The following is a 144,179-nucleotide window of genomic DNA, read 5'->3' as shown; positions in this document are numbered from 1 at the left end:
TCAGACAGACATGTGACATTCAGATGGACTTTACTTCTTGCTTCTAAAAGAAGAAAGTTCTACTCCTCAAATAGATTTTTAGTTCATATTTCTTTTCAGTACTCATTTTCTCAAGTTCAAAAATACCTTTCCATCTAAAAGAAAAATAAATCCTTTTGAACTTAACGAATATATTTGCTGTTATAAAATACAACATAACTGAACATCAAGAAAACAAAACAAAAACTTAGTTGAGAATGAACACAAAAAATATCAAGACAAGGAGTCAGGAGAAATATTTCTGGAGATGTTCTGCAAAATGTCTTGACCGAATTTGATATCTGAAACAACCTGGGGCCAGCAGAAATTGTTTGAACATTTACCACTCTAAGCTGGCATCAAGGAAAGAGACTCCAGGCATTGCACGTCGTGTTGGGGTGAGAAGATGGGGATATTCCTAGGAGGGCCAAAGATTTGCAGCCCCGTGGGAAGCAAACCTTGGTTTGAGGGTAAAAGGTTCCATAAGTCCAAAGAGGAGAAAAGCCTGGCATGACATTCAGACAGAAGGGAAACAGAAATATCTTCCCAGATATTTCCCAGGTTATTTCCTATCTTTTCTTTATGTGCTGGTACTTTTCGGTCCCAGCACATGAAGACCAAGGGCAAGCTCCAATGAAGCATGTAAGACTTACAGTTAAGACTGAGGCACGATCTGCTGTCTCCAGGAGACTCTGATCCTGCAGAGATCTCTTTTTTCCTGGGATTGCATAGGTTTGGTAGATGCTCTCCTCTTCTTGACCCTGACCAGTGCTCCTGGCACCTATATCGAGGTTCTGGTCCAAGGAATGGCTCCATGTGGAACCAGGTGAGCCTGGAAAGAGCTCATAAGGAGGTCTGAAGGCTTCATGGAAACACATATCCTGACCCAGGGCTGAACCGGTGGCCTGAGCAGAGCCAGCTCTGTTCTCAGGGTATAGTTTATCCCCACAAGTTATCTCTTGCTGTGACTTTCGTGACAATATAGACTTAATTTCTTCACTGGCGAATTTCCAAACCATGCCATGTTTCTGTTGGAAACATTAGAATTCAGTGCTTACATTGGTTGAGTCCTTGGAAGGAAGCTGTCTCTCCTCTCAAAAACAATCTAAGATATGTTTTTTATTTGGTTTTCTTTTCTTGTTTTTGACCCAAACTGGTTTCTTATTCCAAATCTGCAAGGACCCTAGGTAGCTCCCTTAAAAATGCACCAGCACTTTGTGAACAGCCCAGAAGGAAATCTGGGTTGTCTTAGACTTTCGGAAGAAGTTTGTTCATTTAAATAGTATTTAGAATTCATTTGCATTTCAAAAAGGTCTTCAAATGTTTTCATAGATGCCAGAAAAGCATCAGCTGTTTCAACCTCCTTCTAACTCCTGCTCTTCACGCAGAAGCCATGAGAGGAGAGGCATCACTTCCCACCATCCTGAAACTGGAGGAAACCTGTAGTTGGTGGTTTCTCTGCTGGCCTTGCACTAAACTCGCCTTTCAGAAGTGCTGAATGGCCTCACCTCCCACCAAAGTCAAGGCAAGGTGAAGATGCTCAGACCCTTTGCTGGATCAACTCCCTGGTTTCCAAGGCAACTGTTCTTGGGCAAGATTTAATGAGAAGGTGAGGACAACCACGAGGCCCTTTGAACAGGCAGGGGAACGCAGAGCTCACAGAAATGATTGTGCTTTTTAAGGGAAAAGGACAGGCAGGTGGACTGAATGGACAATAAATTATCTGACATTTTAATGGGTTAACATGATATTGCAGAAAATGACCTGAATAAAGTGGCTCAATCCCTGCAGAGAAAAGTAAAATAAAATAGGCATAGTGGAAAGAGGGCCTGTAAAAGGCTGAAATGGGGGTTTATTCAAACTGTCTGAATGGAAGTGAAAGGAGCAAGTTACAACCCCTGTTACAGCCTCTTAGCAGCAGTTGGTCTCAAAATGAATTGGAAAAAAATGTATCTGTGATAACCTGACATAGCAAAGCTGGTTGGGTAAGCTCCATAAAACACAGCCTTTATATCAGTGCCACAAATCAGAAGCTATTTGCAAGAGATTTTACAGCACAGGCAACAGGTATTTCTTGTTCTAATGTCAAGCAGTGTCATCTGTTACAGGAAAAGTGGAATTGTTGCCTGTAACCAAAATGCCTCAGATCATGCTTATGCTGTCTCGTGCATTTCTCCTCACCCTGAAATTTTCCAGGTTTATTACAAGATGAGTAGACTTACCTTTTAATATCAAGAAAGATCTAGTGAAAATAAGGACCCATCTATCCTGTGTGTGGTGTGGGAGAGTTAAGGAAATATAGACTTCGAATTCTACAGGAAATACTGATATTTTAATACTTTTTTCATTGTAATCATTAACCTTTTTCACTGGGATAAAGTCTGAGCCTTTTCAATTTAGTATTAGAAACCTTCTTTATTTAAAGTCAATCTTGACATGAAAGTAGCTCTGTCCATCACATCTCAAAAGCTTTGAGCAAATTGTAAGAATAATTGATTCTAACCTTAATAATAATGATTTTATGATTTTGAAGACTCTATTTTGGGGAGATGAAGGGAAGAGAGTTATATAAGATCAACTTAGAGGGCAAAAACCCTTTTTTAATTTTTAATTATTTGAGAGATGTTTCAAGCTAAAACAATTTGTATGGCTAATGGGGCATTTGTAATGATTTTTATATCCCTTTTAAATGAAGAACTGGCACTTTCAGACTTGAAAACAATTATTTCACAACTGAAAAGGAGGTATATTTACTTTCAGAAATGCTGAAATAAAATGTTCTAACTGGTGCATGGTTGGAAAAAAATTTAAAAAGATAATTTTTGACAGAAAGGTCTTCATCCATTCTACCCAATCAGAAATAATTACAGCCCTGTTGTCACCCTCTGCTACTCTGGAGTTGGGTTTTGGTGAATTAAGTGTTTATAGAGCTTTAAAAAAAATCAGGAGCTTCAACCTCTTGACAGAAAGACACGAAACCATTGTAAGGACAACTACAGAGCCAGTCTGCCTGGTGATAACTACAAATTTTGGGGTGAATGGTAAATATGTGACACCCTGAGCCAACAGCAGACTTATCCAACTACAATTTCCACCCAAGAGCCACAGCTCTGCACAGGTTAAATCTCCAGTTGCTGCCAGGGTGAAATAAGAGCAAAGATGAAGATGAGGAAACAACTTTTTCTATTGTTTTGGTGATTCTGGTACCACTTAGACCAGGTAGGATGTGACCTCCTCTGCTTCACAGGCAGACCCAGAATACCCGGAGGCTCCTGCAATCTTCAGTGCTCTACCTTTCAATTTGCAAGCCAGGTTTAGCTCCTTGCTTTCAATCTGATATTTCATGTATTTTTATGAAAGGCTCCTTGTGACCAGTTCCACAGAGGGTGTCGTGCTTTAATACAGTCATTGCAGGGAGAGAAGTGAGTGAACAGTTCTCCCTTCAAACACGATCCTGAAGGTCACAGTTTTAGCGTCTGTGAAATGGTTTTTTAGCCATGTCAGCATTTTTTTTTTTTTTGCTCATGCTCCTTTATGGGTGACTTTAAAATGGTGTCTCCAGCCATAAAATTCTACCAGTGTTTAATCTCATCGAGTATTTTCTTGGATGCTGTAGCCAAGATCACTTGACTAAATCAGCTTGCAAAGTACTACTGGGAAGGAGTATTTATGGTAGTCCCAGCAAGGACAACCAAATTAGCTGTAGCAAGCAGCCAGCCCGAAGAAGAAATAAAATGACAGAGCGAGATAATTTGGAACAAAATGTAAAAGACACACAAATCATTTAATAAAGGTTTTTCCCAGAGGAAACTTTCCAAGCAGCTGAACACCAGGACAGCTGAGAGAAATGAGGTCAATTGTGTTTAGATACGACATGTACATTTTACTTTTTTAAATGATCATCATTTGTCAAACTTTATGGGCCAGGTTCTTTCCTCAGATTAGCTGATACTGGAATTTAACTCATTACAATAAGGTTTTGTCTTTAGTAGACAGGAAGGTGGAGACAGTGATTTATTTCAAGAAAACTGTAAAATATTCACTGAGGTGGAAGGGTATTGTCTAGAACTGGGAAATAAAAAGGAGTATAAACAGGGAGCAGGATGGAATAGCTCTGCTTTCCCAAGAAGTGCAGCAAACAAACAACAAATACCTGTAATTCTTAAGCAGGAGCCTGAGTTAGAGAACTCTCTTGCAAATAGGTTCAACATCACATACTTTACATTATTCTCATTGATCTAATAAATCTATGTCCAGACACACATAATAGAAGTGTCAGAGTCCAGAGATACAAGAGGTAAAAGGAACAAATGTCCTCAATCTCAGAATAAAAATGCCTTTTCCATTTGCAGTGGAAAGGAGCGTTTGAAGACTTGTTTTTATACAATGCTTCTATATTGCATTCATCTAATAATAAACTCTGATTAAGAAAAAAACCCCGACAACCAGAGCTGGAGCTTATGCATCCCCTCTGAAGTTGAGACAACACAATCTGCAGCAGAAAACACACTGATATCCATGAGACAGCTCTGCTGCAAGACTCCAGCATGATTTTATCCTTTCTGGTTTGCATCCTCCTCAATTTCCCTTCCTCTAAAATGAAAACAAATCAAGTTCCGTTTTTTGCCATCCAGAATATGGGGGCTCATATCCATACACCTGCACTGGAACAATCACAGAATGGCTTTGATTGGAAGGGACCTTGAATATCGTCCAGTGCCACCCCTGCCGTGGGCAGGGACACCTTCCAGCATCCCAGGGTGTTCCAAGCCCCATCCAGCCTTGGACACTTTCAGGGATCCAGGGAAGCCACAACTTCTCTGGGCACCCTGTGCCAGGGCCTGACCATCCTCACAGGGGAGAATTTCTTTAATCTTGGTAAGAGACACTTGAGAAGTTTATGACATGGATATATGGATAGATATATGGATGTATGGATGGACTGGAGCCCTCAGCACCTACCAGAAGGATCAGTCTATGGACAGTGGGATCTGCTCTTCCCAGCAGTGACCTGTCCCTGCACAAGTAGAGACATTTTAGCAAGGGAGTCTCCATGTCCCTGGAAACTGTTCAGCATGAGAGGAAAAGCTGTGAAATACACAACAGACAAAGCCAAGGCATGGCTGGGACTCGTTTGCTGCAAGTCTCCCTTTTTTTCTGGGCCACCAGGAAACAGCCAGCGATAGTCCCGTTAATTAAAGAGGCTTTGCTGTCCATAAATCACATGGACATTCCTGGGAAGGGGAAAACTCTTTAAGCAACCGTGGTTTCTCCTGTCTCCTCTTGGAGCTGCATGGCCAAAGTCTCTGGCACAGAGACTGAACTCTGATGGAAATCCACGGAGAAGAGAAGGGTTCTCACAGGGAAGAAACGACAGCGAAGAGCATGGCTCCAAATTCACATCCTCCAGTTATCCTCCTGCCCACTGCCTTGTTGAACGCATTGCGTGTGCATTTGTTTTCTCTTTGAGGCCCGTTTTTATTTAATGCCACAAAGATGTGCTTGGGGAGAGCATGAATCCTTTGAACATTTAATTAGGGATGAGGGGGGTACCCTCTCCCTCTGCCCGCAGACTCTCAGCTCACATCTGGGTGTGCCAGCTTCCCCAAGCACTGGGGGGAATAAAGATACCCTTGAGACTGTGAAATGAAAGCAAGGCAATCCAGGCAGCCTCAGATCTGCACCCGCACCAAGCTGCTGAGAAACAGCAGTTTAGCTCTGCCGGCTTTTTTTTTTTTTTCTTTTCTTTTTAATTGACATAGCCCTACATCCTTTGATCTCTGAAGGGCATGTTTATCCGACATTGTTCAGTGCAGCTATACTGCTTCTGGTTACAAATTGTGAGAGTCATGTTCTGTTTCAGTGAAACAATAGGATTTAATTATTAGCAGCCTTCAAAGACAAATGCAGGGCTGAGAGTCTTCTCTGATTACAAGGTCAGAGCAGCAGATCAGTGGTTGGGAGCAACAGAGTTAACAGTATTGTTTACATTATTCTGGAGTAAAAGACTTCATTTCTTCATTTTACATTCACTTTTCAAATTTTCTGTGCTTGTAAAAAAAAAAACAAACTTGACTGGATTTCACTTAAAGGTGAACTTTATTAAAGGTTGGTTGTCCTTATGAAATGTATGTACTGTGTTTGGATGCTAAATACAGGGGACAGCTGCTGTCAGGAAGTTAAACAAGGTGAGCAAAACATTTATTCTGGGTTTTAAAGATGGGGGAAATATTAGTTAAAAACTTTAGAAATTCTGCTTAAGGGGGAAGGTACTGACATCCTTTATTCACAGGAGTACTTCACCACAAAATTATTATAGGCATAGAATTAAGTCACCCACATGTGATGGATTCTCCATTACTGGGATTTTTAAGAACAGGCAAGGCAAAGATCTTCCAGGAGCAGTTTTGGAACCCTCTACTGTGGATGTGTGGGTATAGATTTCAGAAGTGAATCTTGACTCAGGTTCCCCAACATAAACGGGCTTTGCATGTCATGATAAACGAAGGAGTATCAGCTTTTACTGCTAATAATTGTAGATCCTAATCATTTTGGCATATATGTAATTCCAAGCACAAGATGTGCTCAGTTTATGGCCCAGTGAGACATTCAATTAAAGATAAATCATCTTAGATATCAGTCTCTGGAGAAGTATGTGTTTTCCTTGTACCTGTGGCTATTAAAGATAGAGGTAGTCTAGACTAAAATCCAATAAAAAAGTGAAATTAATCTGAAACTTAGTTTACAAGTTGCTTCCAACTAATTTTTGGCTTGAAAGTTTCCTAAATAATCTGCTAATTGTCTTTCATTTATTTTCCTTTTTCTCTTAATGAAACAAGGCCTGAGGACACCAAACAAGGAGTGCAGAATATGAGATAAAGCACAGAAAACCAAAAACAACTATAAAAGTTCCTTTACTCAGAAAAAGGGCTATTTTAAATTAATATTTCACTTAACTGGAGTTTTTGGAATAATTAATTTTGTCCTTTGACCATCCTGCTGTGATAATAACACAGGGTGAGGAGAGAGGTGTCCTCTCCAGACATCAGAGTTCATCATCCTCATGACAGAGCCCAGAAGGGATTTTGTCCATTGGTTCGGGGACTCCATTCTAACCTGATTTTCACCACTGAGTGGCACCCAATACTACTCCTTAAATGATAAGAGGAAAGCAAGACAAGAAGCTTGTTTGGATAAACCCAGTGGACAGTGTAACCAAACTGGGGAAAAATTGGGAAAAACAGGAAAAAAAGTGAGCAGAGTTATGGAAATGAAAGAATTTGCACCTAGCGCAAACCTCAGTTTCTGGGGCTGGTGACACCAAAGGTGTAAAGAACAGCAAGCATCAGGGAGAAGAAGGGGATAAAGCCTTGAAATTCCTGTAGGTAACTGAGAATTACTGTGTGTTTACTGGCTCAGACACAAGCCTTCCCTCTGTATGCTGAATTGTGTTCTCAGTTTATAAGGTTTGGACTTGATGATGGAGGATGAAGGTTAGACTTGATCTTGGAGGTCTTTTCCAACCTTAATGATTCAATAGGTCTATGAGGTTTTTGGTTTTGATGTTTTTGGTTTTTGTTTTGTTTGTTTCTTCGGTGGGTTGGTTGGATTTTGGTTTGGTTTGGTTTGGTTTGGTTTGGTTTGGTTTGGTTTGGTTTGGTTTGGTTTGGTTTGTTTGTTTGTGGGGATTTGTTTGGGTTTTGTTTGTTTTGGGTTTTGGTTGTGGTGGTTGGTTGTTTGTTTGGGCTTTTCATTTAGTTTTTGTTGGGTTTTTGTGGGTTTTTTTTGTTTTGTTTTGTTTGGTTTGGTTTTTGTTTTCATTTTTATTTTTGTTTTTGTTTTTAATTTCCAGCTGAGAGACATGAGAAATTGTTGAGCTTGCTGCTTTTTTAGCTTGACTGAGAGCATGAACAGAAGTCTAGACATGAAATATTTGGAAGGAGCTAGATCTGGTCTCTCTTTGGGTCTTCAGACTGGTGAGTAGCTAACAAAATGTTATTTCTATATCATCATATTAGGCAGAGGTGCCTAATTGTCACTGAGCACATTTCCCTACTTCCATCCTCATCTCTGGAAGTCTTTGGGCTTGTTTCAAGACATCACAAAGCATAGTGTCTTGTTCTGAGATTAGTCCCACTGACCTGCTGGGTTAGAGGAAATCAGGTTAAAGTAAATCAGGTAATTAAGACCCCAACCCACTGAGATTCTTTATTCACTAGCTGCCCAAAGCCTGGTCCAGCAATTAACACTGTATCCCCAATGCAGCCACCAGAGCAAACTGTGCCAGGGATTTTATTTTAACACACTGAGACGTGTGTTAAAATCCCATACTGCTGGCACACCCAACATCCACATTTCTGTTTCAGAAGGTGAAGTCCTCAAATCAGCATTCATGGCTTGGGCTGCAATTCCGTGGCAGAAGGCAGGATAAAACTTGGAGTTAAAGCAAAATCCCCAATCGTATTTACTGCCGTGAAACCACAGCTGGACGATGTCTGGGTTTTGCTTGGTCAGGCTTTCCTTTATTGTGTGTTTTGTCTTAGTGGAGTCCTGTGACACAAACCAGCCTCATTTCACAGAGCATCTCTCATAATCCCAGTCCCCAGAGACATTATCATAGTGGAGATTACAACAACAGGCAGTGTTGCTGTTGCAAACGCTCCCAGTCACTTTCCCACCGTGACTTTTGATGCCTGCTGTTTGAGCTGGGATTGCTCTGTGTGTGCCAGGCTGTGGAATCTCACAGCATGCATGAGTATTCTTAGTTGATTACACAGTTCACAGATTTATGTTCAGCTCCTGCCACACATTTGCCAACAGGATCGTGGGCAGATGGATCAACTCTGTTGGGTTTTTCTTCTCAAGCATGTCGGTTTCTAAATCTCAGTAATTTTCAGTGCTCAAAAATCGTGTAAAATTTGGCTTTGGGGCACAAAGCACCCTATGGAATTTTAAGCACCTACCTGAGGATATTATTTCTGAAAATCCCTCTCTGCTGCTGCAGAAAACATTGATTTTCAGTAAACAGCAAACTACCCAAGAGATCACTGCCCTCTTACTCTGTGAGTGCGCTCTGCACACCAGATATGCGCCTACAGACTCATAAATAAACTTAAACGGAAAGAAAATGTGGGGTTTTTCCTCAGAATTGATCCTACTTTTAGATTGCTGAAGGGTCTAAAGCCCCAGGAATGGCTGAAGGAGCTGAGAAAGGGGCTCAGCCTGGAGAAAAGGAGGTTCAGGGGGGATCTTGTGGCTCTGCACAACTCCCTGACAGGAGGGGACAGCCAGGATGGTCAGGGTCTGGTCCCAGAGAGAAAGTGAGGACAAGAGGAAAGGGCCTCAAGTTGTGCCAGGGAGGTTGAGATGGGATATTAGGGGAAAAAAATCTCCACAGAAAGGGTTTCCAAGCATTGGAACTGGCCGTTCAGGCAAGTGGTGGAATCACCATCCCTGGAGGGATTTGAGTAAGTCAAGATGTGGTGCCTAAAGATATGATTTAGTGGTGGGTTTGGCAGTGTTGGGGGAATGGTTGGACTCGAGGATATCAGATGTCTCTTCCAACCCCAATGATTCTATGATTCTGTGAAATGGGAAGGTTGAGACTTCACTGACACCTCTTGCAGTCACTGAGAACGTGGAGGGGAGCTCAGCTCCACTTGGACACCCATCCTCAACTCCTTTCAGGCAGCTGAAGATAACCCAACCACACAGCAATTAGTACTTTAATTAGGATCAGCCTGAGCAAATACTTAGGCAAAATACACTGCTCTGCCCGAAAGGCTTCAATCTGAGTTGGCATCAATGTCAGTGTGCAGAATTGTTTGTGCTGGATCATGGACAAAGTTATTAAGAAGCCAAATTCGAAGGAATGAATGGAGCTGGGCTGGGAGCAGGAAGAAGGCAGTGAGTATTTTTGCAGGCTAAAGACAATTGCTTTAATTACACCCACTCACAAAAAAAAAAAAAAAAAAAAAAAAAAAAAAAAAAAAAAAAAAAAAAAAAAAAAACCACACGTTGCTGAGAAACACTCTCTTTCAGGTTTCTGTTTTCCAAACCTAAATAATGATTTTCATGTTCATTGACAAGCTTCATTAGCTGGAATTAGAGGGTGTTTCTGACACACTCTCCTGCTCCCCCATCCTCAGTACATCATCCATCAAGAATCAAGGGGAGAGAGATGTTTGAGATTCCTGTGTCAGCATCTCAATGGGGAAATGAGCAGTATGTTTTTCCTGGAGAATGAAAACCACAGCAATAACTTACACAAAAAATAACAAACACTCAATAAAATGAACTAGGGAGAAGAAAGGAATATCCTGAGATAATTTGGTGGGGGATGAATTTAGCCCAACAGCAGGAAAAAATGACTAAGACCCTTGTCATAACAGTGAAATGTGCACTGTGTCTAATCACAGCAACTTTGTTTTGTTTTTTTTTTTTAATTGAAGCTTTTTAGCCAGCATCCATCCCCTCCTGCTGACAGACAGTTTACACTATCCCAGCAGCATCTATTTGTGTCAGTGATGCCTTGGGAAGTCTGACCTGGAAGAGAGGCTGGACAGAACTAGAGAATAAAGTATGTATTTATTGAAAGGCCTTTTGGGTACGCCTTGGGCAGTACAAGTGGCTGACCAGAGCTACACCCAAGGTGGACCCAAAATGATCACAAAATGGACGAGTAGTCACAAGGTCTCACACTTTTATAAGTTTTGGCCCATTTGCATAGTGGGGGTTAATTGTCCAATTACAGCTTCAGGTTGTGAGGTCTCATCCTTCATCTCTCTTCAGCCCACTGCTGTTTCTGCTTTAGGGCCTGAAAACTTGTAACAGTTGTCCTTGGTGTCCAGCAGGAAAAGGATTTGTTTTGTCTCCCTGCTCTGTGAAGAGAGCTGACTGACACTGAATGTGAGCTCAGAACTGCATCCCTGGGCAGCACAGAACCTGAAAATCACGAAAGCTGAAACTGCAGGCATCATCAGGGAAGGGATTGCGGTGCCAAACGCTGAGTAAATGTCTGCTGCCCTCCTGTGCACATCCGCAAAAAGACACACGCGAGGATGCCAGGGCCCTGGATTCTCCTCCTGAGATTTGTCCAGCTCCCGTGGGAACAGCTGGTGTGGAGGGTCTGTGGTGTGTCCAGCCCTGATTTGTGCCTCTGATCCAGATCTCTGCTAATGGATCCGTGCTCTTGCTCTCCCACCTTCTGCCTGTTGTATCCGTGTGCTCTGATGCCTTTTGCTGCTCCATGCGTGTGGTGGGGGAAAAGGGCTGTGAGTGGAAGGAAGGCTGTTCTGGATCGTGCTCTGCCGGAGCAGCCACGATGAGCGTGGGTTTGGAGCCAGCACCGACAGCCTCGAGCTGTCCGCAGCGCTTCTTCCCTGGGGAATGGGCAGCAGTTTCCATCAGGAGACTGATAAAGCACAGAAGTCACCGACCCAAGGCAGTTTTTGGCCTCTCCACTGCTGGAGAAAAAAAAAAAAAAAAAAACAACAAAAACAACCAAAAAAGCCCAAAACCAAAATCAAAACAAAAACAAACAAAACAAAACAAAAAACCCACAAAAACAACAACAAAAAACCCAAACAAACAAAAACAACCCCCCAAAAACACAAAAAAACCCAACCTCCAAAAAACCTACCAAAAAAAAAAAACCCCAAACAAACAAACAAACAACCAAAACAAACAAAAAAATCCACCAAAAAAACCCTAAACAAACAAACAAAAACCATAAAAAACCCACACACAAACACCAACCAACCAACCAAACCCAAAGAAATCCACCAAGAAAACCCCAAAACCCACAAACAATCAAACAAACAAACAAAACCTCCAAAACAAAACAAAAACAAAACAACAACAAAACCCCACACCCAAAAAACCAACCAACTAACCAAACCAACCAAGCAACCAGCCAAAAAGCACAAAAAAATCACAAACAAACAAACAAAAACAAAACAAAGCAACAAAAAAACCCAAACACACACACACACACACCCCCCCCCCCCCGAAATAAAAACAACAACAACAACAAAAAAACCACCTCAAGTCATATTTTCAGGAACCACTTAAACAGAATTCACCTTTCCCTGGGGAAGAAGGTAGTTCACAGCATCACTGCCCCTAAGCTGTGTTCCCTGAGAATTGTCTGTGATTATTTACTTGCAACACAATTAAATGGAAACTGAGTGTTCTGAGCTTTCGTTTCTGTCCGTGGGGACTCTTGCACAAAGTTCTCTGCTTACCTAAGCACAGATCAGGGTTTAGGGTGAGTGCTTTGATGGTGATCATTTGCATTATTATTCCTAACACTTGCTTGGGAGTAAGAAAATAACATGATGTCCAAAAATACTGTGCCAGTTAAAATGCCTTTTAGACCTTGTTAAAGCTATGATACATATTCATTTTCTGCATCCTTTCGGAGCTTAAATGGGCATTATGAAAAATAGGGAGAGTGAATTTTCACATGGACAGACATAGGGGGAAGAAAAAGATGAGAGATTTAGATTAGAAATTAGGAAGAAATTCTTACTTGTGAGGGTGATGAGGCCCTGGCACAGGTTTCCCAGAGAAGCTGTGGCTGCCCCTGGATCCCTGGGAGTGTCCAATACCAGGTTGGACAGGACTTGAAGCAACCTGGGATAGTGGAATATGTCCCTGTCCGTTGCAGGGGGTGGAACTGGGTGACCTTTAAAATAATTTCCAACCCAAATCATTCTATGATTCTGTGATTTTTCTCAGGATAAACACACATACACACACAAAAAAAAGTTTTACTACACAGTGCAAAACAAATTTCTTTGCTCCTTATTGTTTCCAAAACATGAGGGAAATTCATTTTATTCGAGACGCCCCCTTTCTGCATGGTTTCAGCTTTGGAAGGTGAGCAGGTTTTGAAGCGTTAATTATAAAACTCCTGTTTAGGAGCGTGAGACCAAATCTTGCTGTTAGATGTGTTACCCCCCTTGGTTTCAGCTGAGTGATTTCAATAGGAAATCCAGTCACGCAGGTGTAATCATGGAAAAGAAAAGCACAGCCTAAGGGTTCAACAGTCCTAAAATACCCTTTAAAATGATGACTGGTAAAAAAACCCCAAACCAGTAAACCTGGGAACCTAGGTTTTCCTGTTTGTTTCTGTGTGGTTGGGATAAATTCAAGTGTTTCATCACAAATACATCTAAAATGAAAATAAAATTAACCTGAAAATTTATTTTATTTTATTTTATTTTATTTTATTTTATTTTAGTGTCAAAATTTGTTAGAAGGTTTTCTTTTATACGACAGTCGTTTACATGGCAGAGCTCTGCAAAACACTGAGACCTGGCAGTTTGATCCATGAATTTCCTGAGCTGAAAAGATTCCCTGTGGAATAGGATCAGGACAGAACAGCATGACATTACACAACTGTCGTGTAGAGTTAAATAAACAGTGTGGGGATTAAATGCCATTTCTCAGATAGGACTAAGCTGTAATGGCTCTGGCTGCTTTCTTGTAGGGTTTTTTTATGAGTTGTTGGATGGAGAACCCAGCTGACAAGGACAAGTTTCCAGCTCCACCCCATTTCCTATTCAGCTGCTTTGGCTGAGGGAGTTTGCAGGGCTCTGCTGGGGCAGAATTATGGAGCTGACACTTTCTTGGCTCCATGTCCCTGCAGAGGGAAGGAAAAAAGAAATCAGGAGTTCTCATGCCAAGACTTGGCAATCTTGTCACATCCTACTGGCACTTCTGCCAGGGGTGACGGGGAGGAGAGGGGTGAATGGAGAGACCAAGGGAAGGCTTGGCAGTGCCTGTCTGTCTCCTCCAAGAGCTCACCCAGGTTCTGTGATCTCCATGCCCAAGCTGAATAAAGGCCCAAAGCCCTGAATAAGGTCCCCAAGGTTGAGGGGAGTGAAAGGGCAGGTCAGCCCCTCACACTGGCTGCAGCACTTGGTCCCCAGAATGCCCTCAGAAGATAAAGTGACCCTGCTTTGAGCTCAGAGAGGCACAGGGATTGCCTCTACCTCAGAAGATCTCTGCTCTGTTTTTTTTAGGGGGTTTGTTGGAGCTGGCTGACAAGGGTCAATATATCCCTCCAGCAGCATCTGCCTGCGTTGGACTTAGAATGCAACTGGGTGAAGCAAGCCCAGAATCTCCAATTTGTTCTTTTCATGCAGCAGTGCTCAAATTGAAATTCTGCTTTGAAGGAATCCGTCCTGAAGGAAAACTGTTCTGTGGTCGATGTGCAGACTTGTACAAGGGAAGAATTAAAGTATTGCCTTTCTTTTCCCAAGTGCACAAAAATGTCCATTGAGAGTTTTCCATGGAAAATAGCAGCAAGTGAACTCTAAGGAGTAAAATACTAAATTCAATGGGCCAGCATACGTCATGAAAACCAGAGTTTTCATCAAGACATTAAATGTGGTGGGACTCGAGCCCTCTTCTCCATTTGTCAATCAATTTGGGATAATTCTGAATCAGAATGAGGAGAGTCACATGAGGAATTTGTAAAATGGCTCAAAACTGTTGACATGGCTACAGAAATAAGAAGGCTGGTTGGATTTCAGAAGGATTAAATTGTATTTATTTATCTCCTGCCTCCCCAGGAAGGAAACATTTTGATTCTGTTGCCTTCTCTTGCTCACTCACAAGGTCCACTCTTTACTGGAAGGAGCTTCCCATTGCTTTTGGGTGTAGTTTAGTACCCACCACATAAAGTACCTCAATCTTTCTCTCTAAAATGTAATTCCCCCATGACTAGGACATTCCTTTACTCTCAGACTGGTGTGGGGTTTCTCAGCATGATAGGCAATATTTTACCACCTTAGAAGTGAGGGAGCAAGGACAGGACAGGCTCTTCCACCCACGGAAGTAGGAAGAGATGAAAGCAGAGATACAGACCCAGGATGAATCCTAAAGAAATGGGTGGATTCTCTCCCCGTCATGGGCATGATGATTGTTACTGCAGGTGGCCACACTTCAGCAATGGTCACCAGCCCAAAAGTCCTGTCTGTGCCTTCAGCAGTGGCTGCTTTCCTACCTACTGCACCCTAAACAAGTCCTCTTGTCAGTTCTGGTTGCCTTAATTTCTGTTGGAGCTGGAAATACACGTACCGGATTCTATCACATCCCCTGGGAACATCCTGTGGGGGCAGGGTACAGCTGAAGGCAATTCAGGTACTCAGAGGATGGTCCAGTCGCATGAAAATAATTCCACACATATGTTTTCTCAGGGTGTCTCCTTCCTCTTCTCTCTTGTGCTCTGGTTTGAATAAGAGAAACTTGCTGAACAGGCGCCCCAGGGGGCTGATGCATTCCACAGCCAATGGAAAGCAATGCCAGCATCTTCCCAACAAATGCTTTTTCCTGCATATGCAGCTCTTTCTTCCAGCAACTGGTTGCAAATAGGCTTTATTGCTCAATGGCTGGCTCAAGTAGACATTTAACAGGCTTTAATTCTTCATCAGGCTTCAGATTTTCCACCCAGGAAATCTTCCTCCTTTTTAGCGCCTCTCTTTTCTTTCCCTTTGTTAAAAGCGGGACATGACAGCCTGCAGGGTGATGTCTATTGTTGTGAGCTGAAAGATCTAGCACACTCCAGAGTCTGAGAGCATGAATGAATTATTAACATCCTTCCCCACCGCTATGGGTAATGTATGCAGCACTTGAAAAGCCTTTTCTTCCCGCTTAAAGCAGCGTAGATATTTAGCAGCTATTCGAAACAGCCTGGCAGCGGCTGTGTTAATATTGCTCAGCCAGGGCTTGACAGGGGCAAATTTTGGACCCTTCTAGTTGAACAGGAGAAGGACCATGGCCCAGGAGTAGAAGCAGCAGCATTCCAGCAGCAATTAAACAGCTTGTTCCAACAGCCATGCTAATTAGTGTGGGAGGAGGAAGGGTTGCACGACAAAGTTTTCAATCACGGCTGCTGCTGTCTAACTTCTCTCAGATGACCAGGACAGGTTAACCAAGCAGAGTGACCTGGAGATCACCCTGTGGTCAAAGGGGTGCTAATTTACAGAATCACAGAATCGTAGAAGGGTTGGAAGGTGTTGGAATGCTAGAAATTGAGATTTAAGATTTTAGTATATAGTAATATGTGTGAGTCAAGATGGAGGATTTTGGATGTTGTCTCTGTCCTTCTTCACCTCCTTCTTCCTTCCTCTTCATGGGTTTAGGTGGTTTTCTGTAACTGGGTGAAAAAGGTCCACATTGCAGGCCTTGGGTGGTCATTATTGGGTCAAAAGTATAAATAATATAGGTGTCATCTTGTTATTGGGAGATTATTACTTGGAAAGTGTTAGAAGCTCTCCATCTTACCTCGTTTCAGAGAATCACACAGAATCACAGATTTTTTAGGTTGGAAGAGACCTTCAAGATCATCAAGTCCAACCCATCTCTGATACCTCAACTAGACCATGACACCAAGTGCCACATCCAGTCTTTTTTTAAACACTTCTAGGGATGGTGACTCCACCACCTCCCCAGGCAAGCCATTCCAGTACTTTATCACTCTTTCAGTGAAAAACTTTTTCCTAATATCCAGCCTGTATCTCCCTTGTCGCAGCTTGAGACTGTGTCCTCTTGTTCTGTCTGTTGTTGTCTGAAGAAAGAGACCAACCCCCAGCTGACCACAGCCACCCTTCAGGAAGTTGTAAAGTGTGATAAGGTCACCTCTCCTTTTCTCCAGGCTGAACAACTCCAGTTCCCTCAGTCGTTCTTCATACGGCTTGTGTTTCCCTAGCTTCCTCATTAAGCTCACGGCTTATGAGCCTGTAAATAACGTAAATAGATAAGATATAATAAACATTCCAAGTCCAAACTCAATCCTATATTTCCTGTGTATCATTCATCCTGACCTTGGCAGAGAAGAACAGAAGCCAAAACCCTCACAGGAAGGGACCTTAAAAATCATCTCATTCCATGGCAGGGACACCTTCCACTATCCCAGGTTGCTCCAAGCCTCATCCAACATGGCCTTGAACACATCCAGGGGTGTGGAAGCCACAACTTCTGTGGACAACCTGTGCCAGGGCCTCTCCACCCTCTTAACAAAGAACTTCTTCCCCATATCTAATCTAAATCGACTCTTTTTCAGTTTAAAGCCATTCCCTCTTGTCCAGTGAAAACATGCCGCAGTAAAAATTCCCTCTCCTGCCCTCTTGTAAGCCTCCTTTAGGTCCTGGAAGGCTAATTAGCTCCCAAAAATGTTTTGCATCATTCTACAGTTCTATCTGCCCCTCTCCACTGAGTTTTTGGAGTCTCATTGTCATAGCCTGTCTCCTCCTCCTTAGAATCCCTCTTGCACCACATCTCCAGCTCCTGCTCTGCTTCAGCTGTGGTTGTCCCCTGTGATGCTCCTCTCCTGAGCACCCCTGCCTGTGGGGATGGTGATTCCAGGGAGCCTGAGCTGGGAACTTTTCCTGGAAGCATTGGGATGAAAGCCACCAGACTTAGATTGGCTGACGTCCCTTCCATTCAGGCTGCCACACACACTTGCAGGGTTGTCACATCTCACTTGTTGAGGACAGGATTCCAAACACAGTTAGAGCACTTTCCAGCACGTGTTTTGAAACCGAAACGTGGCATTTGTCTCAAGCATCAAGAAAGGAAAGGGTTGAAAAGTTTGTAATGTAAGGGATGAACAAAGCGTTATCCTGTAGGTGGCAAAAGAAAATACCATGAGAAAAATCGTCCCACAGATTCTTTTTCCTGAATTTCTAGGCAATTGTGAGATATAAAGAAATAGCAATCATGATCTCTTCCAGGACAACTATTCTGAATAAAGAAGTAGGATTTCTTGCAGTTTGGTGTCATTTGCCTCACATTCTCTCTTCCACAGTCAGCCCCGTTTACTGTCCAATCCTCTATAAGCCTCACTCTCCAAAAGTTTCTCACCTACACTCTGCTATCTTCATTTTCTTCCTGCATCATATTTATGCTCTGAAATACCTTGGCTCTCCTCAAGTCCTATTTAGTCATGGGCTGGGGAGAGTGAGTGTGATGGTCAGGGGCTGCAATCATAGCAGAAAATCCAAAGTGCTTGTCTCCTCCGCCCCCAACTATGAACACCTGCAGGGTTGCTTGGTAGCACCTCTAAGGCTGCTGTCCTGGTGCTCAGCTCAGTTCCACCTTCTTGGTGGTCCAAGATGTTATCTGGGTGGGCTGGCAGCAGATATGAGCTCTGACAGGCTCTCTGTGCTCTCAACCAGATTCTCTCAACAGAGAGATTCAAGAAGTTGAATTTCCCCCAGTTTGTGTCTCAGTGAGAGATGCTGTTAGCTGACCTGCTGGACCAGAAAGTTTTGCTCCTCAGACCTTCAACACTTTACTTAGCTGCCTGGTCAGAAACATTTCTGCTCCCTGGGTTTTCCTTGTACATGGGAATAATTTAAACATTTTCTTGAGAGAAGAGGTTGGGAATGGGGAAAAAAAAAAAAGAAATCACAAGCCAGAAACTTCTGCATTTTTTTCACGCTATTATTCATGCTGAAAAACAAATCAGCTCTGCAGAAGCTGAGTGCTGACTTGGTCTGTGATTTCACCTTAAAGGCTGAATTTGTCAAGGTTCCACGTGGGTTTAAATCCCCAGGCTGAAATTTACTGGGGCAGTGAAGGAGGATGGTGTCAGACAGCCCCTGAGCAGGTGATATCTAGAAGGTTTCTTATGCTCATAGAGTCCTGTCTGCATTGCCCTGACCTCTCTCCTATGGCAGAATCATAAAAATCCAGTCTTTCTGGTCATGGACACATGGGTCAGGACCTCACAGTGAAATGTGACGCTCTCCATTTGTCCTGCTCCACACTTGATCCAGATCACAGGTGTGAGAATCACTGAGAGCCTCCCTCAACAAAACAAATTTGGGCTCTCCAGTGCTTGCTCATGGCCAAGCAGGCAACCCCAACACCGAAATTCTTAAAAAGAGACAAAATTGTTCTTGTCCCTTTCAATGTCCATGAAGGTGCAGCTGCTTTGTGCTGCAGGAGGGTGACACCAGGTGTCACCAGTTTCATTGTGTGAGACAGTCTGGAGATGCAAATGTAGAGAGAGCTGGTGAGGGGAGACCCTTTTACACCTCACTTTGGGAAGCCTCTGCACACAGGGGATGTTTGGACACCCAGCCTCACTGTGGTGCCAAAAGTGTTTCTTTATCTTTATAAAGAGGATATAAAATACCTTGGGAAAATAGGGGGTCTTGTTCTTCAAACACGCTCAGCCTTAAATCCTTGTTGGAGTCTCACAAATTCTCCTTCTCCGTGCCCTGTGAAATTAAAGGCAATAATTCATATGAGTACTTTGTTAATAAAGATCTCACCCAGACTACATAAATCATCAATTTTCCTGGAGAAATTTGGATTTTTCCTTCTGCTACAGGTCAAGGTAAAGCCTTTGGTGGGCACAGTGGCTTAAGAAGGCTCCTTCAGAGTGACCAGGCTGTACGAGATGGAGCAGCATGAGGCTGTCTGAGGTCAGAGTGAAGATCTGCTCAGCCAAGCTCTGCCTCCAGCAATGTCCAACAGAAAATATATAAAGAAGACCAAGAATATCCTGACATCAAGCAGCTCTGAGTCTTTCGCAGCTCCCAAGATGATATTCTAAGTTCTTAATTATGTTTTCTTCCCAGAATATGTTCTATCACTTTTTGAAACCTTCTGGGTGTTCTCATCCCCTTGTCTTTTGGCAAAGTGTGTCACAGCTGTACTTCACCCTACTACAAGACTACAAGAAATATGTCTTGTTTTTTTCTGAACTAATCAGGCAATAATGCTATTCGATGTTCCCTGGGGTTTAGTGTTAGGAAAATTAGATGCAAGTCCTTGTATTCATTTGTATCAGATGCTCCCTCAGCTATCTTCTTTTTTTTTTTTTTTTTTTTTCCAGAGAAATAAGATCCTAGAGTTCGTAATTCTTCATTACAGAGAAGTAATTCTAAATTTTAACATCTTGTCACACTGACACTGTTTCCAGTCCCAGGGTATTGAGCTCTCAGGTGGAGAGACAGGACAGCAACAATAAATAACATCAGCTGAAGGCCATGGAAAGATTTATAGAAGTGTAATGATGATTCCTGTTACTGTTCTGTTAGCAAAGGCTGCATCACTGAACAAAAATGACATTTACTTGATCACAAAATTTTGTCTTAGAGCAAGCAAAAACCCCAAATTACTTTCACATCCAACATGGATCTTGCAGAAGTGCCACAATTAGTGAGCAGGGGTTGTGGTTGCCCATGAATTTCACTGGTCTCTTCAAGAGTCCTCAGCAACCCCAGATGGTTCCTTCTCTGCCACAGCAAGAATGCAGGATGAATAGAATTCCTCAGGCCAGTGCAGCTCTGGATCCTGTCTTCCCTTCCTCCCAAAGCTAATAAAAATCTTTTTTTGATTTAAAAAAAAAAAAAAAAAAAAAAAAAAAGAAGAAGAAAAAAAAGACATTTTTCATTAAAAAGCGAGCATCAAGACAGCATGCTGAAGAGCATAGAACTAGAAATCCAGAGGACACAGCTCAATACCTGGACACAGATACACACAAGACAGTAATGCTGTGACTCTCTATATTTTATAAATCCCAAGGGCTTCATGTTTTTCAGACAGCCCCATATTGTCCTCATCTGAAACATCAGCCTTGTGTCTCACCAGCTAAAATGACTTCATTATCAGAGACATTGGGGGTAGAATTCTACCTCATATTACCTCTTTAGGTGTTAGTCACTCCTTCCCCACTTACAATTAAAAAAAAAAAAAAAGGTCATTTTTAAGACATGATTCATCTGACCTGATTTCCACACCTGTGACTGTCTGAGTTTAATGAGTTCTGGAAGGGCTTGTTTCTCTCAGGATAAAACCCCTAAACTGCAGTGGATGCTGAGCACCCATCAAATGCATGGGCTGGCACTTGCATTCCAAATTTGAACATCTGCATCTCTCAGGGCTCCGAGAAGAGATGCATCATCTCCTCTTGCTCTCCATACTACATCCATTTGCTTTTCCAGGTGGTTTGATCTTATTTCACCAAGATTTCTTTGTGAGGGAAACAGTCTTCCCTGACGCAAAAAAAAAAAAAAAAAAAAAAAAAAACACCAAAAAAACCCCAAGAAACAATTTCCCTCCAACACACAGACACATTCCCTCGGTGTTAATGCCTGTTTTATGTCAGGCAGTAAAACTCTCGTGTGTCACTGTTTACACATCAACACGACGTACAGGATTAGGCTGTAAAAGGAACGTGCTGATTTCGGTTCCTTTTGCCAACAGGGGTAAATTACTCCATATGTCAAGTGGCGGTGAAGTCTTGGTGTAGAGCATTAGTGGAACTATCCTTTAATACCTGTGGGCCGTGGCCAGAAGAGGATAAACATTTGTTTCTTGATCGTCAGGCAACAGCTGGGAATTAATGGACTTAATAGTCCTCGGAGAAAGAAATATTAAAGGAAATCACAGGGATAAAATGAACACGGGGATTTTAATGGTATTTTCAGCTTTTTTTTTTTTTTTTTTTTTTTTTTTTTTTTTTTTTTTTTTTTAATGGGAGGATATACAATTCAGAACAAATCCAAGCAGGAGGTGAAATCAATCCCTCCCTGAGACAGCCTGGAGCCACTGGCTCTTATCCACTGCCATTTCTACTCTGGTCCAGCTCTGAGCCAGGACTAGTTAGGAGTGACTCAGACCCTCCCAGTACAAGAGTTTTTCAATAATTGTGAGCTACTGAGGGAAAAACAGATGCATTACTCAGAGAATTAGGATAAACTACCGCAAATTTGCTATGGTGGAAAATAAGATATAAGTACAATTTAAACAATCACAGATCCAACATGTGGCTCTGACCCCAGCATCGCTGACATTCATGTTTGAAATTGTCCTTTTCCAATTTGCTGAAACTACAAGCCCACACCTCAGACTTATTTCCACTAGCCATTTAATTCCTTCTCAGAAATCTAGGAATAACTCCAGGAGCCCCAGATGTTAGGATGGTTCATCCATCCAGATTGACATGAAGATGATAACCTAAAGGACAAAAATCTTTGGAACAAAGTGTTCCTCTTGTCCCTCAGGAAAAACAGTATTTTAAGTGAAAGCAAGCCACACACATGATTAGTATTCCTTTAAAGGAAAATAAAGCTGGTGTGTTTTTGAGAAAATTAGGGACACCTAGGAAAAAATGTGTTCTCTTTTTCTCACTCTGAAGAGGAGGTGACTAGATTTTGATACTGCAATTTTTTGACCTGTGAAATGCACAGATCAGATCTGTGGCACAGCTTTCCCTATCAAGTTCTCATTATATAGGATGATCACTAACATTCCATAGGTTTTTTTGCATTGAAATTAAATATATGGCAATATATGGGGCGCAACACTTTTATCACAGGCCTTGACTGAAGCGCAGGCCTCCTTAGTTCACGTTATCTACTTTTGCTTTCACTTATAGAACAAAATGTGACTGTGCATCAATGAACTTACCCACATTACCTTGATAAACACCTTTTTTTTTTTTTTTTTTTTTTTTTTCCCTGCAGCAGTGAGTGCCTGCAACGGAGCTAAATAGATGGAGAAAATTATGGAGAAAAATCAAGAAGGTGGTTGTCCTGGTTTTGAATGACAGTTGTTTGCTAAGGAAAGCTAAAGCTTCCCTTGGAATGGAGAATGTAAACCCCCTTCCCTCTAAATTATTATAATTTTGCAATTAGGGGCTTTCAGGCAAAGATACGGGAATAGGAGTAACAGTTCTTTACTATGAATATTTAAAAAAAAAAAAAAAAAGAAAAAAAAAGGAAAAATACAAATGTAATAGTACAAAAAAACAATCAAGGAAGCAAACAAAAATCCTGACAGAGTCAGGGATACGACCTGACTCTGTTGGTCAGGGTGTTGGAAGCAATCCACATAAGTTCTCCTGGAGTAACAGATGTGGTTCTGGGGAATAGGGATGGTCCTGTAGAAAGTCCAGTGGTTATGAGATGGGTCCAGTCTTACTCTGGGAATTCAGTGGAAAAACTGGATCCCTTGTGTCCTTCATTCCCAGTTTTTATCTAGCTAGGAACAGCTGGCTCCTCCCCACTGTGTGGAGCATCTCCCAATGGGATGATGGAATGTGTCATGTCATTGGTGGGCCCTAATGGCCCATTATCAGAAGATGTCCCCCTGGAGGATGGAGGGGAGGTGAAAGAGATAAGAAACACTGCCCCACTTAGATTTAATGGCTGGGCCATTATCAGAAGACATCTGCCCCCCTCCCCCCGGGAGTTACAAGAGAAGGATAAAACATCTCCCAAAAAACAGCTTTCAATAGATGAAATAGAATACACATTTTTAGGTTACATAATCCAAGACAGTGGTCTTAAGAAATAAGCGTAAGGAGAAAAACTCTGCTAGTGCTCAGCTGAGCTCCACACTGCCATGCACTTCAAGCCTCCTTTTCTTTGGAGACATCACCCAGGGACATTGCAAGTACCATCTTAGGCAAGACAGGTGATCTGTGTGAGGGTAAAAGGAGATGATTCACTGAATCTTGTTCTAAGAATGGCAATCCTGTACCCTGACAGCCAGAGGTGTGGCTCAGACTGCCAGCTACCCCCCTGCAGACCCTCCTCATCACCCCCTCATGTATTTTTGGTTGGAGGCTGGATCTGTTTTCTCTGTTCCCACCCTGCACCGATCAATCCACATCCCACTCCAATACCAGCCCAACCACGTAGCCCCTGGGCCCAAAACTGCTTTGGGTAAATTTACTCCTGGTGCACCTTTCCTCTGCTCCTCTCTTTGTGCCTCCCTGGCATCTCTGGGAGTAGAAATGCTTCCATTTGCCATGATCCTTTCATTTTTCAGCGGGTGAGGCCCTGCTATTACAACCCTCTGCGTGTTGTGTAATTATCGTAACAGCTCCCTTCGGGCTCCAGTCATTAGAGCTGTCATTTGATTAGGTTTTTGTCATGGGTCTTTTAAAGAATGGCTGTACCCTTCACACATAACATATGTTAATTTATTTCCACAAACATCCAAGTGTCTCTCCTCAGCTTGACAGTGACTAGATCAGATTTTTTGTTTCTTTTGCACGTATTACTCTCTTTTAACTGCTGACCAGATGGAAAAGACAATCCCATGCTTGACCATATTTTTGCTTATAATTTAGTCTTATCAACAGATCCAACACATGCATTTAACTCACACATGTGAATCAGCATGGGTTCTTCAGACAGACAGCTCTGTAATCATAAGATAAACATTTAACAATTAGTAGCTTTCCTATAAACTTGTATTTGTAGGAAGAAGAAATTCCTCTTTCTCATCTCTAAGCTATCTCAGTGTGCTTTTACAGGATGTTTAAATTTCCACCAGCTTCAGCTCTGATGGAGCCACACCTGGAACATCTGTAAGGGAAACACACTCAATTCCTACATTATCTTCTACCATGGATGTTCTTGAAGAGCTTCATATGTTTGAGAAATGCTCATTTCACTTACACCATCTTGGCAATTATTAACCTACTACACTCTGACCACAATACCAGGCACTTAAATGTTGTATAATGTTCCTTTATCTGTGTTTGGATCCTACTTGTTACTAAGGTGATAAATCCATCACAGGATTTATGCTGTCCTGACCTGTAAACTCAAGTTATTGACCTGTGGGGAGAAATTGTTCCTGTGTTCTGAGCTGTTGTAGTCATTCAATTTTATATAACATTTTTTATTCCAGCAGCTGTTGCCAAAGGACAATTTGGATTAGTTCCCTGGTAGAAGAAAAATTAAAAGAATAGAACTAACACTCTCCAGCCATCACTGCTCAGCACCACGGCATTGTGACCATCACAGCTTGGAAAAAAGATGATACAAAGCTAAACCAGATGATTTGGATGTCTGGTATCATTTCCAACTAAAGAAAATACAGGAACTTGCAAAGCGACTCAGTGGCTCACAGAGTCAGTAGCTGTCCAGCCTCTAAGAACCTAATGTTCCTGCATGAATGGACAGGATGGATTTGCTGTTTTGGTGTCCTGCACTGCCAGTGACAACGCCCAGCATGACAAATACTCACAAGTCAGGTGCATCGGCTTTTGGCTCCACGTTGTCCAAGCACACTGTACAAGGAACAGGTAAATGCAACAGCAATTTACAAAATGGTCCCCACTGAATCTTCAGACCCCCAAAAGGACTGAAGGAAAATGGTTCCTTTAACTTTTCTCACTGATGTGGGCAGGTGAGGTGGCAGCACTTAGGGTTTTTGTGCTCTGTTCAGCTGCAGAACAAAAATTTTGGTGGCTTCCTGTAAAGGAACAGTCTGCTGAGGCAGAACACAACAATCTGACATGCCCACTTCAAACACTGTGTGCTCCCTCCTGCAGCTTTTGTTCCAGACACCCAACAGTAAGTCGGGTGGGAAGGGGAAAATTTCATTTTTTTGGTTTTTTTTTTTCTTTTTCAAAACGTGCTAATTTTATTTTCATTGTCATATTTAGGAGCAAACCTTGCTGCGTACTCATGATCTCAACCTGTTATCACCGTTTATAGTCAAAAGAAAACTTAGAGTTTAAGAATTGTCCTTTCTTCTGGGTCCTGCGTCATGCAAAGTCCCAATAAGGGAGCCAATTACAGGAAATAATTTAAAAGAGACTTTAAAAAGCCAGGACAACATAAAAGCAAGGTATTATTAAGGTTGGAAAAGCCCTTTAGGGTCATCAAGTCCAACCATTAACCCAGCATTGCCAAGGTCACCACTAAACCATGGTGCCAAGTGCCACCTTAAGTGCCACACGTCCTTTGAACGCTTCCAGGAATGGCAATTCCATCACTTTTCTGGGCAGACTGTTCCAATGCTTGACCACCTTTTTGATGAAAAACGTTTTCCTGATATCCAATCTAAACCTCTCCTGGTGCAACTTGAGGTGATTTCCTCTCCTCCTGTCCCTGTTCCCTGGGAGCAGCGCCTGACACCTCCTGGCTGTCCCCTCCTGTCAGGGAGTTGTGCAGAGCCAGTTCTCCGTGAGCCTCCCTTTCTCCAGGCTGAGCCCCTTTCCCAGCTCCCTCAGCTCCTCCTGGTGCTCCAGACCCTTCCCGACTCCATTCCCTCCTCTGGACTTGTTCCAGCACCTCTGTCTTTCTTGTAGTGTGGGCCCAGGGCTGAACTGAACCTACAGTCCTGTACCTGTAGCAGTGAGATAAATAGGTCAGGACACCTCCTCTGCACATTGGCACGACCTGTCTGGTGTCTAAACCAAGCACACAAATTCAGACCAAACCCTCACATTCTGGGGCAGCGCGGGGAACTTTGCTTTGGGATGGTGAACAGCTCTGCACAGAGCTGGCAGTTAGGGACTGTGGTGGGAAGGACATTCCTCTAGTCCATGTGCCAAAATAATTACAGACAGCTCATGCCTGTGTAATGTGAATTGATTGAGGGGCTTGAAACAAAAGCCTCATGAGGAATGACTGATGGAGCTGAGGTTTTTAGCCTGGAGAAAAGGAGACTCAGGGGTGACCCTATCACCTCCTGAAGGGTGGCTGTGCTCAGGTGGGGTTGGTCTCTTTCTCCAGGCAGCACTGACAGAAAGAGAGGACACAGTCTCAGGCTGCACCAAGGGAAATATAGGTTGCATATCAGAAAGAATAATAAAGTACTGGAATGGTCTGCCTGGGGAGGTGGTGGAGTTACCATCCCAGGATGCGTTTAAAGAAAGACTGGATGTGGCACTGGGTGCCGTGGTTTAGTTCAGGTGTTGGGGCTGGGTTGGAAACGATGATCTTGAAGGTCTCTTCCAATCTGGTGATTCTGTGATTCTGTGTGATTGTGTGCCAGACCATGCTTATTTATCTCACCCTGCTTCGGTTTCACACATTTAAATAAAAGAAAAAAAGAAAGACCAAACACTACTTTTTCTTAAAAGCAGAAGAAAAAAGCTTTCTTAAAGCATCAGAAAGTCTGATTTTTGGGGAGCTGCTTTGCTCCTGCTGTCTGTCCTATTCCTCCAGCACCGTAGGCTGCACATCAGGGAGGAGAGGTGCCTGAAACCCCCAAAGGTGGGAAAGTTTACTAGTATCCTTCTTCAGGAGGCAAACAGCTGCATTTGGGTGTTACGTTTTTCCACCTCAAACCAGCCCTCGGTGGGCCAAGCAGATAAAGCTCCACCGCAAGCTACGGTGCAGCTCATGTGATAATTTTTTGTACCGAAGACACGAAGGCAAACGTTTGACACGTCTGGTTTTCTAACCACAGAGACAATATCTCCTTCCTCTGGGCTCCGTGGGGAGGCAGAGGCTGGAGAGTTTCTCAGTCTTCCCTCAAGTCCCCTGAATCATTCACCCTCAGAGATACCTGAGCAAGAGGAAAATAAACCCAAGAAGAAACCTCAGGGGCAGTTAGTTAGTGGTCTCCAATCCCAATCAGTCCTAGCTAAGTTCTGGGGGCTTGATCCACGGGACTCTGCAGTTTTCCCAGGTGCAGAAGTCCCAAGCCCCAATAAATCCATGTTATGGATCCATCTGTTGGTTTCCATCTTCCCCCTCATGCTTTCACTCCAGGGAAGAGTAATGCACTGCAGGAGAGGCTGAGAGGTGCTACTGAATCACCATAAACAGGGTCAAAGAAAAACAATAAAAATGTGTTCCCATACTTCTCTTCTTTTGTTTTTACTTGCCACAGGAAATAGGCATCAAAGGGCTGCTCTGAGGAGGCAGAGTGAAAGCAGAGCTGCTCTCATAACAAAGGCCCTTTGTGATTCACAATCTTCTGCTTTTCCTAGAAGGAAAGTCAAATATTATGGTACTTGTTTATGAGGAAGTTAAAGAGGAACTACCCTTGTGGAGGCCTGCTCAGAGGATTTGAACCCTGTGGAAAAGTCTGTGACTCAGAGACTTCATGCCCAAATTTGCCACGGTCACACCATGCCGCCAGCTCTTGCATGGTCCCTGCACAAAAACAGCAGATCACATAATCTCAGAATATCCTGATTCTGAAGGGACCCACAAGATATTTCACTTGGCTCTGGGAATTACACTCCCAGGGGAGTCTTGAAGAGCAAAGAATGGGAGATCATGGTCTCAGGAGAGGCACTGACCCTTGGTCCCTGGACCAGGTCCCTGCAGAACTTTGCAGCCTCCAAGACAAGTTCAGATTCATGATGAGTGGGACAAGAGGTGGTGACTGGCACTGGTGGGGTGGGTTAGCAAAAGACATGGAAATGGGCTCTGACTGAGAAGTGGGAATGTGTGAGGAAGAGAACAAAAAGAAAAATTGGGGTGGCCAAAAGTGCGCAGCAATCTGGGCAGAACCCAACAAAGAAAGAGACCTCTAAAAAAAAGCAGTAAAAGTGTTAAGATTTTGTATTTCTGCTTCTCTAAAAATGAAATGTTGGGACTCTGAGCAGCCTGTTTGCTCTGAGAAGTGGAGCTAACTGTGACACAGACAGGGGGTTAAATACAAGGGAAATAAAAGAAACCACTGAACTCGGCAAGGAACAAAACATTTCAACCTGACTTAAAGAGACCTTTTCTGGGTGGCCTTGTTGATTTCCAAAGAACTCCCCTCGACATCTTCCTTATATGAAATCATCTCTCACTCCCGGCCTGTATTTTTATTTTATTAATTTTGTCTACTGAACCCAGAAGTTTATGAGTGCCCTGGTTCTGTCCACTTCTTAACTTGAACTCCTTTTCTGTGCTGCTGGAGGGGCAGATGGGAGGTAAAAGCCTTTCTGCACCTCTTCAAAACACAGTTCTGCACATATTTGTTTCCCAGGCCCACATGTCCATAATACCAACAGAAGAATGTCAAGAGTACCTACAATCAGTACCAACAGAAAGCAGAACTTGAAATTACCTCAGCTGGCCACGGGGATTCATTGTTAAATTCAGGTGTCACAATTCCGGCTGTGTCTCACAGATTTTCCTTAATGCGTCCTAACCACATTGACAAGGCTTAATTCTCAATCTGCCAATACTTTTCTCTTTCTGATGTTTTAGTTCCTGATTGCCAGCACACTCTGAGCTCCTATCAAGGGATCTAGCCTCCCACAAAGTGAGGTTTTCTCTTCAATCTTAGACCAGTCATATAGTCTTCTGTGTTTTCAGCTTCTTTTGATAATGGCTGATTTAAAGGATCACTCTCACACATCTTGACATGGAGAGCAGTACTCCTTCCATCCCTGAAGCACGCTTTTGTTGTTAACTTCCTCTGCCTCAGCTGAAAAACATTAAAAGAATGAAGTGTTTCACAGCCAGCTGCTGTCACAAATGTTTTCCTTCCATGGCATGCTTATCTAGGTGATGCAGAATGAAGCAGTCACTCTCCTCTCTCCCTCAAGATGCAGTTCATTTAGCGCTTATGTTCAGGCTCCTCTTCCAGGCACTGCATTACTCCTTTACATTCCTTTAGTTTACTCCTTACACCATTAAATGTTCAGTAATCAATGTCAGTGGCTGTGCCAGGGCTCTGCTTTCTCCAAGGTCTGAGTTTCAGTTGTTTCTCACTGTGGAACCAGGATGTTTTCACACGTGAGGATTGCTGCGCACCATCCTGTTACCATACATCAGCTGCTTCTGATCGATTGCTTGTGCTTCCATATTTTCCAGTTCATGGGAGATTGCCAATCCAGAGCTTTCCAAACCCAAGGCTCTTTGTTTCCATTATTTAGAACCACGGAGGTGTCTTGCTCACACCTGGTGGTTTTCAGTAACTGTGATGTGGCTACCTCTCCGTGTTCATCCTAGAATACTGATTCCAGGATAAAGGCTCTCTTTGTTGGGAAAAACGTGTAAAACTCACTTGGTGTATTGATTGGCTCGTTACTGTCTTGTGAAATGAGATTCATGACCTGACTTCTGCTGCTGTGTTCAATACACAGGTGCATGAGACTGCTGCTGGAATAATGTTTGAGCTGCCTGCCAGCCCTGTCTGGAAGTAAATCAAGGCCAGAAGAGATCTCAAAACTTTGAAAAGCTAAGGAGAGTCAGCTTTCAGTCCTTCATTCCCCGTTCCTCAGTCCCTGCAGAGTTGATCTTCACAAGGATTCTCCTCCAGCACATCTCCCAAGATCTGATAAGTTGCCAGTGTTTAGGGAAGATTCATTTTTCGGTCCTCAGCCAAGAATTTTAAGAAAGCCTCATTTTCAGGAGTTGATGCTCAGACTTTTTTGAAGTTTATCCCTATCATATACACAAAAATCCATCAGCAGCTTCAAAGTATTTCTGAAACTCCTGTCCTGAGAGGACTGCTCGGGTTCCTACTTTTTGCTTTGACTTCCAGGCTTGGAATTCTGGCTCTCCAGACATGTTCAGCAAGAATGAGTTTGACTCCAAGTGAACAAGTCTCTGGCATTTCATGGTCGATCTACTTCAATGACAATTTCAGTGTGACCTCAGTGCTGCTGACCACATCTGTTTAATGCTGCCACTTCCCCTCTAGTGCCCATCTCTCTGAAACAGAACATCACTCATCATAATAAGATCAAAAAGGAGAAATTCTCCCTCATTGTCAGGAGAGAAACTTAATAAAGTTCAGAAAGTAAATGAGTCATTTACATACTGCAGTAGATTTTTTGTGCAGTGCTCCTCTGTCCCATTTAACTTTAGAGAAGTTAAATATTACCAGTTTTAGGATTTTGAATTCAGGATTTACTACTCACAGGCTAACAGCAACATTTTGTTACTGTAATTGTAATTAAAACTTTTCTTAATTCAACATCCAGATGTACAGGCAGTCTATGAACGTATTATAATTTCTGCGGTGTTGTTTGATCTGTAACTTGGATGCATAATTTCCGTTAAATATGACATGGGCTGGAACCTTACGTTGCCCACTGAAACCCACTGAGGTTCCCATCTACAGTAATTGCTCTTATTTGTGCTGTACATGAATATTTACAGAAAAATATAAAGCCAGACTCAGACGTGGTGTGAGCGTATTCAGAGAAATCACAGAATCACAGAAAATTAGCATCTAAAGAGATCATCTCTTCCATCATCTGCCTCAGAGTAGGATCAACCCTACCTGTTTCAGTTCTCTGTAGCACAGAATCACAGAATGGGTTGGGTTGGAAGGGACCTTAAAGACCATCCAGTTCCACCCCCTGCCATAGACAGGGACAATTTCCAGTGTCCCAGGTTGCTCCAAGCCCCATCCAACCTGGCCTTGGACATTATTCCAGGGATTGGACATTATATCCAGGGATCCAGGGGCAGCCACAACTTCTCTGGACATTCACTGCCAGGACCTCACCACCCTCACAACAAAGGATTTCTTCATTGTATCTGATCTAAATCTCCCTTTTTTTCAGTTTGAAGCCATCCTCCCTTGTCCTATTACTGCCTGACCTTGCTTAATTCCTCCTTGAATTCTCCCTCAAGTTTTTGTATCCGTGCAGGTTCACTCGACTTGTTCTTCAAACCTCAGGTGATGGAGAATCTCCAATAAACCTGGTCAGATTGTTCTTGGTCACCCCTGAGGAAACAGCCCCTGCGTGTGCCCTAATTCCCCCTTGCTGGAGTTTAAAACCATTACTGCCAGTCTTATTCCTGTCATTGGATCCAGTGAATGCACCTCACAGCAAAGGCCCTTTGGTGTTTTAGGGTAATAATTGCCTTATTGTGGATCGTTTTTTACAAAGGTAGAATATATAATAAGGCACCATTTTTTTCCTCTTAAGCACTTGCTGTCAAAGAGAGACAGAAAGTGATACTCCGAAAGAAAGGTGGTGTGACATGCACTACCCCATATGATTTCTTATTTAATTAATAGATCCATCCTGCAAATATTTGGACAATTTTATTCCAGTAAGTTTCTGGGTGCATAAATATTGGTAATGTTCATTCGAAGAAATATCTTCCTTCTTTTTTTTAAGATTATGTGCTGTTCATGGGCTTCAGGCTTGATTTATAAGTCCAAACAGCTGAAGTGTGAATTGATCCTCATATTTCTGTAGAAATGTGCTAGAAAACAGCCTTTCCTTGAATTATTGCATTAAAAAAAAAAAAAAAAAGAAAGAGAGAGAGAGAGAGAGAGAGAGAGAGAGAGAAGAATATACACATTTATACAAAATCCTGCATGAATAGTAGGTTACCAGGATATGCCAATATCCAGTCTGTTTAGAGCTTGCATCATCTGTTTTATTTTTGCATGTCATGCTGTCAAATCATCTCCAAAATTTCACATTTGAGATCTACCTGAAACATAAACCCTCTTCAAGTGGCACATTTCAAGAGTCTGTTAAAAAAAAAAAAAAAAAAAAAAAAAAAACCCACACAAAAAAACCAAACCCCAAAAACCCCCAGAATTCAATGTGTTTTACTGAAATTCTAAATAAAATACACATGCAAACATAGGTATATATGTATATGCATATAAATGTGTGTGTATATAGTGAATTTATTAAGTTTGAAGTTCAGATTTAGCCATAAAAAACTCAATTCATTGTTTTTTTCTTCATATGGGAAAAGATGAGTCAATCATCAACCCAGTGCTTGGGTCTGAATCGCTTCTCCCCAAATCTGGCATAAACAGAAGTAACACAAATGAATTATTTGGAGTTACACCAACATGAAAGTATAGCAAGGGAGAAAAGAATAATAATCCTCTGTGCATGAAGCTGAAGAGGTTTATTTTAGTTTCATTTATTCCCAGGCTTTTCAGCTGGGAGCACTGAGGGGTTTTTTAATTTCATATGATGTAATTTGAGGCTGCTGTAAAAACCCCTTTATTCTTTTAATATTCTTTTTTCTTCCTTTGTAGCATCTTTAACCCTTGACACTCTCATGGAAAATGTGTCCCTCGAAGACTCCCTACCAGAGGGATTTATTTGAGGATGGTTTCATCTTGATTGCATTTTGTAGGGCAGGAAATACAAGCAACGTTGACCTAATCTTATGATTTGAGGTATGAAAAAACAAACAAATTAAGGGGAAAGATTTGAATTTGGCTGTTTGCCCACGGGGTCAATTTTAAGGAGTTGATGGCCCCACATCCTGCAGGACCTGGGAGCAATATCTACATGGCTTTTACATAAACCCAGGTCTGATTTATCCAGTTTGGATGCAAAGTACCCTGTGCTGATACCCAGAGCTCAGCTCACTCAGAACCCTGCTGTTACCTGGTCCATTAGCAAGTCCCAAAAATTACCCAAGTCACTTTCCTCCAATTACATCCCAGCATTGTTTAAGGCCATTCCTGCAATTTCAGGCCAAAATATGCTGTCCTCAACAGACACAGAGAAGAGGTACATCTCTTTCTTTGCCTCTGTTGACTAATTTGAAAGAAGTTGGAGTATTATGCTTTGCTGCTCACTTCTCTTGACCTGAACATCCTCAATGGCTTCCATTTATTTCCATGGCCATGTTCCCCACACCCTAATCCTTGTTACCATCCTCTGGCCTCCTCAAAAAATACATTGGAGCCCACCTGGGGCTCACTGCAATCAAAGAGATGACAACTAGATGGTCCAGCCTTTTCATATGTTTCCCCGTCTCCATTAAAACAGCAGTTTTTCCTTTCCATGGAGCCTATTTTAGTGGGATTTGCCCATTACATCCAGCCTGGCCGAATTTTTACTGTTCAAGCTGCAAACTAAGCTTTGGTTGAAAGTATTTCCTTAATATTTTGCTTTCCTCTTCTGTTCTTGACCTCCTTGTTTATTTTGTTTAATTTAATATCTCGGGATGATTCAGGAACTCACAGGAGCCCAAGGGAATTCCAGCCACCAAGACTGATCTGTTGCAGCAGCCCTGGAAGCAGCACAGAGCACCAAGCTGAGTGTTGTGTTGTGTTCCAGATTCTGCCCTCTCTTCCTGCCTGTTGCTCTGTTTCCACCAGATATTCCCATCCCTGGAGGAGAGTGGGTGGAATGAATGGCAGGACTGGTCCTTATCCTGTGAAATCACATTCTGCAGTGATGTCATCTATTCTAAAAATCTCTACAGTGAAAGCCATGGGGTAGAGTGGTAAAACCAGATGGAGTTTTTAACTTTGGAAAGGTTTATAATGATAGAATCACAGGAGGGTTTGGGACCCTAAAGGCCATCTAGCGCCAAGCCTCTGCCATGGGCAGGGACACCTTCCACTAGACCAGATTGTTTCAAGTTGTTTTGATATAGCATATGATAATAATTCTTCCCAAACATCAGGAAAAAAAAAGCCGAAGTGGAATCTCATTACCAAGGAATGTGCACTTTAAGCAGATTAAATACACTGTGGATCTTTTTCTCTTTATTTATTGTATTTTAAAATACCATAAATTTTATTTGCTTATCTTCTAACATGTTTAGAGTATGACATGCATTTATCTCACCACCACTTAACACTCATCAGTGAAGATCCTCAAGTCCAAATAAGTCATCGTGAGGATGCCGCTATGACACTCTTGAAGGTATAAAGTGGAATCAACAAAGTAAAATCAGTACAAATTTTGACATGGACACTTATTTTGGTGCAGGTAATCTTCCCTGGCAAAGTAAATCCAAGAGAAGAGGTTGATGGCAACCTAAAATACATCAGCCTGTCAATGAAAGTCATGAACCATCCCAGAAGTTTGGATTGACAAGACTATGAGGTTAATTAGCTTGGTAGCCAACAGCATTGCACAACTTTTAACCTTTGCATTGAGCATCTTTTCTCTGTTAAAGGAAAGGAAATAAAGCAATGCTGGGGAAAGATGTCAAATCTTTTATGACTCCAGTAAGCAACTGGAATATAGGTAAGTTCATACTCACAAAAACCATTTTCAAAAGGATTTTAAGTTGGGCTTCTCTGTTGGTGTGGTTTAACCTGACAGGCAACTGAACAGAGCTGCACACTCACCCTCAGAGGGATGGGGGAGAGAATCAGAGAAAGAGTAAAATTAATGGTTAAAATAAGGACAGTTTAATAGCGCAGAAAAGGGAGGATAATAATACTAGTAATAATAATAATAATAATAATAATAATAATAATAATAATAATAAATAAAAATAAAGTACAAAACAAGTGATGCACATTGTAATTGTCACCTCTTACTGACCGAGGCCCAGCAAGTGTTGGAGCAGCAGCTCTCAACCTCTGGACAATTCCCTCCTGTTCAGTTTTCCTGTTCAGAGTGATGCTGTATGGCCTGGAATAATCCTTTGGCCAGTTTGGGTCTCCTGTCCTGTGCTCCCTAGGCTCCTCACTGCCAGGACAGTATGATAAGATGAAAAGTCCTAGACTTAGTGGAAGCACTGTTCAGCAACAACTAAAACATCAGTTTGTCATTAACTCATCTCATCCTAAATCCAGCCCTGTACCAGCTACTAGAAAGAAAAATAAATCTATCCCACCCGAACCCAAGAAATACATCCACAACTTGGTGTTTTTTTTCACCTCTTTAAATCTATCCATCGCTCTAATAAAAACATTACCTGTCTCTACAAACCTCATGTTACTTATATCCTCAGAGCATCAGGGCTACAGAAACACTTCTAGTAAAAAGTCAAATGAATAATACATTAAGGAGAATTTCTCTGTAAATATGTCTTTCAGGTCTTGTGTTTACTCACTTGTAAAAAAAACATGAAAGAGAGAGCTTTGCTTTACAGCCCAGGAAAGGTGCAGAGAAAGGTGACAAAGATGATAAAAAAATAACCTTGGACTCACTTCCAGACTGAGGAGGTGGCTGAGGGGAACAGGAAGGGTCTATCACACTTCTAGCCCTCTCCTAAATGTTTTTGCCTTGTTTGACATCAGGTTGATACACTGCAAGGAGAACTCCCACAGCATCTCTCCTGGCCCTGCAGGTGTTGTAAAAATGAAAGAGGAATGGGGAATAAGCTCAAGAATGGGCTGCTGCTTGTCAGCTTCATGCCCACCAATATATCCTCATGTCACACCCCGAGGGACAAAACACCTGCTGACAGGTTCCTGCTGTGGAGCACGACTGTATCAGACTGCACTGCAGTGTTGTTGTTCTGATCTTGGCCTGAAAACAAGAGCCTCAAGGGACATCTCAGAACCAGACATGGAGAAGAGCCAGGCCCAAGTGCAAGGTAGTGTGGACATGACCAGGAACATTCCCAGGACAGGCAAACAGTTTGGTTTGGTTAGGTATTAATAAACTTTTTACGTGTTTCTCCACAGAGAAACAACCTCAGCTGCTGTTGGGGAGAGACCAGATTCTGGTAAAAAAAACCCCCAAAACTTAGTGTGGCCACTCTACAGCAGAAAATTCCTTTTATTCCCCTACCTGTGGTCTCAGGACTCTGTTAGGTGCTGAAGTTGACTCCCAGCTCCTTCTTCCAAGCCAATGCTATTTTTTAAATGTTACTCTCCTGTGTTTCCAACCACTTCTTTGTGTGCTGCATTTTGGCCACACAAACATTTTGCTTCCTCAAGACAGACCCATGGTCTTGGGCATCTGCTTTTTATTTCGGCCTCACAAAGGGACCTGTAACACTGCAGCAGTGGAAACAATTCATTATCACAATTAAATCAGTGTTTCATTTCTCAGTTTAATCTGATTTTTCATGGCCTGAAAAGGCAACTCTGGAATTAATTCAGGGTTGGACCTGGCTGAGGATCATTTCTTTGCTGTGTCCCTGATTACAGGGCAATAATTCCTCTGGAGCACATGCTTGGAGCCATGCGTCAGCCTCATCCCATATGAAAATGGGGCTTGTGCAGCCATATCTTGTGTGTATCCCTTGCTCCACGCCTTTGGGTCAGGCAGAAGATCAGCCTGAGGACTCTAAGAATTTCACATTTCACATAAAGACACAGACAGTGGAAGATGGGCATCCATCCCCACCTACAAAGGTTGTAGTTGCAAACACAACTTTTATCAGACCTTGCAGGATCCACAGGGGCAAAACCGCTGTGCTGCTCCTTGAACCTTGCGAGTGGGTGAAAGAAACAAGTTCCCTACAGCAAATCCATGGGTTGGAATGACTTCTTTCCTCCTTAAAGTGTCAGCTCTGAAATCTCCCTGCCTCTGCATTTTGCTTCTGTGGGAAAGGGGGAAATGGGAAAGGGGGAAACTGAGGCAGGAATCTTCCTCTGTGCTGTTGAAGGGGAGAAGACCCCAGATTTCCTGAGCCGCGTGCTTTATCCCTCACCTTATCCCAACACCTTAACCTGTACAGTTGCCATCTCTGCTCTTGTGTGACAGCGGTGCAGGGAGTGATTACAGAGAACAGCCCCAAAAACCCCTTTTGGCAGCTCTCGTGTCACCTGCCCGCACCAGGACAGCCCACAGCTTCCCCTGTCTGGAACAATCATCAACACCAACATCAAATATTCATTTCCTTGAGCTGGGGGAGCCCAGCTGGTTTCTGTGGAGAGGAGGAGGGCAGTGCCTGGCTAGAGTGTGGGAGGAGGCCAAATATCAAAGATCGTGGTAGAAATTGCGGGTGAAAACCCAGAAGAAGGCAGGATGTTATCTTCACCAGACATCGGTACGAGCTTTGTTTGGACGTCAAATAATTGCTCAAATCAATTTTTTTTGCCTTCCAGGAAAATTGTGTTGCAGGATTTCCATTTTTACCTGAGAGAACAAACTTATTTCTAGCTGCAGACGATGTAAGACTGCAAGGTGTGAGGGACACATGAACCCAGGTGATATCCTGCATATTCCTGGAGCATCAGGGAGCCTTTGTGTGAGGGAGTTTGTGCCACTCCCTTCCAAGACTCTCTGAAGATTAGTGAAGACAGGCTAGAATCAAAAAATGTGGGGAAACAATCTGGAGATTATGATTCCAATGCAAAACATGGATCACCATTTAATTGCTTTTTTCATTTCTGTATTTCAGTGGAATGCTCCTAAAGCAATCTTTAACAAATTGAATTTTCATGAGAAACTGGCAGGGTTTTTTTCACTGACCCAAACTTGGGTGCCTGGAACCATCTGAGGATACCTGAGACATTCAGGTGAGGCTGGACCTGTGCGTCTCTGGACATGTGGCACTCAGGTACATCTCAAATCACTCCAGACACCTAAACAGAACAAATCTGGCACCTTCAGAGTCCAGGCCCCACAAAATCATCTCCATTTTCTGCCGAGGATGTGACATTTCAGTGCAATGCAACAAGTGCTGAGCCTCTAAATGCCGAAGGAAGTTAAAGAGCAGTCTGGCACTTCACAGCCAGCCAGCAAATCCCTAAAGCAAAGTATTTTACTAACTTCCATTTTAAGCTTTCCTTTAGCAAACATAGCACGTCTGAATACAAATTATCACAAAGATCAAGATGTTCAGATCTGAAAATACCTCAAAACAACTGTCTGTTTTAACTTTTGCATATTTTACATACTTTTTTCCTTACAATCAGATTCCACCCTCTAAAGGATTTCAGAAGCACTGGAAGGCAATGTTTCTATAGAGGGTATTTGTTGGAACATAATATCTCCTATAAAATGTAGCTGGGAATTGTTAAATAGCATCCTGAAATAGATGTTCCTCATTAGACCTATGCTAATTCAGAGAATCGTACCATCTTTAAACAAGATGGTATATGCAAATAACATCTGTCTCATTTCTAGAAAATGGCCCCAAGCTTAAAAATTTGAGTCTGGATCTAGATTTTGCACCTCATGATCTGTCAAGAGCTCCAGGCTTGAGATCCTATTAAATTAAAGGGAAAAAAAAAAAAAAAAAAAATTAACACAGAGGTCCGAGCATCCAAGGTTTCTGATGAGCCCAGCAAGAAAAGCAGGTGTGGAGTCACAGGTGCCAGATAAATTCAGCATTCAGGAGTTCATTCATCAAGCCTTTCTCAGTTGCAGGAATTAATTGCAGATGTGCTGTACCCCTCTACGGGGTGTTTCACCCAATAAGTGACATTTCTTCCCCAGATCTACCAGAGAAGAGGTGACATGGTAAGGACAGCTAGAGGTGGATGACTACACCTTCCCTGGAATGGAAGGTAAATACCTGGTAAATTCACAGTACTCCAAATCCCTTTATTTTCTCCCCGCATCTGCTTAAAAAAAAAAAAAAAAAAATTCAGAAGATGAGATAAACCTCTTTTTTGTGGTGTTTTCTTAGTACCCATGGAGGGTGAAGTCCAGCTGGAGCCTGCTCTTGGAGAAAGATATGGAAAAGGAAAGGATGGCAAAAACAACTCAGAAGCTGAGAAAGCATCACCTACAAGAAAAAGTAGAATGAGTTGGAGCAATTTAGTGGCAACACAAGACAAATTCAGGGCAGACAAGATGGTGTCTAGTCTCCGAGAGTTACTAATGCCCAAAGAACTATGAAAAAATATAAGCCAAGCACACACATTTCCTTTGGCATTTTCCACCTGCAGGAACTTGCATTTCCAGGATTTCCTAAACTGGAGTCTACTGGAATTTGATAAACCTGAATGGATTTTTATCTGTGCGTTTGTGTAAGTGCTTTTTGAATCCTCCTAAGCTTTCAGTGGTCACAACATCCTCCAGTGAGAGGTTTCATAACTTAATTACAGGCCTTGCATGCTGCAAGAAGAACTGCATCTGCACGTTTGTCTGAACCTATTTTTTTCATGTCATTTGATAGTAATTTGGTGTTCTTGTGCTAGAAAAGACTGTGGGCAATCATCTCTTGTTGAGATGTGTTGTCTCAACGGCACTCATGGTTTTTAGAGGTCTGCATCACCAGATAAGAAGTCGGAGGCTTATCATGATGGATTTGGATTGCATGTTAATGATAAATTGTCCTTCTAGTGGTAAAGGGAATGAGGTGGTGCAATAGATTGTACGGTAGGAGGATAAGCTTGATTGCACGTGTCAAGAAGGCAGACAATCAATGCTGTTCATGATGCAGTTTATCCCATTCTGAAGTAAATGTCCACATTCAGTCAATTAAATTGCACTTTAAATTCCACTGACTATTGACTGGGTCTTCAGTGACAACCATGAAGCTCCAGCAGCCTTACCTACAGAAAGATTACTAAATCTAGAGGAGAAAAATACCACTCATTTGAGTCTAGCCAGGCAAAGCAGGACTGACAAACTTTTGTCTTTAGTGAAAATGTAGAATTATTTCAAGTTACAAAAATGCCCTGATGATGATTTGATTTATTGCTACAAAGACTAGCTTTTCCTGTGTGTTCTTTGATGCCAGGCCCACAGCACCAGTTCAACTCCCATATATTTTGACTTTGCAAATTTTGCATGGCAGCAGCAAACAGTGTCTGAGCTCTGCCAGGACATAGAGTGGAAGTGAAGCCAAGAAACGGAACTGTGGCAGGAAAAGATGGAATCTCTTGAGTTCCTTGTTCTCAGCAAAGCCTGTGACAAGTATTTTTCCCATTGAGAGTCCAGTGCCGTGGCTCTGCACACCAGGATGCTCCTTCCTTCCCCAGATCTCCAGACTTGAGGGATCAACAGCTGATCTTCCCTCAATAGGGCAGGCACTGAGTTTGGGTGGGCTTTGTTCACCCAAAATAATTTCCATGGTGGAAATGACTAAAAGATGACCTTGGCTTTGACAGGCACCACCATCTCAGCTGTGACACAGCCGAGGAGACCAGCACCAAGGACTGACCTGGATTCCACAGCTCACATCCACACGAGTATTCAGGTTCTTAAATCAGCACTACATTCACAACAGCACAAAGGTGAAGCCTCAACAGTTCCACGTCCAAGGTCCCTCATGGAGCTGACTCCTCAATCAGTGTCATCACTGTGGCTAATTCCATGCCAGCTGTTTAATCCACCACCTTTCCACTCCTTCCAGGTGCATTTCATTACCCCTACATCTAGTTAGCCAGCTATTTTTTAAAATGCTAATTTTATTTTATTTTATTTGGTGAATAATGGCCACTTTTAAATCTATGTACCATAATAATGGCAATTAATATGAACAGGCCATTTAACAGCCATTGTATTGAGCGCAGCACAAGCCCAATTGACATGCAGGAGCCTTTTATAACCAGGTACTCTCTGCACTATCGTCAATTATCTCCTAATTAAACAACAAAATTCCCTTGAAATGCCCTGGTTAGACATCATTACTAAACATTTTGCCATCACTTAGTGGATTAATGTGTCTAATTAAATAACTTGCAGCGTGGAGGCAGGATCATGGCATGATACTTGAAATGAGGTGTACAAACCTCTGTAAATTGTTTGAAGTCAAAACCTGCTCGGCTTGTATTGACAGAAGGGATTACTTTAAAAATCAATAGCTTTATTCTGTTGGGTTTTTTGTTTGTTTGTTTTTTTGTTTTGTTTTGACTTGTTTGTTTTTTTGTTGTTGTTTTGGTTTTTTGTTGTTTTTTGTTTGGTTGGTTTGGTTTGGGGGGGAGTTGTGTGAGTTTGTTTTTTTTGTTGTTTGTTTGTTTGGTTTGGTTTTTTTTCCTTTTACTTTTCCATCTGGGTGAATAAAAACAAAGAAACTGCCCACAAACTCCAGTGACAAATTGCCATTGGAAATGTTGGCTTTTCCATGCTCAGAGGAGAGACAGTTCATTTGCTCCATGTTTCCAGGGGTGGGAGTCCAAGGATTTTACAGCAAGGATTTGATAAAATTTTCCAAATAATTTTCCATCAGTGATGAAATCTGAATCCTTGAGCTTCACCTATGCACCTTCTGGGATGTCACTCCATACTGGAACCTAACTTCACCTGTAATAGGGAATTCCTGCACTGTTCATATGATAATGCTATGTACACCAGAAAGAATTTGGGGATGATCTTCTCCTGGGAGTGACCAAAGCCAGGCTACTACTGCTGTAATCCCAGCATTATTTCTAGATCCAGTCTACTCCCAGGAAACTTGTGGGTTTGCAGGTCCAGCTCTAGCAGCTGCCAGTTTTCCAGTTAGTGATGCAGACTGTAAAAAAGCTCTTTTCCCCTTTGGAGATTCCCCTTTGGAGCTGGGGACTAGTCTCATGTCGCAGTGACAACGTTGACCTGACAACAATGTTGACCCTCAAATCCACGACAGCAATGGGCAAACCCAAATCCCTCTTCCTCTACCCTAGGAAGCAATAAACCAACAGCCTGTCAATGAAAAAAAAAAAAAAAAAAAAAAAATCTGAGAAAAACATGATTAGGTGGTAAGGCACTTTTGTGTCCCGAAGATGTACAGAGGGTTCAGATTACTATTCAGATAAAGTCATCAGTGAAACTGAAACTCCCTGCATGGTAACTACTTCTGACTAATGTCAAAGATGTTGCCTGAATTATTATAGACTCTGAAGCACCTACCAGAATCAAGTGTGTCCTAGGTGCTGGTCAGTTGGATGGGGTCCTGAGCCACCTGCTCTAGTGGAAGGTGTCCCTGTTCTAAATAGAAAGTTGGAACTAGATGATCTTTAAGGCCCCTTCAAACCCATAGCATTCTGTGATTGTGTGATTATGTTGTTGGCCGTCACTCCAAAAATACTGATGTAATGGCTTGCACACTCTCCACCAGGAGGCAGACATTAAATCCCTTTATTTTGCAGTTGATGACCTTGAATTTTCACTTAATCTGCCCTGCTGGGTTGAGCAGAGGCTCCTCAGTTCTTCTCTTTCTGCCAAATTGAGAGCAGAAGGATTCAAAGTGAAAGTCACAGATACACGCACACATATGAAAATGATCCCTTTGGCTTTCCTGTGGTCTGCAGTTTCATCACTGAAACGGTTTGGAAGATTGATTGGCACATGAGTGCACCTCTGGCAGGTTGGATGGAGATACCCTGGTCATCCCTTGCTGTTCTGCTGTGGTTTTTAGTGTGCTCACTGCCTCAGAATGCCACTGCCTGCCCTCAGGCCAGCGTGATCACAGGTCACATGAATTAGAATCAAACCTACTCATCTCCAAACAAGCACTTCCTGCCTTCCCTTCAGCCTCGCATGTGTCATCATCTTCTGCTTATTATAGTGCCCAGTGCCCCATCACAAGTGATCAGTTCCCCTTTCTCCCCTCGCACTGCAGATACCACTCAAAGGGAAAACCAGGCCCTGCCCAGAGGGGACAAACTGGGCACATTTGATTTGAGCAAGGGCTAAAAGCTCTTGGTGGTGGGCTTAGTACGGCAGCCTAATGAAAAGCAGGCAGACAAACCTGAGCAATCAGAGTGATTCCTCGGGGTTCAGGCTGGAGGAGGAAGCTCACATCCAGGCTGTGGCAGTGTACGTCAGTGGCACAACTCCTCCAAGGTGGAGGTGACAGCCCTCTCTTCAGTCAGCTGGAGAGATGAGGTAGTGCCACCTCTGCTGCAAGGAACCTGGAGAACAATGTGAAAGTGAACTGGAGAGGGACTTATTACAAGGCTTTGTAGTGAAAGGTCGAGGGACACTGGCTTCAAACTGGAAAAGGAGATATTTACATCAGATATTAGGAGGAAATTCTTTCCTGTGAGGGAGGTGAGGCCCTGGCACAGGTTGCCCAGAGAAGCTTGGATTCCTGGAAGTGTCCAAGGCCAGGATGGATGGGGCTTTGAGCAACCTGGAATAGTGGAAGGTGTCCCTGCCCATGGCAGAGGGTTGGAGCAGAATGGTGTTAAAGGTCCCTTACATTCCCAAACCATTCTATGTTTGGGGACACTTGTGATGGTTAGACAGGAGCAGCCACCTCCTCCACAGCCCCACAGACCTCAGCAGGAACAGCAAAAGCAAAATTACATCAACTCTATTCAAGTGGAAAGGAAACAGCCGTGCAACTCCAGCCTGGAACAGAGCTACAGTTGTTGGTCCTCTCCACCTCCTGCTCCACATCTTTTAGATTATCTCCTCAAAAGCAGACTCTCACCTTCTAAAATGTCTCCTACATCACCTCTAGCAGCACATGGCTGTGCCCACCTCTGCATTTTTTCTCTCATTTTCCCTTGTGTCCATCAGTCTCCTCAGCTGAGGGACTGGAGCTGACTCAGACACTGTGCTGAGGCACTAGAGCAAGGACTAAAGGTTCAAGCATGGAGGAGTTGGTCCATCCACTTCCACAATTCTTTCACATTAGAGAGGGGGAAATGTCTGCACAGCAATAACAGCCTGGAATAACAGCTTCCCTGCCTCTATGTCACTGGCACAGCACAGCACGTCCCCCCTGGCTTCCAATATCTGGGCAAATGCATTGAGAACATTTGCAAAATTAATAGTGAGAATGGTGGGGAATACAAATAAACATATGGAAAAATACTCACACAGGCAGATGGGACACAAGACTGTTCTGTTCCTGAAATTCTCTTCTCTCATCTGGGCATCTCTTTATATCTCCAGCTTGTTGTCACCTCCTGCTTGCCCTGCTGCTGCAGGTGCCCAGGGCCTCTCCTTGGTTTTAGATGCAGACACCTGTGGTCACACCCTGGGGTGTCTGGGTATGTATTTGCAGGATCTTCCGATACCCTGTGTAGAATATGCCTCTGCTACACCCCTGTATCTAAACATTTTTGCAGAGTGCATATGGATATGACTTGGCAGTGTTAGATTTACAGCTGGACTCAATGATCTAAAAAGTGTTTCTCCAACCTAAGTGACCCTATGTATGAATATGGATTTGCATGCATAAATAACTTGGGGTTTGTTATTTGTATGCCTCTAGGTTAATGCACAATGGTTTCAACATTCAGTTTTCTGGCTCTTAAAAAACATGGGGTTTTACTCTTAAATTAAGCTCTTGGCCTTAACTCTTAAATTAAGATCTTACTCTTAAATTAAGCTCTTAACTTATCCTCCCAGCAAACCTCAAATACAAACCAATCCATGTAACTTTTTGTTCCAGTACATTCCTTCTGTCCCCAGATTCAAAAAAAACCCAAACCCTTCCACTGACACTGAACTAAACTCATGCAAATATTCCTCTTGATCCAGACTTCCAAAACAATTGAAAATGTTCCTGCTGTGGTTTAAATGAGCACAAACCCCCCCAAGTCAATGAATTTTTTCCTGATTTACAAGGAGCTGTCTCTTTGACTTCACCTTCTTGACAAGATGGATCTGAATCTGACTGGCAGCTCTTCATGGAAGTGGAATTCTACATGAATTTCAGAGGGAAAGCACATAATTCCTAAAGGGAATATATACTGCCTCAGCATCACAGTTATTATTTAGCATTCATATTTCACCAGCACTTCTGTCAAAAACCCTCATACTAGGATGTGTCCAGACCTGTAGAAGTGAAAATTGCTTCCCCAAAGAGCTCAAAGATCCAAACCAAAAGAACTGGGGGAAGGAAGGCACACCACTGGAAGGAAATTACAGAAAGAGATGCATAGTCTTCATGCCCAGTGCTAAGTGTAGTGACATTACAAAAAGTCAAGGCCCCGTGCTCCTCATGACCTTCCAATTGCAACACAGAGCTGATTCCCCATTACTGAACGTGCAAGGGCATAAGAAGTAACACGAATTAGGAGTTTGTGCAGTGACATTTTTAAACATTCACTGACTTTTAGGGAAAGCCCACAATGAATATTAAACAATCCCCTGCCTTTCCTAGGCTTGGTGGGTAAGACCTGACTTTCTCAGTTATGTGCGGTGACCTTTCAAAATCATTTTTGTCGGTGCACTATTGCCCTGTTCCCCTGGTTCTGCAGCCTTATACACTCAGGGACTTGAAGAGAATTAAGTCTCTTAACTTAATTGGGAGCCCAGCATTCCCTCACCTGGAAAAGGACTTTTGACAAATGCTACCGTGCACAGAAGAGTGCTCACAAATTATAAGAGCATTTGAGTGCAAAGCAGAGGCACCAATGTAAAGAATTGCTGGTTTCAGTTGTTATATTTAGTACTACAGCACCTTGATGCCTCACACAATACCCAGATTAAGTCCCAAATCTGCAAGGCTGTACCGGAAGATAAAACACAAAGCCTTCTTATCACCAAAGTCCCACTTGAGCCTTCAAAATAGATTTCAGGTACAACTGGAGTGCTGCACTCAACTCCTGTGTGGGAGACCCTCTATAATACAGTAATTTAATTTCAGGGCATGTTTGAGCTTTTCCTTATGTATCCTGAAAGAAATCATAGGATCAACCACTTGAGATCAGAAAGCAAGAAACAGATTGTAGTCTTGTTTTTCCTCTCCATCTTTTGTTTCTCCTCTCATTAGCAGGCACTGCCAACCAGGCTTCCAGCCACCTAATCCTCTCTGAGAGCTCTCTCTAAGAACCAGACAAAGCTGGAGGTAGAAAATGATTCATACGCAGCTGTATTTGTCATTGTCTGGAAAGCAAAATGTCCAAACAGCCTGAGCTGACACCGTGATGACCTACTTTTAATAATAAATGAAAGCTTCAGGACTGTATGTTTGGGGTAAGTGTGTGAGGCCCCTAGAGCACAGCTAGGAGATACCCTACAGGAAGGATGCTCTGGGATATTTTCACCCTTCAGGTCCTGACCCTCTTCAGAAAGAGATGATGCAGCAATTCCACGGCTTTCATTTGTTACCAACATACAACAAGAGCACTGAGAGGCAGAGAATCATTAAGGCTGGAAAACACCTCCAAGACCAACAAGTCCAACCTTTAGAGAAGCAGCCCAGAATGTTTTTTCATGCCAGGAGTCCAGAGTACTTTCAGCCAGTTGTTGGATTATCTCAAAATTGCATTTTCATTGCTGAAGTGACAAGGACACTATACAAAAATTGTGATCCAATGCACAGACAGACATCAGTGATCAACCAGCCCTTCCACCACATCTGCACTGCCACAGAGAAGTTCCCCAAGCAGCTACAAGAGCTCGTTTCAGCTGAGCTCAGGTTTTCCCGCACTGTGCTGAAGCAGCAGCATCGGCATTCCCAAAACCGCCCCGAGTGAGGTGACCTCCTCTGTGTTCACACCTGCCCATGGCAGTGTCCCCGCTGTGTGCTGCCCCAAACCCTCACCTCCCGTACAGGAGCTCTTCCTGCGCCTCCCTCACAGCCCTCTGCTCTTCCCATGGCTTAGACAGGGTACTGAAGGTCACCTACAGCAGTAATCTGTCCTTAATTTCCTTCCCTTTTTTTTTTCTCTGTCAGTCTCCTAACAGGAGCATGGAGGTTTCTGAGGGCAGTTCTTCTGTCCACACTGCAATACCCCTTGCCCACATCAGACATGAGTGTCACACCAAGCTATGTTTCAAAGGGGTTGATGGAGCAGCCTTCAGCCATTTGTAGGAAAACTATAGTGAACAGTGAGCACCACAGCCATGAAATGCCTGGAGATCTCCCATTTATTTTTACCTTTGCTGTAATCCCATTCCTACTCCAGCTAGCAAAGCTGCAGACACTTGGGCACCTAGGTGGGTTATAATCACTTGACTGTGGACAGTGACAGAGAGGATCATTGCTTACTTTAGCTTCAGGTACCTTCCTAAAGCTGGAATTACTCAGGACAGTGCCCCAAGCGTCTCCTCCTGAGCCTAGCTGAGAGCTCTGGAGCATCTACCTCTGAGGGCCAGCTCTCCTGGCTGCCAGAGCTGGTCTGAGGGCACTTGGTTTTCAGAAGGAAGGTGACACATTTGACACCTTCTTATTTTGCTCTTTTCCATGCTGCCGAAAATCGAGTCCATTTTGTCTCTTTCTGCGTCCCAAAGCTGAGATCCTCAATGGAAAAAGTATCCTGGACACTCAGTGTCTTCAGGGAACTGAGGTTACTGTGGCAAGTCATCATTTGGAGAATTTTACGGCCATAATAGAAAGGATCACAGAATCATAGAACCAATTAGGATGTAAAAAGACTCCTGAGTTCGAGTCCAACCTATGACCAATCACCACCTTGTCAGCACAGAATCAATTAATGCAGAGTCGCAGAATCAATTAAAATGTGTGGCAATGATGTGACAATGGTTCCCTTAACCAGACCCTGGTAGGTTTCCACCAGCCAGCCCTGATGGTAAATGCACTCACATTTCATTTCAACGCACAGGCATTTTCGTAGCACCGAGAAAACGTTTTGACCTTTCACCTTAACCACTAAGAGAAAGCAAGCCAGCAGGCCCTCTCCTCACTCAAAATATTCACCACGCAGAGGTCAGGTCTGAAATGTTACCATCAGCAGCCTCCGCTCACCCTGACTTACGTTAACTCTGCAGCAGAGAGGGACGATTTCTGGGAAACTTAGAAGGAGCGTGCAGACCACAGTACCCAGCTGAACAACTCAATATTAGTAAAATTTCACTGGGAAACAACTCTGTCTGGTAGTGTCTTTGTTTCTTGTGAACAGGGCACTTCAGAAGAATTAACAAGTGAGCGCATGAGAGAAAAAAAGAGAGAATTCAGAGAAATAAAACAAACCCCAGTTCATCTCTGCGTCTCAGCTGCCCATGGTGGGTTACAGAGGAGAGATAAAACTCACAGAAGAGGCAGGAGTTTGGGTGGCTGTTCCCAGCTGAGGGGTAAAGCAAGCAGAGGAGGCAGATCAAAGCTCACTTTGCAGCCCCAAGAAGGTGCCAGCACGGCCCCAGCACACAGAGGGGTAGCGGGATGGGAGTAGAGCAAGGGGCTGCTCAGCACTCTGTGTCGGGTTGGGGCAGGCAGAATGGGTTGAGTCAGGGTTAGCAGCTTCCAAACTCTGCCTCAGTTTCACAGATCCATTTCCTAAACTACTGATGACTTGTCTCAAAGCCTTTCTTGGAAAAAGCACTACTGAGAGTGTGAAGGCCTCTAATGAGCACCTGATGTCATTTTGGTGAAGGGTTTGGTGCTTACATCTTCATCAGTGCTGCATGCACGTCTACCAGCTCCTGCTACATCTCCTCAGGCTTTTCCCTTGCTAAATCAGCTCTTCCTTTTCCTAAATCTTCACCATCTGCAGCAGTTTCCCTCATTCTTTAAGCAGAGGGTGGCGAGGCCCTGGCACAGGTATCCCAGAAGCTGTGGCTGCCCCATTTCTGAAAGTGTTTAAGGCCAGATTGGATAGGGCTTGGAGCAACCTGGGATAGTGGAAGGTGTCCCTGTCCCTGGAAGAGGGGTTGGAAAGACCTTTAAGGTCCTCTTCAACCCAAACCATTCTGGAATTCATTAACTTATGCCACACCTCAGGAAAGAGTCTCCAGTGGGACAAGCCTCCACCTTTCTCCTGTCAGGTCTGACCTGTCAGTTCTCACCACATGCCTTACAGATGTGTCCAAGTGCAAAACACACCTGGAAATAAAATGTCCTGGGACTTAAAAGGTGGAGATGGGTGCCTGATTACCCAAGATCCAGACATCGCCCTTCTGTGTCCTGAGGCTTTGATCCCTTGTCTATAAAAGAGGGAAGGCTGATTATTTTCAAGATCAGTAAGGATAAATGCATTAAAAACTAGGAGATACTAATAGAGTGCACATGAAAACCTTTGGTCCTGCCTTAAACATCTTGTTCTCTCTGGCTTTCCTCATCCAGGTTATTTGCTGTTAGAAGTTGGTCCCTTTTAGGACCCAGCACAAGGGATTTCTGTACTGGACACTCAACACTTCCCAATTATGAGTGATAAACAGCTTTGATTTACTACAATGTACAGCCCAGAATCAAAGTTATCAGGCAAACCCCGCCACCTCCGCACCATCATATGAGATGGACAGGCATCTAAGATCCAAATTTCACAGAATCACAGAATAATGAGGTTGGAAGAGACCTCTAAGATCATCAAGTCCAACCTATGCCTTAACACCTCAACTAGACTATAGCACTAAGTGCCATATCCAGTCTTTTTTTAAACACATCCAGAGATGGTGACTCCACCACCTCCCTGGGAAGACAATTCCAGTGCTTTATTATTCTTTCAGTGAAAAATTTTTTCCTAATATCTAACCTGTACCTTCCCTGACGTAGCTTGAGACTGTGTCCCCTTGTTCTGGTGCCTTATTGCTCCTTCTGGCAAACTATTTCAACTGTGTGTCTGCTGAAATTGTACATTTTAATGTACAGATTAAACAACAACAAAAAAAACCCTATTTTGGATTCCTGGGAAGAGTTTTCAAACCTGCTGTCAGTGTACAGTCACTACAGTGAGATGCAAGAGCACTTACCATATTTTAGTTTGAAGAAGGTGACTCCAAGAGCCTCTGTCCCACCTCTGTAAGCAGCAGCAGCATCCTCCAGCCATGATGTTAATTTCAGATTTCAGTTATGCTGCAGATTCAATCTTGGCACAGAACTCAGTCATGGGAGGACTCCATGGTGTGAGTTGTCAGGAGAAAGGAACAAAATTCAGCACCCAAATCCAAAACTAAAACTAAAAATTAAAAAAAAACCAAAAAACAACAACAACAAAAAAACCACCCACAAACAAAAGGAACAAAACACAAACAGTCTTTCAGACAGCTTGCCTTTAGAGTACCCTCTAGAGGGGTAAAAAGGATAACAAAGATAAATGTAAGCATGCTGTAAATCTCGCTGATCTCTTAACCTTTGTGACCTCCCTGGGCAATGCCTTCTACTGATTACAAATGAAACTAAAAGGTCTTTTAATTGGCAAGACAGGGGATGTACAGATACACAACAAAAATGTCATTCAGATGGACTATCCATCCTTGGAGACATTCAGAAGCTGCCTGGACACAGTCGTGGGCAGTCAAGTCTCAAGTCTCTGTGGCCCTACCTGAGCAAAGAGACTGGACAAGGTGACTTCCAGAGGTTCCTTCCAAGCTCAGACATTCTGTGACTCTGTGATTCCTAAGCTGATTTTTGTCTGTTGATTTTGCTTCAGATTTCCCTGTGTTATTAGTTAATGCCACCAAAAGAGACAGAAGTGGTCCTGCAGCCCTCAGACCAGGTGCTTCGTCTCCAAGCATGGTCAAGAGCAATGTCTGCTCCAAGCTTGGAGTGGCTTTCCATGATCCCCATTTCAGGGAGAATTATTAGGGGTGGTGTCTCTGCAGAAGTCAGAGGGGGAATATTGTTTTCACACAAGCAATGGGAGACGGTTCTCCAGGACAGGAGAGGAGCTTTCAATCACAAATGACTTGGCAGTTTTCCAGCAGTTTCAAAGCAGCTCACCTCTCCCGCAGTGTCACCTGGAGTTTATGCTCATACACCAAGAAGCTTTAGGAATTGTGGAGGTTTTCACCCACTGCCACCCCTCCACTTCTTTCGCCCATCACTCTGATCACCCAGCCCTTCACGTGGTCATTTCCTGTGAAAATGATGCCTCTCACAAGTACTCCCCTTTTTGTTTGTTTGTTTTATTCTGTATTATTATTTTTTTTTTCTTTTCCTTTTTCAGTTTTGCTTTGCTTGTTGTCTTACACCCAGGCTGTTGAGCATCTCTGGCTGAGAGCACGGTGAGATGATGTGTTGAGTCAGCAAAGTGAGGAAGCCATAGCCTGGAGTGGGGAGGCAGGAGACAGGCAGGAGTGAGGCAGAGTGTGGAAACCAGCAGGGGAAGGTAGGCAGAGGCAAGATTAGCTTCTCTCAATCTCTGTCCTAAAATGCATCTTATACACCTGCTTTCATTGATTATTTTGAGTGCTGCTGACAAACCAGAGTATTGAGCCCAAAATGACAGATAAAAACCTTTGAAACTTTACAGAATCACAGATGAGCAAACTTTATGGCCTGGGAGCACATTTAGCACCGTATGTTCAGTTGATCCTTGGCATGAGACTAAAAACCTGAAGGATGTTTTAACACCACCAGCGATAGGACCAGCACCACAGTTGATTTATTTCTCTTTATAGCCTGAAAGGGACAACACATATCTCCAGTCAAGGAGTTTCAAGGAATTAAAGTCACGTTGGACCCTGTAGAAAGATTTACTCAACATTTCCTGGTGAAGCCTGGCAGATGGGCATCGTCACACAGCATTTTGCAAGCGGTTTTATTTGCTCACTGCATTTCCTGTCCTCTTCTGGGCAGGCCAGGGAACTCTCAAGCTGGAATTGTGTAACCTCCAGCTGGGCAGACATCTCATGGGAACAGGGGTTTTGGGAAGTGCTGGACCCACTGTATGGCAAAAGGGATGAAGGGACCTCTCTGCTCCTTTCTAAGCCTTTTTTAAAATTTTTGTTTGTTTGTTTGTTTGTTTATTTGTTTTTTTAATCACTGCTAGAAGAGACTGAAATGTAAAATAAACCTCACGGTAGCATGCAGTGCACACTTGTGGAAGAAATAGAAATTATTTTTCTGTAATAGAAAAGAAATATATTTCTTCCACAGTTGTGGAAGAAATAGAAACCTTTGAGGGTGAAAAGAAAACAAACAAACAAACAAACAAACAAAAACCCCTCTGAAAATAACTTGAGCTGCTGTATTTTATTCTTTATTTTTCAAACACATTAATTCATTCTTTTCAATGAATTCAAAGCACAGACCAAGAGGAATATTATATCCGTCTTCACATCATTTATTAAATATGTTCCCTTGTTATTTCCCCCATCTCCTCCTCTAAATTAACAATAAATTAGAAACAACTACCCTTAAAAAAAACAAACAACAGAGACCAAATATTTTAAGAATGAAACTCTTCAGAAAGGCCCACTGCCCAGGCGAAACACTCAATCAGTTTTGGATTTTTTTTACTTTTTTTTTCTTACTGAAAATGTGGGTGGTTTTCAAATACAGGAAAGAAAACACGATGGCTTGTGGTGATATTTTCCACCAGAAAGATGCAGCTTTAAGGGCTTTTGGTTTCCAGATACCTCCACCCACAGGGGTGGCCTCATCTGTTGTAGAAGGCTACGCCTGATTAGTTGAACAAGTCAAATTAAATGACAATAACAATGCACAGCAGTCGTTGTGTGTTTCAGTGGAAGCTCTGTGTCAGCTAGGTAATTATCCTGAGTTTGGGTAATTAATATGGCAGCTGCCTCCCAGACCACAGAGCTTTTAAATATGATTTAAAAAAAAAAAAACCAAAAAAAAAAAAAAGCTGCTATGAAGAAAAAAAAAAAAAAAGTGGAAAGAAGTGGAAAAAATTGGAAAATCTGTTTTCTGTATCCTTGGTGGACAGGATGGAGTTGAAGATTCCCTGCTCATTGCAGGGGGTGTGGACTGGACAGCCTTTAATGATACCTCTCAATCCAAACTATCCTGTGGTTCTGTGATCCCATAACAAGAAAGGGGCTTCGAGCCCAGCAAGGAAGGTTTAGGTTACACACGAGGGGCAGTGAAGGACAACTTTGGCACAGGCTGGTGTGGAACTGTCACCAGAGGTCTGGAGTGGCAAGATGGGTGAATACACCTTCAGAAAGGGCTTGTGTTGATTTATTTTCCCTTGCAGCAGGAATTGGAATCCTTGGCTTGTCTTGCCGACAGTTTTCCCTGATCTGAGATCACATTGTTGCACAGACGTTTCACTGGGGGAGGTTGCAGGCTCAAACCTTCATCCGCCAGACCGGAGGTAAGTGGCCTGGTGCACTGTTTTGTGTGTGATACATGGACAGTAATCCTGACCCTAGACATCTGCTCACCTGCCAAGTTCCCATAGGCCAAGTGATCCTCATGTAACCACCTGCTGCGTCATACTTTGTCTCCCAGATCACAGAATCACAGAGTCCTAGAGTGGTTTGGGTTGGAAAGGACCTTAAAAATCATCTCGTTCCAACTCCCTGCAGTGGTCAGAGACACCTTCCACTAGACCTGGATACTCAAAGCCCCATCCAGCCTGGTCTTCAACACTTCCAGCGATGGGATCTGATCTGTGTGAGTGAATGGGGTCAGGGAATGAGGGACAGACCATGGGGCTGCATCCCAGCTGGGGACGTGCCAGTACAACGCCCAAAGCTTGCGCCCAGCCCAAGTGCAGTTGGGTATCTCCTCTAAACATCAGGTTCCTCTGCAAATTTCAGCATTAGCAACCAGTAGAGCTGAGAACTTAAGCTTGGGATGGGAATACATGGAGTTTTAATTTTCTACAGCTCACCCTCAGCTGGGGTGAAAGAACCTATTCTGTATGCTTTTGGTATCAACAGCCTGGTGTAGGGGACTCAGACAGGAAGGATGGATGTGTAAGTTAACGGGGTGTGAGCAATTAAAATGCAAAATCATCTGCCTAATGAAATGTCTTTTTCTCTCCTGCCAGTGACAGGAATAGGTATTACAGTCAGCTCTAATTGTCCCAGCAAGGAGGAAAGAATCACTCTTTGAATGCAATTCATTTCCCCTCAATATCCAAAATCCCAGCAGCCTCTCCCTTTGCCTTGTCTCCCCTTTCTTTATTATAAAGATTTCTACATTTTAGAGATCAGCATCAAGGACAAAATAATCACAATAATATTCAAAGGGCCATCCCAGCCTGCTCAAAGTGAACACTTACAGGCCCTGAAATTTCTAGACACCTCATGTGGGTGATCTCAAACAAAACATCTTCCAGGGAACTGGCAGGTTTCCTGTTCTGTACATTGCCCTTTAGAGAAACACTATTTGAGATTCTTCACTGGAGCCTTTGGAGCCACAGAAGGTGGCTGAACGTGGCCTTGTATTTTCCACGGGTACACCAGGGAGCTGAAGGACATCTTTAGGTCTCCTTGCTATAGCTGTGATCACATTGATTTGTCTGTCAGCAAAGCCCACAAGGCTCACAGAGCAGGTGTGGCCTTGGAGGATAGGGGAATTTCCCCCTGTCTTCTCAAGAATCCCTTGCCACCACATTTCTGGGGTTTCCTTTCCTTCTTGTGGCTCCTCTCCCATGTCCGTGGCCCAGTTTCCTGCTCCAGCTCCACCCCTCCATGACCACCAGCATTCACGCCTTTTCTGACAGCACAGGACGAAACCATGATTCCTGAGAAGGTCTCCTAGGGAATACCCTGCGCAAAACTCACTTTTGACACCCTCAGCCCCTGAAAGGGGAGCACCAAACAGGTACCACTCATTCTTCTTCCACACAACAACTCGGTCTGAGGTTTCTAACACCCATGTCCAAGAACAAAACATAATGGGAGAGACAAATGAGGAAAGACCTTCTCTGCAGACATTCCCCCTGCACCCCTCAGCAACCCCTGCTGCCAGCCACGACAGCAACGCTTGATGGCCTGGGGGGGGGAAAAAAAAAAAAAAAATTCAATCATGTTGCTCTTTTTTCATTATTCTGGGAGAGAATTTCACTACAGGCACTGTTTCCCTTCGGCAGCAGGGACGCCGTGCGCCGGCCCTAAGGCAGCAGCATCCTGTGCAGGACAGACAGGATGCTCAGCTCCCAGCACCGGGATGCGTGGGGGCAAACACGAGTGGACACCCGGGGACGGGGAGGGGGGTGGTGCCGAGGTCGAGGGTACGAGGAGGAAGAAGAGGCGGCGAGAGCAGCCGGGGTGGTGGCTGCGGACGGCCCGGAGTGTGCTGCTTCCCTGCGGGGGCGGTGGGAGCGCTGAGCCGGGCTGGGCTGGGCTGTGCCGTGCCGGGCGGAGCTCAGCAGAGTCGGGCTGGGCTGTGCGGAGCCGGGCTGTGCCGGGCGGAGCTTAGCAGAGCCAGGCTGAACAGAGCCGGGCTGTGCCGGGTGGGAGCGGGTTCAAGCTAAGCCGAACTGAACTGAGCCGAACCGGACCGAGCCGAGCGGGGCTGATCCGAACCGAGCCGCGCTGCACGGGCAGCAGGTACCGCCGGCGGAGCGGAGCGGGATGCGGGGGGATGCGCAGAGATGCCGGGGGATGCACCGGCAGGGCCGGGCAGTGTGTCCCGCTGCAGGGCGATGTGCCGAGGGCGGGTGGGACCTCCGGAGGGAGAAGCTGTGCAGCAGCACCAGGAAAGTTGAGGGACCGCTTGGTGCTGTCGGCATTTCAGTGCCGCTGGGCGCTGAGCCATCGGTTCTGCTGTCACGGGGTTTTAAAGGTGACAGCTTTGTCCGGAGAGTTGTGGGTTTTTTATTGTTTTAGCTTTTGTTCCCCTTAAATACGAGTCTAAATTGCTCACAGCTTCTACACCTGATGTCTTTAGCGAGTGTTTGTGGTTTCGCCATCACGTTTTCCTGCCTTTTAAAAAGAGCGTTGTTTTCTCCCGTGTGTCTTTATATAGCAGAGAAAAGGGAAAAGTGAGAAACACAACGAAAACCGACTACAAACAGTTTTAGTTAACAGAGTGAACAAAGTGGGGAAAATATAGAGGGGAACCCCTTTCTCCTGCCGGGCTCAGTGTTGATTTATAGGTTCCATGGTTACAGCAGTGTGTGATAAGACAGCCGGACGGGAAATGTAGTTTTAGATGCGATGTTGTATCTCAGCGGCTGGGTACATCACTTTGGGGTCGAGTTCGTAATGTTCTAGAAAACAGGAGCTGCGACACGTTTGAGGGCAGATTGGGGCTGTCAGAGAGGAGTGAGCGGCCTCCATCCCTCCTCCTCTCCGCGGTGTTTGAGCTGCGTTTCCTTTCGGAGGAAGGGACTCAAGCCCCAGCCCGGCTGAGTTCCCTGTGTGCACGTTGAACGCGAATAGAGTTAAACTCTTGGCTGAAATCGGATCCTTTCTAATTGCCAACTTCTCGGCTGTACTTTAATCTCCAGGAGTGTGATACTTTTCAGAGGGGGAAAGCTTTTTACAAACTTTTTTTTTTTTCTTTTTTTTATTCACACCCATGAAAGAACAGTAGCAAAAAAAAAAAAAAAAAAAAAAAAAAAAAAAAAACCAAAAAACAAAAAAAAAAAAAAAACCACAACACCCCCCCCCCCAAAAAAAACACCCACCAAAAAGAAAAACAAAACAAAACAAAAAAACCCCCAAACCCAACAAAACCACCTACTTCAGCAGTTGAGAGCCGCTCAATTGAGTCATGCTAACAGCAGATTATTTAGTAGGGTTACTAGGGCAGGAAGAGATAAAAGTTTCACTGAACTTGTTATTAAAAAAAAAAGCGGGGGGAGCAGCAGAACTATTTGCAGTGAAAAGGGCAACGTTCAAACTTTTGTATTCTTGAACAGCCAAGTCCTTGAGGCCCTGCAGGCATTGGGGGGGGGGGGGGTTGTGCTTCTCTTTTCATCCTTCTTTTTAATTGAAGAAAGGACTTCACATCCTTGTTCAGGCATTGAGAGTTTCTGGGTAATGAGCTTTAGGAGCAGAGTTGAGGGACCAGCGAGGAGCACCTGCTCCAAGGAGGTTCCTGTCCCACCTGGTTGTGGTGGAGCAGGACTGCATTCAGCTGGAAGTATCAGACAACCTCCTAAGATGTTGCTTTCCTGGAGTTCACCATGGAGCTGCCCTTGCCTGAACTCGTGACATCAGAGTTGAATCAATCCGTGTTGTCTCCTCTGTCTCTTTTTTGCTGTCTCAGCTGGACGTGAGACTTTGGTATCTGCCTTTACTTGCCAAGGCTCCCTGAGCCCTGCTGGACCCCTCGTTTTCCTCACATGACTCTTTAGCCGAGCTCTGTGTGGACATGAGGTGAATCAAGCAAGTGATGCTCAGCCTGTGCTGAGGTTTTGGCCTGGAAAGACTCCCTGCCTTAAGATGATGCCACACTTGCACTGGAGCAGTCAGAGTTTAGTTAGACTTTCCCCTCACTTTTACAAGTGTTTTATGATTTGTTTTTTAAGGCCCTGCTGAAGATTCAAATCTCCCTCCTGAACCTCTGCCCTGCAGCTCAGCAGCCCCCTGTGCCCAGGCTGGTTTTGTACTCATTCTGCTACACTGGGGAAAACTTTTCATTTTTTTTTCCACCCTGAGGAGAGCTGTGAGGGTTATTACACTGCCAGGGTGGAGCTAACTTAGCTTTTTTTTTTTTTTTTTTTTCCCCACCTCAAGTGTGTTTCCTTTCAAAGAAAGTCACTTGGTTGACTCTCAGAGCTTCTCACAGAAGCAGCATGTGGCTGAGTATCCCATCAGAGGTGGAAAGCTCAAAGGAAAGAGGGAGAGAAAAAGAAGGAGGGATGGAGGGAACAAGAGAAGCAGCTTAGTAGGATGCAAAGTTGTTGTTGTTGTTGTTTGGTTGTTTTGTTTTTTGTTTTTTTTTTCCCTTGGGATCTTTTCCAGGTTAGTCTCTGTTTATCCTTCCACTTTGTTCTGAAAGAAGCGATATGGTGAATATAACTTCTGATAGCAACTTTTTGGTTTCTTCTCTTATTGTCTGAGGTTTATTGCAGAGAGCTCTGCAGCAGCCTGGGAGGGAGGTGAAGTATGAAGCACCTTCCAGGGCTCTGCCAGGAGGCCTGTTCTGCTCTTGGCTTCTTTAATGCATATGTTTGTGGATCCAAGTTAAAACACTTGGCTGCAAGTTCTGCTGTTGCTTCCCGTTTTGCTGAAGCCAGGATTTGTGTAAACAGAGTGTTGTTCTTTGCTAAGCTTCGAGAAAGCAACTCTTGAAATAGAAAAGGAAGAGAAAGTCAACACGGGAGTATGAACATCCAAAACCTGTACGTGTGAAACCATGGAAAGGATTATCAGAGCCTTGAGCCTGTAGTCCCAGGTACCAGGGGCTTTGCACGGTTCCCTCCCAGGGTTGCTCATGTGCCTGTTCTCACACAGAAACATTCCTTGGATCCTGATGGTGATTGACATGGGAAGCAGCCTGCAAACACTCACTGACAGTTTGTTTCCATCCCGTGCTGTTGTTCTCTGTTTGCCTCCTTGCCTTGCATCCAGCTCCTGGTTGGGAGGAAAACATTGGCAAAGGCAGCCCAAACTGCAAACCCTTCTCTGAAGCCAACTGCGCTGTGTTTTTATTGTAACATGGCTTGTTTGTCGATTTTGTGATTTATCTGCATTGTTGCTTCTTTGTGTTAATATTGTTCTTTATTTGGCTTGTTGGAGATTTTTCATCTCTCACCACCAGCCAGATCGCATCCAGCCTCAGAGATAACGTTTATTAACGGTGGTGGTGAGAGAGGAAAGGACCCAGATTACTTTTCATATCACACCCAGCCATCTTAGCAATGGATAATTCCTCTGGTTTGCCTTTTAGTAAGCCCATTACTTCAGAGCAGTTTTCTGGGGCAGAGTGGTGACATCCCTTTTGGGGGATGTTTTTGTTTCCACCTATGTGTAAGAACACGTGCTGTGTTTGCTCCTTTGGGGCAGAAATGCTGAGTGGACTAAGTGAACAGTTTTAAAGGATGTACCCAGGGTGAGGTGAAAAGGAACTGGTGCAGCTTTCACTAAAACTGTGCCCCATCCCTGTCACCACAGTGCCACGTGTAATGAGGATGTAGGGCTCAATTATCTCTCAAGTGAATTTCTTGATTTTTGTCTGAGCAGTAATGACCCTTGAGATGTACAGGGGATAAGCTCAACATGACATCTTTCTGTTTTGTTTCTTTTCTAAATGGTCATTTCCAACTCACATTTGACCCATTTGGGGCTGGTTTGCTTCTCAGTAATGAACTGCCTCAATTGTTACGGCATTCAGTTTGCTTGGCATTTGTTGGGAAGCAGAGTATCCTCTTTTCCTGATTGTCCCTCTTATCTGCAGGAAATACAAAATAGTCAGAACATTTGCATAGGAAATGCCTCAACAAAAGACAAAAAAGTTTCCGGTTGATAAGCAAGTGAGGACAGGGAGGTGATGAATCTTGGGCTCATCCACGTATCATATTCAGCCTGATTCTCTAAGAAGTATAGATCACAGAATGGTTTGGGTCAGAATGGACCTTAAAAATCATCCAGTTCCACCCCCTGCCATGGACAGGGACACCTCCCACTAGACCAGGTTGTTTCAAGCCCTGTCCTACCTGGCCTCAGACATTTCCAGGGGTTTTTAATGAGAAATCTGCATTCATTTACCAAAATATCATCTCCTGACAAAGACAGGGCACCCACAGTGATGAAAAAGATCAGTTTTCATCCAAGGTTACCAGACCATGGACAGCTAAAGGAAAATATTTGATGTGACATCAAGAGGATAAAGTTAGAACAACTTCCGTGATACTTAAAGAAATCCAAAAGTGACATTAAAAAACTTTTGTACTTATCACATGATACTTATCAGCAAAGATGTCAGTGGGAGGAGTGTTTCCATAATTAAAACTGCCCTGACAGGAGGTGTGATTGGGACCACACACGAATCTGTAAAAATAAATGAATTCTACGTACGTTCTTATCTACAATGTGTATGAGTGAAAACAAACTTAGCAAAGATAATGGTACATATGGAAGTAGAAGAGGTGAAAGAAGGAGATGGAAGGAAGGAGGAGGTGTTGCAGCCTTGTGTGTGGCAAGATTCCAGCTCTCCCTGGGCACACTCACCTTGCTCCCTGGTAAGGTGTCACAGTGGCAGGATCTAAGTTGGGAGCATCAGGGTTTACAGGCTCAGATGGCTTTAGAGGACAAGACAAATGAAGGCGTTTTCCTTTCCAAAATACAGAAGATGGTCAGGGTTTTTTTAAGTTCTTTAATGGGAAGTGTTTTGATCCACAACAAAGATGTTTTGATTCTGATCACTGTTATCATGTCTTGTAGGAATTTAGTTAAAGATGATCCATGCATTTCCATTCAGATGTTTCCTGGGGCTTCCAAAGTGCAGCATGACATCTTCCTGTGGTGCAGAAAGGTGTTGGTCTCCAACCAACAGCAAGAGAGGTCAGGGAGGATGCAGATCTGTGGATAAATCTGGTTGGCAGAAAGAATGAGGATATGTGGGAACCTTATGGATGAGTCATTTTGATTGGTCAGCTCTACCAAACCATTTCAGCCCCTACAGCAAAACCCATTGCTTTGCTTCAGAAAATATCCTTATTTTTTAGTTGAAAGAAAGTGATTCATTATCAGACATGTTTGCCAGAATTTTCTATGGCAACAAAAAAGCACTTCTCACAACCTTGATGCCCGTGGGTGTCATCATTTAGAAAGGCAGGAAAATGATGTTCAAAACTGGTTTGAAAAGGTGCCTGCAGTCTCTTCTGTTCCTGCTGAAGTGGCCTCCTGGCCTGAGGAGGAGGGCTAGACTTCAGACTCATCAGGACTGCAATCTCAAGCAGTAAAACACCTGAGTGGGAAAAAAAACAAAAAAAAAAAAAACAAAACAAACAAAAAAAAAAAAAAAAAAAAAAAAAAACAAAAAAAAAAAAACAAAAAAAAAAAAAAGAACAAAAAAAAGAAAAAAACAACAAAAAAAAAACAAAAAAAAAAAACACCCACAGAGAAAAATGTACTGGTAGGGGGGTGGGTATAAGATAAATCTATGGTGAGAGGGGTGTGCGGGGCTGGGGAGCTCGTACAGGCCTCCCTCCTGCAGAAGGATGAAGGTTTAAGGTACAGATTCAGCTGTGTTCAGGTCTGGCACGTGTTACTGAAGGGCTTTGCTGGTAAAGTTATGGCTGATGAAGCAGTGGGGGATCAGTGCAGTGTACAGGAGCAGCCCGGTCCATTGGAAAGTGTCCCTGACCATGGTGAATGATCTTTAAGACCTTTTCCAACCCAAACCATTCTATGATTCTGTCAAGTATGAGGCATTTGGAAGATCCGGGAAGAGTACAGCAGACAGCTTAAACCCTGAAGAACAGCTCTAAGCCAAGCACAGATTCCTCCTCTGTTACTACACTGGGATATTTCATTGCAGAGCTGCCACCCACCCAGGCCAGGAAGTGCAATTCCTGCCTCAAATGTCATCGCAGCATGTGTTTCTGCACAAGCAAATAAACCCAGTCCATCCCAACCAGCAGAAGGGCTGTCACACCACTGTGAGTGCACACATTTGCTGAGAGTGTGGATTTAGTGGGGCTCATCTCAGGGATGCAGGGATGGAGCGTGAAAGAGGATTCTCAAAGCCGACTGGTTGTAGGGCTTTGGCTGAGTTGTTTTGTGAAGTTATTTTGAGGGTTTTTGTGAGTAAGGAACCCTTCTGACAAATGTACTCCTAACTCTGGACTGACAGCAAGGCTTTTCTTGGGTTTAGTAGCGGAATATTTTATCTCTGTCTGTCCTCATTGATGCAGTAACTCATCACTTTGCACCCAGTTTTTTCCTTGGGATCAAACACACAACAGCAGTTGCCTCTAAATGACTGTTGGAGAGGCCAGATTTAACCCCTAATCCATATAAAATGGCCATATATGTGGCCTTAATTTTATTTTTTAACCCCTCCAAAAAACCCAAAATGTAAAAGAGAGAGGATGGTAGAGAGTGGCAGCAGAATTGTCACAGAATCACAGAAAGGTTTGGGTTGGAAGGCTTCTTAAAAATTGTTCCAACCCCCCTGCCATGGTCAAGGACACCTTCCTCTAGACCAGGTTGCTCATATGCTGGCCTGGAGCACTTCCAGGGATGGGGAGGGAGATCACACACGCTCACATAGGGCTGGAGTGACTTTCCTGAGCCATGCAGGTGTGTCACAGCTCTCCTGTGGTACCAGTGGAGCCCTGATTCAGCTTGGTCTTTTAATGACTCCATGATTTTGTAACTAGCAGGTGACAATCCCCAGGGATACTCAGGGTCACCACAGCCAGCAGCAGGATGGCTGTCACATTCCCAGAGGGGCCAAGATTTGGGATCACCTGGTGCCAGAAATCCCCATGAACCTGACTCCAGATTGTGGTGGGAGCGGAAGCTTAATTTCTGTTTCAAATCTAAACTTACACATGATTAATTTTTTTCACTTGGATCCGAGCATTTTCTGCCGAGGAGGTTTTTGATGTGGTGGTTTCGCTTTGCTGTGGAGTTTCTATGTGCTGGTGATGGCTGCCCCTCTTTGTCACCTAAATCAGCAGCAAAAGTCAGGGACAGCTGAGGTGGGAGGCGAATCTGAGTGAGACGGGAGGCATTTTGGGGCTGATATGTCAAGAACAGAAAGAGCAGCTTGTGGAGATCTGCTCTGACTTGTGAATGGGATTTGAACAAGGTGGTTCCCTGCTTATCCACGGAAAACAGAGACAAGTGCAGTTGTGGGAGTCACTGCTGCTTGTTTTGAAGGAGTGTGCACGTGTTGAGGGCTGAATTTACCCAGGTTTTCCCCTCCCACCCTTACAGTAACACTTGCTATTTATGTTTTGATTTACAAGTTGGGTGAAATAGTAAAAGAACTAGTGCATCCTCCAGCTTCCTTTTTCAGGTCCCCTGTCCTTCCTCCCCCTTGTGCCAGGGGAGGGTGTCAGGACAACTACAGACATTGTTATTAAAACAATTAAAACATTGTTTAAGTAAATAAAAACTCCTGAAAACAGGGTTGTTTTTTTTTTTTTTTTTTTTTTTTTCTCTGCCTCCCCCATCAAAACAAGGTGATTCTCTGCAATGTCTTTTGTAGTGAAATTGGAAAGGATGGTGCTCTTACCAAATCTCTTCATTAGAAATTTCAATTACACAGCTTCTGTCAGTTTTCCCAGTTCTTAGTCATTAGCTTTGTCCTTCCACCTTTTTTACAGACCAGATTCAAACCCCATGGAAAGTAAATAAAGTCTGTTGTGCTTAGAGAGAGCCATAAACCATCCTGTCCTCAGCTGATTTGTCCTTGTCTGCAGTACCTGTGTTAGCTCAAGGGGGGTTCAGTGCACAAAAACCACCCCTAAGCTGCTCTCTGAATTAATTCAGCTTCTGGCAGGTGAGACCCCCCCATGTGGGAGCCATCGCCTCTTGTCTCAGGAGCTGGGATGTCAGACACACACCTCCACCTGAGCCAGGCTTCCGTCAGCCCTGGGGGAAGGAGGCATTCGAGGTCAGCAGGCATTTGACCCATTTCAGTCAGCGACATGGGGATAATGGGAATTGAAAACCCAGCAGATCTCTTTCTTTCTGCTGTTTGTTGAAGGGGCCTGGGGTGAATAGTCCACATGCAAATGTATGTGGAGGAGGTAGGACAGCGAATTTCTAAAGCCGGGTGTTAGGAACTAGTTTATTTGGGTGAAGAGGCGAGGGAAGGGGCCGTCAGTGTGTCCCAGTTCGGGATTTTGTGAGTGTCCCTGGACGTCTGGGTGTGTGATTGAGCTTTTCCTCTGGCCAGTGGTCTGTGAGGAGGAGCAGCACCTTCCCTGTGCTCTGCGCTGCTTAGCTGAGCTGGACAGTGATGTTGAGGTGAAGCAGATGTTGTCTGCATGTTCATGTTTTAGTTTATCTCAGTGTGAAGATGAACCCATAAAGGTTTGCTTAAGCAGCCATGTGTTTATAAAAGAAAACAAAAACAAAAACAAAAAAACCCCAAACCCCAGAAACTAAATTAGAAACTAAAACAACAGCAACAACTAAACATCCCAAAAACCCGATTCACACCACTTTGGTCTAAAATTAATTTTCTCTGTGGTTTATATTTCATTCTTCATCCCACTGTGTGTCCTACATCCCTCCCAGTCGGGGAGATAACTAAGGGCAGAAGCACAGAAAGAAACTGGTGGATAAATGATAAAGTTGATGTGAGTTAAATGGTGAATGGAATGGGAAGATACGGAGATGTGGAAAGTCTCCCAGGAACTGATCCGGAGCTCTGACACTGAGAATAGGACAGCAGACTATAAATGGGAAGAGGACTTTCAGCATAACTGGAGCCAGAGCTTCTTTATTTAAGTACAAGTGCAGTTTTAAATTGAATATGACTGAAGGAGAGGAAATGATCTATCAGAGTTTATTTAAGGAGGTGGCTGGAGTCCAGAGGCATTGGGAGTGGGAAAGACATAGAAGGTGGAGTTGGGATGGTGTTGGCAAGAGATGGCACAGATGTGGCACCTGAAATTGATAGAAACAACAACAAATTGGGGGTGATTGTGGTGAAGCCGTGTCAGCAAAACTTGGTGGAGCAGAAAATGAAGGCAGAGACTGTAGCTCTGCCAGCATCCGCTGTGCAGAATATTTCTGATTCTAATATATATTCATGCAATTATATTTAGCAGAATAAACTGCTAAATGATGAAGATGCAAAGGTGTGGAAAAGGCTGAATTAACCTGAGCTATCCCTGGTGCAGGTCATTGTATAATGTGAGCTGGTGCTCACAGGAGCAGAGATTACTGCAGACTGCCCGGGAGGATTTCAGGCAAGAAGGAGGCAGCTGAGGGGTGTGGACCAGAGCTGGGCTTCTGGCGTTGGGGTGCCTAAAATGAATAATCTGGGTGGTCAGACATCTTTTTGCAGTTCCTATCTACTGAGCCTGATTTAAAAAACACCCAGTGCTGCAGAGGAGTGAGGAGAACAGTGGTTCTCTTTAAATAATGGTGCAAGCTCTGGAGAAACATGGGACAATCCTAGATCAAAGTTAGTTTCCTAAAATACGTAGAGTTATAGAATGGTTTGGGTTGGAAGGGACCTTAAAGATCATCTCATTCCAAGCCCCTGCCATGAGCAGGGACACTTTCCACTATCCCAGGTTGCTCCAAGCTCTGTCCAGCCTGGTCTACATCTCCAAAGCCCATTTTGTCACACAGAAATCAGGTGTGCGTGTCCAGTGTGGGTCTCCTGTGACCAATCTGCCCACTTTTTTGAGGAGTGTGTGGTAACACCAAGCACAAAAGAAACTTTGATGCTGACAGATGGCCAGACAGACACCTCAAGGATGAGGCAGACACAGTCTGCTGGGTGGCAGAGGGGTGAGTGAAATGCTCTTTTCCAGCCCGACATTTCTGTAATCCAGGGTCCAAACACCCTGAGCAGATTCCTGGATTAAACCAAGACCTTAAATACCTCCACTGCTGAATGAGGTTCATCACAGCATGAAACTTGTGCCTGCACAAGGAAGGATGTTCTTAAGTCTGTATGCCTCTTTGGGATTTTTTTCTTTCTTTTTAAGAGAAAGAAAATGAGAAATAGATGCAGATGCTGGCACTGGCAGGAAGTCAGTGCATTAAAAAACATCCTGATGCAAGATGGTGAAGTATTTAAGGAACACTCCACCTGTGTCATTAAAAAAAGCACCAAAAACACCCAAAAGGCCAGAGCAAGAAATCTGTGAACCAGCACCAAAATCGTGCAGAAATACAGAAATTGCTGTACTAATGAACAGGAGGCAAAAGGAAAGGACATATTGTAGCTACGTCTCAGTTTGGGATGTTTTTATTTCCCTCATTACATTGAAAAGCTCTTGGAAGAGTTTTGTGTTCAGTGTTTGTTAAACGGCTTTCTGCCGCTTCCAGTTTGGTCTGCATTTGTTAGCAGGCAACTAAAAGCTGAAAATATAGTATTAAAAATTATAAACAAGTATGATAGGGATAATTACTTTGAGAACATTTCTGTTGAGCTTGTGTGGTCCAGATGCTACAGAAATTAAGTGATATAGGAAAATAAATTAACCGGAAGTTTTCCAGAAAAATAAGGAAGCAAAATTGACAAGTTTCTCGTAATACACTGGACACCAAAAAAAAAAAAAAAAAAAAAAAAAGTTTTACAAAGGAGAGTAAACTGAATAGTTGGGCATTTTTCCAACAGTTCAAGTGAGAAAGATTGCTTTGTTCCAGGACAAAATGACATTTAATGTGATATTAATTTGACATTCATGACAAAATGTCATTAAATGTGAGGGAAAAAAACGGGATCTGACCTGATTTCAGAGACAGGACCTGGAGGGGTTTTAATCCAAATAAAATTTTGGTGGGTCTGCTCTGCTTCCCTTTCCAGTTTGCTCAAATAACAAAGGGGGGTTTCAGCTTTAAAAGTCCTATCAAGGTAGATAAATTCACATTGTCTGCTGGAAAACAATAGGCATGTCTGAGAGAATTCTTCTTTTGGTGTAAGAATTTGTCTCCTTGATAAGCAGATTAAGAAGCGCTCAGGGGAGTTCCTGTGCATTGGAGCCTTTTTTCCATTTCTAAGCCAATTCCAGGGTGGATGGTCTTGATGTTGGGTGCCCACCCAGATGTTTTTCACTGTCTCTCCAAGCTGTCATCACTGTTAGATGGATCAAACCCTAAAATCTGGGTCCTTTGCACTGGATAGCTGAACATCAGTGCTAGGACTGACCTTGGGGCCATCTTTGTGTAATCACGGGGCAGAAACAGCAATTCCAGGGTGGGTTTGGCTTTATTTAAAATATCCTCTTCAGGATACCTACGAATGCTTATATCTCTGTATTGGCTGTTGTGGGAGTTGGGCTGGCAGCCCATGTGTGCAGTGCAGTTGTCTCTGTACATTCATGTGAATCCACCCTTAATCTCCTCACAGACAGCCAGGCCACGATTTCCCAGCCTCTTTATCCCAACCAAAAGGCAGTTGCTGCACACCACCCCCACACATCATCATCATCATCACTCCTGCTCAGGACAGGCCCCCACATCCCTGCTGTGTGGGTCGGAACAGGGAATGGATGCAGCTGCAAACTCTCTGGTCAGGCAGAGAAAAGAGAGGTTGCCTTTAGAGAAATCTGCTCTAAAGAGACATCAGGCTGTGCTGGACGAGATTGGGAAGCTGCGGCGTGAGAGGGGGTGAAAAGCTGAACAAAATCCTTGGGCATAGCCTTTGTTTAGGTCAGGTTGAAGGAATTGTTATGTGGAGAGCCAAGGGGACAGCAAAGCACAAATTCCCTCGTTTTAAGGCCCAGCTATACATGTGTTGGCTAGAAAGGTTGAGGATTAAATCCTAGAATCCATGAATGTGTATGGTGGCCACTGGCATTCCCAGCAGCTATTTCCTGCAATTCCCCAGTGGGATGGACACCAACCCTTCTACAGCTGTAAATCTGTTCACCCGTGTTAACCCCACTGTGGCTTGATCATGTTTAAGATGTGAAAATAGACCTGAGGCTCTGGTCTTTCCAGAAATGCAACAAATGCAAAAGAAGAAAATCCCTGGGCTCAACAGGGTCCAGACAGAGTTTGTAGGGTGTATATAGGAGATAGGTCCTGTTACCAATATACACCACTCGCTCCAAACAGAGCTTCACAAGACAGCCCAGAGGGTTTTAAAGAGAAATGCCCATCCCTATGCCTGACACTGGTCCTAGAAAAGCCTGCAAACCTCACCAGAGGGTGAGGAAATGCTTTGCCAGGGTATTCTGCATCTGCAAGTGATGGGAAAGGGTTTTTGTGGGGAGCATCAGCTCTGTTTTGAAATCCAGTGGTTTCAAGAAGTTTTGAGAGGCTCTTCAGTTGCATGGAGTCTGGCACTGCACCAATCCCATTAGAGGCTGCTGGTCCTGGCTTGCCTCACTCCTCCCTCCTCCACATTTGTGAGATGTTGAAGATGGGGTGGCTGACTACAGAGAGGGAAAACCAAAGGGCTCTGAAAATTCCACTCCTTTTCCTCCTCTGATCCACGTCCTTGTCAAAGGAACGTGTGAGAAATGTCGGACGGCACCCAGAGGGGTTCTGAACTTTTCCCTTCATGAGCAGGAGGTTTGATCTCCTTTGAAATTACAGCTGATAGGAGCACCCAAAATGAGTCACTCAGGGAAGTTATTTACATCCCCGTTCCCTCCTGTTTGATCTGTGGATATGAGGAGTCAGGGGATGGAGAAAAGGACTCCAGCCATCACTGCTGGTGTTCAGTGTTGCTCTTGAAATCTGCAGGAAGGCTTTGAGGTGTATAATGCTAATGTGCAGGTTTCCACCAGCCTTACAAACACACCTCTGCAGGACCTGCCTTTTTTGCTGGAAGATGCCTTGGAAAGGGGGTGAAAGAAAGTTCATACCCTCCAGCTATAACTCCTGGATCCTTTCCCTCTTCGTGATGCTGATCTGGAGATTATGGACTCATTTTGCAAGCAGTTTTGCCTCAAAAACAAAACAAATGAAAAAAAAACAACTGAGAGAGATCTGGAAATGTTCCCTCTGACCTTGAGAAAAATGACAGTTTATGGCATTAGGAAAGCAGCACGTCATATCTAGAGATATTTCCGTTTTCAGTTGGCCCTTGTTCAGCAAATTGTCATCTTTACTGTGTCATACATGCATCCATTTTCAGTCAGTGAAAGGCAAAAGCACAAATCTCATCACAGGCAGCTGTCCTCCATCCAGATCTTCTGCTGACTGGGAGCAGGAACTCATTTCTTCCTCTCTACTTAACCACAATTGATTAAGGCTGTTAAGGAGTTTATTACTTCCTAATATCATCTGGGAGTGATTTCCATATGTTGCATTATTCTCCAGAGTGGGCAGAGCTCCCCCGAGCCAGCAAAGTGGGGTGCAGCATTGCTGAACCCCAAATACGCCGTATTTAATGTTTCACTGTAGGAGAGGTTGCAGGTGGCCTCTTAGAGAAAGCTGCATTTCATCCTCAGTTTTCAGATACCTCACAGTATCCTTTCCACTGGGAAATTAAGCAGACACTCTCTGTATCCAGTGCAGCTGTTTCTGGTGTTAAATTAAACTGCTGCTATTACAGCGAGACGTGCTGGAGCTGAGTTGTGTTGTTGCATAATTGTTCATGGCCGTGGATGCCAGCCAAGCAGCAGTCCTGCAGTGGTAAGTGCTGGAAATCTGACCTGGAAAACAGATGTTTGGGCCAAAGCCAAGGTGGTTTCAGGAAAGACAGTGAGAGAGAAGCAGGAAACCAGTTATCTGTCTGATTTATTGGGCAGGGTAAAGAAATCCACCCCACAGCAAAGTGCTCACATGAGGCTGGTACAGCAGTAAACTCTGGTTTTGGCAAGCTTGAGCCAGCCTTTGCAAGGCTTAGAAGGGCAGCTGTTGGTTTATCTGTGCTGGCTCTCGGTGTGCCAAACCCACATGCCCTGCAGCTGGTGGAAAGTTCTCACCTGCTTGCTGGAGGCTGCAGAACATCTCCAGCAATAAACTGGTTTATGGGAAGTTCCAGCACAAGTCTTTTACATTGAAGAGAGCCGTTGAAATTTTAATGGTTTGAGGAATCTGAGCAAAGCCAGATCTTGCAGTGAAGGTGCTTGATGTGAACAGATCATCCCCAGGTATTCCCACTGGCTATCGAAGGAGGGAAATTGGTGATTCGATGCTGCATTGTGCTCTGTGTTATTTATTTTCGTATCGTATTTTATATTTATTTTCGTTATAATGGTTTGTTCCTCAATCCCTATTCTCCTGAGATGTTCTGAGGTTTGTCCCTGCCCCCCTTCCCTGTCAATCCTCCCATATTCCTCCCAGTCCCCTCCTACGGGCCCTGCCTGTCATTTGATTGTTCCTCCCAGCTTCTGGAGAGTTCGGGTAAGGACATTGAGTGATAGGGCAGGAGCTGAGGAGGTTCCTCCCTTTATGTTCTCATTGGTTTCTTCAAATGTCCCTCCAACCCTGTTCCACTCCCACCTTGTTCCTTATTGGATGTTGGTTTGTCTGCTCCCTTAGTCCCTCCCCTGGAACTCTTTGCCTGGAGCTCATTGCCCCGGGCACTCTGCTGGAGTTGCTCCTCTGGGGTTTGGAGGTCCCATCTGAGGCTGAATAAAGACCTTGGAATTTGCCCTCCAGCTGAGTCCGACTCCTTCCTCTTTGAGCGTGGTCTCTCCCATGACAAGGAGAAAACCACCTTGGCCCTTCCCAGGATCCAGAGGAGTGTTCCCCGACTGATCACAGTGTTGGGCTAGCTCGGGTGGACGGAGCCGCTGCTCCGTAAGGGACACTGCGTCAGTTCCAGCTCAGGACCTGAGGGTGCCAGTTTCTCTCTGTTCCTCTCTCAGGAGCCCGGGTGTCTGCCTGACATGGGGGATGCAGATGCTGCAGATATCTGGGTCTTGGTGAGATCTATCCCACTGTGTCTTCGCAGAACCACAGGCTGCTTGAGCTTTGAAGTGGCCTCTTCCTGTCCCCCTCTCCTGTCCAAGCAGGGACACCAGGAGTTGCCCTGGATCATGCCCAGATGGCTTCTGAGCATTTCAAGAGTGAAGATTCCACAACATCTCTGGAATACCTGATCAGGAAGTGCTTGATTGCACAGAGCCAAAAATGAAGTGTTGCACTGGAGGGGAGGGAGGGAACATCCAGCATTAAGATAAATGCATTTAGCATTAATCTAAGGGAAGTTTTAAATGTCACTGCCCAGCGAGCTGATCTACAGACCTGAACAAGTGTCTCGTAGCACATCCAAGCAGTGATTTTTGGAGCAGTGATAGGAGTATTTAGCAGGACAAGATGCTTTCACAGTTCTACCAGTGTTGTGAATTCGTTGATTTAATTGAAGTGTGATGAATTTCAGCTCAGACCTTTAGTCCCAATTTTATTTCTTTAGTACCTGAGTCGATAGTGTCACCATATTTTATTGCTGAGGAGCCATCAAAAGATCTTTGGATTCTTTTAGCAACACTCATGTTCTTAGATGCCCAACATACTGACTAATAATTCTGCCTGGCACTCTGAGCTTTTAAAGGTGAATTTGGAAAGTCCTGGTAAAGGAATGCTTAACCCCTTGCACTTCCTCCTGCTCCTGCTTGTGGAACAACAGGTTCCTAAAGTCAGAGGTGTAGGAATTAGGAAGAGAATTATTTTCTCTTGCCCAGCAGTGACCAGAATTGTTGGAGTATGGTAGAGGCAGAGAGGACATTTCTGTTCACACACAGAGGTTCAGTGAAGATGTTTTGGCTGTTGGTTTTAGTCTTTGGCCATCTTTAGCTTTCCACACTGATGCTACAGAATATACAGCTCCTTGGATTTCTCTTCTGCTGCCAGAGACCCTTTGATTTGTTTTTCCTTTTGTCTTCAGACTTCACAGGCGTCTTTTTTTTTGAAAGAAAGAAAATGTCTAAGTAATAATAAATGTCTGCATCACACAGAGAAGGAAAATATATATATACATGTATTTCTTTCCACTGAAGAGATTTTTCCCATCTTAATTTGATCAGGTTTCTCTGCTTCTGACAGTTGAGGTAGAACTTGTAGCCTTTTCTTGCCACTGAGCACTCACAAACCACTCACTCAATTTCTCTGCAGTGCCACGGGTCTGTATCTGCTTGAAGATCTATCTAAATGCAAGTGGCTCTCCAAAGCAGCTTCATCAGGCCCTTGGCAAATGTGAAACATCCTTCAGAGATGCTGCCCTCATCCAGAGGAGAGCAGGATTATCCTGATTGCTTATATCCAGCCCCACCTGGTGCTTTGCCTTTCCCACCAGCTTCTGGGAATTTGCAGAAGCCCTGATGTTTTCCTGGTCAAGGGCAATGCCACATGCAGAGATCCACAACCTCTGCATTCCTAGGGATGCACAACAGACATGAGTTACAGGGCATTTTTCTCTTTCTCTGCCCCATCCTCTCTTCCCCAGAAACCTGATGGTTTTCTTCTCTTTTAAGTGCAGTATCCAAAAGAGTTTGTGACTTTTTGCCATTTTCCTGAAAACTCAGCCTGGTTGTTGGCTAACATACCCAGGAGCTCAAAGGGGAACGAGTCTTCAGATGCTGTTTATTGGATAAATTGGCCTGATGTAAAGAAGTAAATTTAGGGAAACCTTCTGGGAAGGCAAATTCTTTATCAGAGAACACTCGGTTGGCTTCATGAGCCATCTGTGTCGGAAAATGTTGCAATGTGAGTGCTCAGTGCTTGTGAATACTCAGCCAGAAGATTTGGTGTTCCAGTCCCAGCAATAACTGCAGCTGTTTGTTTTATAGAACAGGAGGAAGGAGAAGATCTCATCCTCTCCAGGATACAAGTGGAACAACAACCTGCTGCAACCTGGCCATGCACTGACGAAAAGTAGTTCTGGGTTTTATAGCAGCCCCAGATTTATGTACGAGGGGCTGATGGAAACTCATCGCTCCACACTGCTGGGGAAGAGGGAAGACACTCAAGCAAAGGGCTGCATCTTGGTTCCTCAAGTTTTCCTCTCTCCTTGGTGGTCTTGCCTCCTGTGTCCTTGAACAGAGGCAGGTTTTGGAGTCAGCCTGGCCAGAGGAGCCGTTATTCCTTCAGCTGAGAAAAGCTTTTCCATGTTGTCCACAAGAGTGATGAAAAGAGAAGCCCCTCCCAGAGACTGAACTTATCTGTCAGGAAAATACCATTTACAGGTAAGAGAATGATATTCCCAGCAAAGAACCTGGAACTTCTTCCATGTGAGGCTAGCGAAGCTTCCCTTCAGAAAGATCATTTTTATGTGTAAAATGCAGAAGAGACTTGGCTGCATCCCACACCACGAGTCATTCATGCTTTTACTGTTGTGCTTGAACAATGTGTCATTGTCAATATATTTGACAGACAACAGCTGGTGATAGCACTGATGTCTTTTAACTCTGGTGGCCCAAGACAGACATCTGCAGCTGAGTTCAAAGTGCCTCTTGCTCCCCAAGAGAAGCCAGGAATGACAAGCTCAAATGATGAGACAAAAGTTGGGTGGTAAATCCCAGTTTTGGGCCCCGAGGGTACAATGATGGGCACTAGCTACAGCAGTTAATAATTTCTGGTTTCACTAAGTCTTCTCTCTGAAGGCTTTGAAAAACCATGCAGAGAAAGTTTTGTAGTGTTTCAACCCAAAGGTTTTGTAGCGTTTCCTGGCATCTTGATTGTATTTGTTTCTGTTTTCAGCTGCTTAAAATAAATCCCAAGGTGCTGTTTTTTTCTGGTGGGGTATTTTGTTTCACTGTCTATACAGTGCAGTTCATATGAGCTGAACTTTCTCTTTATAGCTTCACTTGTGAATATGGTTCAGCCCCCAGGAATGCCTGAGCTCCTTTCCATGCTGTATATAAATAGTGCGCAGTTATTTCACAGTCTCATGTTCAGCCTGCAGGCTTCCAAGAGTATTCCCAAACCCCTCTCTATTCCCATAGCATTCAGATTCTTGATGTGACTCAACATAAATTACAGCAGAGGTTTATCCCAAGCCAGGAAAGATCTGATTTGTGACTCCTGTGCATTGCTGTCCTCGTTCCTGACGGTCAGCGTGAAGTCATCAGTGCTCAGAGCTGCTCTTGTGGGTTTTTCCAGCCCTGTGATGAGTTCAGCTCCGTGGTTAGGCCGACAGCTGAGTCTCAGTACCTTGGGCACATCCAGCAGCACTGGGTCAGTCGGTGGAAGGAAGCCTGAGAGGCTCCAGCTGGATGGATAACTAGCGGCCGGCGTCGCGCTGTCCGACGGAGATAAGGCGTGGGTCAAAACCAGCGGAATTTTTAGACTCTCTCCCAAGAGTCGCCTGTCTTTTGTTTGGCACAGGACTTGTCATGTCTCCCTTCCTGCGGATTGGTTTGTCCAACTATGACAGTGGCCCTTACCTGCCGTCCCAGGGGGAGGTGATTAACCCCTACTGCGCCGTGATGGTTAAAGAAGCCGTGGAGTCAGGTAAGTGGGGAGGGGTTAAATGTGGCTGTGGGCTTTAACAAGTCATGTCTGTGCTTCTCTGTGTCATTTCCTGTGTGTAGGTAACACGCTGGTAAATCATAGAATGAACCATAAAATAGGTTGGTTTGGAAGAGACTTCAAAGATCGTCCATTTCCAGCCCCACTTTATAAAGGTTTATGAAGCCCTCTGTGTGTCCCAGCACTGTGCAAGTTTGGGTTTGGCATGGTCTGCAAGGCAATCTGATTTTAAGATGATGCCAAACAAATCTGTGTCTTCAATCTGAGGATATTATCAGCTGCATTACAAGCCCAAGCATGTGACAGAGCAGATGAGATGAGCTGTATTCGGTTTCACCTTTCCAGGAGCAGTTGCTGGTTTGTGAGTGGGACTCTAGACAGGTGAAGTCTGAGTGTGCTAAAATACTCTGTCAGGGCCATCTTTGTTTATCACTTACTGGGGGGAAATTGACAGACCCAGCCACTTCCATAATTAAAAAAAAAAAAAAAAAAAAGACACTCAAACAGCCCAATCTCTGTAGAAATAATTAATTTCTCTGAGTTATTGCTGTGCTGTGTAAGAGGTTCAAAAATGAAACCTCCTAAGAAGTTGTTTGCAGTGTCTGGATCTATGGATTGTTGCACGTTTATCCTGATTGAACAACACTGATGAGTCTTCCTTCAGAAGACATTTATTGTATGTCTTATGCATGAAAATAATACCATTAAAAGGATGAAAAGTTCTCCACTTGTGCTTCTGAAGAATCATGAAGAGCAAGACCTTCAGTGTTAGGGAATTACTCATATTGGCTGATATTTATCTTAAATCTTTGATAAATTTGACTGCTCTGATTCTTTGAAAAATAAAATCCACTCAGAAATCCCTATTTATTGAGAATCCCCATGACTGTAATCCCCAGAGGATATTAAAGTAGTTTAAAAAAATTAGAATTTTAGAATAGTTCAGTATTTCACTGGGGTTTGTTTTTTTATTTAAGAGTCAGCACTTATCACATTGAACTTTGTCTTGCCTTAAATTATATTTTAAATAATAATGGAAGATGTGGTGAATAGTAAATTCAGAAGGAAAGAAAATGCTACATGACAAGATATCCCTAAGATCTCACTTTTATCAGAAAATATGTTCTATTTTAGATCTGTGCAGAGCTTAGCTGTTTGCTTTAATGAGGCTTTTGAAAACCATAACTCAAAATGAAATCTATGTCAGTTCAAAAGAGAATAAAATCAACTTGGTCAGAAAAGACCTATATTTATTTGTCTGATACAGAGCTGAAAGTGTTTTCTGGTATCCAACAAACACAAAAGTATTTTCTAAGGGATATAATTTTTGTTCTCCTCAGAGTCAATAATCATAATTATTAAATTAATTATAGTTATTTTAATTATTACTGTAACAATTATAATTATTTTAATTATTATAATAATAAATCCTCTACTAACAAGAAATTTAAAAAAAATGTGTTTGACTGAGGGAACATTTCTCCATTAGTGTGGGCTGAGTGTAGGAAAAGTGACTTTCTGCTTTTAGGAAGTTTCTGTTTGCTGGGATGTAATTTCATCTGGTGATGGCTCAGAGCATGGTGGGACAGCCAGAGGGACTCATCTCATCAGTGGACCTCTTGGGACTGATTCACCTTGATGCCTAAAGAGGCAAACTGGGACAGAGGCTGGACAGAGTTAGAGGAATAAAGTAGTTTAAATTTATCAAAAAGGCCTTTAAGGATACACCTTGGGCAGTACAAGGCCAGGTTTACACCCAAGGTGGACCCAAGATGGTCACAAAATGGACAACCGGTCACGAGCTTTTACACTTTTATAAGTTTTGGTCCATTTTCATATTGGGGTTTAATTGTCCAGTTACACTTCAGGTTATGAAGTCCCATCCTCCCAGATTGCTCTCCTCAATTTGCTGTTGTTGATACTTTTTGGGTCTGAAGCTGCCATGATTGTCCTTGAGCCTCAGGCTGGAAAAGGATTGTTTTGTCTGACTAAACTGTGAAGAGAACTTGCTAACACTTTATACGAAGTTTAGAGTCACACACTAAGGAAGGGCAGAATCTGGAAAATGTGAAAGCTAAAACTTAAGGCATCAACCTCAGTCTCCCTTCCTAGGATGGGCAGAAGCACCCCTGGGAGGTGTTAATCTGCTGCTGCTGGAGGGCGTTCAAATGTGTGGATGGCCAATTTCACCTTAAGAGGACTGAGAAAAGTGAGGCCAGTGCGGAATCCACCTGCCCTGTAATTCCCAGATACTGCTGTTTGAGCCACCCCAGCCTGAGGAGCACATCCGTGATGAGTATGGTGAATCACACCCTGGAAAAGCCCCGTGCTCTCCCCTGACCAGACAGACCACTCAGAGGTCTATGTCTGATGTGCAGGGAGATGAGCCTGGCTCTGAATGCCAGGAATGCTCTCAGCGTGACCATCCCAAGAAGCTGTCATGCTCCAACAGGCTTCAGGCAGGCAAAAGGTCTCCAGACAAGCATTAACTAAATATATTTGAGGTAGAATCATGGAATCATTAAGATTGGGAAAGACCTCCAAGAACATCATGTCCAGCTGTTAATCCAACACTTCCAGTTGCACCACTAAAGTGTGTCTTTTCCCTGCTTCAAGATTATTTTTCTTTTGGCTGTAACTTGCTCTCCAGCTCCCTGGTTTGACAAAGCACTTGCTACTCAGTTGTAATGGGACAAAAAAAATTAAAATAAAAAATTATAAATATAGATATAGATATAGATATCCCTGATATGTAAATTTTGGCTAAAATTTTGGCATGACCAAGGGGTATGAGTGGACCAGCTGCACTGCTGGTTGAGAGATGCAAATCATCCTGACCACCAGCCTTGTGCTCTGACACTTGGTCATGAAGGAGTTTTTCAGGGCAGAAATGATTACTGAGCAGGACAGGACATGCCTAAGCGTTCAAGGCCAGGTTGGACAAGGCTTGGAGAATCCTGGTCGAGTGGAACTTGTCCCTGCTCATGGCAGGGGGATGGAACTGGGTGATTTTTGAGGTCCCTTCCAACCTAAACCATTCTGTGATTCTGTGTTTAGCGCTGGCAAAGTGTGGGGGTTTCTGGTTTTGTTTTTGTTTGTTTGTTTGGTTGGGTTTTTGCGAACAAAACAGTCGTAGATGATAGATGTATTCGGTTTCCAAAAACAGGGAATTTGACTGAGTTCCTGCCAAAGGCTGTCCCTTGTCAACCAGCCATAATGAAAAGGCCATTGGGACAGAAGTCCCCAGGGATCTGGGAGTGATGGACATCCTCTGTGGACACAGGGATGTCACAGCAAGACCACAGTGAGGAATTTCAGAAGTTCTGGGTAGATCTTGGGCAGCCTTTTACATTTTTCCACTTGCTTATTATGTAAAAGGAACCCTTGCCACAATGTAACACAATCTCAAAAACAAAAAAACAACAACAAAACAAAAACAAAAAAAACCCCAAACAAACAAACAAACAAACAAACAAAAAACCCCAAAACCCCAAACAAATAAAAAAATAAAAACCACCGAAACAAACCCCCAAAAAACCCCGAAAATCGAACCACACCTCCATATAGTTGGAGGTGTTACAGCAATTTATAATTGACAATAAAACATTTCAGAAATTATGTGTGCCTCTGAGATATAAAAGGAGTCTGCCCTTTAAAAGCGACTTCTGCCTTCATGAGCCACCTGGCCGGCTGCCATTTTGCCACCTGCCTTGGTGACATTTGCTTCATGAAGGATCCTGCTCCGTGTTTGAACTCAGCAAAGCCTCCAGGAAAAGTGCTCCCAGCTACAGTGGAAGCTGCTCCCAGGAAAGACAGTTGCTGTTTCATTTTTCAGGAACCCGGGGTTAGGTTAATCCCCAGCAGAATTCCACAGCCGTCAGCGGGGACGCACCAGGGGTGGCTGTCTGATCCCGTATATATCGGGCAGTTCATTCACATTCCAGGGTTTGTTTATTTAAGCCTGGTGTCCTGGAGTGTAACGCAAATGAAAGCACTTGTGTCTCACATCTGTGGATTTTTCACCGATGCAGCAAAGAAATAATGGTCCTTTGCTGAGATTTCTGTTTTCCAGGGTGCTGGGAAGTTTATATCTCATTTTTGTCTCTGATTTTTTCTGAATTAGTCCTCTCATTTAGGGAAAAACTTTCTTCAGCATGTGTCACCTTCCAGGCTATCAGCTGCATGTTCTTTTCTGTCTGGGATTATTGGAAACAGAAGCAGGGGTTTAAGGCAGGGGTCACAGGTCTGCTGCTTTTTTTCTTTTATTCCTTCAGCTTCAGCATTTGATGGGTTGAACCTTTGTAGAGGGTAACTGTGATATAGAATTTACCTTGAGTAAGCATTCAAGGCTTTTACAGGGCTGTATGATGTAAAACTGGCTCCATGAGATAAATATGAGACCCAGTTGGAGAGAACCCTCTGCAAACCTCAGAGACAGCCATCCTTTTACCCTTACCCATCACCATATTAAGATGCTGTGAATGAAGAGGAATTAAAGCATTAGGGAGAGTTTGCTTTGTTGAAAACTCTGCATCCCTGTGGGATGGTTACAAGACATGACATATTCATATTTTAACATCCCTTAGTTGGCTACTGGGCTGGACATTAATCCCAAAGTGCACCCAGCTCTTGGGAGGTTTGAAGCAAACCTGTCTCATTTTGCAGTGCCTTGGGACATATGATAGACAAAGTAGTTGTCTGGGATGGGATTCACCTGATTAGAAATGGGTATTTACGGTGTTGGAGTCGGCATTAGAGACCTCCTCAAGCAGAATTGTTGGATTCAACGGTGGCAATAAACTTTTTTATGGTAGGTGTCTGTATTTGGTCTCATGAACCGCCCTCACTGAATGGATTTGTATTCTCCCTCTTGACAGAGAATGGCCAAGTGTACGTGCAGAAGAAGCCCACCATGTACCCACCCTGGAACAGCACCTTTGATGCCCACATCAACAACGGCCGGGTCATGCACATCGTGGTCAAGGACAAAAGTGCTGAAATGGTCTCAGAGACCACAGTGGAGCTCAAGGTGCTGGCAGAGAGGTGCAAAAAGAGCAACGGGAAGACAGAGATATGGGTGAGCATCACTTTCTTATCCTGCAGGATGTGCTGGGGAGCTGCTGCAGGCTAAGGAGTTTTGTCCTTGTGTCCATGCCAGGCTGTGGCTGTCACCAGCAGCACAGCAGGGACTGGCTGGAATAATGTTTTGAGACTACTTGGGTGTGACTTGAGGGAGAGACTTGTCAGAAGAGAAGAGCCTGGCACTTTTATTTTGATTGAAACCTGCCCTGTACTAGTGAGGATCCTGCTTCAGGTGAGCTGTGTATTAATCTTTGCTGAGGAAACCCACTGGGAACAAATGTTAGTATGATGGGCTGAACATGAGTTATTTTATGTTCTCTGGGGAAACAGCTTTAAAAATTTTATCTAATATCAAGTAGCTGATTCACAGCTGCCTGAGTTCAGAATTATGTCAGAGCAACTCCTTAAAAATCACTGAAGTTACTGTGGCATAAATTTGAACCGTCTTCGCGAGAATGCTAAATGTAAGGTTGTGTTCCCTGGTAGTCCAAGCAAGAAAGATCTTGGCAGAAGTCTTTAAAATGTAGTATCCAGATTATACATAGTCCAGTGGATTCAGATTTCCAAAGGCGCTTATGGATGATGAGTCAGGTAGGTGGGAATTGCCAAGTCTGGTGGGAAGGCCCCAAAAAATGCCTGAATAAGCTTGTAGCATCCCTCGAGTTGACTGTAAAGGAGTTAGACATGCAGAACTAAGTGCCTAAAAGATTTCAGCATCACCTGAAGCTGTCTGAGTTTTTTGAACTGCTCCCACTCCCCCCTTGCAGGATCTATTGGGAACAAATTTTCTCTATAAATAGTGCTGGTCCTAAGTTGGTGTCTAAAAAGTTTCCTATGTCTTCTGTGGTTTAACCACATTCATCTCTCCTATCATGCTGCTCTGAGTGTTTGGTATGAGGTGATCAACCCTCTTCTCTCTGTAGTTACTCCTACCTTGCCTTGTTGCCTCACATGAGTATGAGCAACCTGAAAATTAGCATTCATTGCTATTCATCAGTTCCCACTGGGAAAAGGAGATAGCTTGAAAGTCATCTGAAATGATTTTTTCCTTCTTTGAATGACTGTTTAATGGACTCTTTTTCTCGTTTTTCACTTATCTCAACCAGCTAGAACTCAAGCCTCAAGGGCGAATGCTGATGAATGCAAGATACTTCCTGGAAATAAGTGGCAAGTGATTCTGTTTGTCAATTTATAGCTGTGATTTCTGGGCTGTGGGGTAGACATGGTGTCTTCACCAAAAGCAGTGCCTATGTTATTACTGACTGATCCATAGCAACAAATGTAACTGTTTGAAACAAAAACTCCAGAAAAGTAATTTTTATTGCGTGGTGACTATTCTTCCGTGATTGGCAAGGCAGATTTTTTAGCTGGTTTACCACTAAATGGCAGATATTTCCATTATGCTAAACAAGACAGAACAGATACATAAGGAGCCAGCTCCCTCTGAAATCATTCTGCTTTATGTACTACAAGAAATACCTGGAGGGTGTCCAGAGAAGAGAGTGGAGCTGGGGAAGGGGCTGGAGCCCCAGGAGTGGCTGAGGGAGCTGGGAAAGGGGCTCAGGCTGGAGAAAAGGGGGATCAGGGGGGACCTTGTGGCTCTGCACCACTCTCTGACAGGAGGGGACAGCCGGGGGGGTTGGGCTCTGCTCCCAGGGAACAGGGACAGGAGGAGAGGGAATGGTCTCAGGCTGGGCCAGGGCACGCTCAGGGTGGAATTTTAGGGAAAATTTCTCATCAAAAGGGCTGCATTCTGCTTTGTTGAAAAAAATGGGTTTAATTCAAATGCTTGGTCTTTTTCTCCCATCTTTGTTGCCAAAGTTCTCATATCAGGTGTAGGGTGAAGCTGTGGGGTGCAGATACCTGGAAAGTTCTTCCATTTATAGAAACAGAAGCACTGAAAGCAGCCGTGGCCACGCTGATATTTTCTTAACCACCCTTACCTTTAATAGAGATTGGAGTGCTGTTTGTGTGTTGCAAGGTGTTAGGGAGGTCGAAGCATAGAAAATGCAAGTTGGGCTGCTATTACAAATATCAAGATCAGCATCAGATCACACAGGGGGCCAGTTCCCGCAGGTTATCTGTGTGAGTCACTGTGCAGTGCAGGAGTAAAACAAAACACAGATTGATTTCCTGTGTGAATATCAGATTTTAGGCACAAGTGCGTGTAGAAGTGCACGTGAAGTCAGAATTGGTTTGTTTGCTGTCCCAAAAACTTTAAATAACTGTGAATAGCAGCAAGGGCACAGCAAACAGCAAAGCAAGTGTTAGCGTGGAAAAATAACAAGAATATTCTTGGGACATAAATATCTGTTTACTGACACGTTTATACACACACAGAAAGGATTCTGTTAAATACCTCTATATATATACTCACACACATATACACTTGTGCTTGTGTCCATTAACAGTAATTATTAATTTTTATGTAATTTCATCCTTTTTGGGGTATGCTTCTTCAGTGCCATACAGAGTTTAGAGTTTTATGTTTAAATTACCTCTCCTTGGGAAATTTTTGTTCTACGTTTCGAAAGCAGCATTATGAATAGTCAAGGGAGCTCAAACTCCCAAATCTAAAGTTGTTTTAGTGTAGGAATGGTGGATAAAAACCATCCAAATGAGACTTTTGTGATTTTCATAAAATATTTCTTTGAGTATTCATTATCATGAATGAATCATCAGCTTCAGTCACGTAGTATTTTGACAACTGCATTTTCTCAAGGCACCTGATCAGGACAGGGTACACTTAAATATCTTTCCTCTCCTCCTAGATGCAAAGGACCTGGCTGACTGTGAGACTGAAGGCTTCTTCTCCTTGCACCAGCGCAGGGGAGCCATCAAACAGGCCAAAATCCACAACGTCAAGTGTCACGAGTTCACAGCCACCTTCTTTCCACAGCCCACCTTCTGCTCAGTGTGCCACGAGTTTGTATGGTAAATGGAAAAGGATCTGTGCTTCTCCTTTTAACCTTAGGAACCAGTTCTGGTGTCAGTGTGGCACTTGGGAACATGGTTTAGTGTTGGACGTGGCAGATCTGGGTTAATGACTGGACTCAGTGATTTTAAAGGTCTTTTCCAACCTGAAAGGTTCCATGATTCCCTGATGAATATCTGTGCTCCTCCTGTAAGATCCTTGGCATCTTACGTGTAGAGTTATTGCATCACTTTAAGGATGTGGTTTGCAGTTGTTATTCCAACTGTGAAAATTCCCCTCACTTTTTAATTTATTGTTCACAAATATTTTTGGGTTTGGCGAAACGCAAAGGCATTTCTCACCGGTCCAGTTTGGTGTTTGGATATCATGAAATTCAGGATGTGAATGTGTGCTGAAAAAGCTGTGAGAACCACAGAGAATCACTCCACCATTAGATTGAATAAAGATGATGAAATTAAATAATCTCCACAAGGAGTGGTAAAAAGCAAAACAATTTTATTCTCCTTCTTTGATAATTATTGCTCTTCTTTCTTCTGCTGTGGCTTTCAGACAACTCAGAATTAACCACTGCTCTGTTCATTTCAGGGGTCTGAATAAACAAGGCTATCAATGCAGACGTAAGAAACTTTTTTGTTGTTGTTTTCTTATTGTCATTATTTACTTAATCTTTTCTTAAAGAATTTCTTTATTAACACCATGACACGCTTATTGTTGCAGAATGTAATGCTGCCATTCATAAGAAGTGCATTGATAAAGTAATAGCCAAGTGTACAGGATCAGCAATCAATAGCAGAGAAACAATGGTAGGTGGTTCTACTGTTGTTGTTGTTATTGTTACTATTATTGTATTTTGTTTTGTTGTTTTTTAATGATTCCTTTTAAAAAAAACTTGGGTGTCATTCAGATCTCTCCTACATCACTGCAAAGCAACTTCTGATGAAGCAAAAGGTCCTGCTGAGCTAAGGACCCTGTGATCTGATCTGTGCCCTTTGCTTTTTATGTCCCCAGTGATTTCATTACCTCCTACTTAAGATTTACTCAAATGCAGCTGCAGAATAAGCAGTTGCTGAGTCAGAACTGACGTTTTTCTAATGCATAAAATATAACTCAGAGGGAAGTCATGGACACGAGTTGGAGATTTACTGGAGAAAACTCTTCGCTATCCAATGTTAGGCTGGCCATCAGGCTGAATTTTCAGATTTGTGCTTGAACATCCTGTTCTGTGTTATCTGAAACAGTCAGTGGGAGATCTGATAGCTCTACTGTTATTTGTTTTATACTTCTTGTGTCAGTTTATTCTAAAATTTTCTTTTTGGTAGGCAAGAACAGACCTTAAACTCCTGATAGGACTTTTCCCTTTACCTTGTGTCCTACAACTTCTGTTTACTCTCAGTCCCACCCTGGCTCCTGTTCTCCTTTTACAATTTTTATAGATGAGATTGCTCTCACTCCTCTTCTGACATCTCCAGGGTAGATGTAACCAACTTTGTCATCACCTTTCATACTAAAAGAATTACAACAGGCTCTCTGTCTGATTCATGACAACAAATGTGGACATCCATTGCAGATAAGGTGAATAATTTTTAAAAGTACCAATTTTTTTCCCACTGAGAATTAGGGGAGCCTGGGTATGTAAATAAGGCACAAGCAGTCCTTTGGTCAAGGCCGGGGATGAAATGACCCAAATCCCACTGAATTGCACTTACCAGGTATCAAAATTTGGGTTTGTGTGCCCAACAGACAGTCTCTGCTTGGCAGTCAAACCCGAGGATAAGAGAGCAGGAGACAAACCAACTTCTGTGGTACACATTTGGTTTGGCACACGGAGCTGAGGTGGAAATGAGGAGTGGATTTTCAGCCTGGCTTTTGTCTTGCAGTTCCACAAGGAGAGGTTCAAGATCGACATGCCCCACCGCTTCAAAGTCTACAACTACAAGAGCCCCACCTTCTGTGAGCACTGTGGCACCCTCCTCTGGGGCCTGGCACGGCAGGGGCTGAAGTGTGACGGTGAGTCCCTGGCAAAGGTGGCACCAGCTGGGCATGGGAGGGGTCGTTGTCTTTGGAAGGTGGCAGTCTGAAAATCCAGATCTCATTTATCGCCCTTCTCTGCAAAACCTGTATGAGGTGGCACCCAGGAGGGTGAAGGAGTGCTCTATAGGATTGTCTTTCAAGGAGGATCATTCTTCAAGGATGAGGACAACTGTCCTTGTATTGAGAGATATTTGATCCATAAGGATGATGAGTTGCTTGCCAAAGAGACAAAGAACATCACAGTGACACTGTTGATCTTCCCAAATCACCCCCAGTATGAACTTGCAAGCTCTGTTTCCACTATCAGACCCAAGACATTTCACTGTCTTCATAATCCTAAACCAGTGGGAGGTTCCTCTTCTGTGATTACAGTTTATCTCTGAGATAATGGCTTGTAGTTTTAGCAGCCTGTACCTGCAAAGGCTGATGGATGTGGAAATGCAACCTCTGGCCAGGAGAAAATACAAAAGCAGTATTTTTGGTTCCATAGGGAACCAAAAAACTACCTGAGAGCCAGCTCAGGAACTGTTTAGGTGGCTGATCTCTGCCCCTGGCCAACAGCAGCACTTGCTCCTGCCCAACCCTTTACAGCCTTCATTGTCCTGACACCTCGTGTTCTTCCTTCCAGCGTGTGGCATGAACGTCCACCACAAGTGCCAGACAAAAGTAGCAAATCTTTGTGGAGTGAACCAGAAACTAATGGCTGAAGCTCTGGCAATGATAGAGAGCACTCAGCAGGTAAATAAATGGTTTAAGCATTTTTAGATGCTCTTCTCATTAGCAAAGACCTCTTCTAGATCTTTTGTTAGTCACTGTCAAGAAGTCACGGTCTTGTTCATAAGCTCGGCACGTGACTTTTGGCTCTAAAATTTGCTGGGTTTTGTGCCCCAGGCTCGCTGCCAGCGTGACAGTGAGCAGATCTCCAGGGATGGACCTCTGGAAATCGGCTTCCCTGTTCCTGTGAAGGATGTGACACCTCTTCAGGCCTTGCCAGCATCTACAACAGGAAAAAAAGGTAGCTCCTCCTGGTGCTATGGGGCAGAAGCTTGGTTGTTGTTTGGTTGGTACATGCTTAGTTGGAGGTGACATGAGCGGGGAATTTATTACCAAGATCTGGACAGGATCTTTAGAATCCTTCTGATCACCATGGCAAATTTTCTTTCTGATTTCATATTTTTGGGTGGAGGTTGATTTCTGGTAGCTTTGGAAACCACAGAGACCTCCACTCACCCAGGAACTGATCTAGGTGTCACAGCCCTCTGTGAACAGATATTTAGGAGGGTAAATGAGAGACTGTGCCTTTTGGGCCCCAAGGAGAAATAAATGATGTCTCCATCTGTGTTTATTTTTGTTCTGTCCTAGTAGAACTGGCCATGCTGTTGTGAAACAGTAAAGCCTCAGGTGGTTTCACATCTGTTTCACATGTGGGTCTGTCTGCTGAGTAGTGTTCAGCTTTTTAGAACAGTTACAGAAATGGGATAAATCCAGTGAGGGACAAAATCTTTTAGAAGTTCTTCTAAATCCGGGTTAGTGGAATATTGAAAAAACTCTGAGTGATTCCACTCCAGGCTGGCTGGAATGGTTGATCTGGAATTATTCACATCCAGAGCAGGAACACAATATGAAGATGCTATCCTATCTTTACATTTAGCTTTGCCTAGGGTTTTGAAAAGACCTTGAAAAAATGGAACCACATCGTAATGGCAAGCAGCAAGAAGGGCTGGAGAAGACAGGTGGCCAGAAATTAAGGATTTGGTGCCACAAAACAGACAGATGAAGGAGTTTGTAAAGTGATTTGTAAATTTTAAAAAAGCTGCTGAAGAATATGTAGTTTCCACTGGAGTAAAGGTTCCTCTGGAGAGAAAGTAGTATGGGAGCAGAGCCAATCTACTTAGAGATGACCACCAAACTTCCATTTATTTTAAATACCCTTTTAAACCTCTAAGCAGAATACCTGTGAGTGTTCTGAGGATTTTCTGCTCCTGTCCAGGAGTTTATTTGTGTGCTTTGATGTGTGTTGCAGAGCCACAAGGCATCTCCTGGGAGACTCCAGTGGAGGGCACAGTGAAGGGGGAGTCTCTCATAGAGTCAGACTTGGGAGAACAGTCCCAGGAACAGCAGGAGCACCAAGTGCAGTTAAAACTGACCATTGAGGATTTTGTCCTGCACAAGATGCTGGGGAAAGGCAGTTTTGGCAAGGTAAGCGTTGGGACTGGGACGCCACTGTGTGCATTTGCATGTTGCTTTGTGTGACACTAAATAGCATCTGGTTTGAAGGGACAATTAGGAAAAAAACATGGAATCATTTAGGTTGGAAAGGACCTCTAAGGTTCTTGCATCCAACTGCTAATGCAGCACTGCCAAGTCCACCACTAAACTGTGTCCCCAAGTGCCACATCCACATGTTTTTTGAACAATTTCAGGGATGCTGACTCCACCACATTCCTGGGCAGCCCCTTCCAATGCCTGACCACTCTTCCAGCAAAGAAATTTTTTCTAATATCCCATCTCAACCTCCCCTGGCCCAGCCTGAGGCTGTTCCCTCTCCTCCTGTCCCTGTTCCCTGGGAGCAGAGCCCAAACCCCCCCAAGCTGTCCCCTCCTGTCAGGGACTTGTGCAGAGCCACAAGGTCTCCCCTGAGCCTTCTTTTCTCCAGGCTCAGCCCCTCCAGCTCCCTCAGCCCCTTCTGGTGCTCCAGCCCCTTCCCCAGCTCTGTTCCCTTCCCTGGACACCCTCCAGCACCTCAGTGTCTTTCTTGCAGTGATGGACCCAAAACCAAATACAGGATTTGGGGTGTGACTTAACCAGTGCCCAGTACAGGTTCTGCTGCCACACGACGGCTGATAAATCTCCAAGTCTTCAAAGAATCCTTGCTCTGGCATGGCTGAATCCTGAACTCCATCTTCTCCTCTCCTTGTCCTTCTCCCTGTCCCATTAGCTGTTCTCTCATGACCACCCACGACAGGACAGGAATGCCCCTGGCAGGGCTTCAACTTGTGCAGGAAGATGGATCCTGGATATCCCCAGGGGGCTGGTGGGAAAGGTCTCTGTGCTGTCCTTCTGCACAGGGAGGTGGAATTATGAGCTGAGAAGCTGAGTGTGGATCATCTCTGCTCTCCAGAGCAGCAGGTCCCCAGCTGGGAACAGCAACTGCTTTTTCCCAGCTCCTGATCTGTGCTGGAGCCCAAAGCAAATTTTGCAACAGCCAAGAATTTGTGCTTTTGAAACAAGAACCACCTGTTTTCAGTGGATTCATTAATCCTGATGAATTGTGGATTGTTCTTCCCCATTGCAGATATCCCCTGGGAGGGGACTCGTGTTACTCAGCCAGCACAAAGCTGCGAGAAGCAGTTTCAGTGGAACTCCCCATTGTATTTTCACAGCCAATAAGGAGTATGGATCACATTGCTCACATCCCACGTCTTTCCAAGGGGGAAACTATGCCTTGAGAAAGGGCTGCTTTTTGCTTGCTGAATTACCTGGAGCAATTTCTACAGGCAGTTCTTCCACTGGTGAAATATTTCCTGTTGGCCTTTCATACATGAAAGTAATAGAATCATAGAATGGTTTGGGTTGAAAGGGACCTTGAAGACTATCTAGTTCCAACTGAATGGACAGTGAAGTTTTCCACTAGAAAGTGTTGTGTCTACTTGTCATGTCCACAGTTTGCATGGGAACCAGAGCTGAGGCATCTCACAGCTAAACTAGAATATCCCAAACCCACTTTCCAGACTGACCAGAAATCAGGAGCATGGATATAATAGAAACATTCTTATTGGAAGGAAAGGATCTCTGGAGGTCTTCTAGTCTAAACCATTCCTCAAGACAGCTCTAATGAGATGAGGTTGCTCATCTATTCAAGTCTTGAATGCCTCCACTGAAGCACGTTCTGTACCTTGTTTTAGCCCTCATGCTGACATGAACTCTCCAAGCCTGCAAGCTTCTGCATCTCTGTGAAGTGCACGTTGTGGGTGTGGAGAACATGGGCCATTTCATGCCTTTCTGCAACAAAAACTCACCCACAAGTTTCCTGTGTTGGTGTCGCTCCTGGTGCCCTCATTTGCTTGGACAGAGATTCACTTCTCCCTAGAGGGGACAGGGTGTGCAGATCTCAGTGCTCTGCATGATCCTGGAAGCTGAGGGGCAGATCCATAAGGCTATCTCCCACCATGACCTCTGTATGTGGTCTGGCATTGCCCACCTGCTCCTTGGAAGTCACAGCACAGGTCACAAATGCAGCACATTCCTGAGTTTACCCAGGAGAGCAGTGCCCAGCACAAACATGAGGGTAAAAAGGGTGCCTGCAGCATCAGCACTGTGAGCATTTCTGGTCATTCAGTGCAGAGACAGAGGGAAGCTCTAGGCTCTACTCTCTGTCTGGTGCTACAAAGTGAAATGCAGCAGTAGCCAAAAGGGTAAATAAAACTTTTGTCAGGGCTAAAACATGTCCGAGCTTACTCAGTAAATAGTGTCTGGTAGAGAACTTCAAAGACCTCTTTGATGGATCTTACACATTTATTCAGTCTATAGAATCAGGGTCAGCAGGCTGTTAGCGTGAAGATCAGGACTGTCACTGCCTTCCAGCAGAGACTTCTTTGCACCGTGGTCTCTAGAAAACCCATCTCTGCTGCACTGGGTCTCATTTTCCCTACCTATTGAAATAGACAGAGGTCATAACTCCTCTGGGATGTGGTTTCCGATTCTCAGAGAAGAAATCCTGCAAAAGCATGGGGAACCCAGCCTGTGTGCTCAGACCTGAAAACTGGGAGGAAGGAGAGAAAGGTATCTGATACAAAACCAGTCTAACTACTGGTGGACATCATTTTCCACCTGCTGAAGATCTGGTGCAGGGTATTTGCATTTCAAATGCTGACAAAACAATATTCTGTGTTTTGTTATTTGAAGTCAGAAAACAGGAAATGTATCTCAGGAGCATTTGCATGAGGATGGTTTCTGCTATCAGAGGTGTTTGGCTGTCTGGCATGCGCTGTCCATCCAGGCATGTAGGACCCTGCTTCTGTAATTGCCAAGAACTTCTCAACCTTCTCCAGGGCTCAACGTCATGAAACTATTCTGGGTGTGGGGAGCAAGCTCAAAGTCTTTAATGGCAGAATGGGGCCTTAAGCATCAAGGTTTTTAATAAGGCGTTCCCCAGTGAATTCCTAGGAGCTCAGCTCCCACCCTCACCTGGCTGTTTTGAGAGGAGATAATCCCTCTTTCTGAGCAGCTGTTTCCATTTTAGGTGTTCCTGGCTGAGCTGAAGAGCACAGACCAGTATTTTGCTGTGAAAGCCCTGAAGAAGGATGTGGTGCTGATGGATGATGACGTTGAGTGCACGATGGTGGAGAAGAGAGTCCTCTCCTTGGCTTGGGAACACCCATTCCTCACTCACGTCTTCTGCACGTTCCAGACCAAGGTAAGACAAGGATCTGCCTCTTTCTTCCACAGGCTGAAAATGCTTTACTGAAGCACAAATACTTGGTGAAGAGCTTCTGCTTGCTGGGGTCCACTTGAAACATTAAATGATGCTGAGGGAAGGGATCTTCAGATTAAGCACTCAGGAAATGGCTCCAGAAATTTAATCTGCTTTCCCCCATCAGCCTGGGGATTGGATGGTGTATTTGAGGATTAGGGCATCCAAGACTCATTGAGGTAAAATCTGCTGTTAAAATCTACATCCTGGTACCCTGGGCCAAGGATGTGCAAAGGCCGTGCCCACAGCCAGGGTAAGGATGTGCCCACGATGGCAAGTTATCTGAACCTCTTGGTCCATAAAGCAATGTGCTGCAGCTAGCCTGGATCAAAGCCAGCTCAAGAAACCCTGGTTCTGTAGGATGAACATGCTGTTGTTCACTTCTTTGCCCCCAGTCACTGCTAAATGGCATCAGACACTTTGGTGGTTCTGCAGCTCAGAGGGGCAGCACAGAGCACTGCCTGAAGTCTCGCTTGTGACTCCAAACCAAAACTGAAGTGGCATTTGAGTAATGCACATAATTTCATGGCCCTACATGCCAACAACCACCAACTGCTTGGCTTCCCAGAGCCACAACCAATAGCCTTAACACCAAAGCACACACAAGGCATAGAAAGAAACAATGGAAGTTTGAGAGTTTGTCTTCTCTCTCCAACCTACTCAAACCATTCCTGAGGGATGATTGATATCTCTTAGCTCAAATTCAGAGCAGCACTGTCTCATGGCTGCTTGTATCAGGGTTTTGTTAGGCTGCTGCCAGACCCTGCTCAGCCCCAGGATTTAGTGGCACAAGGCACTGCTCAGTGTAAGGTTGGGACCTGCTCAACGAGGGGCTCTTACGCAGGGTCAGGAGAAACAAATATAACCTCTGTGGAACATCCCAGTCATCTGTGGGATGTGGCACCTGTTTAAAGCCAGGTTAAATTTATAACAGGGAACATCTGGGAACTGCTGTAGGTGATGTTAGACTGAGCCCAGGCATTCCTGTTTAACCGCTTTGGGACCGACAGTGAGGATAATGTGTCCTGGGAATGGATTAACTTCCTGCTTGAAGGGTGGGGCTAATTTTCAGAGGAAAATATAAATGCCACAATTCCAAAAGTAAAGACGATCAAGATTTAATTGAAGAGATAAAACATTGACAACAGTCACAGCTCTGTGAGGGAACTTTTGCTCCAGGGAATGCTGCCTGTATCTCCAGAGGGATGCTGACTAAGGCCAGCAGCCTGTTGTCTGTGCTCCAGCCTGGTCTGGAAGCTGTAGGTCAGGTTCAGGATGATGCAGCAGGGACAGTCTGCACCTCTGCTTTCAGGCAGTGCAGGCATGCAAGTGCCCCCTTCCCTCATGGGACCACGGCAAAAAGAGGAGAGACCAAAAGGAGTCATGTCAGGATCCAGGTGGGATTTACTGTCTGTTTTGAGGGGGTGCTTCAAGCCATGGAAAACCTGAAGGATGGAAAAGCCATGAGTGCCTGAAAAATTCATGGGTGCCAGGCTCGAAAAGTTTGATTTTTTCCCACATTTCTGGGCAGCAGCACAGAATTGCCCTCCTGTCATGGAGAAGGACTCTCCATCCATCTCATCCCAAGCCATCACGGCCACTTTAAAGCTGTGTGATCTCCCCATCTTGGCTTCAACAGAGAGAAAAGCTGGAATGGGGCTGCCCAGGCCAAAGCTGCTCTGGGCTCTGATGGATTTCCAGCTCGTGTTTCATCTCCTCTGACCTTTGCAAGCCAGCAGGAATCACTCAATGTGGGAAAGCCACCCAGAGCAGGGGAGCTGTGGCAACCTTGGATGTTCTCCCATGGCTCAAAGGAGAGTGTGGTTGTCAGAATGTCTTTTGTTGCAATCATTTTAAGATCATGGAATGGTTTGGGTTGGAAGGGACCCTAAAGATCACCTATTTCCTGTGGATTCCTTATCTTCTTTTCTGTTAGAGCCAGGATTAAATGCTCGAGAAAAATGCAGTTCTTGTTTGGACTAAGATTTTTTTTTAATTCTTATTTTTGTTACAGTCTCACAGGCTATGAGTTCTGGCTAACAAAGTAGAAAATGGCTCCATCTCTATCTCTTTCCAAGGTCTTTTAAGCACTAATTGTCCAATTATGAAATGACACCTAAATTATTTTTACTTTTAACCCAATAATCCTCCACCTGTGGTCTGCAATGCGGATTTTTCTACCCAATTACAAAATACCACCCAAACCCAAGAAGAAGAAGGTGAAAAAGAAGACTTAGTCTACACCCTAAATCCTCCATCTTGCTTTATATATATGACTATAATCTAAAACATTAAACTTTATTCCCACCCTGTGATATCACGCACTTCTATTCAAACTCCACACCCACAATCCCAGTGCTATCACTCAGTTTTGGAAGCCTCCTCCATGGCCTCAGGTCAAATGCAGTGTTTTCTTGAGGGTCATTGCCTGTCAGCACAGAAAGCCTAAAATTCTCAGTGCCCAGAGTTCCAACAATTTCCAACCTTCTGCCACGGGCAGAAGCCACGGCACCACTGTGTAAAGTCCCTCTATGGATTTTAATATTGAAAACATGAAATTTTTTTGTTTCCTGAAATTTCACTGGGTAGATAAGTAGTTTCAAACAGAAACATACATGCCAATGCCTTTCTGAATCCCTCATGCTTTGGCTTACCTGAGCTCAGCTCCAGGTGCTGAGTGTCTCTGCAAAGGAAAGTAAAAACGGGTATATTCCTACACTAAAACAAGGACCTCAATAGTCCACATGTTTTCAGAGGGAGAAAAAAGTCCTTTAATCTGTTGACAGTTATCTGAGCTCTGGGGTGAGTTTCTTCCTCACCTCCACCCAGGAAATGAGTGACTGCTCAATTATATAAAGCTGGATAGTTCTCCAGACAGGTTTTAGATGGCACCAGGCACTTAATACCTCTCTTTATCCCAGTGGAGTCTGAATGATTAGTGCTTTCAAAACTCAGAATACTTTTCTTGTTTTATTGCATAAGAATAAATGCAAGCCCATAGAGTTTGGTTTTCTTTGTCCAATCTCTTTTTGAATTTCTGGTTTATTTTACTGCAGTCATCTTTGTATCCTGATACTCAGCTGACTTAATTACATAGTGAGAATTTTAGCTATTTAGAATTCTGCTATTCTGCCATATTAGATTTAAAAGGACGCTGTTATGTTAAAGAGGAAAAACATTGTTTATAATTCTGTGAAATCCCAAAATCAGTAATGCCAAAACCATGACTAGCATCCCAGAGCTTATGTTTTATTCTTTTTTGCATTTCACTGATCTTCTGCCATAAAAATAGGCTTTCCCTTTTTGAAAGTCACTTTTATTTCTGTTTCTTTACTTCATTGACCAAGTTTTATTAACACCCCTTACCTAAGTGCAAATTAAATCTTGAGGCATTTTGACTTGTAGCACAAAATAGCAACAGAGAAGACTGTCTCAACCCAAAAGAGAAGTAATCGTTACTACAACTTAAAAGAAAATATTACATAAACGTTTATTTTCTGCTTTACTGTTGTATTATATGTTTTCTCCTGGTGATGAGCCTTTTTCACATGCTCTGTTGCCTTCGTGTGCTTAATACTGACTGAAAAACCTCTTACGCTAGCAGGAAGGAGAAAAGAATTGTAAAATGGGAGTGTGGTCTTCATTTTAAAATTCTTAGGCTCTGTTTTCCATGAGTGTTTTCAGATTTCTCATTAAAATATCTCATCAGAGGTTACTTAAATTCCTGAAAATATTTTTTGTCCTAGCATGATTTATGTTTTCTTCTCTCTCTGGCTGGCTCTTGAGGGGCAGGGCTGATTTCTTTGCCCTAGATCAGAGCATGGGGTTGGCACATGGGTGTTTCACACTCTTTGGATGCTCAGCTCCACTGCCTCGTTGTGCCATGGACCTCCTGAAGAGCTCTAGCTACATCCTCCTGCATTTTTTGAGGGGGTGATACTTCAGCTTGGAAACATCTCGTAGTATTTTGAGTACTTTGAGCTTGGAAAATGTCTGATTCAAGGACAAATTTGCAAGCCAGCAAATTGACGGGATCATTTAGGAAAGGGTTTTGCCTCTTGCAACCAACAGGCAGGAAAACTGGCAAGGTCTCGTTCAATCCTGGCAAGAATTTCAACATGGTTTAGCAGAAATAGCAGCATCTCAGCAGAGCTTTAGGATTTCTACAAGGTCGTGCCAGAGAAGGTGTGAGCAGCTGTAATTATAACATCAAATATATGAAGTTCTTGCAAGACACTTCTAGGACATGTCCCTGTGGTGTGAACAGGGGAAAGACATTGGCCAGGAAAAGAGGAGGACAGTTCACAAGTGGGGATTTTTTAAGTAAAAGGTGATTGCTATATTCAATATGCATATTGTCATTGCCTCCCCATTGTCCAGCCTGAAGAAAATCAGCCCAAAATGCATTCAGCTTTGTCTGAGATTTCTGAAAACCTGCAGTCTAGCTGCACTTTATCCTGAAAAAAGATGACTCCCTAAAATAAAAACATTATGTTTTTTTCTGGTTTTCAACTGCTAAAATATTTATGTTTCATGGATGTGGCTACTTTTTGTTTAGTTTTTGGTCTGGTGACTTTTATTTCTTTTTTAATCCGCTAAACTTCAGACAAATCCTTCTCTAGCCTTGAGAAAATTAGTCTCTCTCCAAGATTCTGCTGGGCACTGATAGGGAACACCACTTCCTCTTGGAAGACATGGGCTGATAGTGCCTCAGTTTATCAGTGAGTGATGGACTCTGTCTGCTCTGAGTGTGAGCAAAGGTCTTGGGATCTCAGAGCTCAAGTGGAAGCCAGGTCTGCACCTTTATCTCTGCAAATGTGTCTCATTTATGTGTATAAATATATTCCTATGCTTTGTACCAAGCAGATGGGCACACCACGCTGAGCATCCCAAATGAGCAGCTTAACACACAGCTAGAAATGCTGACAGTGCAAGGATTAGAGCAAGGAATAAACAGCGAGAGCAGGGACTGGACTGGGTTATTGGGCAGCTGTAAGAAATGCTGCCATCTCCAGAAGATAGGCTGATATTACACAAGAGGAGGGGGAAAGTCTTTAAACCAGAGAACAGAATTAAAGCTTGGATTGCTCTGGTGCAAATTCCAGTGCAGGTGAATGTCTGTAGTCACCTCCTAGCAAGGAGTAACCCTGTGTTAGGTGTTCCTCGTGACAGTAGACACAGTGAGGACTGCATTGCCCTCTTTCCCCCTGGGTGGGATGCTCTGATGGGATTGCAACACTGATGAAAAAGGCTTGAGAGGCTTTTGGCTGCCAACTATCCCATGAAATAAAACAAATCCAAAGTGTGCATCAGCACCCAGACTGTGCTGAGCTGCATGAAAAAGGTGAGACCAGAATCAGTTGGAAGAATTGCATCATGTCCAGCTTTTCTCTTGTCTGGGGAGACCAAATTCAATGGGAATGCAGCAGGATTAGGTCACCCAATCTGGAGCCTTCTCCAGATGAAGAAATGTCTTCTTGGGAGACATTTGTTAGGGTAGATGCTCTAAACACAGGTAAAGACACTCTGTCCTGCAGCATTAATTACTCTGACATCCATCCTCCTGGAGGCCCTGGGAAGAAGAAATTTTGCCCCTCAGTAAATGGTGTTAAATTGTGTATTTGTATGTACGCAAGCGCTTTCAAAATGCAAAGAAAACAAAATCTGAAAATCTCTGCAGAAAAATGCTCTGGAGGGCTGCCAGCTGGTTAAAGTATTTTAAGAGCCTGTTAAAGGATGTACCTTCAAAAGATCAATTTAAATGCTGCCTGCTTTATACTCATTGTTTATAAAGTTGAAAGCATCTCTGATAGTGACTATTCATTCTCACAGCAGTCGAAGCAGAGCAGGAGCAGGTTGGTTTAACTCCATCCCTGCCGTGTCCTGGAGAGGCAGAGGGAGCAGGTGGCTCTGTGGGGAGGAGCTCAGCTCAGCACAGGCACTGAGGGATTGAAATGGCAGGAAATTGAGTTCTTACAGTAATCCAGGCTTTCAGCACCTGGCAGGACTGGCTCGGCTGGGGAGCAGTGTTATTTTGTGTGCAGGAACTGTGTTATTTTGTGCAGGACACAGCTGCCATGCCTGTGTGTTGTACAGCCTCGTGTTGTAGGGCTCTGTCTGCTGTAGGAGCAGCTCTTCACCCTCCCACAGAAGGGTTTGTCCTGTTCCTGGTGCTGCAATGGAGAAAGCCCCTGGAAGATGGTCTAGAAGTAGGGAATGGCTGATATATGGATATTCTTAAGACAAACGGTGTCAAATATATCGGGAAGTGTTTGGACAACACTCTCAAGCACATGCTGTGATTCTCGGGGGTCCTGTGCAGGAGTTGGACTTTGATGATCCTTGTTGATCCCTTCCAACTCAGAATTTCTATGATTTTAAAACTACCTGAGTGCAGTAAGTGCTTTTCCAGTCCTCCTTGAGCTCTGTGGTTGTAAAAGATGGCCCTGAGGTCTGCCATGAGATCAGACTTCTGTTCTGTCATGTGTGTCCGGAACTGCAACCAAAAGTTTGGCTTGAGCATTTTCTACCCAGGGATGCTCCTGCAGGTGGTCAGCAATTTTTCTGTCACCTCCCTGCAGGGCAGAGGGGCAGGGCACTCTTTCCAAGCCTCCTGCAGAGCTGTGTGGGTCTCAGCACTGAGGAACAGCATTCCTGCTTGTTTGCTCAACATCCACAAGCAGGACCATTGCAGGGGATACGGGCGTGGCAGAGCCTTGGGAGTCAGGGAATGGTTTGGGTTAGAAAGGAACTTTGAAGGCCATCTAGTCCAACTGCCCTGCAGTGAGCAGGAACATTTTCAACCAGATAATAGCCCCTTAACCTCCCCTTGCCTGCTCCAAGTGCTGACAGACTCCAGAGCCTCTCAGTTAACTTTCAGGAGCCGTCAGTTAACTTTCCCAGGACAAGAGGAAGTGAAGCTGGAGCCTGTCTGCAAGAACGTCCTCTGCGCCACTCTGACCCTTTGACTCTAGCACGCTCTTGAATTCTCAGTGGTTTCAAGAATGGGGTTTTGCCACTTCCCATATTTAATGTGTTCTGTGGCTCTGTAGAACTCAGACCAAGGAAGCTGATCCCAGTGAGTTGGTGCACTTTGCCCTTCTTGGTTACACCTCATCACTCATAGTGACGAAGGGCTGGTCTCAACCAGTTCTCCTCCACGAGCTGTTCTGGACATCTGCACTTCGTAAGAAGCAAGGGGAACTTCCAAGCCCCAGAGAGGGAAAGTCAGAGTGATCCTGTCTGTCTTTTCAATAGGGTTTATGCACCACTCTGTAGCACCTGATAGATCATAAACTTCAGTTCTAAACATTCCCAAGTAAAGTTTGCATTCTCCAGCTTCACAGCTTGAGGCAGTTGAGCAACAGGGTTTGTATATGTGGATGTAAATTGATCTAAGGGGTTGCTCCACCTTTTCTTCCCTCAAGGATTCTGCCAGAGTCCCCAGTTTCAAAGTCAGAGTCCTGGGTTTGGTTAAACAAGAGCATCAGATGGTTGCTCAAATTCATGAACAAGCAGAGCCTGACTGGATACTGATAAACATGGATTTCAAGTTACAGTTAGAGATGTGTGAAAAGGTGTAGCCAAAATCAGTGACTTTACAGGGAACTGAGGGGTTTTCTCCTTCCCAGCCCACTGAAGCTGTCTGGCCCATTTCAAGACCCATGAGGTTTCTTCAGTCCTAGCAGGACACGTGTGGTGGCTGGTGTGTTGTTGGCTAAATCCCATCGCCTCCCTGTGTACCTTCCCAAAGAGCATCTGTTCAAGTATTTTCCTGAATCGGCTCCTGAGCTCATGTTGCTTCCAAGATTTGCGCATTTCTTCACTAAATTTCCCACCTTTCTTTGGCCTGTTTGCTTGCTGGAACTCATTTACATGCACAGCCCCCTGCTGATGCACAAAGCACTGAAAACCTGCACCCATTTGGTTCAGTGATGGAATTTGTATTCTTTCCCCAGGAGGCCAGATTTGGCTTTGAGCTTGTTGGATGACAGGTGGGGTTTCCAGTGAGTCCATTTAAATAAGAGTGCTGTAATTAAGAGGATCTGGCTAAAGAAATTGCACAAATTAGAGCAGACAGCTGTTGTTTGAAAGGAACAAGCACTTTTGTGGGGTTTTTTTAACATAGCCAGCCCTTGGCTTGCTGCCAGAGATACTTACATTAGATCTTATGGATAAAAACCTTCAACTCTTAAAAATATAAGTGAAAATAGCTCTATTTCCCTCCAGAAAAAATGTAATGGGCAATAGGCAACAAAATGAAGATATTCATAAACTTTATAGCATAGCCTAGAGATTACTGACTTCAGGTGTGTTCAGAACAGAGAGAGCCTTTTGAAGGGAAAAAAAAATACTGCATTCTTTTTGTTTTATTCCTGGATTTATGCACAAAAGGTGAGATTCTCAAACCAGAAGTTTAAACCCTAACTCAGTGTGCAGATCCTTTTCCTCCAGAAAAAGGTGTCCTTTCTGCTTTGTAGAAACAATTCAGTGTGAAAGGGATCAATCTAAACCAGCTTCTGCAGGGTTCTAGTGGAGAAGTTTTGATGGAGGAAGCTGTGAGATGATCAGTGTCGTGTACGTGGGCAACCTGGTCTAGTGGAAGGTGTCTCTGCCCATGGCAGGGGGTTGGAACTTTATGGGGTCTTTAAGGTCCCTTCCAACACAAACCATTCTGTGATTCCATGATTCTGTATCAAGGATAGAAAGAGAAACCTCAGTGATCAGTTTTGCTCATTATATTATATAGAGGTACATCATTTCTATGTACCAGGAGGAGAGTTTTTCACTGCCCTGGTCCAACAGCTGATGGTTGCATGCAACTGGGGACAAGAACTCAACTTTTTCCAGGCTTCTCTGACACACAAGTGTTCAATGGGTGTCTAGAAATATGATTCATTCATTACTTTGCCCACCAGCAAGCTACATAGAGCAGCTTTCAGGCTTAAAATAAAACATGTGCTTAAAACAGATTGCTGCATCTGGTCGGTGTCTCTGATAACTTGAAAAAGTCGGACCCAGGTGCCTCCACAGGAGCTGTGCTGGAATGCAGGTGACAGCAGCTTGAAGTCACAGCACTGGATGGATAATGCACTGGGATGGACACTGTACTGGGATGGGAGCCAGAGGAGAGCTGCGAGTGATTTTTGCCTTTTCCACTTGTCCCCTGAGAAGCTTGTCCATCTGTCCTTCTGCTATACAGGCACTGTAAAGTTACTGACCCCTTTCTGTGAGCCTGGAGCTCTGCTGGTAAAAATCCACAGCCCCAGTTGGTTATGAAGTGGCTTTGCAGTGTTTGCTAATGTTGTTTATAGAAATCAGAGCAGGGATTGTGAGTATGGCCTTAGGGAACCAAGAGGAGAAATGAGGAATCTAAGAGGCTGCTTTCTTTCCAAAACCCTCACAGTAATACTTTCCTTCCTCTTTTTGAGTGCTCTCTGAGCAGTTTGATTTTTTTTTTTTTAAACATTTAAACTTTTACCTCACTCTTCACCACCCCTTGTTTATTCTCACCTTGTCTCCTTCTCCAGGAAAACCTCTTTTTTGTGATGGAATACCTCAATGGAGGAGACCTGATGTTCCATATCCAGAGCTGCCATAAGTTCGACCTTCCCAGAGCAACGTAAGATGTTTATCATTGCCTTTGGGCCTGCAGGGTGCACACAAGAGAGGAGCAAACAGGGGACTTGATTTTATTCCCAGCTCTGCTGCTGCCCTGCAGAGGAAATCTTGGGCAGATTGTTTGACCTTGCCCAGCTGCAAAGCGGGGATGATGCTTGTGCTGGAAGCTGAGTCCCTCTCTGTCGCAGCTGTCCCCAAACTCAACAAAACCATACAGGCCATCCTCCCAGCTCAGTGAAGGACTTGGAGTGAGTCACTTCCCATCCCCTTTTCCCTCCCACAGAAGACTTTTAGACTCCATCCTCACAGTTGGTTTCACTCAGACATGACCTTGCTTCTTTACAGCACTCTGTAGTCAAGATGCACAACCTGCTTAAGCTGAGGCTCCCAGCCCAGTGGTCAGAGGTGAAGCTGTTGTTTGGTAGAAGTAATGGGATTTTCCCTTTTTTCCCCTTAAAGTTCAAGGGGGTGGGGTGAAAACCTATCAAAAGCACAAAAGGTAAATTTAAACAAAAAATTAATATAGCGGCCGAGAATTAAAAATGTATTTAGTTTTGATTAAAGTAAATAGAAGAATTAGAATAAATGAAAGGTGCTTTTGATCCTTCTGCAAGCAAAAGGTAATTCGAAAGTCAATATTGAAACCACTATAGGAATTAGTTTTATTTAATAATTTAATAATAAAAAACCCACACCATCATTTAAATCAGTGTTTGATGATTTTTTTCAAATGCATTTGAATGCCCAGAATTAAGGGCCAAAGCATTGAAGACTGAGGGAGCAGAGCTGTGCCACAGTGGAAGGGGATGTGATCCTCTGGTTTCTTTTCCTTCTGGGACAGCACTTCCATTCTTTGCACTGATGCTGCCACTTTGCAGCAGGATGTGGTGGTGTCCTTTGGGTAAAAATGTGCTGAGAACAATGGCTTCAAGCTCAAAAAGCTCCAGAGAAAGGCTACCAACGTGCTGGATAGCCCATATTATGGATAAGCTTTCAAAATCAGAAGAAAAAAAATTTCTTCACTGAAAGTGTGGTCAGTCATTGGAACAGGCTCTCCAGGGAAGTGGTGGGATCTCTGTTCCTGTAAATGTTCAAGAAACGTGGATGTGGCACCTGAGGGCATGGTTTAGTGGTTTTGGCAGTGCTGGGTTAATGGTTGGACCCAATGCTAGAGGGGTTTTTCAGCCTAAATAATTCCAGAATTCCAGGATTCTTTTAAAAGCAGGTCATAAATCTGGGCAGGGATGAGGGCAGTTTGGCAGGCCAGGGAGTCCCTGAATATGTCCATCCCAGATTCCTGCCTGCTTTTGGGAATCTCACATCACCCATCAGTAAAACCCAGTCACCCCAAGCCTTCTAGAGACACTCCAGACCTTCTGGGAACCTAATGAAATGTTGGCTCTTGTGGAGACAAGGTTTCCATCTTTTTGGGTCCAGTTGAAAAACCTTTTGGGAAGCTCCTGTTCTAACCTGTGCCTTCTGTCCTTCAGGTTTTATGCTGCTGAAATAATTTGTGGGCTCCAGTTCCTCCATTCTAAGGGCATAATATACAGGTAATTTTACTCTTTAGTGTAATTAATATGCCAAATGCTGAACCTTTTCTGCTTTTCCCTGCAAGCACCAATGGCAACAGAGAGGCTGTCTCTTACTGGCCTTGCATTTCTATGCACATTTCCCTTTTACAGACTTTGGGTGTTATATTTTGAAGAGAGCATGTAGAAAAGGCAGTTTTGATCCTTCTTTCAGAGCCCAGTCCTATTTCAGTTAACATTAAAGCAAACCCTTGGATGCATTTACACAGTCATTCACACAGCTTCAGCGTATCAAGGTTTATTAAGGTCAAGTCAGACACAAGAAATTTGGTACATCTGCTGTGCTGATTACCTTGGGACAGTGGTGACAAGCTCAACTCAAGTAGCAAAATCAGGGAGACAGCGATATATCTTAATCTTGGATTAATTTTGTGCACAATGGGGAGATGGGATTCATCTCACCATCATGAATCTGAGTTGTCTGTTAAGTTCTTGTAGTAAGCAGAGAGCAGAGGGCATTTTTATGTTCATCAAGCCTGTGTTAAAATGTGTATGGGAAGTGACCAGTTCTACCAGAAATTAGGCCAGTCTGATTTCCCATGGCCAAAAGGAAGAACTGAATTTCTGGGGAGCCCTGGTTAAGCTCAACTTCATGGCAAAATTCAGTTACTACATTGCAGCCTTCTTTAAAAGCAGAAAACAAATGACTTGTCACAAATAAATGAGGAAGCTCCCTACAGCAATGATATTTGCTGAATCCAAAATGAGCTTATTTCAGTTTGTCATGTAGTGTAAACATTAGAGCAAATGCTGAAAGTGGATGACTTGCTCACAATCCATTCTCCCTTTAAAACACGAGCTTTGATTCTTATTAGTACTCATGTGGGAGCCATTTACAGTCTTTATTGACCGATGATGGTGATTGCATAAACATGAGATCAATATCAGTGGCATTAAGCTAAGATGATCTCTGGAGCCTCAGCAACTTTTCTGGCTCTAATTATTATTCTCCATGAGTGAAAGGAAAAAATTTCTAAAGTGCCCAAATCACTTGGCCATGTCAGTTAATTTTAGTCAGTCTTCTCAGAAAATCCAATTAAAAATATCTGCAGGACATGGTAGCTTTATGGCAGGACTGCTAATGCTGACATTTTATTTATAATTAATATTTTTTTTTTGTGCCAGTAAAGTGCCACTTTACAGCCCTGTGCCAGTGCTGTGTAGGGGTTTGGGATCCATTTCCTCCTGAAGGTAGAGGAGTGTTTAGTCTGGAGCCTTGGGAATTGGGGGAAAATTGGGACATCTGGGCACTGGGTAGCATGTGAATAGGAATAAATATCTCATTCCCAGGAGCTGGTGATATTGCTTTGAGTATCAAGTGTTGAGAGAAAAGGTTTAACCAGTACTGCTCCCTTTTCCCTTTTCCACTGAAGACAATGACAGCGAGGTCAGCCGAGAACACAGAGTCATCAGTATCTCTGTCAGAGCAAACTAAGCGCTTAGGAAAGTGAACAGAAATAATTTTTGAAACTACATCTCTTGCGATGTCGTAAGAATAATGAATCCAGCTGTTCCGTCTCATGCACCCACGTTTGGAAACATTGGCTTAAACTTTAATGAATGAGCCGAGGCACTTTTTGGCAGAAACTCCAGCCCCTGGAGCCAATGAGTTTGAGACTCATCAAAATAATGAAAGCAAACTGTAGGTGATGGGATTTTTTTTGTTTTGCTTCGATCTACTGGATGAATAAAAGCAGTGCTGGCAGCCCGAGATTGATCTCAACATTGTAACTAAAATAAGTCATTCCAGCTGGAAATTGTGACAACGTGAGTGTCTGCCACTTGGAAGGCAAATGTCTCGGTTTTCTCTGTATTTCTCTTTGATTGATGACTCCCATTTTGTCTCAGGCCATATTCTTGCGGCAGCAAACAATTGTCCCATGACAACAATTTAGTGTGTAAACACCACAATGTCCCCCGCCCTGATGAGGACCTGGCCCAAGCAAGACACGGAGCTTTGCACAGAGGGAGGCTGAAGAATCATCTTCCCTGCAACTGCAGCCCATCATCTCAGGAGCATCAAGCATTAGAAATTACCTTCTTTGAGGAACATCTCTGAAAAAAAAAACCCCGTACTGTAAAGCAGTTGTCAGCAGGAGTGTGTCTGTGCAGTAGTCTCATGGTTGGGCCTTTTGCCTGAGATGTGGAAAATCACAGATTCAGAGAGGGGTTTGTGTTGGAAGGAACCTTAAAGTTCACCTAGTTCCAGCCCCCTCACCGTGGGCAGGGATGCCATCCACTGGACCATGCAACTTGGCCTTTTGGCCAAAATATGTGTAGGCCATGAATTAGCATGAAAAATAACAGTTACACCCTCAGCTGTAAGCAAATGTGTCTGGGAGCTTTGGGAGCCCTGAGAAGGAGCAGTGATTGATAGCACAAACCAGAGAGTGCAGGAATGTGTGTGCTCTCAGACCAGGTGACCCAAATTCTGTCCACATCCCCAGTTAAGTGCAGCATCACTGATCCAAACATTTTACCTGGGTCATTATCTCAAATAAAAACAAAGCCTTTAGGTAAGATTTAAGAAAATTAACACAGAAACCATGCCAGCCTTCCTTTCTTTCTGCCTTTTTCTTTTCTTCTTTACAAGCTTTTCTCTCCCTTCAGAGTTACTTCCCACTTGAGGACCATGTTGTTCTCCACCAATGGTCATGATTCATCAGCTCGTTTGCTTTTATTTTCCTTCTCTGTGCATTTCTGTTTTCTTCCACTCTCCAGGCTCTTTGCTTCCCAGAGTGGCTCAGAGGATGAAAACTCAAACAACAGCCTGGCAGCTGAGTGTGAAAGGCTTTGTAAATCCCGGGGTTCAGATGGTGCAGCCCAGCAGGGGTGGGGGCTCTGCTGATGCCTGGGATTACTCTGACCCTCTGCAGGGCTTGTGGGTCCTTGCCTCTTGCAGAGCCTGCACTACCAGGGAGATCTGGCAGCAGCTTCAGAGAGAATATTGAGATTCCCAGGGGGGGAGAGAGTGAGAATTACCTGCTCTGGTTCTCCAGGCTGTGTTAGGACAGAAGCACCAGCTGGCACAAAGCCCTTCTTACTTTCACTATTCTACATCCCTGAAGGAACCAGCTTTTAGATGTCTTGGGTGATGTGATCCCTGGAAGTGTTCAAGGCCGGGCTGGATGTGGTTTGGAGCAACCTGGTCTAGTGGGAGGTGTCCCTGCCTATGGCAGGGGGTAGAAACTGGGTGGTCTTTAAAGTCCCTTCCGAATAAAACCATTCTGTGATTCCATGACTCTGTGTCTTCTCCAGCAGATAAATCAGTCCTGGGATGAGAGAATTGCAGAAGAGGGGTGCTGAAGCTCAACAGAGTAGTTCCTCATTTATCCCTCAGCCTTCCTTTGTGTTTCCAGCATGTAGGCACTACACAGAGACAGAGGACAAGTGTAATAAGTGTAACCTGCTAAAATAACTTGTGTTCTTTACACTTCGAAGAACAGAGATTTCTTCTCTTCCTGCACAGAGACTTGAAGCTGGACAATGTCCTCCTGGACCATGAGGGGCACATCAAAATTGCTGACTTTGGGATGTGCAAGGAGAACATGTTTGGAGATGCGAAGACAAGCACTTTCTGTGGGACTCCTGACTATATTGCTCCTGAGGTAGGTGTGGTGTTACTCTGGTTTTTCTGAGTTTCTTTATTAGCCTTTTGATTTTCATAAATGGAGTCAGATCTTTTAGTTACTGTAGAATATTAGAGCAGTTTTTCTACCTTTCCCACAGAAGTAATATAAACAAATCTTTTGTTTTTCATTCTTTGTCCTTTGTTTGCATATTTCTAACCTGAAAACAATTGTAACTGACAATTCGTCTGGCCACTGAGGCTGAGGGGTAGAAACCCCAAAAAGCCAATCTTCTGCAAGACCCACAAATGTATAAAAGTAAAAGAATAAACAAAGGGGTCTCTTCTCTCCGCTCTTTCAGCTGGGAGCTGGATCAGAGGAACCTCTGCGAAAATCTCTTGTCTGCTTGTGATTTCTTTGTGTGTCTCGGTGACAGTGTGGGGCACGGGGGTCGGCAAGTGCTGTGGGACAGGAAACATCTTAAACGTGCCTGTTGTGCAGTGGTGGAGGTTACAAAGAGTAATAACCTGGTTTGGAGCAGATCTGGGCCAGAAACTGGATTTCAGCATGGTTCAGAGTCTGTGTTGCTGTTTGGCACTGCTTCTTTTTGTGGCTAATTCATTTTTTGGTGCAAGTGGAGCTTGGCTTAAACCGAGAAAGAGAATGCTTGCTGGAAATCCTTTTTGGGCCATGGTAGAAGGAATTCCAAGGGGTCCTGCAATTGAGGGACAGACAGCATGAGGAGTGCTGACAGTGCCCTTTCCTTTATTTCATTCAAATTTTAACCAGGCAGAAACCTGTGGGGTTTTTTGTTTTAGTTTTTTTGTTGTTGGTTGGTTGGTTGGTTTTTGGTTTTGTTTTTGGGGTTTTTGTTTTTGGTTTTGTTTTGTTTTGTTTTCCCCTAGAAAATTTAGGTGTTTTGAACTAGATCCCTCCAGAAAAGAGAAAGTTTCCTTAACTTGATGACTGCACACCATGATAGATCTTACTGTGGAGAGGCTTTGACTAATTACGTGGCCAAAGAAAATATTTCTTATTTGAGAGAAAAACCTACAAGTCATCCATGCATCATGTCTGACATCAGTCTGAAATCCATTTATTTACCTTTCAAGATCCCATTTCGTAATTTTAGTGTTTTCATGATGGATATTGGAATTTTCCAAAGAGCTGTCAAAGCCTTTAGGGGATTTTTTCCCCTCTACTATAATTCATTGGTCCTTCACTGTGCACTGAGGGCTCGATTCTGGCCGAGGTTACACCACAGGTGGCTCAAGGGTCTCTTTGAATCAATTGGGTTTGTATTGCCTAAGAATGGGTGTAAGTGTGCTCTGCAATCAAGCTGCAATTGTCTTTTATTCCACTTCAGTATGCTTTTATTTAAGAAAAATAAAGCTATTTTTTGCTAAAATAAAAAAAAAAACCAAACAAACAAAAAAAAACCAAACCACCAAGTGTTGATCCATTATCTGTGATTTTATTTTACAGAAAAGAGAAAAACTGAAATAGCTCAGAGTTTTATTTCTGTACCATGTTTATTTTAGGGACCCAATGAGTGCATATAAAACATTTTACCTCTAAATTGAAAGCACTTCTAGATTTTATGGATCACCTCTATCACCTCTTCTGCCACAGGCAGGAGTGCTGGACTCTGTCAGTATTTCACTGCAGCTGCTATCACTGTAATTTGTTACAGACCCAGCACCTTTGCCACAGCCATGCAAATAAGGGAGGTTTGGGTCAGTAGACAAACAGCTTTTTTTTCATTTCAAAAAATACCTGACCAAAAAAAAAAAAAAAAAAAAAAAAATCTGCAATTAAATTGCTGAGTTTATTATTTCCTGCAATTAAATTGCTGAGTTTTGTGTGTTTTTTTTTTTTTGTTTTTTTTTTTTTTCCCAGAGAATTTCAACAAAATAAACCTTTTTTCTTTCTGAATGTCATAAATTTCCAGATACTTTAAATTAAAAGGTTTAAAAATTATCTTTATTTAAAAGATAAAGCCTTATAAAAATAAATTCTCTTTTCAGAAGAAAATGTTGGGATGATTTTGTTTGTAAGTGATCAAGAAAAAATATATTAAGTGGTCATGCTGATTTTTTTTTTTTTTTTTTTTTGTCTCTGAGTTGGAACTCATTGTATATATTGCATCATATATTCAAATCTCTTTTTTGTCCTTTTGGCATCTCCTCTTTTGGAGACACACGTAGTATAGAGCATCCCATTGCAACCAAGATGTGGGCTCAAGAGTAGAGATTGTGCCTCAGAATTAAAGTTTCCCCTCTACAGCTCTAAAATTCTGATAAGAATCCTACACACCATAGTCATCATGTGAACCTGTAGATGTCTGCAATGTAAAAATCTATATGTGAGCAAATTTTGGAGGCTCTTTGAGAACTAAAGGAGACAAACAAAGTTTGTATTTTACAGCAGATAGATATTTATCTGGATGTTTAAAACTGGGCAAATTCCCTTCCTTGGCTGTAAAAGGAGCTAGTGATAGCTGGTTCAGCTCTAGATATCTCCACAACAGATATTTAAAGGCAGGTGAGATCAATTTGTCTTTTCCAGAGAGGAAATTTGAGAACTTGGTGATGCTCCTTTAGACCCTGGGGAGGGCGTAACTCCAGCTGGATGTCACTTTATAGGTGACCCTGAAAGGCACAAGCCAAGGGACTGACTGAGGACAAATTCCCATTCCTCCATCTCAAACCCAGTTGGTCTCAAAAGGACAGATCAGCAACCCCTTTTGTGTTCTCCCTCGAGAATATTTTGCTGGGGTAGAGTCACACTGTTTTAAGTGACTGATAGTCCTAAAGCACCTTTATGCTGCCACATTTGTAGTTCTAAAACTCAGCTGGAGTCACTGGATTCAATCCCAAAATACTCATACCTGACCATTTGTCTCCTTGAACTTCACAAGCCTGATTTGAACCCTTGGAGAGCAGGATAAAGATGACTTGTCTCATCTTTTATATTTGAGATCTCTCTGGTAGCCAAGGATTTGTTCAAGTAACTTAAGAGTTACACGTAGCAGTTTGTCTGTAGTACCAGGGACTGTTTTGGCACTCAGGTGTGGCTGTGCCTCGTTGCTCCAGGAGCCACAGGCCCTGCACCACTGGCAGATTTCTGGCTCCTGCTGCAGGCGAGCACCCCTGATAGCCCACTCTGCACAGCAGCTGTTGCAAGGTCTGGCCACTCTCCTAAAGTTTAAAAACTCATGTCAGACATTTTACTTCTGCCTTTGTGGCTCCTCTTCCTGGGCAGATACTGCTGGGGCAGAAATACAACACCTCTGTCGACTGGTGGTCCTTTGGTGTCCTCCTGTATGAGATGCTCATTGGCCAATCCCCTTTCCATGGCCAAGATGAAGAGGAGCTTTTCCAGTCCATCCGTATGGATAACCCCTTCTACCCTCGCTGGCTGGACAAGGATGCAAAGGACATTTTGGTGAAGGTAAGAATCACCACCCATCGAATTAAAGTCTTTCTGCCAGCATTACTGTCAACAGTTTGTTTCTCTTCAGCTGTTGTAGAGAGGAACAGATTTAGTTTAATCACTGTCTTTCCTGTGGGCATCAAACCACACCTCTCCCATAAGCAGATTTGTGTGTCTTCCTTCTCCTGATTTGTGATAGTGGCTCCTCACAGACACCAGCAGAGATCAGTTTCTTTGCAGAGCAGTCCCTAAGGTGCAAGGCTCATTAACTCCTGGAAAAAATACTTCAAACTAAGGGTTACATCAGACTGAGGTGTTGAACATCTCTGCTTGGGGCACATGCTGCCATCTTTCTGCCCAAACAGCCTGTATGTCTGTCAGGATTAGAGATAGTAATCATCTTTATACCAATCAGTAAACTTCCTTGTTTAGGAAAAAAATCCCACCATTTCCTCCATTATGGCCTCTTCTCATTGCACCGACTGATAATTACACATTCCACCCTGCTTTATGCCTGTATTATCATCAGAGGATTTAACCTATGGAATCAACATTCCAGCTTTTTGTAAGAGAGCCTGAGAGGAGACTGGGAGCAAGAGGGAACATCCGCCAGCACGCCTTTTTCCGGGAAATCAACTGGGAAGCTTTAGAAGAGAGAAGGATGGAGCCTCCTTTCAAACCGAGAGTGGTAAGGATGGATCTTCTTTCAGTTCCACCCATCTCAGGTCTTCTAAACTGTGCGTTTCTACTGTTACCTGTCCTGATCCTCACAATTCTGCTTTGTGGTGGCTGCAAGCCCAGGTCTGGCACGCCCACACCATAAATCACTCATCTCATTCTCAGTCACTGCAGCAGGGTAACACCTTCCCTTCACCATGTATCTGCAGCCTATTCTGAAAGGATTCTCTTTCATTGCACTGCAGAAGGTAACACAGTTCAGGAACCAGGTGTTTGGCTAAATCAAAATAATTCTGACTATTAATAACGGTCTCATTAAATTATGAAATTCCTATTATTAACAGTAATAGAATTTAATTTGGCAAACATATCATACTTTCATTTTACAGTCTTCCACAACTGCTATACAATTGGTGAGTTTGGTCTGCCATGTTACAAAGCTGTAACATCCCTGCCTGGCAGAATTCCTGGATCACAGGTTCAGTGCCTCCTTTGTAGTGTTTGTATTTACTGTCTCCCAACTAAAAGTTCAGCTGAGCCTACAGGAAGCTACCTGATAGGACCAATACCATGGTAATAAAGATCTGACTATTAGTGGTTTGACTTTTTTTTTTTTTTCTTTTTCTTGAAGAAATCTCCGAGTGACTGTAGCAACTTCGACAAGGAATTCCTAAATGAAAAACCCAGACTGTCCTGTGCTGACAGAGCACTGATTAACAGCATGGACCAAAATATGTTCAGCAACTTCTCTTTTGTGAACCCTAAAATGGAGAAAATATTTTCCTGAGACCTGCCTTACTGAAGGAATTCTCTGTAATGATTTGAGTAGCACTTCGTCAACTGAAGACTGTGCACGGTTATTTTTATCAAGAACCCTCCAGAAAGAAAGCATCTCAGTGAAAGTTTTGTACCTTGCCTGGAGGCTTCTGACTTATTCCAGTCCATAGCAGATGCCAGCCCACTCTTCACTGATGATAAAGTTTCTTTGTGGTATCTTTTGGTCTCTCTTCTCTCTCTTCCCAATGTTCTCGAAGTTGAGAGCATCTGAAAATGAGGAGGTGCCAAAAGCTGTTCCCCACTACTTGTACACACAGCCAACAGGTTTCTCTGTAAGGAAAATTAAGTATATTTGAGCTTCTGGTGATGTTAGTGCCCATTTCTGCAGCTCTGACCCAGACCCACCTTCTTCTGAAGGAAAAGTGGTTTGCTCAAAACCTGAGGGTATCAGGGAAGACTCAGGTTGGATGCTTTGGTAACCTTCACTGGTACACGTGCAGAGTTGCCAAAATGTGCACAGCTTTGAAGAAGAAAGCTGCTCCCTACACCCTTTAAAAATGCTGTTCACGGGTGCTAGGACTCAATTTTTCTCCATGGGACAAAGAGACTTTTTTTCAGGTGCCCATTTCACCATCTGCACATCTCAATGGATCACTACCAAAGGAAGTGCCAAGATTGGTACAGGAAAACAGAGTTTTACACTTAGTGCTTGAGCAGGAAGGATGGGAAGTTGAAGAATGCTTTGAGAACCCTGTTCTAAAGCTTTAAGTGTCTTCTCACACACCAGACTCAGGGCAAGATCTCGATGGGATTTTCTGACGTTTTAACCTGAAACCACATGAGAAAAATGCAACTTTTCCTCAAACCATTGCTTAAGCATTGTAAAAGTGGCCTTCCAGTCACAGAATTGGGGTATTTCACTTGAAAGGTACTAACTGGTCTTGAAAAGGCTGATTTGCTTTCTGTTTCTCTAAATGATGTCCCAGTTCTTTGGCACAGGTCAACGAGCTGCACACGATGGGCACAGGGCAGGAGGCACATCAGGTGAGGGTGGCCCTTACCTCCACCTTGTGACATTTTGCTGTGTGTTCTATCCCTTTGCAGTCTGTGGGAATGTAGGTGGGTTTAAAAAAACAAAACAAAACTTTTCTGTCATCCTTTCATCATGGGATCCTTTTAAATAAAGTTTCACTCTTTTCTGAGGTTGGAGATTTGTAAAACCACCCAGTTAGTGTTTGTCACTGAGATACCCGTGAAAAACTAGGTCAAAATCAAGTCAGAGCCTAAAAAGATTTTGTAACAACTTAGGCTTAGGCAGTCACTCAAGTGGTGTTGAGATCTATCTGGAGAACATGCATGTGGAGCTTTGTTGCATCAACCTCCAGTCCATGGAGAAGAAAAGCTCTAGAAGGTGAGTTATCCCAAAATCAGGTTCCCTTCAGAGGTGCTTTCCTCGTTCTGCTGGTCCAGGCTGTCAATTTGGACCTCCCAACAGGATGAATGCAGCCTTGCAGGCAGTGCTGGGATATCACTGGCAGTGTCTGCAGGCACAGAACCCAGCAGGAGCAAGGGCTAAAGTGCCTAAAGTCAACAAGAGAGCAGAACACCCTGAGAAAGGTTTCAGTCCAGTGACTCTGATGGAATCCTTGTTTGTGCTGTATGAAATGCAGGAGGGGGCATCAGTGCTCGCAGTTTGTGAAGCTGGTCATCGTGTTTATTTACAATGGTTAACATGAATTTTTTAAATGCCAGTTTAAATGCTGTTTGTACAGTTTAATAAAATGTTGTGTATAATTGGGAAATGGGCACTGAAGTGATTAAATAGAGACAAAGAACAGAGGTGCTTAGAAAAGCCATTAAAATGGCTCTGTGCTGTCTGGGGAACATTCCCCAGGGGGATTTTGACCCATAAATACATGGCAGCAGCAAGTACTTGAACAACTGTAACTACTCCACAGGGCAATATCTAAACCAAGGCTTTAGTGCTGTTCAAAGGTATCCAGGAAGGGAGTGAAATGTTCTTTTTTACTGCCAGAAGGTGACACAGCTCTGGTATCTCAGAGGGGTTGCAGAGGAAATGTGCAGAGGTTGTTATTAACAGAGGGTGACTTAGGACATCTTCCTTTGACACCCAAATGAGACTGGGTCAGCCAAGTCCTGTGAGGGCCTGAGTGTGTCCCTGACTCTGACGGAGTCTGGCCAGCCTGATCCAGACTGGGGATTGCATTTCTAAGTGTTTCAGTGTCCCTGAAGGACTGTTAGGGATGTTCTCTTTGCAGCAGCACAGCAATTTGGCCTTGACACCAATGCAGGGACGACCCAAGAACATGGGCTAGGGGGGGTTCTGGTTCACCTCTTGTGATTAAGTCACTGAAGAGAAACAGGTTTTAACACCTCTCTGATCAGAAGGCTCTCTGCACTCAACTGTGGTCCTATAGCACCACAAGTAAGCATGACTTGTGAAGGAACTCGTTGAGTAATTGCTAGAGCAGGTACAGCATTAGGATTAGTGTGAAGCTTTTGATGCAAACCACAAGAAGCACCACCTGCTTCTCACTGCAAGGCATCTTCAACTTGAAAACCCAATAAACCCATTGAGAGTGGGGGCAGGGAGGTGGGGGGGAGGTGGGTACGAGCCACCACAAACGTGCTCGCTGTGTGTCCCAGCTGTGCCTGTGGGGTGTGAAGAGTGACGTGGGAAGCAGCAAACGCTTTCCTGTGGTGACAGTGATTGGGAGATAACAGCCAGGGAGGGCTGAAAGCCAAACACCTACACAGAAATGAGCAGGAGCCCAGGTACCCGCAGAGATGCTCCTTTGCCTTTGCTGAACCTGGCACCTCCATTCCCATCTTATTTCTCTTTCTTTCTCTCCCCTCCTCCATGAAATGTTCATTTTATGGCATAGTAGGTGGAACTTGACAGGTTTGGTTATTCGTTTGCCAAAGGCTCAATCTTCTTCTAGAGCCCTGTGGGATCACATCACTACTGCAGGACCATGGTACCAGCAAACATCAGGGTCTGACCTCCAGCACCACCTGCTTCAGCTCAAGATTTGGGAGTCCCCAGCACCCAAGTGCTCCTTCCTCAGTCTTGCTGCCTCACTTTATCGGAATTCATACATTCACCTGTAAATGACAAGCCCTGATTTCAGCACTCCTGCAAAGACTTCCAAGAGGAGGTGGGTTGGTCTCACAGCTCCTCAGCATTCAGGGGAGAAAACCAAGCTCTGTCCTGCACCTCACCATGCCCCTTGCAGTCTGTGCTGAAAGGAAAGACAACTTTGCCCAGTTGTTACAAGACACTCCTGTAGCGCAGAGGTGTCACCAAAAGTCCTGGCAGTTGAAACGCTCCTCCCTTGGTAATTATATTTGTACCTTAGATATCTAAAACCCACATTAGAGATCCCAGCTGGGACCTAACCTGCTCCCTCACTCCAGGGATGCCACATCACCTGCAGCCATCAGATCACCATCAGTGTGTGACTCAGTGTGTCTTGCGGTGTGCAGGCAGCAAAGGTCTCTGTGCAGAGCTCAGGAAGCTTTTCTACCTTCCTTGCTAACACAGAAATTTTATCTCTGGCACCTCACAGAGCTGGTGAAATACAGGAAATAAGTGTATTTTTGGCTCTTCTGTAACTGTCACTGGCTGCAGCCCAGTGACTATACCCACTGTAGCGGGGTCCATTCCACTGTTAGTAACAGGCACTTTGGAGCCCTTTATCTTCCACATCAGCTCACTGTTTACAGAGAAAGAATTGAAAAATAGATGACATGTGAAACAAAGGAAAAAACAGGATCGAGGTGTGGAAGGTGAAGCAAGCCAGAAAAGGCAAGTAGGGAGGAAAAGAAGGATACAGGTTGGTGTAATGTTATGTAACACTCCCCTTCATCCATTAGCTTCAGTTAGAGCTCTGCTGTTTTCCTTCAAAGCCATCGGTACCATCCTAGAGTTGTTTTTGTAGCCAAAGCATAGAAATTTTGGAGATTTCAGAGGATGGGACAGCCTGAAACCACAATGGCTCTGATCTGGCCTCCCAGGTAGCACAGAGCTGCCACTCCTGCTCTGACATCTCCCCTAGAAATCCAAATATTTCTGCTTTGAATCTGGATTCAGGTCCCAATTCAAGTATTTTAATTAGGCTGTCTATAGCAGAGGAATGAAGTTTAGCTGCTTGCTTTTCTGTCAGGTAGCATCTCTGAGACACCTTGGGTTGTCCTGGAGGACTTTTGCTAAATATGGGTCTGTCCTACAACCTGTGACTTCTCCCACAGCCCTATTTCCCCAAAATACCCCCAAGAGCCAAGGACACCTCTCTGTAAGCAGCAGAATCAGGCCTGGAGCTCACGGTCCAGCAGGCACCTGCACTCAAACAGTCAAGTCTTGTAAGAAAGAACATGAAAAATTAGTTATCAACATGTTTTCTGCAGTTGCCAAAGAAACTTCATGAAGGAAATGCTCCATCCTCCTGGTACATCCTCATTAAGGGCGACCAGAGGGCACTGCATTCCCATTTTCACTGGCAAGCATATTCCCTTCTCCCATATGAAGGCAGTGATAATGAGAGGGACACCAAGCTCAGTAGTTGTGGTGTTTTGAGAACTGTCTTTGTTCTTGAAGGGAAACACTTTTAAGCTAAAAGAAGATAGATGGAATCAGAGATAAAGAATTTTTTTTTTGTTTTGTTTTGTTTTTTTTTTTTTTTTTTGTTTGTTTGTTTTTTGTTTTTTGTTTTTTGTTTTTTCCCTCGGAGGGCAGTAAGGCACTGGCACAGGGTGCCCAGAGAAGCTGTGGCTGCCCCTGGATCCCTGGAAGTGTTCAAGATCGGGTTGGATGGGACTTGGAGCAACCTGGGATAGTGGAAGGTGTCCCTGCCCGTGGCAGGGGGTGGAATGAGATGGGCTTTTTCCAATCAAAACCATTCTGTGATCCAGTCACAGGAGATATGTTGTAGGAGATGCCCAGTTATGATTAAGCTCAAGGGCATCAGCTCTTTCTTATTCTGAATTTTCACGTGTTGAATTAAAAAAACAAACAAAAAACCCAAACAAAACCAAAACAAAAAAAAAAAAAAAAAAAAACAAACACAAAACAAACCAAACAAACCAAACAAACAAACCTCTTAATCTCTGTTCCAAGAGTCAGCTGGATTCTGCCTGTCTGGGACCCAACCATCACCCAACTCATGCTGCTCCTCTGCCTAAACAAAAATCTGCCAGTGCACAGCAGCTGGGGAGGTGAACTATTATTTTAATAATCACCTAGAGGAAAACATGCTGCTTGAGTGGAGAGAAAATAAAAATTAAGTATCACATTTAATTTATGATGTGGCCTTTTATTTTAAAGGAACATAAACTGAAAATATTCAGACATCAAAAGAGGAATCTCAGCTTTCACTTCTAAATTCTATTTTATTATTGTTGTTAGCCTCCCAGTCGCAAAGGAAATGAGTTCTTCGGTAATCATTTCCATTTAATTTTCAGCTCCCTTCTGTTGATAGCATCGTGTGTAACCTTTTTTCTAACTGTTACTTTAAATTGTGTATTTTCATATTCCATTCAGCTGGTGGAAAAAGAAAAATCTGTTCTAAAAAAGCCATTTTATCTCTGCTGTACATGAGCTCAGCAGGATAATGTGATATCTCAGTGAGCATATTTATTTTAAGTTATTGGTATTTTCCACCAGGGTGAAATTGTTCAAGATATAACCTCTCATTGCCTCCCCTCTTCCTGCTCATAAAATATCATGGGGCCAAAGCAGTGGAGAAAAAGGGACAAAATAGCAATACTCATTGAAAAGGAACAATAATCCACCCAGCAAATCAACTCAGTTCTGGTCATTCTGGGCAGAATGAAAGGAGTGAAAAAACATGACAAAACGGGGTAAATGGAGCACACAATCATCCTAGGGATAATAAATCCCTGGGCACAGTGGCATTTTTGAGATAGTGAGGAAGAGGTCAGCAGTGACACCAAGCGACCTTTCTTGTAAAGATGTTAAAGCTTAATAATGTGGTTTGGTTCTTCAGGAGATCCAGTGATGCTGGAATTCAGATGGGAAGAGGAATGCTAGTTTTCCCTTTCGTGCTGGGCTGTCTCTACACCAAATCACAGACTTGTTTCTTTTACTTTGGGTGTACTGGAAAGAAAGGAATAAATAGAAAGCCTCCACAATAGACCACAGCAGCTTTGGCTGAAAAACAGGCAAAAGCAGGGTTTGAACCTTCTGAAAGGAGAGCTAAGTGCCTTAATATTTCAATTAAATACCTTGTTGAGAATCAGCAACACTTTCAGAGACTTATGTGGAATAACCACTGAAGAGAAACAGCTGTGACAGCTCAAGCCACTGCTTTTAGCAGCATCAATCCCCTTGCACCACTTCCCATGTTCCAAATGGAGGGTCTCCAATGGAGCTCTGGGGAACCGTGATGTGGTTCTTTATCAGCACAGGAGCATACGGCGGATTAAGATCTCGTGCTCCCAAAGCCTTTCAAAATTTTAAGTGTAGACATAGCTGAGAAGGTGACAAGGAAAATTCAAGGCTGGGGCTGCAGAGGCCCACTGCAGGAGAAAACGTGCACTTTTTTCTTGGCATAAAGAAGTGATAAAGACTTGTTGCTGTGGAGTCACTCTCTGAAATGCACATTTCTTCCTTGCCATCGGTGCTCAGCCAAACACTGATATTGAAGAGTGGTGAAACTGTGACCAAGCTCTTCAATTTCAGAAGAAATAACTCAGCACTCTGGTGAAGGCAGCTTTCCATGACTTACCACAGGCGTAGCTCAGTGTCCCTGGCACAACGCCTGATCTCCACTAGGGAATCAGCCCCAAACATCTGCCTGTTCATTTGATTTGAGATTTTGCGCTTCTTCTGCTGCTAGAGAGGAGAGGTCTGGGAAGTGCTTTTATTTGAGTGTGGCTCTGCAAACGACATAAACATTGCTTTTTGTGGTCAGGATCCCTTTTCTTCACTGTCTGTAGACCTGAGTTGGATTTTAAGCTTGGAATCTATTTTCCATGATAGGACAAGCCTTATTTTTTCATCTGACTTTAGCTATAGGGATCATGGAATCATAGGATTGTTTAGATTGAAAAAGACCTCTAATGCCATGGATTTCAGCCATTAATCCAACACTGCCAGGAACTCCAAGGGTCTAGCTCAACAAGACAGGGAATTTTCCCACAGGATCAGTAGAGGCACGTGGAGAGGAAGGCTGATCCCATCCCAAACAATAAACAAGTCCAGTGAAACACTCTCCAGCTGCCTGTAAGACCAACACCGGGACGGAGCCAATATTGTGTCTGTGACACATTTGCAGCTCAGGTAACATTAAAGTGCTGTAGAAATCAAGTCTGTGATTTATACCTGCACCAGAGTGTGTGTAGTGTAGGTGTTTGTACCTGACTAAGCACAACCTCAGCTCCCTCTACAGTCACTAAGGACTAATTGTTACTGTCAGAGAAACTTATAACCCTCTTAGAGCCTGCCCCTGGAGTGCTAAGTGTTTATTACCTTGATAGCAAGCACCAAAAATGCTGTGAAGTAAACCCAGGTGTGATCTCCGTGATATCCTGGCTAAGATCCTGGTGATAATGCCAACAGGCTGAAGATATTATCCTGACCTCTCTCTTCCTAGACATGCCATCTCCAAATAAGGAGAAATCAGCCCATGCTAAAGTGACCTCATCCAAAAAATTCAGTGTTATTATTCCAGATTTACGCCACTGTAAAATATTCCAGTTGTCTCCTGAGTCCTTGACAATGGCAGGGCAGCAATGGGCTGAGACCTCTTCCCTTTGGATCAACCCTCTGCTCTTCTGCACCCCTCTGCACGTGCAGATGTTCAGCCTTCTCTCATCTTTCAGCTCACAGAGGGGGGATTTCATCTCTCCAGAGTTATTTCAGAAGTTACTTTGTGCCAGCAGTGTACTTGGAAATGCCTGGGTGAAGCCTCTGGGTCTGTTCCAGGCCAAAGTAAAGAAAAATCCAGAAGCCTCAACAATTTAACCTGAAATAAAATTTATTCGAGTAGCTTTAATGAGTATCAAAATATTCTTCCTGTGAAGGAAATAAACCACTTGTATCTACTCTGAATCCTAGCATCTTCCTTCAATGCTCTCAGCAATGTCCTTAGCAAGTTGAGGACTTGGATCCACAATTCCTGTGTGTCTGGCCAACTTTGGACATGGAGATTTAGTTTATCTCAGTCTCTCTCAGGCTCTTTTTCTTTCATTCACTCACTGTGTTTAAATTATTCCTTCCTTTTTACTCACTCAGCAGAGAACTGAAATTTGCTGATGTCAGGATCTCGGAACAGATGGGAGAGCAGTATTGATTAGGCAGTTGAGAGTAGGACATAAATAGCTTGTTAAAAGTAAATAATAATAGTTTAAATCCTGTGTACAAACCTTGATAAAACCCAGTGAAGCAAATCGAATAATCCTCCCAGAAATCCATCTGAGTTTTCGAGCAAGGTGATGAAATTCAAGAGCCTTTTTCACTTACTTATGTTAGTGCTGATGTAAGAGCTGATTGAATCAACAGTCTGGAACTGCCAGAGATGAGCCTGCCTTCAGCATCCCAGCCAAATGAGATGTTTGCAGCTGATGTGTGAAAGGGAAAAGAGAATTGATGAATGAGAGAGAGCAGGAGGACAGGAGATGCAAAGTGTGAGCCAGTTTTGTCTGGAGTGGGGAGGGAAATTTATTTTTCGTCATAAATTCAGAGTCTGGGCCCAAACTCACTGCTGTGTGTGACATCCAAATTGGGGTCTAAGGCAGGGCATGGTATAAAGCCATGGATGAGATGTATCTTTATTGATTTTGGTTCAGGTCTGATATGTACAAAGTCCTTCAGAATTGAGAGCTTTGTGAAGTCCATGCTTAAAATCCATCTGTTCTTTCATCTACAAACCACACAGTACCCAGATAGTTGTGACTCCCAATTATCATGGCAGATATAAAAAACAGATTACAATTCTAAGGTTATGTGTCAAAGAGGAGATCTGGAGAAAAAAAAATCGTTTTGAGCTTGGGCTTCTATTCTCCCTCATATAAATGCCAGGTTTTCCTGATCCATGTCTCTGCTGAGCAGTCAGAATCAGGACAAAGTCTGCAGCAGAGACTGTACTTCAGGAGAAGTGTTCAAAATTATAATAATAGCTCAAGATGAAGAACAGGATGTTTTAAAAAAAAAAAGTAGAGAGGAAAAAGAAAGGGGAAAAAAATCTTGCAAGTTAATTGTTAGGGAGAAAAGAGGATTTCCCTGTGGACCCATTCCCTGTTGCTGCCATATTGACCTATTTAACCTAAGGTGCACAAGGATGTGGTTGATGCACCCACACTGATGGCAGGACTGGCCCTGGCCCCTGGAATGCTGGAGATGCCTCCTCTGGAAGGACATTGCTTCCCTCAAGTGTTCATCAGTGCTGCTGCAGGAGGAAATGCTGGAATTTCACTGCCTGAGCTCTGAATTTCACCCACGATGTGGGGCTGGGCACTGTGAAGTGCGTCCCTGCTTTCTTCCCACCCCGGTGCAATGGGCCAGGAGGAAACTCACTCCTCTGCACTTATGGCTTGTTCAAGGTTTTCAGTGACTGATTTCAGAAAAATTGAAATGCCTTGAATAGATTCCATTGGGATGATTACACAGAATCACAGAATCACAAAATGTCTAGGTTGGAAGAGACCTTCAAGATCATTGAGTCCAACCCATGCCCTAACTCCTCAAGTAGATCATGGCATTGAGTTTCAGGGGAAAATTCAGGGAAATTTCAAGGGAAATTTCTTATAGATTCAAGATGCTTTGGAAAAATCCCCATTTAAACAAAAAGTGAGAGATCCCAACAAATTTTAAAGCAGATTCTACCTCTCAATGTAGAGATAAATTAAATATCTGGCTCCAGGACTTTCAGCAGAAGTGACAGCCTAGGAATTTGACATATAGGCACACTGGAATACACAGCACTGCAGGGAAGCAAAATTTCTTACACAGCCTCATAACCAAAGACAAATCAATTAAAGATTTTGAAACAGCTACATGCAATGAATAATTAACTTGTGGAAATCACTGCGGAAGGATAATGTGGAATTTAACAGCACACCAAATGTTTTAGTAATATTGAACAAAAACACTTGTGGACTAGGAAAAGAATAAAAAGGGAAAACTCACAGCTGGGTTAGAACTCATGGTGAACAATAAGCTCCCCAACCATGGTGAAAAGTCCTTGTGCAGGGAAAAGCCAAGAAAAAAAGGATCCTCAAAAAAAGAGTCCTCCTAATTTTCCCTGTCTTTGAGCTCCAAACTTAATGTAAAGAAGGGATAGAATATCAACAGAAAATACAATTTTGTGGCAATGGCAATACAGAAGAGATTTGGATATAATCCCATTTCCCATTTGGCTTTAGCAAAGGGCAAATACTGCCTCTGTACACTTCCTTTCCTATGAAAAAGAGTTTTCCAGTCTTCCTTAAAAAGCAAGTGTGATAATATAGAGCCAGAGCACCTTGGAGATTATCTGCTGTTATGATTATGAAAAGCCCAGATATTAGATAAAAAGACCAATAAAGGGAAAGTTGTTTAAGTTGTGTGACTCCTGATTCACATGAAAAAAAAGGAAGAAAATTGCCACAGTGAAGAATTTTCCTTATGAGCAGAAGGTTGCTGTGTAACAACACTAAGGCATCACAGCAACATTAAAGAGAATTGCTGCTATAAACAAGTTATTTGATATATTGAGAATATTTTGTTTGCCTTAATTATTCACAAACAGGTGGTATTTTTACTAATTTGTTCTCTGTTCAAAATAGTTGGTTTAAACATATTTTTGTCTCTCTGATAGCACATCAGTAGTGTTCTCATTAATCTTTCCTGGCTATTTGTGTCACTGTTGGATATTAAATCACACATCAGAAATTATGATTTTCTACTACAGCATCAGCTGCCTCTCAAAAATAAAAAAAAAGGAAAAAAAGTTCTTTCCTTTTTTTTGTTGGCAAATTATCTGCAAAAAGCTCAGCATTGTTTGAAGAATAAAAAAAAAGCTTTTACAGATGGCCGCAAAAGAGTCTGAAATGAGGGTATTCTCATGAATATTTATTCTCACCAGTTCTCCTGACAGCTTAACTTTCTGCAGACATTCTTACAAGTAAACATTCAAACAGTCTCCAAAAAGCAAATAAAAAGGTTTTGCACATAAACACAAGAAAACTCACAGATCCTTTATTTTGCAGCAGTATCTTGAAAACTCACCCAGAAGAAAAGCCCTCTTGTGTTCAGTTCTGTGGAGGCACAGATGAGAAATTACCTCCTTAGTGGAGAGTTTGGTTTAATTGCCAAAAAAAAAAAAAACAAAAAAACATCCAATACTGTCCTGATTTTCCAGACACGGATGCTGACAACAGAGGAGACTTCTCCTAAATAAGACAACAAATAGGAAAAAAAACAAATCACAAAATTAACCTCTGTTCTCCCTGAATACCCAGCCTTGCACAAGGTTTAGATCTAGGTGCTTTTTTCCAGCCAGTGATTTAGGAATTTTTTTAGTGTGTGGATTTTTGGCCTTTCACTCTTTGATAACTCCAAACAATGTACTGCCCTATAAAGGGTTCCCTATGTAAAATTTCAGAATGTGGGAAAGGACCTTAAAGCACATTTTGCTCCACCTCCTGCCATGGGCAGGGACACCTTCCACTATTCCAGGGTGCTCCAAGTCCCATCAAAACTACCCCAGATCCCTTGGACACTCCCAGGGATCCAGGGGCAGCCACAGCTTCTCTGGGCACCCTGTGCCAGGGCCTCACCACCCTCACAATAAGGAATTTCTTTCTAATATCTAATGTAAACCTGCTCTCTTTTAATTTAAAGCCATTCCCCATTGTCCTGTCACTCTATACCTTGTCACAAATCCCTCTCCAGCTCTTCTGGAGCCCCTTTAGGCCCTGGAAGGGGCTCTGAACTCTGTCTAGAGCCTTCTCTTCTCCAGCTGAGCAACTCCAGCTCTTCCAGCCTGGTTCCAGATGGGCTCCAGCCCTTGGAGCATCTTCATGGCCTCCCCTGGACTCTCTCCAGCAGCTCCACATCCTCCCTGTGCTGGGGGCTCCAGGGCTGGAAGCAGCACTGAGGGATGAGTCTCACCAGCGCAGAGCAGAGGGGCAGAATCCCCTCCCACGACCCGCAGGTCGCGCTTGAGATGAGGCCCAGGACGTGGCTGAGCTTTCAGGCTGTGAGCGCGCGCTGCCCCGACGTTCTGAGCTTCTCGTCACCCCACGTCCTTCTCCTCAAGCCTGCTCTCAACCCCTTCTCTCCCCAGCCTGTGTCTGTGCTTGGCATTGCCTCAGCCCAGGTGCAGGACCTTGCACTTGGCCTTTTTGAACTTCGCCGGGTTTGCAGAGACCAGCCTGTGAAGGCCCCTGTGGATCGTATCCCCTGTGTAAGCTCTTTGTAGCTAGTGTCAGTACACTCCACTTCCTAGCAGAGGCAAGAACTGGAATTACCCACTTTAATGAGCATGGGCTCTTTTGCCTCAGCCAAATTCCGTGTCCACAGCACGATTTTTGAAACAAAGGCAGGATCCTTTCATGGATTGCCACGGTGAGAAGCATTTGAATGGCGCAGCAGCACGCCGGGTGCAAGGCACAGGGGCTGGAGGTATGGAGGGTGATGCATTCAGCTGGGATACTTTTCCCCCACATGGTTCTTTCACAGGAGTTGAATCGTTGCAGATTATGCCTGGCTGAAAGGAAGCAGTACGTTCTGTGGCGTTTAAAGATGTCACACTCATCGCAGAGCTTTTTGCAAACCAGTGAGTCAGCAGGAGGAACACAATGCTGGTTCCAGCTATTAGGCAGTTATTTAAAACAAAACAAACAGAAACAAAACAAAACAAAACAACAACAACAAAAAAGCCACTTGTGAATTCAACAGATGCAGTGAATTCCCTGCTTTGCAAAGGCTAAAGTGTTTGCACAGAGGAAAGGGGCACTTTTATTAACATAAAGGTCACTGCAGTTCAATTCTTCGTTTGAATGAATTATTCAATATTTCCTCTTAATCTCGTTAAACGTGGATGTCTGTAAACAAATTCTGAGGATGCAGAGAAAATCAGACTAGCAAAAAAGCATGTGCAGTGATGGAAAAGAAACAGAACTGACAACTTTTGGGTGCACAAGGAGCACAGCCAGATTTTGGCTCAATGAAGGAATTAGACGTGAGAGCTCAAAATGCCATCTGACTTCTTCAACCCTTCTCACACATGTCTTGCCTTCCCCATGCATGGATGCCTTGTTGCAGATGTGTTTCCAGCAGTGTTCAGAGAACAGAAGGGTCTTTGATCCACGAAAGCCATCACTGAACACTCTAGATATCCAGGTCCTCAGGTAAACTAGGATCAAATTTGCCCAGGATGAGATTAGAGAGCCCAAGTTCTCCTACATTTATGTGTTCTGCCCAGTGGTGTTTCAAAGCCTTCAGAGATGCTGTCTATTTAGAAGGACTGGTTTCACATAAATAGATATAATTTCAATACTGGCTATAACTAACTCCCTTATATTTTCAGAATATTGAAATGCTTAACTTAATTTAAGAAACTGGAAACATTAGGTCACTATAGATGACATGGCAAAATGTAATTACACCAAACTCTCTGTCAGAAATCTACTCCCTCGCTCTCTACATCTACATCTAGAAAAACGCAGAATAGACTTGGATGGACTCTCTAGACATAACTGGAACTTAAGAAATTATGTTTTCCACCTTTCCATAGAGAGTAATTAATACATGCAAAGAGTTGTACATCCAGCACCTGGATATTGGAGCTCTGGAGCCAGCTACAAATCAAAATAGTGGAAAGGGAAAAAAAAAATCACAGCATCTTCTGATTAAGAATTGTCTGTGCACAGACTTTTAATTTTCACCAGCTCTTTTGTCAGTCACAGCTATTTGAGGAGTGCTTTGAACAGCCATCTCATCATTGATCCTTGTAGCTTATTCTTTTGTAACATCTGTCTTTATTTGCATTTAATTATTCTGGTTGGGTGATGGTCTCACTGTAAATCACCCCTTCGTTTGCTGGTTCTGATCTAAAATACTCTTTACTCTTAGGCACCCTTGTTTAGCCAGAACCTGGAACTCACATCTCTTCTGGTTAAAGGGAACACTCTATTTCCAGGAAAAACTACATGCTTTGCTTTCATCTAATGATTTCCTGGTGTTCAGTTACTAAAGCCTTTGGGTTTTATTTGCAGCCCTGCCTGAGCACAGAGATAAATCTAATTCCAAGACTCATGTCCACTGTAAGCTTCTCCTGGTGGATAATGATTTAGGCTTGGTACTTTGGTCTGTGGATTTTGTCTTTCCTGAATTGGTTCTCCTCAGAATGACAACAGGGTGAAATAAACTTTTAAAAAGTACAAAACTAGTTAAAATTGCAGAGATTTGCTCATTGCCAGTCTGAGCTTGTTAGCAAAGGAGTCTTGTAGAGAACTTATGAACTTTTTAGTTCTTGTGTGCCAGAGAAATGTCCTATTTTCTCAGAACCCCTCTTCCTTGTAACTATAGCTTATTCCCATGGCAATGGCAACAGTCTTTTCTTTTTTCATAGTTCACAGAATATATTTTTTTTCTCTGAAACAGAAAACCACATTGCAAGTTGATCACCCTTGTGTATGCTTGAGTCAGATTCAAAAATAAAGAACAGACAAGTTCAAACCCAAACAATAGCATGAAAGAAGGCTCTCCAAGACAGAGCTGGCTCATAATCAACCAATTTCCAGTCACATTTCAGAGAAAGACTTCAAGGGGACTACTCTCAACCATATTTGGTGCTACTGTGCTGGCTCTAAATAGCTCTCTCCTTAAAAGCTTTGCATAAAAAAGGACAGATCCAGCAATACCCATCTGTAGTCACAATTTTCTCCTCAAAATACTCTTGTGTCAGTGCTTTCCTGACAAAGGAAAGAAGAAATAACAGAGCCAGGAGAGGGGTGGAACTCTGAATCCAGTTCAGGATATAAGCCTGATCCTGAGCCTAACTTGAATCACCTGGATAATTTACCTTTCTCCTAAAATTAAACACTAACTTGGTCAACACAGCTATTTAATACCTCCAGTAAGTGATTATGACCACCTAAAACACAAGTCTAACAGATTCTGCCATCCTGTATTGTCAAGAGAAAAAAGCAAGTTCAATCACCTGAGCTGAATTTTGGACATAACCCAGACTCAAGAAGCAGACTTCATGTAATGCAGTGCATCCCTTGTAGCTGGTTCTGTCTCCGCACCGGGCGGGCGCCGGCCTCCGGCTAGCTCAGATCTGCACATCTATGAGATGTTCCCAGTTCAGACAGGCACGCAGGTTATCTTTACCTGCTGGCTCGGCTTCTCAGCAGCAGCTGGACCAAGTAGTGTCATGACAGCAGCGGCAGTAAGAAAAGGATGGCTCTCAGCTTAGCAGGTTAAAAGGTGTTTATTCAGGCCAAGCTGTGGGAGTCCCACAGCTGGTCCAAACCTCAGGCCAGAGAGAGAGGCCAGACAGCAAGAGCAGGAGCAGAGAGCATTTGAATCTCCCTCTTCCACCTTATATCTGGGGGAGAGGTTCAAGGGAGGTTACAAGAAGACAACAAATCAGGGGATTCAGAGGGTAATGCAGTGTGCCCACCCCCAAGCCTCTGACCACTAAATTCAAGGGCCAAAGGAATTCCCCCCAGGCTACCTATCACCTGAAGCCCTCTCCGTATGATTGCTCAATCTTGGGGCGGGGTCCCAAAGTGATAAGCAGGCTGCCCCAGAGCGCGGGGGGGCAGAGGGGATGGTCCCAGTCAGGTGAGGGGTGGGAGGACTGACACAAAACACCTTGTTATACAGAAAACACAAAAGGGTTACAGAACTGGGGATACAGTGAAATGAACTATAACATAAGACTTCTTATAAAAACCTAATAAAACAATGCTCGCACCGCCACATCCCTAAAAATACCACCCTGGACACTGCACTGAAATCAATTTCAGTGAAGAAAATATTTCAGTCTTCATTTTCCTCCTCCTTTTCTAATTAAATAAGACTTAACCAACCTGTTCTCTGATTTCTTCTTTGCTTATCTTTTTTTGTTGTGCTCCATTTATCTTCTTCATCTACTGAAAACAAAAACAGTAAGCAGAAACAGGAGAAAGTCACCTACAAGGAAAGTCACCACTGTCAGGGCTCTTCCTGTGGTCCTGAGGTCCCAGACAACAACCTGTTTATCTCCATCAAGTGCAACTCTTTCACTTTCAAGAAAGGTCCCATCACAACTGACTTCTGATTTTCCCTTTGACCCATGCTAAGGTTTGAATGGTGGAAGTTGTCTGGAAGAACCTCAGCCAGTGAGAGTTTAGTTTTTGGGGTTTTTTTTTAATCATTCTAATAACTGAACCATTGCAGTCCAGGTCTTGTGCAATTTCTTGCTATGGACACAACCAGACAGATGTGACTAAAATGTGCCCGTTCATGGCAGGTCAAGAACCACCTTTGAACTGCCAGATTACTCCACATCTCTGCTTTTGACCCATCAGAGCCTTAAAGGTTGTCAGAATCCTGAAGAGGAAAGAGAAAAGCTTCTCTGAAAGAGGCTGATCCTTTCCAAACTGCTCTAAAGTGGAGGACAGTATGAGCTACACGGAGAACACATGGCCAGTAATTTGAAATAGCTTCTTTCCCTCTTTTCCCCTGTTCTTGGAATCAGCAGATGGGGATTTTTCTCCAGACTCAAATCCCAGCTGATGCTCAGGCATTGCCCAATGCCCTTGAATTATTTGTAATTCTTCCACAAGCAACACTTCCCTGCCACAAATTCAGTCTGACTCTAAGTGTGGAACATATTAATTGGGATCTGAGGCCCTGGAGATGAAAATAGCTCTGAGACCATGACTTTCTGCTGGAGCTTTTTAGCAGATTTTTTCTGAGAAAACAAGGAAATAAAGAAGATATTTTGTAGCTCTGGATGACCAAACCTGGTTTGTGCCCGTCCTTGTGAGACTGTGAGCCCTATTAAGGTCGCTCACAGCATTTTTATTGGGCCCACCCGGGTGAGTGTTGCACTTAGAGCACATTTCCAGTGTGTCTGTTTGATTCTTGTAAATTTGAAATCTGCTCTCCAAATGAGTTGCTTTAATTAGCTGTTTGAGTGGAGTTTTCTGCCAGCAAACTCATTTGCTAAAATATGCATAGAAGGTAAATGCAGAAGAGTTATCTATCAGTTGTGAGCGTGTCTAGAAATTAGAGTGAATATCCACTGCACTGATTTGACAGTAATTGCTATGATGTATTAAATCTGGGGCATTTTTATGCCTGGAACCATGATTCCTGAGTACTGAAGTTGCCTGAGTCTGTTCTATAGATCCACTTCACTTGTACAGCTGCTGTATCCAGTTGAGCTCGGGTATGAAAGGAAGTCATTTTTATCCGACAGCCATTTTCTGATAACAATAAAATCAGCTGGCAAACACAGCTCATTTCCTGCTGCTGAGAGGCCTCACCAGTAATTCCCAACCCTCACACAATTCCCTGCAGAGAAAGCTCAGGATGGATGAGCAAGGTTGGTCCCATCTCAGATCCACAGGGTGGGAATCATGCAGCATCCCAGGCCCCCTCTGAGCTCAGAGGGAGCAAAAGCTGCCACCCCTGCTCAGGGCAACAGAACTGATACTCACACCACTCTGGACTGTTTTCTGATTAAATGTTTGGACACAGTGAGGTCTTGCTCAGCCTAAATGGTCCTTTGATCCTATGATGATGCACTCAGGGAGGGTCACAATCGACTTTTTTCTCTCTGAACCTCCTGCGTGCTGCCTGTGCAAGAGCTGCATGCCTGGGAAATATGACAATTTATATCACATCCTGTATCTTCCCAAAATCTTTAGCCCTCCCCTTGAGGTTCCTGTCTCATTAAACACAGTGCCCAAACCCTGTAGCTGGAAAGGAAAGGGGAGATTTCTCCAAAAGTTCTCCAGCTGTATTATCTTTTCCCACACTGGTGTGGCTTGGTGGGCAGCAGGGCAGGAAATACAAGTGAAAACCTTCCCACTGATGGCATTTGTTTGCATTTTTTCCTGTGCCTGTATCAACCTCTCCCTGTTTTCCATCTGGATTGTAAAACTTCCCATCTTTCCAGTGCACTGGAATTAAAACCATTCACACTAATGAGTGAAATAAATGTGCAAATAAATGTGCTCCCATGTACACCTTGAATGTCGTGGCTTGACTCTGTGGCACTGACCTAGCAGGCAGAGCAAGGCTGGTAGCAAACTGCCAGCTGGGAATGGTCCCTGGACTGGAGTAATTGTCATATGTGGGAATAATTTGGACATAAATTCATAGAAATAAGACAAATTTGTGCCAGGGAATGTTCTGATATTTCACAAACATTGGCAGTGGCCAATAATATTTCCAGCACCTTGGCCAGTTTTATCTACACAATTATACATGGTGTATATACCTGTACCGGCGTGCTTTTGTCCAGGGAGACCTGGTCCACAGTGGGAATTCCTAATTATCCCTCAAAGCAGGTCACATAAATGTGTAAGTGATGGTCAGTCTCATCCCTAGTTCAAAAGCATGGTCTCTGATCTCACAGTTTTCCCAAAGAGCAGTTATGACACACAGGTATTTTGCAACCAGCAGCAAATCTGTCACTGCTTCAAATCTGGCCAAATGTCGCCTGGTTTCTCCTGCAAAAGTTCTAGGGCAGGTCTAGGTCAAAAACTGGGCACTGAGGTGACAGCATGGTAGGAATTATACAGAATGACAAATATAAATGTTGCTGTGAGCAACTATTTTGTACATGTAGGTTGACTGGGCAAGATTTAATCTGGAAGTGCCCTGCTTTTTTAAAAAGCGGCCAAAAGTGTCTTTAATAGTTTCAAGAGCTTTTTCTGGGAAAGAATTGCTGGCTGGATTTAATAACACAATAATCAAGTCCAGATATAGCCCATCAGACTAGATAATGCAAAGTCTCCATGCACTGAAACTTTACAGGGTGGGAAAAATAATCAGATGTCTGGTTTTAAAGGGTGGTTGTAGTGACTTGCCAGATCATTTTTTGATAGGAATGAGCACAAATCTGAAACAACTCCTGGTATATGAGTGGCACACACTTTTAATCAACTGTGATGTGCGTAAAAAAAAAAAAAAAAAAAAAAAAAAATAATAATACCTGGAGACCTTGGGTGGGATGGAGATGGAGACTGCCCTAGACTTTATGCCTCTGTCTTGTGTTGATCCAGGGTTTGCCAATAGTTATTATTTTTCTCAGGAAAGCTGCCAAAGGGATTGCGAATCTGTAGCCTGTTTAGTGAAGAAAAAAGCCTGTCCCTTCTCCAGGAGTGAACACAAGATGGTGCTGCCATCCACCAACTGCCAGCCTTGCTTGTAAATTTACACTGCTTCTAATTCATGGGATGTTTAAAATGAGTGTTATTAGAAATGCCTGAGCATGCTCATGTAGAAATGAAAGCTTCTCCCTCACAAATGTGGTGGGTTCAATAAGACAAACTAAGTACATCTAAACCCAGCACGTGCCTCAAATTGCACCAGAGGAGGTTAAGACTGGTATTAGAAAAAATTCCTTCACTGAAAAGCTTGCCAAGCAGTAGAATGGATTGCTCAGGGCAGTTGTGGAGTCACCATCCCTGAAGGATTTAAAAGATGTGTAGATGTAGCACTTAGGGACATGGATTAGTGTCAGATTTGGCAGTGCTGGGTTAATGGCTGGATTTGATGACATTTAGAGATCTTTTCCAAACTAAATGTCGCCCTGATTCTGTGAAAATCCTCATTAGTCCAGGCAGAAAGTGCCAGATGGCAAATGCAGCACAAGCTGAGCAGAAACTAGCAACACAAAATGCACTATCCAGGATTATACTGTAACCAAATTCAGAGCTGCTGTGTCTGCAGTGTTCCCACCCCAGTCAGCGTTTGGGAAAGACTTCTCAGTCCACTGTGGATGCAGTGCAAATTCCCAGCTCTTTGCCCCTCTCTGAGGAAAAGCTCTGGCTGATGTGTGTGAGACTTGAGCCACTGGACAAGACTGAGCCAACATCAAAAAGAACTCAAGGAAAAGAGGCATCAGCTGCCAGGGAGATGGAGCAGATGGCAACTCTCTGCTCCCAGAGTCATGTGATTATGTGAGGCTCACTCAGAAAAAGATGTGCCAGACTAGCAAGTTTTAATGAAAATGAGGAAACCAATTCCTCATAAAGTCAAAATCCTTCCTCTCTGCACTTCTTTGGCTAAGCTCTGTAGGCACGTGACTGAGGTGTTTATGAATCACATTTATGTTCACTGCTCTTGCAGAGAGATTTTTGTGCCCAGTGACTTTGCCTCACCTTCATTAGAGGCTCTCACAGAGATTCTTCTTTCCACCCGGTCCCATGCTTGCAAAATCTCTGGGCATGTCAATTCCTGGGAGACATCTCCCTCCCTCCTGACTGTGACCAGCCAAGTGGCTCAATGGTTCTTTCTGGGACCCACAGCACTAAGTCTCTTTCCAAAGGAAATGAGGCTAAAGGGAGATTTCTTTCCTTGCTGGGGAGCCTTTCCCACACATTAAAAACATAATGCAGATGTTCTGTCCATGAGGAGAGAGAGAGCTGTTCTGTGGTTTTGGGCTCTGAGTGACTCAAACTGCATAAACCCTGTCCCACCCCTCATTTTCTGGTTTCCCAGTCCAGAGTGGATCATTTGGATCTGTGTCTTTCCCATTTTCATGGTGCTGTGGCAGGACTAGGGGCTGTGATTTTTACAGATGCGACTTTAACATTTTCTCAGGTGTTATTTTTTTCCCATCAAAATCTGATTAGTTTCCCCCTCACACAGACATGCCACTGAATTTTGGAATATTCTGAATATCCTCAGCTGGAAGGGACCCACAAGGATCATCAGCTCCTGTGGAGGTGTCTCAAGCTGCCACCCTGGTATCATCCAAATTGCAGCTCATGTGGGTTTCAGTGACACAGGGAGAACCCACAAGCTGTTATTGATATTTCTAATCCTGAACCAAACCAACCTTCTCCTCTCAGACCCCTCAAACTGGTTTGAACCCATTCCTAGAGGTCTCCACTCCAGGTTTCTTCCTCCAAGGCATAGACACACATTACCAAAAGCCAATCCTCCCCTACGACAGCCTGTAAATTTTCAGCCTGAAATTTTTCTGTCTAGGCTCTGAGATTTGCCTGCAATTTGACAGCACTTATATCTGGGTGGCTGGAGATGAATAAACCAAGCAGTAGAAAATTGTAGGATAGCTCAGGTATTCACTAGTTCAGTGAGTGGGCGTTGAATCCTGTGATCAAATCCTCATCCTTCTTTAGATCCCCACTTAGCCATCTCTTCCCTGCAATTACCTTGAACTTTGTAGTAACCAATCTATTTCTTTGTGCTGATTTATTTTCAGGATCATTTGTTTGGAGAGACCTGCCCCTCCTGGAAAGGCCTTTCTGCTGTCACACGAGCATCCTCCTTTCTGTCCCTATTCCTGTGACATTCTATTCTTTCAAAATAAATAAGGCATGCATGGGGATGTGGTGGGGAACGTCACTCACAGGCACACACACCTCACTGGTCCAAAACTCTGGATTGTTTTTGAGAGAGATGGATGATCCCAGCAAGGGTAAATACTGGATGGGATGGAAACCAGCAGAAAATAAGTGGGAAAAGTACTCCTGTGAACTTTCAAGTGCCAAAAAGTAATTCCAGGCAAACAGCCTGGATGTGAGCCCTCCCAACACCACAATTGTACATCATGTCCTACCACTGTGCCCAACCCTTCCCAGTGAGGAGGATGAGCAGGGTACAACCCCAGTGGAATTATCCAATGATACTACAAGACAAAGCTAAATCAGGGAAGTTCACGATATGTCTGAGCAGGGAAAAGTGAATATCAACTCAAAGAGCATCAGCTCAGGGATCCAGTACACACCTAGAGCTGCAAGGATGTACACAGAGCTCAGGTTCTGCCTGTTGGGGTGGAGACAGACAGCAACAGGGATTGTCCAGGAGGAGACATAGCTGTCAACATGGATTGGTCAGGTTCTGGTCCTTACAGGTTCTCACTTATTCTGTTGATCACAGAGGCTAAGCAGCAATACATTGTCCAGGCCACATCAGGGTCAGACAAATGAGTGGAAGCATCTTTCTTCAAAGGCCAAGCACTTCTGTGCTCCCTGTCCAGCAGTACCACACACCTGGGAACACTGCCAGCAGCAAAATGATGCACCCCGCAAGTCCCCTTGATTCTTAAAGGAAGGCACAGAAGGCTGGCCTTGCAATGATAAGGACATTTTCCGTTCAGGACCACGCCAGGAACTGTCAAATTCATTCATCAGCTGCCTCTGTACAAAGGGCAGCAGCATTCACTGGCCAGAAGCTTGGCAGGGCTTCAGAGCACCGACCTAGAAGTTAAAGGCTCTTTGTTTATTACTAATCCCTGGAGCTATAGAGCCCCAAAGCCATTCCCTTTCTGTGCAACACAAGACCAGCTTTCACAGCTCCCAGCCTGAGCCCAGTCAATAGAAAGGCTGCCATTGTCTCTGGTGACCAATGCACTGTCCCTGGATTCTGCAAAACGAGTCTGGCTCCTGCTTTTGTTGAAATCAATACAAGTATTACCAGTGGCCACTGCTGAATCCAAACGGGGCCGCGGCGCGTGTCCCTCAGGAGCCTGAAATCCGTGGTCGCCTTTTTCTGAATGTTTCAGAGAATGCAGGATAAAGGCTTACATTTTCATCAGGTCTTTAATGTTTTAGCTGCCTTTTATTCCCAGAAGGACCTCTTACATCCTGTACTCCTTTGTCCTACTCCCATATAACCCTTTTTGAAAGCCTTGCATCTCCTAAAAGTTGTTCTGGTGTGATGTGAAACCGCTACCTGGGTATAGCAACAACTTTTCTAGTGCAGAGACTGAGCTGAGAAATGGGGGATCAGGCAAATAAACATCAGCTAACTGCTTGAAACCATCCAAGAATCTGTTTTCATGTTAAAAGCAAAACCCCTGGGTTATATCCTTGAGCAAGGCTCCTCTGGGACTACTGGGATCTCCTCTGCTCTCACTGTCTTTGTGCCGTTAATAACATCACTGGTATTAATTGATCCTTGATAAAGATCAGAATTATTCTCAGATTTGGGGTGAAAAAATAATAAAAAATTAAAAATAAAGTCATGAAATCCTGAGCCAGGCATCTAAGAGGAGGATGAGTTGCCCTCTGGAATTGTCCTCTTCTCCATATTGACCACAAGGAGAACCAAACCAGAATTCTACACTAAGTCCTTGCACTTTCAGTGACAGAACCCAGAGGAAAATTGACCCACAGAAAGAAAACCTGTCCCACTGACCATGGTAAGAACAAGGTTAAGACACAGGGATTCAGGTCAAAATTTTCAGAGCTTTAATTTTATATAATTACTGCAGGTAATATGGCTTTTTTAGGTCTTGGTACCAAAAAAAAAAAAAAAAAAAAAAAGCCTGCATATTGTTATATTCTGCATTAAAAGGACTGTTTTCATTGGAATTTTGAATGTTGAGGAATGACAATTTGCTTCTTATTGGTTTAAGTTATTTTTATTAAAAAAAAAAAAAGGGAAAAAGGCTGAGTGGGACATTTTTATGAGTTCACTCTGTTTGATGCGCTGGTAGAAAGGCCTAATACAGATGTTGATGGAGCACTGACATTTCTCTTTATGGCAGTAGATGGAGCTACATCCTCAATAATGTTCTTTTCCTGACAGGCGAGCCCAGAAAAAGAGTTTGTGCTGATCACTTCTCCCAAAACTTCTTCCGGAAGAGGACTGGGTGGACAGAGATGAATAAGCAGGGGTGGAAAGAATGAAGAAATTTCCAGGACTGGGATCATTACCTATTTCTCCAAGGGCTTTATTTACTAGACATTCACAATGAAAGCTGTAACCACTCCCTTCACTCCATCCACTGTAACGTCTACGAGAAGAATATTCCCCGGGTTACGTCCTTGACAGCTGGAAATTCCTCTGCTCTCGGTGTCTGTGTGTCATTAGTAACATCACTGATATTTATTAGTCCTTGATAAAGATTAGAATTATTCTCAATTTGAAAAGAGGGGGGAAATAATAGTAATAATAATGATAATAATAATAATAATAATAGTAAAAACCAAAAAAAGAAACAAAAACCAAGGCCAAAGAACTTGTCTGTTGTATATCCAGGTGTTTACATCTCTCCACAGCCTGGCTGCAGTCAACCTTCACACCATCACTCTTCTCTCAGAGTTGTTTTACTCCCTCCTGTTGAATGGAAGAGATGAGGTTCTTCATTAAATACTAGGAATTAATAATTTAATTGCCTTGAATGACTGGATTAACCTGTGTCTTCAACTCCCAGATCTGGAAGACCTTCCATCACCAGCCAGGCACCCTTAGTTCTTGGCTTCTCCTTTCCCATGCAACAGTTTGGTCCTGCAGATCTTTTCAATTTGCATGGATTAAAAGCACCTCTGGCGTACATTCATGCTTCATCTTCAGGACTCCATAAATTCCTTCAACATTCTCCTCCATACCTGCTCCTCCCAAATTCTCCTGTATTCTCTCCAAAGGAACAGAGAGACTCATTCCTCTCCCCCACACTGACAGAAGCCATAATTTTGAACATTATTTCCTTGAAGTGGTCGAAAAGTGAATCATTGTGTAAGCACAACACCTTGTTATTTATGGGCAGGCAAAACACAGAAAGAGATTTCAACAATACCGTGTTTATCATCACAAAAACCTCGGCAACGTTTCCGCAAGACTGAGCAGCTCAGAGTCTTCAGGTTATTGTGAAAGGCATCCACGAAAACACAAAATCATCTCAGGCTCTAGCAGTGCCTAAGCTGGGCGGGGCAGGAGGGAAAGTTTATTTATTTCCAAACCCATTTTATTCTAACCAGGGCTAAACAAGCTGTTCCTGGATGGCAGAGCCTGCCTGGATTTGTTGTTTGGAAGCTCCTCGTTGGATTTTCAATGCCTATGAGCTTCCAGTGGGGCTTTCCCTCTACCTCAGGTTTTAATTTGAATTCTTTGGTGCCTCGTAAGGAATGATTTCATGGCATAGACCTTCCTTCAGTGGAAGAATTGCTGTGTTCTCTGTCTTCCTTCGGGCTACCTACTTTCATTAAACTCCTTGGAATGAGTACTTTTGCAGCCTTTTCTCTCTGCCAGGTTTGGTTTTAACAGTCCGTAGCATGCCAAAACTGTTGGGATGGAAGGACTCACCTCAGCATCCTCACAGCTAGAAACTGGGGATGTAGCTGGAAAAATGTGAAGTTTTGACATGCTTCAAAAACGAGGCCATTTCCATGAATGTGTCAGTGTCACCAGCCTCACAAATTCCAGGAAAATAACTAGATTTCCTGGGATGAGAGCTACAACTGTTGCCTAAGTGTCTGCTTCAGCTTGCATACCTGAGATGTTTCTGATCTGCAGACAGGGAGACGCTGGCAGAGTGAATTGTCCTTCTCTGGTGTATTCCTCCCTGTCTCCCCTTTCCCCTGCCAAGAAAGCAGGAGTGCAGTGACCACTCCCTGGTAATCAGCCCACATCTCTGCATTAAGAAGGCAGCACCAGGCTCCTATAGCTTTTAATCTGTCCTGAAACATGTTGGGACCGGGCAGAGGGAACTGAGCTTCGCTGCACTCGTGGGGGAAGCTGGCAGGCATGTGCTTTGCCCTGTTGGCAGATGAGTAGGGCCAGGGCCCAAGCATGGAGACAATTTTGAAGGAGCTACAAGTCTGAAAAACACTCAGGCATTTCCAGCTGGGACGCTTTTCAGTGCTCTCCAGCAAGGTTTTGGATGCTGGTGGAGAGAGGAGCCAGGTAGGAGAGTGAGAACGCTGGTGTTTTTCAATCGTCCCACCCACCACGGAGAGAGGCAAGCGCCAGGAACACGTTTCATAACATCTCTGATGTTTTCCCCTCTGCCAGAAAGAGCTCTCAGTTGTGGTTCTCGCGCTCAGATAAGATCACAGGGTGCAGGGGCAGAGGGGAGGCACTGACTGGAACTATTGTAACTCGTTCTGAAGCTCCTGAGTCTCAGGTAGGAGCCACGTGAGAGCAACATGTGCCATGGGAATCCAGGCAGGAGGGGCACTGGGGCTGGATCTTGTTTATTGTTCTTGCCTGAGCCTGGCCTGGAAGGAAAGGGGGAGCTCAGGAGGACACAATGTACCCTGCTCCCTCCCTGTGTCCACCCAAAGGCAATTTATTCTCAAGCTGAGCCATGGCCTCAAAACAAAATAAATCCCCATGTTTGGCTCTGAGCACGGAGTACACTGCAGCTAAGGAAACCTTCAGTGTGAAATGCTTCCCATATGGGAAACACTGACGGAAAATGATGGACGAGGGCTTGTCCCACATTACTGGCACTCCTGGCTGCTGCAGAGGGCTTCTTCTGCCCTAAGGAGGGATTTCAATAGGGTTCATGCTCTTGTCTTACCTTCAACTCCCCCTTTTGGGTCTCCCCAGCTGTTCAGCTTGTGTCCATAAAGCTTCCTCAGTCCTGGAAGGATTCTGGGTAGTTTAAGAAGGTCGTGAGAAGGACTGGGAAGGATCCCTGGCTGTAAGGATGGGCCCCATAGTCCTGGTTCCCCTGTTGCCCAGGCCAGAGTCTCATGCTCTTGGTGTCACATTGAACTTTATGTCCCAACAGGAAATGAAGGTGTGTTGGTGGTGACCAGGGCTTCAAGCAAACCATGAATGGTACTGAACACCATCCTGTGTCTACAGGACCTGGGTCTCACCCATGTTGGATCAGGTAAGTGCCTTAATATCTTCTGGAAATAAACACAAACCACAAAAATTTATGAAACTAATTGAAAATGGAGCACTGGCAGAGAAGATTTCCTATTCAAACTCACTTTGTCTCTTGAAAATATTTCCTGTAGATGTTCAAAATCCTTTTTCCCCTCCTTGGGTTTAGAGGAAGGGGGAATAGGCAAGAGAACTGGAGATATTTATCCCTAATTATCTAAGCAGCAGAATGAAGATGAACTTCTTGCTGTCATAATCTGAAGAGAGGGACAAGCATCTGTCTGTCCTGTACATTTGTCAAAGTAATGCAATGGAGTTTGTTTGCTCCTGTCAAATCCTCACTGTGATGTGCTCATCAAACCAATGTCTTGCAGATATCCTCTGCGAAAAAACCACCAGGGTTAGACTCCCTCCAGAGCCAGGGGACACTTCTAGCACATAATTTATCGGCTACATGTCTGTGTTTGGAAAACCAAATCAAAAATCTCAGTCGATAATCTGGGCAGTGACATAACTTACTGTGTCAGGCACCTGCATGTGACTGGCTGGATCCCTGCCCAAATTCTGTTGGCTATTTTAGCTAAATCTCCTTTGGGCTCCTAAATCACAAGGAGACACCTCTGGACGCGTGCACTGGGGGCCTGTGTCGGTAAGAAGGATCTGATGCCTGTGTTGGCCTTGTTTGTGAGGTGGAAAGAACAGCATGAAACAACCCTGTGGTCTCTGACCCCCTCTGAAAGGGAGGGGGAAAAAAAAGATAAATGGAGATTTCTCCTGTCTTGTCATTGGCCCTGGGATTTGCAGGTGCCTCAGTGTTCTGGACACAACAGGTGGGTTCGTCACCGCTGCAGAAAAAAAAAAAAAGCTGTTTTTAGACCAGATCAGATTACTTCTATGGTAGGTTATGCTGCACTATTTCAACATGACTGCGCAAGTAGACATTTCCTTCCTTGAAATGGCAGCATTGAGGAAAATACCTTGATATTCTCTTACTTGGATATGGGTGGAGGTGAAGTCTGGAGAGGTGAAACTATCTAGAATCACTGAATGTCCTGAGCTGGAAGGGACCCACAAGGATCAGTGAGTCCAGCTGCTGGCCCTGCACAGAACAGCCCCAAGAACAACATCCTGTGCCTGAGAACAGAGCTACACTTTTCCCAAGGGATACTCAGCTAGCTGGCAATGGTCACTTGGTTTCTGAACAGACAATGAGGACCAGGCAGGATCTCCAGGCATCCCAAATTGTGGATAACCATGGAAACTGCTGTCAGTTCTGCTGGCACATAACTTGTATCTGAAGAAAAAGAATCTGCATTTCATCCCTAGCTGCACACCCTGCCCTGGGCTGATCTCTTCCACCAGAAAAACATTTGCAGGCTGCTGAGTTTCAATATGTTCGAGTGGCAGAGTTACAGTGCACCAGCCCTTGGGCACCAGCTATTGAAAAGCAGCCCTTCTGTTTATCTGATCCAGCTCTTACCAAGACTGCAACCCCTCCTTCTCAACAGGATGGAATTTGCTGGCACTGCTGCCAGCCTATTCCATCTTTTCAATAATTGCCATGACCGTGCAGCATGCAGGGGTGTTGGCAGATGCTCTCCAGAGGAGGAGGGCATTGCTCTGCATGCCTTTGCTTTCATTAAAAAAATTCCCCAGAGTTATTATATTAGCCCCTATTCCCAAAACATGTCTAGACAGAGTTATTTAGGGTGGGCTGTATTATAGTCCTGCCCCAAAGAACTAACCACCACTGAATTGTTCATGATTTGTTTATTATGAGTATTGCAGTCAGAGATCCCTGTCTCCCTACATGCTAGTCAACTAGAAAGAAAACACTTGAAACGCAGATATCCATCACCTAAAGCACGTACAGCCTGAAAAAGATGAAATAAATAAAGAGAGAAAAGAGACTAGTGCATAAGAGCACAAAATTATTTAGGTTTTAAAGACCTTGGGGCAAGCACAGAGAAATTCAAGGGCAAAACTGATGGTTTTTACCGTTTTTTTCTCAACCCAGAACTTTAGCAATTGGGTTTCAGGGCAGGTCTTTAGCAAGAGGGAGTGGAAAAAAGTATGAGGATTGTTTAGGTTTTGTGAATCTTTTGAACTTTCAAATTTAGCACAAAGTGTGGTTGGATATTTTTTGAAATTCGGGGTATCACAAAACATTCCTCCATGCAATTTAAGACATTGTTTGTACAAGTGAGATGACCTGGTTGATTTCTTTGACTTTGTAACTGAATGCAAGACTGTGTTATGCAAGCTTTAATTATTCTTATTTGGAAACAATTTTCTCTTTTACTTTCAGGGTTCTTTGGGGAATAGGAGGCAGCTCAAAACAGCAGGGTTTGCCGAAGCAAAGGCTAAGAAAATCTTCCAAAAGGTTTCACTCTGTTCTGAGTCTGTGTTGTAGCAATTCTGACAAACTTTAATTTTGGCAGGAGAATGTGTCTTCTCCTAATCTTCTCTTGGGTACCAAATATTATCCCAGCACCATTGCTTCAAAGTAAAACTCTCTGGGATTTGGTACACATGAACACTTCAGGGTTTGACAGTTTCAAGAGAATAACACCAAGTTCACTGAGTTTGGAGAATCAAACATATTAACCTCAGGATTTATACATTTTAATAAGGAAAACAAAGGAGTAAAAAATGTCGGACTGGCTGAAAATTCAACCAGAGTTGAATTCTAGTTTAAACCTCTGCACCAAAGGCTTGTCTACACAAGAATTCTAGTTGAAACGTCATTCTGCTGCAACTATATTGATATTGGTATATGAAGCAGTTCTGTGTGTGTGTATATATATATATGTGTGTGTGTGTATATATATATGATCAGTAACATTTATTCTAAGTATCATGAAGATATGTCCCTGAAAAAGCAGAATCGTGAGTATTTAGTCTTTCCACTTTGAACTGTGCCAATCAGGAGAGAATATGCATCCTACAGCTGTGGGACAGGTTAACCTTCAAGATCAATAGATAAAGGAGTGATAGTTTTAATTTGAAAGTCTCACTCCAAATCCCACTTCAGACCCAAATGAGTATTGTGACAGGCAATGTGGGGGGTTTTTTTGTTCAGGATTAAAGTAAATTTGTCTCGGCTTTCAGGTTTTTCCATGTTGGGTTTTTTTTGTTTGCTTTTTTTTCTATAGTAAAATTCATAGTATCACAGAGTGGCCTGGGCTGGAAGGGATCTTACAGGGATCTCTGCTCCATAGTCTGAAGTCTGTACACAGCCTTGCAATCTGTCCCACCCCTCTTGTACTCTGCTCCTAAGGCATGAGTGCAATTTTCTGAGAAAAGCTATGGCAAATGGCAGCCCTGGGAATGTCCTAAAGGATAAGCCGGTTGTCTTGTATCAACCTCCATCTTGTCTACCAGGTCCCTGTTGCACATCTGGGCAATGTACTTGGAGGATCTGTCCCTACACCACTGCTGGGGGAGTGACACCTCCCAGTACGGACTGGGACAGACATAACCTGCCATGGGACATGATGTGTGATGGTGACCGAATGTCCTGACAAGGTTTAGCAGTTGAGTTCTTCCTTTCTTTCCCATTTTCACAGCAAACAGCAAAAATATCAACCCCTCCTTATCCAAATTTTGGACATTTCCTACCACTGCGTGCTGCAGATGATTGAGCACATCCACCAACAGAAGACAGGGAGAAACCTGGTCTAGAGGAAGGTGTTCCTGCCCATGGCAGGGGGTTGGAACTAGATGATCTTTAAAATCCTTTCCAACCCAAACCATTCTGTGATTCTATGATGATGCCTTAAGTTTTAGTTTCCATGTTTTTCAGATTCTGTGCTGCCTAGGGGTGAAGTTCTGAGCCTCACATTAAGTGTTAGTCAGCTCTCTTCACAGGGCAGGGAGACAAAATAAATCCTTTCCTAGATGGAGAACAAAGACAATGGTTACAAGTTTTCAGGCCCAAAAGCATAAACTGAACTGAAGAGAGAAACAAGAAGGATGAGACTTCATAATCTGAAGCTGTAACAGGACCCCAGCATGCAAATGGACCAGAACTTTAAAAAGTGTGAGGCCTCGTGACCAGCCATCCATTTTGTGACTATTTTGGGTCCACCTTGGGGGTAGGCCTGGTCAGGCACTTGTACTGCCCAAGGTGTACCACTAAAGGCACTTTTAGTAAATGCCTACTTTATTCTCTTAGAACTGTCTAGTCTCTGTTCCAGGTCAGCCTTCCCCAGGCATCAAGAATATTTTGATTCTATGATCAGGATCAGCCGTTCTGAAGCTCGTTTCATCCAAACTCCTTCTTGCAGCCCCATCCCACACATCCACTCTCTCCTTTGCAAAGTGCACTACATTCATCCTCTTCATGCCCTTACCCACCCACAGCTGCAGCACCAGGAGATTTTGGACCAGACCAAGGAGGGACGGTCACCTCCATGCTGTCCTGTGCCAGGCAGTCTTTGCCAAGGTTTTTCTAAATCATGAGCCTTTCCATCCCAGGCATTGTTGCCTCATGGGTCTGGAGCACAAGTCTTATGAGGAACATCTGAGGGAGCTGGGATTGCTTAGTCTGGAGAAAAGGGAGGCTCAGGAGGGATCTTATCACCCCCTACAACTCCCTGAAAGGAGGTTGTAGACAGGTGGGGGCCAGACTTTTTTCACAAGTAACAAATGATAGGTCACGAGGAAACAGCTTCAAGTTGTACCAGGCAGGGTTCATGTTGGATATTAGGATTATTCTTCACCAAAGGGTTATCAAGCACTGGAACAGGTTTTCCAGGGAAGTGGTGGAGTCACCATCCCTAGAGGGATTTAAAAGGTATGCAGATGTGGCACTCTGGGATGTGCTTTAGTGTTGGGTTAATGGTTGGACTCAATGACGTAAGAAGTCTTCTCCAATCTTAATTACTCTGTGATTCTATGAGTACATCTCCCCACAGAGCTGCCAGCTTAGGAACAACCCTACTCCTCCACCCTCACCCCTCTGCCTCCCCTGGAAAATGACAGCACCCCAGATGATTTACTGCTAATCAATGGGATTTAACAGAGGCAGATACAGCCCCCAAAGAAGCCGCTGATGCAGCTGATCCTGCCAGCAGCCAATGCCTCCATGCCAGCAGAACCATGGTTTGCCTTTGCTGGCATTTTCCGCTTTGTCTCTCACCAGCATTTGCATCTCCTAATTAAATAAGTATGGGCAACTGTGTAAATACATATATATCATTGCATTAAAGCCCTGGGATCTGTCTGACAGCCCAGCATGATGCAGCAGCATCAGCAATGTTCGCTGTACCGTTTCAGATGACCTCATTTGGAGGGGAATTGCAGCCGGGCTGTGCGTGCTCTAACCCAGACAGTTGCAGGCACATGGGTTTTAGTAGAAATGCATCCACTGAATTTCGTTTGGCTGTCCTTTTCTTTGTAAAGGCCATGAGTGCTCTTAGTGAAGTTAATCTGTGCCTGCGCGATTGTGGATTACATTTTGATGTGTTCCATCAGATAAGTGAGCTGTCAAGTTGTGATGGCAGGCTGTTGGAAGCTGACAGATGATTGATGCTTGGGAAAGGGCAGTTTGGCCTCCTCACATACCAGGATTAGGTCTTCAGCTTCTTCTCCCCCAGAATGTCTTTCTCCTCCACGCACAGGGTGAGCAGCTCTTCAAGGATGGGTTGGTGTTCTGCTGGAGAAGGAAGAACTGGGATGAAGTAAAAGTAACTTGCTTTGGAGAGAGGCCTTCCCCTGCTAGCCTGACCTCTGAGGAGGATGATCTAATCAGTTCTAGAAAGTCTCATGTATGATTTCCATATCACCTTATGATTTCCAAATCACCTTTTTCTAAGCAACCAGTGCAACCCCAGGCTCATTTACACAGAGATGGCTTTCATGCAGGGCAGTGTCGTGTGCAGCCCAGGCTGGAAATGCTTTTACACTGACATCAAGAGCTGAATTTGGTCCAGAGGTGACTTTACAGTCTCAGGAGTCAACCCTCTTCTCCACTGAACTTGGCCTCCATTGTTCACTGAACAGCATGACTTGTCTCAGCTATGGCTCAGCAGAAAACAAACAGGGAAAGGATGATTTAGATTTCTTGGGTTACCTACAAGCTGGTTCTTAGAGCATCAGTGAGGGTGACAATTAACCCTACCCTCCCAGCTGGCAGTGTTTAAATATGTTTCTTAGTCCTCCAAGCAGGAAGCAGGATGCTAAGTTAGATTATCTCATCTTTATCTGCAGGAAGGAGGCCAGCTGGGTCAGTACAACTCTGCTTAGCATGACAGCCGGTGTATAAATAGGATCAGGACTTACAGATGGTGACCAAGGTTAAAAGAATAACTAGTACATAAATATACCGTGGTCATGCTCAGATGCTGCTTTTATTTCCGGTGCAGGGGGCTGAGCACTATGATCATTTATAAACAATCTTGTTACAAGCATCAGGGGATCTCTGAAGGCACCACAGGCAGACAGGGGAGGGCTGGGTGCCTGCCAGCTGGGCAGGGTGGATCTGTGCTCCCCCTCAACCCCCCAGGCAATGATGGAAATTGGAAATCAGCTTTCCCCTCCCCTTGACCTGGGGCAGATGAAGCACAGGACTGTCATGAGGACCAATTAGTTAAAAAGATGCCAACGTCCCCAGGCAGGCAGAAACATGGACCACGCAGGGATGCTCTGTCTGTGGAGGCTGGAATGCTGGCATGGATCTGGAGGGTTTTCTCCCAGTTTAGACTTCAGTGAAAGCCAAACTAAAATGTCTTCTAGAATTCACAGCACCATTCACACAGCACAGGAACCTGCTTGAGTAACTGACACGGCTGAGGAGATCAAGACAGATGGAAGGGGAGGCTCAGGCTGCTCCCTGCCAAGGAGCAGCCCTTGCTCCTCTACACCCAGTTGGCAAAGGCAGGGAATAAGGGTCAAAACTCTCCCTAGAGGCTTCAGGAGAGCTTTAAGCAGGTGAACAAGGTGCCAAAGAGCTCGGCCTAGCCCGCAGTCTGCACAGGCACTGTGCCTTGGGAGGCTGAGTATCACGTTTTCTCTTCCAAAATCCATGAGCACTTAATGCTGGTTGCCACAGAGGTCTTGAGTTTGTGCATTTCCTGAGAAACCTCTCTGCCTTAGCAGTGACCTGGAGCAGATGAGAACAGCCTTAGCTTTTGAGGGTGATTTTCCATCCTTTATTCCCCTCTCCGCCAAAAAAATTATATAACCCCATCCATTTTTAGAAACGCAGGCCCAGGGCTCAGCAGATCAGGCTAATATTGATCATTTCAGCCTTCATAAACTCAGAAAGCCAAAGTCTCCACAGGGTAGGACAGGGCAGGGCAGTGAAAACAGAGCACTTGAAGGGCAAGGGCAGCATTTTCTGTGTTGCAGCATGTGCCCTGGTGGAACAGAGGACGTGTTATCCTGCTTGCACAGCATCTTCTGCCCTGCTTTTGACCCAAGAAGCATTTGCATTCATAAATACTGGACCTGTACCCCTGGGAGGCGAGGGAATAAGAGGGAAGGAAAAGAGTGGGTTTATCAAACCTGGGATCACTGCAGCGCCTGAAAGGAAAACTTTCTTCCTCTCTCTTCCAGCCCAACTGTAAACCATACTGCATCCAAGAGGGCTTGTTCATTAGCCCTTAGATTGGACACTTTTCACCAAGACAGCTCCCCAGTGGGTGACCTTTGGTTGAGAGCGCAGAAAAACAGATTCACGAGATCATCCTGCTCCCCTCCATGCCTCCAGGAAGCTGTTGACTGAATAACTTAATTCTGGAAGCTTTACTCAGTGCTGCTGTTCTTTTGGGCAGAAAAAAGGCCTGAGAAGGTTCTACATCAGAAACTACTCACCTCTCCACTTTCCAATGTGAGAACCCAGAGAGACAGAGGGGGACATTTGGGGGACATCTCAAGGCAGGTGGTGAAGAAGAACAGTGGAAGAATGGGAATGAAGGCCAGCATGTAACTGGAAAGATCAGGGTACCACAGATATCCAGACCCCCCTCTGCATTTGGAATATGAAGCATAGTTCTTGCTCTCCAAAAAAGACAAGCAAAACTGGAAGGGATACAGAGACAAACAATAGGAAGGCTGAGATACAGCTCTGACCTTGCATTTCAAGAAATAAAGCATTTCAGCTAGTAAATGAGGTGTTGCGAGTGGAATAAAATGCCTGGAAGATCATGAGTGCCCTGAAAGATAAAAACCCGGAGGGAACACCATCCCCACCTCCAGCTCCTGAGCCTTGGCTGTGCCACTCTGACTGACAGAGCTGGCAGTCCTAAATCCATGTGTCCTGACAAGTGGTTTTTTCCTTCACAAGGGATTGCACTTGCTAAGTCAGGCAGGCAGAGCTGAAAGATAATGGTTTTCTCCTGTTGAAAATTATTTTATGCCTGCAAGAGCAGACAAGGCACGCCAGAGAGTCCTAGGGATGAACCTGAAGGACATCTATTCACAAATTTTAAATCTATAGGAACTTGTTCTTGATGTAGAGGTTCTGCCACTTTT

At 43.8% G+C, this 144,179-nt stretch overlaps 1 protein-coding gene across 2 annotated transcripts; it reads left to right on the top strand.

Annotated features, from left to right (window-relative positions):
- Positions 1 to 55,168: 55,168 nt before the first annotated feature.
- PRKCQ (protein kinase C theta) lies at positions 55,169 to 110,712 on the top strand. Of its 2 annotated transcripts, XM_040062933.2 has the most exons (19): positions 55,169 to 55,312; positions 72,046 to 72,441; positions 73,583 to 73,708; positions 78,604 to 78,803; positions 79,915 to 79,975; positions 81,580 to 81,742; positions 82,329 to 82,360; positions 82,461 to 82,546; positions 83,621 to 83,750; positions 84,403 to 84,512; positions 84,666 to 84,789; positions 85,798 to 85,973; positions 89,017 to 89,190; positions 98,778 to 98,869; positions 100,359 to 100,421; positions 103,930 to 104,068; positions 107,294 to 107,482; positions 108,024 to 108,152; positions 108,774 to 110,712. In XM_040062933.2, exons 3-19 carry the CDS (start codon positions 73,591 to 73,593, stop codon positions 108,927 to 108,929), a joined length of 2,142 nt encoding a protein of 713 aa, XP_039918867.1. In that variant the 5' UTR covers positions 55,169 to 55,312; positions 72,046 to 72,441; positions 73,583 to 73,590; the 3' UTR covers positions 108,930 to 110,712. The 2 variants fall into 2 exon arrangements, with proteins under 2 accessions (XP_039918867.1, XP_039918866.1); XM_040062932.2 differs by lacking the exons at positions 55,169 to 55,312; positions 72,046 to 72,441 and having other exon boundaries at positions 73,165 to 73,708; positions 108,774 to 110,690.
- Positions 110,713 to 144,179: the final 33,467 nt, after the last annotated feature.

This window comes from Hirundo rustica, chromosome 4 (assembly GCF_015227805.2).
Source record: "Hirundo rustica isolate bHirRus1 chromosome 4, bHirRus1.pri.v3, whole genome shotgun sequence".
Taxonomy (NCBI): domain Eukaryota; kingdom Metazoa; phylum Chordata; class Aves; order Passeriformes; family Hirundinidae; genus Hirundo; species Hirundo rustica.
This window is presented reverse-complemented; position numbering and strand designations above follow the sequence as displayed.

Coding starts and splice junctions, on each gene's coding strand:
- PRKCQ (XM_040062933.2), top strand. CDS start 73,591: ATGTCTCCCTTCCTGCGGATTGGTTTGTCCAACTATGACAGTGGCCCT. Junction 79,976..81,579: donor ATACTTCCTGGAAATAAGTG/GCAAGTGATTCT, acceptor CTCTCCTCCTAG/ATGCAAAGGACCTGGCTGAC. Junction 107,483..108,023: donor CAAAGGACATTTTGGTGAAG/GTAAGAATCACC, acceptor TCAACATTCCAG/CTTTTTGTAAGAGAGCCTGA.